The 121,896-nt window shown below is 43.7% G+C and overlaps 2 protein-coding genes across 4 annotated transcripts; one reads left to right on the top strand and one right to left on the bottom strand.

Moving 5' to 3' along the window:
- Positions 1–3,271: 3,271 nt before the first annotated feature.
- On the bottom strand, positions 3,272–18,748 carry LOC311072233 (putative E3 ubiquitin-protein ligase UBR7). Its single transcript, XM_084097096.1, has 10 exons — positions 18,559–18,748; positions 14,394–14,527; positions 14,235–14,295; positions 11,588–11,683; positions 11,462–11,515; positions 10,833–10,938; positions 10,309–10,736; positions 9,999–10,194; positions 3,488–3,549; positions 3,272–3,413 (listed from the first exon to the last, which is right to left on the bottom strand). The coding sequence occupies exons 1-10, from the start codon at positions 18,643–18,645 to the stop codon at positions 3,342–3,344; spliced, it is 1,296 nt and encodes a 431-aa protein (XP_083953222.1). The 5' UTR covers positions 18,646–18,748; the 3' UTR covers positions 3,272–3,341.
- Positions 18,749–19,107: 359 nt separating this feature from the next.
- Positions 19,108–87,607, top strand: ttc8 (tetratricopeptide repeat domain 8). 3 transcript variants are annotated; one of them, XM_084096236.1, is made up of 15 exons: positions 19,108–19,317; positions 19,509–19,535; positions 25,624–25,744; positions 30,884–30,947; positions 33,929–34,088; positions 34,267–34,356; positions 34,667–34,711; positions 35,189–35,274; positions 36,074–36,161; positions 36,240–36,350; positions 41,121–41,260; positions 76,270–76,444; positions 77,064–77,186; positions 83,354–83,437; positions 87,375–87,607. In XM_084096236.1, the coding sequence occupies exons 1-15, from the start codon at positions 19,198–19,200 to the stop codon at positions 87,489–87,491; spliced, it is 1,551 nt and encodes a 516-aa protein (XP_083952362.1). In that variant the 5' UTR covers positions 19,108–19,197; the 3' UTR covers positions 87,492–87,607. The 3 variants fall into 3 exon arrangements, with proteins under 3 accessions (XP_083952362.1, XP_083952363.1, XP_083952364.1); XM_084096237.1 differs by lacking the exon at positions 19,509–19,535 and having other exon boundaries at positions 19,115–19,317; XM_084096238.1 differs by lacking the exons at positions 19,108–19,317; positions 19,509–19,535 and adding an exon at positions 22,295–22,392.
- The last annotated feature ends 34,289 nt before the right edge of the window (positions 87,608–121,896 follow it).

Genomic DNA, 121,896 nt, shown 5'->3' with positions numbered 1-121,896 from the left:
CCTGCCCGACCGTGTCCCTGTACCGTTGACGGCTTGCTGAGTTGGTTCTGGAAGAACTGTAAGATGAGCTCTATTCCCAGTGTTCCCATCTCAGTTTATACCTGATGCGATCAGGGCGTAGATGCTTCTCCCCGGACCACTCCAGTGCTCCTCGATGTCCTGATCCACACTCTCTGTCCAGGGATGATGACTGGTAGATTTTCGCTCTGTCTAGATCTGGATGTTTCCTGTTGTTACTCTTTTAACATCCCGTCTTTCCCGTCAGGCCATCTTGGAGTGAGAGATTTAGGTGGAACTGGGACTGTTGGCCTTATCCTCCTCCCCGTCAGGAGTTCTGCAGGTGAGATCCCATGAGCTAGGCGATCTGTAGGCCAAAAGAGCTCTCTGAGGGCGAGAAAACTCTGCAAACCCCCCGGATGAACACTGTGGACCGCAGTATGTGTACCTTACTCGTGGTGAGGCTGATAGTGCATACGGATGGCTCCTTCCGACAGTCTGATCCTGTAGCTGCCCTCCAAGTTTCCGAGTCCTGAGAAAACTTTGGGGAACGTTGCCTTGTACTGGTCTCCAGGTTCATGTAAGTTGGCTGCCTGTTCAGTAACCAAGGGCGTAGATTTGGTTTGAACATTGGGGGGGTTGAAGTTTGGGTATGCCTCCTGATGCCTCCTTTTCATGTGATCATGGTATAAATATTGGGGGGGTTGTAATGCATAGATTAAATATTGGGGGGGTTATCTCCCCCCCAACCCCCCCACAAATTACACCCCTGTCAGTAACTGTAAGCTTTGGATTGCAGGCAGTCCCAGCATCACTAAATCCGGCACAACACATATATATCCTGCCAGATTCCCCTTTTGCCCTTCTGCAGGCGTGCCTGAGCCATCGCTTCCAGAGGAGGACTGTTAGAGGACTGAGGAGTTGCCCTTGCTTCAGCTGAATACACGGATGCTGGAGTCGCTGTGACTGCTGCACCTGGATCTGTTTAAAGGTGATTGGTTCTTTATTCACCAGGATTTTCTGTTGCCACATATTCTCTTGTTTTTGGGTCTGGATTGTTCCCCAGAAAGCAGACTCATATGAACTGTCAACTATCACAAGTCTTTGACCTGACCGGCAGACTGCAGCAGAATGTCCTTTCTTTCTACATCTCTGGCTGGACAGGCTTTCCACGGGTGCTGTGGACTTTTCCCACATCTCTTGCAGGAATGCATCTGTTTTATTTAATGAGCTTTGCGTTCTCTGAGCTGTCCCCTCTGCTGATTCACCAGCTGTTGAAATCTGCTACTGAATTTCGCTCTCTCATAAATGACGCTATGTCTGTCAATAAAGTGCTCACTTACAGCCTTCTTGACCTCTTCATAACTCTTTTTCTTTTCCTCGCTTAGGGGTAACGTATTTAATATATGGTCACTTTTCTCCCCCATAAAGTAAAGAAGAGAGTTTACCTGGTAGGCGGAGGGTTTTTCTGCAAGGCCCGACGCTACTCTGAATCGCTCAAAGCGGCGCATCCACTGTGGCCACGAACTGGGCCATGAACTGGGCCACGAACTGGGCCATGAACTGGGCTCGTCGAAACTCCCCGGAGGTGTCAGCGAAAATATCTGATCCATATTTTGACTGTGTTCACTCACTCTTAATCTCGGGCGCACTGCTCCACTGTTCCTTCGCTTATAACAGGCCGGTTCTCAATTTGCACTCGTGCACTGTTTCTATTTTCTTTGTTTCTAGCAGTCCGTGTGCAACATCGCTCTCTTTTCTCACTCACTTCTTTGTTTCCTTCTTTTCAGGTTGTGGAAACCACAATATATATGAAACATCAGGACACGCAAACAGCAGCTCAGTTACTAAACATCCATTTATTTTTATTCTCCCCTACACAACTCTCTCTATAACCTTCACTGAACCGGAGTGCCCTCTAGTGTCCAGTTGGTTACACTACAGGCGATGTATAAAAATATGAAATACTGAGATAAAATCTTAAACCCTGTTATATATCCATATAATTTAACAGTGGCACCAGATAGTAATTAGGCTAATCACTCCAACAACTGTTATAATTAAACAAAACCTTACAGATTCATAAGCCTACAATAATCATAAATTCATAACCCCAAACAGTTTTAACCGCACACTAATGCAGTGATGTACACTATACAGCACATCTAAACTACTGTGTTTATATCAAAGCAAAATGTAAACTATAGTACCAACCCACTGCCAAAAGTGGACAACTGCATTATTATTGTTATACTGTATTTGTATATTATTATATACTGTAAAGGTGTTTTGTAATGATGTGTGTTGATCTCCACAATACAAGAGTGTCCCGCTGCAGGTCTGGGATCAGTGCCGGAGCCTGTGATTGGTCAAACGCACATGAATCTCAACCAGTGAGAAAGAGTCAGTGGCAAAAACAGTATGACAAAAGAAGTATGTCTGAATTCACAGTACTCATAAGAGCTGGATGAGCGACTACTTCCGGTGAGGTTCTGAAGTGTGTATATGATGGACACTTTACTATCCCATGAGGCCACAGGAGAGGATTTATTGGTAGGTCACATGATAATGACATCATGGCAGATGTAGTACGTCCACATTACATTCATACTATACAGAACGTACTTTTTTAGCGGTCATGCAGTAATTACTTATTCAGACTAAGTACCTACTCAAGAGTGTGTGATTTGGGACGCAGCCAGACTGTTTCAACAGAACTTGTGTAACTTCCTGTTGTCATGTTTACGTGCTGCAGATCCCAGCACAGGGGTCAAAGGTCAATCACAGCTCATATTCAGACCTACAGCTCAACTGTGAGGATGATACAGTTTTATACAGTTTCAACGAGTACGCAGTGGTGTTCACGTCCTGGAATGAACTGGTTGAGTGTGTTTGGATTCACTGATTCACACACTTCCCTGCTATATAGTGTGTGAAAAGCAGCATGTGAAATGACTAGCATTGCTGAGGGCGCAGGAACACGATCATGGAGTTCATCAGAAGTAGCAGCAGTGTTTTGGAACAGATCAGTTTAAAGGATTCACTCACTGTCGCCTCCTGCTGGTGTGTCACTGTAATCCACACACACACACACACACACTGACTGAACCAGTGGACACATACATCAGCACTCCTGCTCGACCAATCAGATTCAAGGACTGGAGCAAAGATGCTGAACATGGAGACGTACTGATAATGAGCTACAAGAGGGAATATGACACAAAGCACTTCATTAAAAAGCAATAATTAAGAAGTATTTGCACACAAGCAATAGTTTTTGCTCTAGAACTTTATTAAAGTGGATGTTAAGGCTCATATTGCTGCAAGAACCGCTGCTGATTGGTTCAGTTTAACAATCTCCTCTTTCTGGCCTGCAGTTCCTCCAGAAAGTCCCGCAAACGCTCAGGCGTCACCTCCTAAAACCAAACCAGAGATCATTAAAACTGAGCTTTACTTCTGACTGATCTCAGTAACTGATTCTCATCTTTACCTTCCTCTGGTCTGATGATTGTTGAAGAAACTCACGTAGCTCGTCCTTCAACTCATTGAACTCTAGACGCAAGAAAAAAAGAAAAACATTTCAAGCAAAGGCACTTCTATAACAAATCCTGTCTAAAACACACACTCGCACGTGTCTATCACACACACTCACTCTCGCACGCTCACTCAGACGCACTCACACACTCACGTGTCTATCACAAACACACACACACACACACACACACTCAAGTCATCTTTATTTATATAGCGCTTTTTACAATACAGATTGTTTCAAAACAGCTTTACAAAGATAACTAATGCAACAAAGTTATTAATTCAGTTAATTTATATACAGTTCTCATATAATGGTGTCATTGTCGTGTCTAGGCGCAGGTCCACCATCTGATCTGGATACGGCCCGGATCTTTTCGGCCCAAAAACTTTTCCAATTGTCTATGAACCCTATATTATTCTGCGGACACCATCTCGACAACCAGCCATTGAGTGAAGACAATCTACTGACTATCTCATCACTCCTGCGAACAGGAAGGGGGCCAGAGCAAATTACAGTGCCTGACATCGTACTTGCGAGTTCACACACCTCTTTAGTGTTAATTTTAGTGATCTCTGACTGGCGGAGTCGAACATCATTAGTGCCAACGTGAATAATAATTTTAGAGAATTTAAAATTAGCATTTGCCAGCACTTTAAAATTTGCTTTGATGTCAAGCGCTCTGGCTCCCGGCAAACATGTGACTATGGTGGCTGGTGTCTCCATTTTCACGTTGCGTGTGATAGAATCGCCAATAACGAGGGCACAATCAACAGGATTCTCAGTGGGTGTTTCACTGAGTGGGGAGAATCTGTTTGATGTTGTAATCGGAATGGAAGAGCGGTGTTTTGTCCCGCGACTACAGCGTCTCACCGTCACCCAGTTGCCCTGCTGCACAGGCTCTACTTCAGCTGGAACCGAACAGTGTACAGAGTTCACTAAGCTAGTCGCATCCAAAGCAGTATCTATATCATATCATATATCATATCAAGTATATTTGTATAGCGCTTTTCACAATACAGATTGTATCAAAGCAGCTTCACAGTATTAAAATAAAATAATACAACAAAGTTTGTTTCTAGTGGAATTTATTGATTGATAGAATAAAATTAAATATCCCCAAAATATCCCCAACTGAGCAAGCCAAAGGCAACAGTGGCAAGGAACCGAAAAAACTCGATCAGGTGACCTAATGGTGTCCTAAAACTCCATCAGGTGACCTAATGGAGAAAAAAAAAAACCTTGGGAGAACCCAGGCTCAGTCGGGGGCCAGTTCTCCTCTGGCATTTATGAACTAGAGGCCGGATTGTAGTTTGAAACTGTGAGATTAACAATATTATATGAATGCCTGGCTGAAAAGATGCGTCTTTAATCTAGTTTTAAACTGGGAGAGCGAGTCCGAGTAACGAACAGTATCAGGAAGGCTATTCCAGAGTTTTGGAGCCAAATGTGAAAATGCTCTCCCTCCTTTGGTTGATCTGGATATCCTAGGTATGACCAAAAGCCTTGAATTTATTGATCTTAAAGAGCGCGATGGATTATAGGGTGATAGAAGATCCGCTAAATAGACTGGAGCTAAGCCGTTTAGGGCTTTATAAGTCAGTAGCAATACCTTATAATTAATACGGAACTTTATAGGTAGCCAATGTAGTGATGATAAAATCGGTGTTATATGATCATATTTTCTTGATCTAGTAAGAACTCTAGCGGCTGCATTTTGGACTAACTGTAGCTTGTTTATTGAGGATGCAGGACAACCGGCTAATAAAGCATTACAGTAATCTAGTCTCGAGGTCATGAATGCATGAACTAACTTTTCTGCATCAGAAACTGATAGCATATTACGTAGCTTAGAAATGTTTCTAAGGTGGAAAAAGGCTGTTTTTGTAACATATGAAATATGATTTTCAAAAGACAAATCGAGTATAACACCCAGGTCTTTTACTGTAGAGGATAAAGTAACAGGACATCCTACGATGTCAAAGTTGTATTGTGAGAGGTTCTGTGGGCGGTTTTTTGAACCGATAAGTATTACCTCTGTCTTGTCTGGATTTAATAAAAGAAAATTACGCGTCATCCAATCTTTTATATCTTTAACACACTCTGTCAATTTGGATAATTTAGCGTTTTCATCCGGCCGTGATGAAATATATATTTGAGTGTCATCAGCATAACAATGGAAACTAATTCCATGTTTCCTTATAATATTTCCAAGTGGCAGCATATATATTGAGAATAACAGAGGGCCTAACACAGATCCCTGCGGCACTCCATAGTTTACTGGAATTATGATCGATTTTTCTCCATTTAAATAGACAAAATGGTAGCGGTCTGATAAGTATGATCTAAACCAGCTTAATGCTTGTCCTTGAACACCAGTATAATTTTGTAGTCGATCTAAGAGTATTGTATGATCTATAGTATCGAACGCAGCACTTAGATCAAGTAAAACTAGTATTGAGATGCAGCCTTGGTCAGAAGCTAAGAGTAAATCATTTGTGATTTTAACGAGCGCAGTTTCAGTGCTATGATGCGGCCTGAATCCTGACTGAAACTTTTCATAGATATCATTTTCTTGCAAGAAAGAGCCCAGTTGAGTGGACAACTTTTTCTAGTATTTTAGACATAAAAGGTAGATTTGAAATGGGTCTATAATTTGCTAGATTATGCGGGTCTAATTGTGGTTTCTTAATGAGAGGTTTTATCACTGCCAGTTTAAATGTTCTTGGAACATGACCTAAAGATAAAGACGAGTTAATAATATTGAGGAGAGGCTCTTCCACTACAGGTAACACTTCCTTCAGTAGTTTAGTTGGTATAGGATCTAATAAACATGTTGTTGTTTTAGATGAAGTGATAAGTTTATTTAACTCTTTTTGTTCTATAGTTGTAAAGCACTGTAATTGTTCTTGCGGGGGGATAATTGAGGCTGAATAATAAGGTGCGATTGAGGATTGAACGTTTACAATTGTGGTTCTGATGTTTTCTATTTTCTCAGTGAAGAAGTTCATGAAATCATTACTACTAAACTGTAACGGGATATTTTGTTCGGGTGACGTCTGTTTATTTGTTAGTCTAGCCACGGTGTTAAATAAAAACCTAGGATTGTTTTGGTTGTTTTCTATTAGTTTGCGGAGGTGCTCAGCCCTGGCCGCTTTTAGGGCCTTTTTATAACGTGACATACTGTCTTTCCACGCGATTCTAAAGACCTCTAAATTAGTTTGTTTCCATTTACGCTCTAAATTACGTGTTTCTCTCTTTAGAACATGCGTAGTATTATTGTACCATGGTGCTTTAATTTTCTCTCTGACCTTTTTTAATCTAACGGGTGCAACAACATCCAATGTTCTAGAGAGAATGGTGCTCATAGTGCTAGTTAGTTCTTCTAGTTCATATGTTTGTTTGGGTTCAGGCAGCAGCTGAGACAGATCAGACAAGCAACTCGAGAAATTATCTATGGTGGATGGAAGGATTGTTCTGCCTGGTCGAAAACGCGGCGCCGCATGACATATTACAGCAGTACGTAATATGCAAGTTACCAAGTAATGGTCAGTGACATCATCACTTTGTGGAATGATATCTATATCGGTTGGATCGGTTCCATATGATATAATTAAATCGAGTGTGTGATTAAGACGATGAGTTGGTCCGGTGACGTTTTGTTTGACCCTAAAGGAATTTAATAAATCTATAAACGCAGCCCCTAACGCATCATTTGGATTATCTACGTGTATGTTAAAATCTCCAACAATTAATACTTTATCTACATTGACCAATAGATCTGAGAGAAAATCTGCAAACTCTTTTAGGAAATCAGCGTAAGGCCCAGGCGGTCTATATACGGTAGCCAAGGCTAGAGATAATATGGATTTTTTTCTAACATCTAAGAGCATAACATTTAGTACAAGTATTTCAAACGAAATAAACTTATAACCCGTTTTCTGAGTAACATTGAGAATATCTCTATAGACCGCTGCAACACCGCCGCCACGACCAATCAGACGGGGTTCGTGCTTATAGGAGTATCCTGATGGAGTAGACTCATTTAGACCGAAATAATCATTAGGTTTAAGCCAAGTTTCAGTAAGGCAAAGTACATCGAAGCTATTATCCGTGACTATTTCATTTACAATAACTGCCTTAGGTGTGAGTGATCTAATGTTTAGAAGACCTAGCTTTAGAAATTGTTTTTGGTTACTAATAGCAACATTTTCTGGTTTAATACAATTAGATTTTTTCTAGATCCTGCAGTAGATTTATTATTTGATCTCACTAAACGAGGAATAGACACAGTTTCTATGCAATTTTCTACACTATTTATATCAGTTAATTTGGTGCAGCAGAGACTATGATTTGAACTTTTGGTTACTAGTCAAAAGGTATTTAACATTTTGGAGATGTTATCTGACAGAAGATCCGATCCGAATCTGCTTGGGTGTAAGCCATCAGCACGGTAAAGCCTAGGACGCTCCCAAAACAGATTCCAATTATTTACAAAGAGCAGTTTCTGCTCATTGCACCATGACATTAACCATTCATTTAGCGCGAATAATCTACTAAACTTTTCATGACCTAGTCGGTACGTGGGAAGCGGTCCTGACACAATGATCGTTATATCAGGCGATGTGCTGCGTACCGTATCGATCAGATTCCTGAAGTCTTTCTTCAGAACCTCTGTCTGTCGCAGCCTGATGTCGGCCCCTCCCGCGTGCAGGACCACAGTTCCGACGCGCTCGTTCAGAATCTCGGGAACGTGAGCAGCGATTTCAGAAACACGAGCACCAGGAAAGCAGTGACTATGCACCTTACTTTTATTTAACGTAGCTTGTACGTGTCGAACGATGGAATCACTGATGATCACAGCATCGCGTTCTGTTTCGCTAAGAGGGGAGAAGCGGTTTTGTGTGGATATCTCGAAAACCGGGAGGGTCGGAGAGAGTTTTCTTGGTCTAGACCTGACTCGCGTCTTCCGCTGCGGAAATATCCAGGCTTCGTGGTGGCATGTTGGAGCCGGCATAAACGAGACCATGGCTGATCGCGGCCTCGACGCTCGTGACCGATGCTGAGTAACGCACGGAGTAGACGAGGTCGGAGTCAGCGGGTTAGTAACGTTGATCACTGATTTGTGTGCATCGGCGCGTGATGTTTCAAGAGCTAACCGCCGGTCTATCAGCTCGGCTTTTCTCACTAAAAGGTCGTGGATCTGTTTCTCAACAGCTTCCAGCTCAGACTGCAACACGTGTAGCTCAAATGTGTCCTAACCTGCACCAAAAGGTAGACTACTTACATCTGATATATTCGCCATTTTAACAGATGGACAGTAAGTTAAGTTAGCAACGACGCTACCAGTGATGCTATCAATATTAATACTAATTTATGACTGAAGTCTTGGATATAATCCGTCTTTTTAGTGGTACAGGTGTAGAGTAGACGCACGATAGGCGAAAAAATGTTTGTTTGTAAGTGAGTGTGGAGAAGACGCGTTCAGCATTGATCCACAGGAGTAACCTATAAGAGTATCCGACGTTGGATCACTAATAGGCTTGAGACGCGTCTGCTCAACAGTCCGCGTTGTAACTATGAGGTGAGGAAAAATAGAAAATGTTCGTTGTAAGTGAGTTTAAAGAGAAATCAAGAATTATAAATCAATCGATGGAGCTCCAAAGACAACAACGCGTTCAGACGCGACGCATGCGCATATCTAAAGCCCTTGCGCTCTTACAATTAACCTCGATTAAAGCTTGGATGCGTGTCTCTAGTTCTGAAATCTTCCCCGTCAGCTTTACTATCTCCCTGCATTTATCACATGTAAATCCTGTGCTAACAGAGAAGGCTATGCTATACATGTTACATGAGGTGGAGGTGACAATAAGAGGAGAAGATGACATGACTCACAGCGTTTGTTGACTGATCCTACTCACCACAGTTGTTTGATGGACTCGTAAAAGGCGCAAGAGAAAAAAAGACGCCAAACACGGATGGCAGATTAACTGGCTAGCGAAATGTTAACGCATTGTGCGAGCAATAGCGATTTAGATTAAAGCTAGCGATGTCAGATCAAAGTGACAGACAAAATGAGATATCAAATAAATTGCGATGATTATTAAGCAATATATAAGGCAGGGAAGATAGAAGATAGAGTTTAAAAACAAAGCTATACGGAGCTACAACGTAATTCAGACAGAAACTCTCGCACACACTCACACCTAACACTGGATGCTACAGAACATTACATCAGTTTACCGTTGAAAGACTCGTCCCGTCCAGTGTAGACGTGTACGATTACAGAATCTATACAGATTATAATTACATACATAATTTATACTATTCATCCTGTTCAAAAGTTTACAACCCCCGGCTGTTAGTGTGTTTTCTTATTGAGCATCAGTGAATGTTTGTGTTTTCTGTAATATTCGTGAATGAGGTCTGACGTCCTCAGAGAGGATTTTAATGACAGAGCCACACTTACGGTAAATGACCTCGAGCTGCTGCACGTGGCTCAGAGAGGTCAGGGAGGTCACAGAGGTCAGAGGGGTCACAGAGGTCAGGCAGGACAGCAGCAGGTCATCGCTCCTCAGTGCTTCAGCTTTGGCTCTCTCCTCGTATGCGAGCAGCGTGTCCGACTCGTCCAGCAGGAAAGGAACACCTGTCTCTACATACATTCTCTACACACAATATATAGAACATTAAAAACAGAAACAGAGCTCTGTAACAGTGATTCACTCATATCCGTCAATCAAGCGTATGAGATCCTCTAGAATAAAGATTGTGAACGACACCTTGCAGTCAGTGCAGCGGCAGAGTTTCTCTCTCCAGTGATACGGCCAGAACACCGGAGCTTTTCTCACACACGCCGCGGCTCCGGCCTTCAGCTCTTTCCACACGCATCCGCTGCCGTCTGAGATCTGCTGATCCGCAGGAGCCGCCCCTGAATCACCTCGACCCGCGGCTCCGGCCTTCAGCTCTTTCCACACACATCCGCTGCCGTCTGAGATCTGCTGATCCGCCCCTGAATCACCTCGATCCGAGGCTCCGGCCTTCAGCTCTTTCCACACGCATCCGCTGCCGTCTGAGATCTGCTGATCCGCAGGAGCTGCCCCTGAATCACCTTGACCCGCAGCTCCGGCAGCATCCGGCTGCTTGTCACCTGACGTCTGATCAGCGCTCACATGCTCTTCACAGAGGCCTTGTTTATTCAGAGCAGAACCTGGAGATCACAAAACAGATCCCGTTAACAACAGCGCAGTGACTGCAGAACCGACCCTGCGGCCCATGTCTCTTCAGGAGCGCACCTCCTCCAGACCTGCTAATCGAGCCGCGTACGCCCAGAGGAACGGCACTCGCTCCATGCAGCGCACACAGATCATCTCCGTCAGCACCTCTCCGTCAGCCGCTGGAGAATCCAGATGCTGAAACATGAGGACACACTTTAACACCAGAGGCCGGTTGCACCAGCTTGACATACACCCGGTCGTAAGACTAAGCTTCCTGCGGAGAATTAATCCCTGTTGCACCATCTGGGCGTAGCGCACGTCTGATACTAAATCTTACATCTAGTCAAAGGAAGGGGTAAAGTTAGAAGTCTTGACTTGTTTCCCTGTTGAAAATAAAGATAAATAAACACGTTGAGTGGCGCATCGATTTTATGCCATTGCTTGCATGCCAAAATAGCTAAAAAATTTTTCTTGTTTCACAATCTGAGTAATTTACTTTTCTTTTTCTCAGATCAGCAGTCATGTTGTGTCATCTATTCGTTGGAGCCAATAAACTATCAGTGCGGTAGAACATGTCAGCGTGTACGAGCATCGTCTATGCTAAGCGTAGCTGCGCCTAGTCGTAGTTTTAGACTTACATCCAACTTTTTAACGTCCAGCTGGTGCAACCGGCCCCTGAGGATCAGAGTGAGAGAGGAATAACAGAGTGTGAGTTCACCTTCTCGTGGAACCAGTCCTCACACACCACACACTGGATCATCTCCTCGTTCACCTGGAGAGAGTAGAAACAGCTCATAATCCACTGCAGCTTCATCCCTCAGTGAGGATGAGGAGCGTCACGCACCTGATCATCATCATCTGGATACGGCCGGTCACACGCGCAGTAGCGACCAAAGTAGTTGTGATTGTACGAGTTCTTAAGGTTTCGCCCTTCTTTTTCCTGAGCATAAGATGACAGAACAACATCAGATCTGAACACACACACACACACACACACACACACACACACACACACACACACACACACACACACACACACACACAGCCGACCAGACTTCATGTGACGGTCAATAAAAGCTGCCTTTTCCACGTTAATCAGGGATTTTGTCCAAAAAACCCCCACAATCATTCTGTTTTAGAAACTCTTTCTATTTCAACGACGTCAAAAAACATAAGCTGCGTTTCCACCCCAGGAACTTTCCCCAGGAACTAGGGACATCGGGCTGGTACTCGGTGTGTTTCCACCCCAGGAACTTTCTCCAGGAACTAGGGACATCGGGCTGGTACTCGGTGTGTTTCCACCCCAGGAACTTTCCCCAGGAACTAGGGACTTCGGGCTGGTACTCGGTGTGTTTCCACCCCAGGAACTTTCCCCAGGAACTAGGGACATCGGGCTGGTACTCTGTGTGTTTCCACCCCAGGAACTTTCCCCAGGAACTAGGGACATCGGGCTGGTACTCGGTGTGTTTCCACCCCAGGAACTTTCCCCAGGAACTAGGGACTTCGGACTGGTACTCTGTGTGTTTCCACCCCAGGAACTAGGGACTTCGGACTGGTACTCGGTGTGTTTCCACCCCAGGAACTTTCCCAAGGAACTAGGGACATCAGGCTGGTACTCGGTGTGTTTCCACCGCAGGAACTTTCCCCAGGAACTAGGGACTTCGGACTGGTACTCGGTGTGTTTCAACCCCAGGAACTAGGGACATCGGGCTGGTACTCGGTGTGTTTTTCCACCCCAGGAACTTTCCCCAGGAACTAGGGACATCGGGCTGGTAGTACTCGGTGTGTTTCCACCCCAGGAACTTTCCCCAGGAACTAGGGACATCGGGCTGGTAGTACTCGGTGTGTTTCCACCGCAGGAACTTTCCCCAGGAACTAGGGACTTCGGACTGGTACTCGGTGTGTTTCAACCCCAGGAACTTTCCCCAGGAACTAGGGACATCGGGCTGGTACTCGGTGTGTTTCTCCACCGCAGGAACTTTCCCCAGGAACTAGGGACATCGGGCTGGTAGTACTCTGTGTGTTTCCACCCCAGGAACTTTCCCCAGGAACTAGGGACATCGGGCTGGTAGTACTCGGTGTGTTTCCACCGCAGGAACTTTCCCCAGGAACTAGGGACATCGGGCTGGTACTCAGTGTGTTTCCACCCCAGGAACTTTCCCCAGGAACTAGGGACTTCGGACTGGTACTCGGTGTGTTTCCACCGCAGGAACTGTCCCCAGGAACTAGGGACATCGGGCTGGTACTCGGTGTGTTTCTCCACCGCAGGAACTTTCCCCAGGAACTAGGGACTTCGGACTGGTACTCGGTGTGTTTCCACCCCAGGAACTTTCCCCAGGAACTAGGGACTTCGGACTGGTACTCGGTGTGTTTCTCCACCGCAGGAACTTTCCCCAGGAACTAGGGACTTCGGACTGGTACTCGGTGTGTTTCTCCACCCCAGGAACTTTCCCCAGGAACTAGGTACTTCGGACTGGTACTCGGTGTGTTTCTCCACCGCAGGAACTTTCCCCAGGAACTAGGGACATCGGGCTGGTACTCGGTGTGTTTCCACCGCAGGAACTTTCCCCAGGAACTAGGGACATCGGGCTGGTACTCGGTGTGTTTCTCCACCGCAGGAACTTTCCCCAGGAACTAGGGACATTGGGCTGGTAGTACTCGGTGTGTTTCCACCCCAGGAACTTTCCCCAGGAACTAGGGACATTGGGTTGGTACTCGGTGTGTTTCCACCCCAGGAACTAGGGACATCGGGCTGGTAGTACTCGGTGTGTTTCCACCCCAGGAACTTTCCCCAGGAACTAGGGACATTGGGTTGGTACTTGGTGTGTTTCCACCCCAGGAACTTTCCCCAGGAACTAGGGACTTCGGGCTGGTACTCGGTGTGTTTCCACCCCAGGAACTAGGGACTTCGGGCTGGTACTCGGTGTATAGGGACTTCTGGCTGTTTCTATGTGTTTCCACCTCAGGAATCAGGGTCTAAATGAAATTCCGGGTAAATATTTCTCCCTTAGAAAGTTCCAGCTTGCGAGGTAGTACTTTTTCAAAGTTCAGGAACTTTCAGGGGTGGGACTTGGGCGCTGAACATGCTGATTGGTTGAGTTCATGCCGCATTTTCATTGGCTGACTCCACGCAGCATTTTATTTCAACCATCATCTGTTGCGGTGTGTGTAGTAACAGTTGTTTGCTATTCAAATTAACAATGGAGTTTAAAAAAAACGACTGATGGACCGACGTTCAGGCTTAATTAATCTTAAATTCAGAGGATGAAATCCAGCGGGAACTGTAAAGCCTGCACAGTCCTACATCACCGGACTAAGTTGCGTAATCTTCCCGGTACTTTAGACCGCGGTGGAAACGCAGAGAGCAACAGGTCTGGGGGAAAAACAGTTCCTGGGACAAACTGTTCCATGCAATTTCGGTGGAAACGCGGCTATCCATGGCGATCTGAGCTACTGATTATGAGGACAGACATCGGCTTCATAACACTCACCGTATGAAGTCTGCATCTGAAGCCATGAAATTTCTCATTGCCACAATCACAACGAAAATTCCTGTGACAAAACAAACACATGACCAGACAGTAAATGCAGTGAATGTTTCCTCCTCAGACACTCCAGACAGTTGGAGACGAGCGATGAATCTCTCAGACCTTTTAGTGTAAAGTTCACACACATCATGGCCATCATGACACGCGTTTGCACACGCCAGACACACACCGGCCGGATCCATGCCTTCCTGAACACACGTGTTACACGCAAACACCGCCTGCCTCTTCATGTAGCCCTGCAACACACAACACACACATGAACAACACAACAAACACAGCTGAACAGCTGAAGTGTGTTACCTTTGGATAAGAGCAGTGATCAGGGTCACTTCCACACACACACACACACACACACACACACACACACACACATACACACACACACACACACGAGGTAGTGTGTTACCTTTGGATAAGAGCAGTGATCAGGGTCACTTCCACACACACACACACGAGGTAGTGTGTTACCTTTGGATAAGAGCAGTGATCAGGGTCACTTCCACACACACACACACACACACACACGAGGTAGTGTGTTACCTTTGGATAAGAGCAGTGATCAGGGTCACTTCCACACACACACACACACACTCACGAGGTAGTGTGTTACCTTTGGATAAGAGCAGTGATCAGGGTCACTTCCACACACACACACACACACACACACACACACACACACAGTAGTGTGTTACCTTTGGATAAGAGCAGTGATCAGGGTCACTTCCACACACACACACACACACTCACGAGGTAGTGTGTTACCTTTGGATAAGAGCAGTGATCAGGGTCACTTCCACACACACACACACACACACACACACACACACACATACACACACACACACACACACACACGAGGTAGTGTGTTACCTTTGGATAAGAGCAGTGATCAGGGTCACTTCCACACACACACACACACACACACGAGGTAGTGTGTTACCTTTGGATAAGAGCAGTGATCAGGGTCACTTACACACACACACACACACACACACTCACGAGGTAGTGTGTTACCTTTGGATAAGAGCAGTGATCAGGGTCACTTCCACACACACACACACACACACACACACACACACACACACACACACACACACACACACACACACACACGAGGTAGTGTGTTACCTTTGGATAAGAGCAGTGATCAGGGTCACTTCCACACACACACACACACACACACACACACACACACACACACACACACACGAGGTAGTGTGTTACCTTTGGATAAGAGCAGTGATCAGGGTCACTTCCACACACACACACACACACTCACGAGGTAGTGTGTTACCTTTGGATAAGAGCAGTGATCAGGGTCACTTCCACACACACACACACACACACACACACACTCACGAGGTAGTGTGTTACCTTTGGATAAGAGCAGTGATCAGGGTCACTTCCACACACACACACACACACATACACGAGGTAGTGTGTTACCTTTGGATAAGAGCAGTGATCAGGGTCACTTCCACACACACACACACACACACATACACGAGGTAGTGTGTTACCTTTGGATAAGAGCAGTGATCAGGGTCACTTCCACACACACACACACACACTCACGAGGTAGTGTGTTACCTTTGGATAAGAGCAGTGATCAGGGTCACTTCCACACACACACACACACACACACACACACTCACGAGGTAGTGTGTTACCTTTGGATAAGAGCAGTGATCAGGGTCACTTCCACACACACACACACACACATACACGAGGTAGTGTGTTACCTTTGGATAAGAGCAGTGATCAGGGTCACTTCCACACACACACACACACACACATACACGAGGTAGTGTGTTACCTTTGGATAAGAGCAGTGATCAGGGTCACTTCCACACACACACACACACACTCACGAGGTAGTGTGTTACCTTTGGATAAGAGCAGTGATCAGGGTCACTTCCACACACACACACACACACACACACACACACACACACACACACACACACACAGTAGTGTGTTACCTTTGGATAAGAGCAGTGATCAGGGAAGAAGTACTATACTCTTTGTCTTAATCCTGCATTTCTACGATTCTGCCAGTGATATTCAACGAGATAACGCGCTGGGGGTGGAACGGGTCGCACTAGATTCGGCACGCGTGTGATTCGCGGATTAACTGCTAAATGTAACCATCATAGAGTGAAAGTTCATAATTTGGACGTGTATTTTACACATTTTACCAATTTACACATTCAAACCATTTTAATCGCGGAAGAAGAGCCAAAAACTGTGACTCGCGCATTATCGAGGCAGAGAGAGAGAGAGAGAGAGAGAGAGAGAGAGAGAGAGAGAGAGAGAGAGAGAGAGAGAGAGAGAGAGAGAGAGAGAGAGAGAGCGCTCGAATGCAGAACTGATTCCTCTTTCGTGTTTCCTTGCCCTTGAACGGACACATAAACACAAAATTGTCAAAATGACCGACAAGTATTCTCTCGGTTATGTCACATGTGAACAGCTGAGAAAGAAACGGATATTTGTCGGTCTTTAAAGTGCAGCACAAACTTAATATTATATACTGTTTTCAATAAAACAATAAAATACAGCTTTAACAAAGATTAAACTATATTTAATTTATACAGTGACAAATAGTGTTATTTTACATTTAAGTTTAATTATTAATTTCTGGACCTGAATATACTGTTAGACTTCGTAAACTTTGTTATTTAGTATTCATCTCTGCTTGTAATTTGTGCATTTGTTCTTATTTTATTGCTGACTGTTCACTTGTTTTAAATAATGTGTGAACTTTATCAGTTAGGCTAATGTAGTAGCTATCGAAAAACTTACACTGAGCTTTAAGTAATAAATGAAAAGCAAAGTTATTATAAACTTAAACTACAGTCTGAGATGGTAATAAACAGAACTGCCCCATCACAGCACCAGCGGCCAGAGGAAACGCACGTCTGTAACAGCAGCGCTGCACCCAAACATGTGGACAGCGTGTCTTGCTGAGAGTCTTTAACAGGTCTAGCCTGGCGTAATGCCTCTGAATGTTGTCAGTGTTTAATTGTCATTTTTTATTTATTTAAATATTACATTCTTTTTGTTTACTGCATTTATTTAAATTAGACTGAAGCAAGAGTATTATGTCTTATTTTGTTTCTATCTTGTTTGGTAACCTAATGTTCAGGATTAGCAGATCTTTAAAATAATAAAGCTTTTAAGAATCGTGCAGCTCACACACACACACACACACACACACACACACACACACACACACAGTGTGTTACCTTTGGATAAGAGCAGTGATCAGACACACACACACACAGTGTGTTACCTTTGGATAAGAGCAGTGATCAGACACACACACACACACACACACACACACACACACACACACACACACACAGTGTGTTACCTTTGGATAAGAGCAGTGATCAGACACACACACACACACACACACACAGTGTGTTACCTTTGGATAAGAGCAGTGATCAAACACACACACACACACACACACACACACACACACACACACACACACAGTGTGTTACCTTTGGATAAGAGCAGTGATCAGACACACACACACACACACACACACAGTGTGTTACCTTTGGATAAGAGCAGTGATCAGACACACACACACACACACACACACACACACACACAGTGTGTTACCTTTGGATAAGAGCAGTGATCAGGGACACACACACACACACACACACACACACACACAGTGTGTTACCTTTGGATAAGAGCAGTGATCAGGGACACACACACACACACACACACACACACACACACACACACACACAGTGTGTTACCTTTGGATAAGAGCAGTGATCAGGGACACACACACACACACACACACACACACACACACACACACACACACACACACAGTGTGTTACCTTTGGATAAGAGCAGTGATCAGGGACACACACACACACACACACACACAGTGTGTTACCTTTGGATAAGAGCAGTGATCAGGGACACACACACACACACACACACACACACACACACACAACCACACACACAGTGTGTTACCTTTGGATAAGAGCAGTGATCAGGGACACACACACACACACACACACACACACACACACACAGTGTGTTACCTTTGGATAAGAGCAGTGATCAGGGACACACACACACACACACACACACACACACACACACACACACACACACACACACACACAGTGTGTTACCTTTGGATAAGAGCAGTGATCAGGGACACACACACACACACACACACACACACACACACACACACACACACACACACACACACACAGTGTGTTACCTTTGGATAAGAGCAGTGATCAGGGTCACTTCCCGCCAGAACAGCGAACGCCTCGTACAGCTCGTCTACTGCACACTGATCCATCATTCACAACACAACACAACACAACACACTGCAGAAACAGACTAAACAAACACAACACGCACACACAACCCGCACGCTGTATCACGTGGTTAAAACACGCCGACCCAAACGCATGAAGAGCTTTCCGGACCGCAACACGTCACTTCCGGAGTCGACAGATTATGGCGGGAATCGTGTTGATGTAATAGTGTTTTTGAAAACACTCTGTGAGTTTCAGCGGCTGCACTGTGTAGAGTTATTAGCACAAATATAAGCCAAAATCCTCTGAATTATTAAAACGTTAACATAATCATCAAAGCGCAAATGTCATCAAAGCGCATAATTGTTATGATTGCACTGTTATTTTATCTGACAACAGATTTTTTTCTCAAATAATTTGTTATGTCTTTTAATGTGAATCAGTTTGTTGTGTTTTGTTGAGCACGTGCTGTATCCCCGCCCCCGCGTTGCCAGGGAAACGTGACGCGTGCTGACGTCAGCAGCAGCACAGGGCTCGCTCGCTCCCGGACTCGGTCAGGGTTTCTCGGAGAGATCTCTCGTGTGTTCCCGCGTGTAATGGAGGTGTCCGTGTCGATGGACCCGCTGTTCCTGGCCTGGAGCTGCTGCAGGAGACGCCAGCTGCAGAGAAGTGCTGATATCTGCTCCAAGATCCTCTCGGAGAGCCCGTTTGACCAGGTGAGTGCGCAGTTAGCAGGCTAGCTGAGGATTAGCGCTCATAAGCTCATTATAGATCTACTGCGATCAGTGTTTATTAAACTGGCTAATGTAATAGCAGCCAGGCTTCATTGATCATGTGCTGCTTCACATCAGTGTTTGAATTATAAATGAAGTGTTCACACTCTTCTTCACTGTTACTGTTTGCCAAGGAGTCTGGCGGTGCTCAAGTGTCTGAGGTAAAGTTAGCTGTCTGAGACCCGTTCATTAGGCTCCTCAGATGTGCTATACTCCCAGTATTCCCAGTGTTATAGTCACAGTATTCCCAGTGTTATACTCCCTGCATTCCCAGTATTATACTCACAGTATTCCCAGTATTATACTCCCTGTATTCCCAGTATTATACTCCCAGTATTCCCAGTATTATAGTCACAGTATTCCCAGTATTATTAAATGTCACAGCATTCCCAGGGTGTGAACGCTGGATGATGATTATGATGATTATGATGATGAAGAGTATGATGATGAGTATGATGATGATGAAGAAGAGTATGATGATTATGATGATGATGAAGAGTATGATGATGATGATGCGTATGATGCTGCTGATGATGATGAAGAGTATGATGATGATGATGATGATGAAGAGTATGGTGATGAAAAGTATGATAAAGAAGAGTATGATGATGATGGAGTATGATGAAGAGTATGATGATGAAGAAGAGTATAATGATGATGAAGAGTATGATGATGAAGAGTATAATGATGATGAAGAGTATGATGATGAAGAGTATGATAATGATGCAGAGTATGGTGATGAAAAGTATGACGATGAAGAGTATGATGATGATGAGTTGGATGATGATGATGATGAAGAGTATGATGATTATGATGATGATGAAGAGTATGATGATGAAGAGTATGGTGATGATGATGAGTATGATGCTGCTGATGATGATGAAGAGTATGATGATGATGATGATGAAGAGTGTTGTATCGTAGATTCCGAGGGAAAACTCATAAACAAAAGGAACTTCAGAATGGTCTCTCTTTATTAGGACTCATCTCTGTAGCCAGCAATATACACACACAAGCACACACCACATGGCATGTTCTTCTCTGCTTTTAACAGTGCTACAGCCCACAAACATGGTACGTCACCGCCCCCTATTGGACAACCCCAATACCACCCTTAACATACAACATTTCCCCTTCACTTAACTCAGAGGCCATCCTTCCTTCAAGACACCAAATCTTTTAGAGCAACAAATCTTTTAGAACAATTGTAAAGTGAATATTTTTTTTTACATCATTCAACTCATAACATTCATAATGCAAAAAATTATGTCACAAAGTCTTTAAGATATGCTGGTGGTTTCCTCTCTCTTACTGACCGTCGTAGACATCCAGAAAGTGCACTCTCAGGCTCCCTTCTAGCTGGGCTTTGAGTCAATTCAGGCATTCTTTGAGCACTGGGTAAATTTGGCAGTTGATTGCTTTGACATCCAGATTTCAAACTCTCAGGCTCCCAGTTATCTACAGTTGGAATTGATTCAAATGTTGTCGACGTACTGAGTGATTCTGGCATTTGGATATCAGCATCCATTGACACCACATCAGTCTCATAAGGTTGAACACACAAGGCAGCTTGAAAGTCTTTAGTCAGCATCTCTTTTTGTTGTCGACTGAATAATTGATCAACATGACGTCGCACTACTTGGGCACTTCCTATTGCTACTTTATAGGATACAGGTCCTGTGATATCCTGAATTACTCCCTGCACCCATTTTGGTCCATATCCAAAATTCCTAGTATACACCATATCTCCTACTTCAAAATAGCGAGATTTTGCATGTTGGTCATGTTGCTCTTTTTGAACTTGTTGTTTCAATTCAATTTTGCTGGTGAAGTCGGGGTGTATTTTGTCTAGGGTGCATCGCAATTTCCTCCCCATCATCATTTCTGCAGGCGACAATCCCGTGGTAGACTGGGGTGTAATACGATAACTGAACAATGCTCTATGCAACTGGGTATCCACAGTGGTACCAGAACTTTTTTTCATGAGATCCTTAAAAGTTTGAACTGCCCGCTCAGCAAGACCATTAGATGATGGATGATACGGGGCTGAAGTAACATGTGTTATTCCATTCTTAGACATAAATTCTTTGCTTGCTTCACTTACAAAGCACTGAGCATTATCAGACACCATCATTTCAGGAATGCCATGGGTACTGAAACTCTTTCTGAGGCACTAAAGAGTAGTCGCTGTTGTTGCTGAATTTACTGGATAGGCCTCAATCCACTTAGAATGGGCATTTACACTTTCCCCTTTTCAACCTCAAACCATACTCCTCCAGCCTCTGCAACACTTTATCCAGTGTCCTCAAATGCTCCTGATCATCTCGTCCTGTCAGCAAGATATCATCCAGATATACAGTGACCTTCGGAATATTTTTCAGAACCCCTTCCATGGTCCTCTGGAAGATTACTGGACTGGAACTGACTCCGAAAGGTAATCTGGTGTACGTGAACAACCCTTTATGTGTATTCACGGTCACATACGGCTGTGATGTTTTATCCAACAGAATCTGTTGATATGCATGACTCATATCTAACTTGCTGTATTTTTCACCTCCAGTTAAAACTGCAAACATGTCCTCCATCCGAGGAATGGGATACTGCTCCAGTGACGATTCTCTGTTAATAGTTACTCTGTAGTCTCCGCAAAGTCTTACTGACCCATCTGGTTTTAAAACAGGCACAACAGGTGCTGCCCACTCTGAAAATTTCACAGGCTCTATAATATGATCTTTAATCAGACGATCCAGTTCGGCTTCAACTTTCTCTCTCATAGCAAAAGGCAGTGACCTTGACTTAAAAAAATGAGGCTTTGCATTACTTGGTACATGAATCTTAGCAGTGGCTCCTTTTAATGTTCCCAGTTCCTCTTTGAAAACCATTTCATGTTTCCTTAGGATATCTTGTAACAACTCTGAACTGTCTTTAATTTTTGTCACTTTTTCCCAGCTGAGTTCCAGCTCTGTGAGCCATGATCTTCCCAGTAAATTAGGCCCAGATCCTGCTACCACCACTGCTGTGAGTTCTTTGATAAGCCCTTTGTGCTTGACTTTAACCTTGATGGTACCCAGAACGTGCACTGACTGTCCGGTGTATGTTTTTAAACTGAGAGAGCTTGTTTTAAGTTTAGGCAAGTTTTTCTTAGCTTCTAATTTGCCATACTCCATCTGTGATAAGACAGTCACGCTACATCCAGTGTCAATTTCAAACTTTACAGGGCATTCATTTACAACCAGTGTCTGTGTCATGGGAGGTACATGGGGCTGTGGTGTCTCTATACTATACATGGTGAAAACGTCTTCAGATTGCTCTTCCTCCTCTTCTTGAAGATAATTAGCCCTCTTTGATTGATTTCCTCTCCCCCATTTCCAAAATTTCTTGTCTTTATCAACAGGCCTTTCTTGTGGTTCCATTCTACACACTCTTCTCACATGTCCAATTTTACCACAATTATAACACTTTTCATTGGCAAATCTACAGTCTTTGGGCCCATGATTACTTCCACCACATCGATAGCACAGTCCTGTAAAACTTGACTTACTTTTTTCTCTTGTGTCCATCTTGAAAACAGTAGTACCCATTCGACTTCCTTTATCTTTATGCAAATCAGCCATATCCTTATTAGCAGCTTCAATTGCCTGAGCTTTCCTTAGCGCTGTCTCAAACGTCAGTCCATCCTCAGCCAGTAATCTCCGTTGTATGCTGTCATCATTAACACCACACACTAATCTGTCTCTCAGCATAACAGTGAGTGTGTCTCCAAAATTGCAATCTTGTGCCAGCTTCCTCAGTTCGGCCACATATTCTACTATGCTTTCATCACAGTGTCTGTTACGTGAATTAAACTTCCACCGTTGAACAATTTCACTGGGCTTTGGATTAAAGTGATTTTTCAGCAAACTCACCAGATCCTCAAAACGTTTTGATCCCGGTTTCTCAGGACTCAGTAAATTCCTCATCAGTGTGTATGTCTGAGCTCCGACACAGCTCAACAATATGGCTCGTTTTTTCTCTGGTTCCTCAACATCATTTGCCACGAAAAAATGATTCAGTATTTCACAATACTCCTCCCATGATTGTGACTTATTGTCAAACGGTGTAACGGATCCCAGCATACCAGCCATAGTTCAGTTCAGTTCAGTCAGTACTCCAGGTGATAGTGATTAACTTTCCTCAGCTCACCCCGTTGAACTTGGCATCCAGCTACTCCACAGTTCTGACTTTCATCCTCGTCGCCATATGCTGTATCGTAGATTCCGAGGGAAAACTCATAAACAAAAGGAACTTCAGAATGGTCTCTCTTTATTAGGACTCATCTCTGTAGCCAGCAATATACACACACAAGCACACACCACATGGCATGTTCTTCTCTGCTTTTAACAGTGCTACAGCCCACAAACATGGTACGTCACCGCCCCCTATTGGACAACCCCAATACCACCCTTAACATACAACAAAGAGTATGATGATGAAGAGTATGGTGATGATGATGAGTATGATGCTGCTGATGATGATGAAGAGTATGATGATGATGATGATGATGAAGAGTATGATGATGAAAAGAGTGATGATGATGATGATGATGATGCGTATGATGCTGCTGATGATGATGAAGAGTATGATGATGAAAAGTATGATAAAAAAGAGTATGATGATGATGGAGTATGATGATGATGGAGTATGATGATGAAGAGTATGATGATTATGATGATGATGAAGAGTATGGTGATAAAGTATGATAAAAAAGAGTATGATGATGATGGAGTATGATGATGATGGAGTATGATGATGAAGAGTATAATGATGATGAAGAGTATGATGATGAAGAGTATAATGATGATGAAGAGTATGATGATGAAGAGTATGATAATGATGCAGAGTATAATGATGATGAAGAGTATGATGATGAAGAGTATAATGATGATGAAGAGTATGATGATGAAGAGTATGATAATGATGCAGAGTATGGTGATGAAAAGTATGACGATGAAGAGTATGATGATGAGTATGATGATGATGATGATGAAGAGTATAATGATTATGATGATGATGAAGAGTATGATGATGAAGAGTATGGTGATGATGATGAGTATGATGCTGCTTCTGATGATGAAGAGTATGATGATGATGATGAAGAGTATGATGATGATGAAGAGTATGATGATGATGATGAAGAATATGATGATGAAAAGTATGATGATGATGATGATGATGAAAAGAGTGATGATGATGATGATGATGATGAAGAGTATGATGATGAAGAGTATGATGATGATGATGATGATGAAAAGAGTGATGATGATGATGATGAAGAGTATGATGATTATGATAATGATGAAGAGTATGATGATGATGATGATGAAGAAGATGAAGAGTATGATGATTATGATAATGATGAAGAGTATGATGATGATGATGATGAAGAATATGATGATGAAAAGAGTGATGATGATGATGATGAAGAGTATGATGATGAAGAGTATGATGATGAAGATGATGAAGATGAAGAGTATGATGATGAAGATGATGATGATGAAGAGTATGATGATGATGATGATGATGATGATGAAGAGTATGATGATGAAGAGTATGATGATGAAGATGATGAAGATGAAGAGTATGATGTTGATGATGTTGAATATGATGATGATGATGAAGAGTATGATGATGAAGATGATGATGATGTTGAAGATGATGATGATGATGAAGAGTATGATGATGAAGATGAAGAGTATGATGATGATGATGATGATGATGTTGAAGAGTATGATGATGAAGATGATGATGATGAAGAGTATGATGATGAAGATGATGATGATGAAGAGTATGATGATGATGATGATGATGATGATGAAGAGTATGATGATGAAGAGTATGATGATGAAGATGATGAAGATGAAGAGTATGATGTTGATGATGTTGAATATGATGATGATGATGAAGAGTATGATGATGAAGATGATGATGATGTTGAAGATGATGATGATGATGAAGAGTATGATGATGAAGATGATGAAGAGTATGATGATGAAGATGATGATGATGTTGATGATGATGATGATGATGAAGAGTATGATGATGATGAAGATGATGATGATGAAGAGTATGATGTTGAAGAGTATGATGATGAAGATGATGATGATGTTGAAGATGATGATGATGATGAAGAGTATGATGATGAAGATGATGATGATGTTGAAGATGATGATGATGATGAAGAGTATGATGAAGAGTATGTTGATGTTGCAGGCGGCGTGGAGCTTGAAGACTCGGGCTCTGACGGAGATGGTGTTCGTGGATGAGGTGGAGGTGGATCAGGAGGGCATCGCCGAGATGATGTTGGACGAGAGCTCCATCGCCCAGGTGGCACGTGAGTAAAGTCATGCACACACACACACACACACACACACACACACACACACACTCAGTCTCTCAGCATCTTTAGGCCTTTACAGGAACTGCACTTCTCTCCTCGTCAGCGTTTCAGAAGTGTCCAGCAGCATGTTGATCATTCTCACAAGACTGTTGCCTTCAGAATATTGTGTTGTGAATACGCAAAATATCAAAGAAAGAACAGAGCCTCTGCTTTTAATCAAAACACCCGTTTTATTCTAGCTTCATGCATTCTTTTTTATCAACACTTGAATAGTTTCAGAAAAAAAAGCAACATTTTGAACAAAACGCTGAGAAAAGAGCTTTTTCATCAAAGACTATAACGTGCGTCAGCAGTGCTTCTCCCGCTTCCTGCTGATTCTCCTGTGTTTGATCAGGAGAGTGTGTGTGCGCCCATAGATATCATATAAAGGCTAGATGTCTTAAGGCGGAGTCACTTCCGGTATCACCGGCGGCCTTCTTAGGACAGGGCTCTGTGAATTAAGGTGAGTGAGCAGCACGCACACAAATCCTCTTATCTTGCTGAAATCTGGACGGATTTACAAACGGTTTGGTTTCTTACAAACGTTATTAACGTGGCTATAATTCTGAATGCTTAAACATTTTGAACATAATTATTCATATATATGCAGTATAATAGCTACATCTCTGACGTTTATAACAAACCAAACCGTTTGAAAATCGGTAGAAAATTTAGCAAGTTATGGTTATTTAAATGTACATGCACCATGTTATGAGTGAGTGAGCACCCTGTCGTAAGATGGCCGCCGTGTGCGGATGTCGAGCTCCATTGGCCAGCAGCGCGGACGAGACATCTAGCCTTTATATGATATCTATGTGTGCGCCCCCTACTGTCTGTCAGCCCCCGACGCCGAGTGACAGCGCCCCCTACTGTCTGTCAGCCCCTGACGCAGAGTGACAGCGCCCCCTACTGTCTGTCAGCCCCTGACCCCGAGTGACAGCGCCCCCTACTGTCTGTCAGCCCCCGACGCCGAGTGACAGCGCCCCCTACTGTCTGTCAGCCCCCGACGCCGAGTGACAGCGCCCCCTACTGTCTGTCAGCCCCTGACCCCGAGTGACAGCGCCCCCTACTGTCTGTCAGCCCCCGACGCCGAGTGACAGCGCCCCCTACTGTCTGTCAGCCCCCGACGCCGAGTGACAGCGCCCCCTACTGTCTGTCAGCCCCCGACGCCGAGTGACAGCGCCCCCTACTGTCTGTCAGCCCCTGACCCCGAGTGACAGCGCCCCCTACTGTCTGTCAGCCCCCGACGCCGAGTGACAGCGCCCCCTACTGTCTGTCAGCCCCTGACGCCGAGTGACAGCGCCCCCTACTGTCTGTCAGCCCCTGACCCCGAGTGACAGCGCCCCCTACTGTCTGTCAGCCCCCGACGTCGAGTGACAGCGCCCCCTACTGTCTGTCAGCCCCTGACGCAGAGTGACAGCGACCCCTACTGTCTGTCAGCCCCTGACCCCGAGTGACAGCGCCCCCTACTGTCTGTCAGCCCCTGACCCCGAGTGACAGCGCCCCCTACTGTCTGTCAGCCCCTGACCCCGAGTGACAGCGCCCCCTACTGTCTGTCAGCCCTTGACGCCGAGTGACAGCGCCCCCTACTGTCTGTCAGCCCTTGACGCCGAGTGACAGCGCCCCCTACTGTCTGTCAGCCCCCGACGCCGAGTGACAGCGCCCCCTACTGTCTGTCAGCCCCCGACGCCGAGTGACAGCGCCCCCTACTGTCTGTCAGCCCCTGACCCCGAGTGACAGCGCCCCCTACTGTCTGTCAGCCCCTGACGTCGAGTGACAGCGCCCCCTACTGTCTGTCAGCCCCTGACGCCAAGTGACAGCGCCCCCTACTGTCTGTGAGCCCCTGACGCCGAGTGACAGCGCCCCCTACTGTCTGTCAGCCCTTGACGCCGAGTGACAGCGCCCCCTACTGTCTGTGAGCCCCTGACGTCGAGTGACAGCGCCCCCTACTGTCTGTCAGCCCCTGACGCCGAGTGACAGCGTCCCCTACTGTCTGTCAGCCCCTGACGCCGAGTGACAGCGCCCCCTACTGTCTGTCAGCCCCCAATGTCGAGTGACAGCGCCCCCTACTGTCTGTCAGCCCCTGACCCTGAGTGACAGCGCCCCCTACTGTCTGTGAGCCCCTGACGCCGAGTGACAGCACCCCCTACTGTCTGTCAGCCCCTGACGCCGAGTGACAGCGCCCCCTACTGTCTGTCAGCCCCTGACCCCGAGTGACAGCGCCCCCTACTGTCTGTCAGCCCCCGACGTCGAGTGACAGCGCCCCCTACTGTCTGTCAGCCCCTGACGCCGAGTGACAGCGCCCCCTACTGTCTGTGAGCCCCTGACGCCGAGTGACAGCGCCCCCTACTGTCTGTCAGCCCTTGACGCCGAGTGACAGCGCCCCCTACTGTCTGTGAGCCCCTGACGTCGAGTGACAGCGCCCCCTACTGTCTGTCAGCCCCTGACGCCGAGTGACAGCGCCCCCTACTGTCTGTCAGCCCCTGACCCCGAGTGACAGCGCCCCCTACTGTCTGTGAGCCCCTGACGTCGAGTGACAGCGCCCCCTACTGTCTGTCAGCCCCTGACGTCGAGTGACAGCGCCCCCTACTGTCTGTCAGCCCCTGACCCCGAGTGACAGCGCCCCCTACTGTCTGTCAGCCTCCGACGTCGAGTGACAGCGCCCCCTACTGTCTGTCAGCCCCTGACGCCGAGTGACAGCGCCCCCTACTGTCTGTCAGCCCCTGACCCCGAGTGACAGTGCCCCCTACTGTCTGTCAGCCCCCGACGTCAAGTGACAGCGCCCCCTACTGTCTGTCAGCCCCCGACGCCGAGTGACAGCGCCCCCTACTGTCTGTCAGCCCCCGACGCCGAGTGACGGCGCCCCCTACTGGCTGTCAGCCCCTGACGCCGAGTGACAGAGCCCCCTACTGTCTGTCAGCCCCTGGCGCCGAGTGACAGCGCCCCCTACTGTCTGTCAGCCCTTGAGGCCGAGTGACAGCGCCCCCTACTGTCTGTCAGCCCCCGACCCCGAGTGACAGCGCCCCCTACTGTCTGTCAGCCCCAGATGCCGAGTGATAGCGCCCCCTACTTTCTGAGAGCCCCTGACGCCGAGTGACAGCGCCCCCTACTGTCTGTCAGCCCCGACGCAGAGTGACAGCGCCCCCTACTGTCTGTCAGCCCTTGACGCCGAGTGACAGCACCCCCTACTGTCTGTCAGCCCCTGACCCCGAGTGACAGCGCCCCCTACTGTCTGTCAGCCCTTGACGCCGAGTGACAGCACCCCCTACTGTCTGTCAGCCCCTGACGCAGAGTGACAGCACCCCCTACTGTCTGTCAGCCCTTGACGCCGAGTGACAGCGCCCCCTACTGTCTGTCAGCCCCTGACGCAGAGTGACAGCACCCCCTACTGTCTGTCAGCCCCTGACCCCGAGTGACAGCGCCCCCTACTGTCTGTCAGCCCCTGACCCCGAGTGACAGCGCCCCCTACTGTCTGTCAGTCCTTGACGCTGAGTGACAGCGCCCCTACTGTCTGTCAGCCCCTGACGCCGAGTGACAGCGCCCCTACTGTCTGTCAGCCCCTGACCCCGAGTGACAGCGCCCCCTTCTGTCTGTCAGCCCTTGACGCCGAGTGACAGCGCCCGTACTGTCTGTCAGCCCCTGACCCCGAGTGACAGCGCCCCTACTGTCTGTCAGCCCCTGACGCCGAGTGACAGCGCCCCTACTGTCTGTCAGCCCCTGACCCCGAGTGACAGCGCCCCTACTGTCTGTCAGCCCCTGACGCCGAGTGACAGCGCCCCTACTGTCTGTCAGCCCCTGACCCCGAGTGACAGCGCCCCTACTGTCTGTCAGCCCCTGACCCCGAGTGACAGCGCCCCTACTGTCTGTCAGCCCCTGACCCCGAGTGACAGCGCCCCCTACTGTCTGTCAGCCCTTGACGCCAGTGACAGCGCCCCTACTGTCTGTCAGCCCCTGACCCCGAGTGACAGCGCCCCCTACTGTCTGTCAGCCCTTGACGCCGAGTGACAGCGCCCCCTACTCTCTGTCAGCCCCTGACCCCGAGTGACAGCGCCCCTACTGTCTGTCAGCCCCTGACCCCGAGTGACAGCGCCCCTACTTTCTGTGAGCCCCTGACGCCGAGTGACAGCGCCCCTACTGTCTGTCAGCCCCTGACCCCGAGTGACAGCGCCCCCTACTCTCTGTCAGCCCCTGACCCCGAGTGACAGCGCCCCTACTGTCTGTCAGCCCCTGACCCCGAGTGACAGCGCCCCTACTTTCTGTGAGCCCCTGACGCCGAGTGACAGCGCCCCCTACTGTCTGTCAGCCCCTGACCCCGAGTGACAGCGCCCCCTACTGTCTGTCAGCCCCTGACCCCGAGTGACAGCGCCCCCTACTGTCTGTCAGCCCTTGACGCCGAGTGACAGTGCCCCCTACTGTCTGTCAGTCCTTGACGCCGAGTGACAGCGCCCCCTACTGTCTGTCAGCCCCTGACGCCGAGTGACAGCGCCCCCTACTGTCTGTCAGCCCCTGACCCCGAGTGACAGCGCCCCCTACTGTCTGTCAGCCCCTGACGCCGAGTGACAGCGCCCCCTACTGTCTGTCAGCCCCCGACGCCGAGTGACAGCGCCCCCTACTGTCTGTCAGCCCCTGACCCCGAGTGACAGCGCCCCCTACTGTCTGTCAGCCCCTGACGCCGAGTGACAGCGACCCCTACTGTCTGTCAGCCCCCGACGCCGAGTGACAGCGCCCCCTACTGTCTGTCAGCCCCTGACCCCGAGTGACAGCGCCCCCTACTGTCTGTCAGCCCCTGACGCCGAGTGACAGCGCCCCTACTGTCTGTCAGCCCCTGACCCCGAGTGACAGCGCCCCCTACTGTCTGTCAGCCCCTGACCCCGAGTGACAGCGCCCCCTACTGTCTGTCAGCCCCTGACCCCGAGTGACAGCGCCCCCTACTGTCTGTCAGCCCCTGACCCCGAGTGACAGCGCCCCCTACTGTCTGTCAGCCCCTGACGCCGAGTGACAGCGCCCCCTACTGTCTGTGAGCCCCTGACGCCGATGTTCAGGGCATTACATCTGCAGGAACTGACGCTCTCCCTCTTGTTTTGGTTTTGTCAGGTCCAGGAACATCGCTGAGACTTCTGGGAACGAGCCAGGGCGGAGCGCCCACTCCAGCTGTCAGGTGACCTCTGACCTCTGACCTCTGCTGTTTAAAGCTGCACTGTAACCTTTGGCCCTCTCGCTATTACAGCATAAAGCTGCAGATCACTGCAGAGCAGCAGTGTGTCCACGCTGATCTTCTTATCACTGCAAACCTCCTCCAATAAAGAAATAAATCAATAAATAATGAAAGACAGACAGACAGATATCTGATTAACTAGGTCTGATGAGTAGGTGAGTCGCATAGATGTTGCTTTGACTTGTTCAATATAAAATAGTGCTGCACGATTAATCATATCGCATGACGGTGGAAGCCCAGGTTAGTAAAGAAACAGCTGAACAAAACCAAGAACAACCTGTAACCCTAAATAAACTAACCACAGTTCCAGGTGTGTTTGCCAGTGTAGCGCCCGGTATGAAGAGATCCCGACTGCATTACGCACCGCCTGGCAGGAGACATGATGCCCATATACACCGTATATCAGAAGATGAAGTTTATAAAGCATGTGCTGCTTACATGTCCCTGTATGTCTGGACAGAGTCTTCATCATATCTTATTTTCAGGAGCATACAAATGTTCTTATTTATCGTTCTATTTATGTTATACTATTGTACTATTGAGACAATAACACGTTTGCAAGTAATGCAAAGATGTCATTATTTAATTTTGTAAAAAATATTGTTGTAATTTGAAAACACTGCACTTAGTTGCTGTTGCTAGTTTGAGTTGAGAAATACCCATTCCAGCATTATCACTGATCTGTGTGCAGTGTCCTTGAGAAACAAGCAAGCTGACTCATGAAACCATGTGTTTATTATATCGCATATCCCCTATTGACCTCAATAATCGCAATATGACCTTTTCCCAGAATCGTGACGCCCTAATATAGAGTGATTCCTCTGAATGATTCATGTGTTGCTCATCTGTTGTGGCTAAAAGCTTTTATCTTCAAGCTGTTCAGCGAGCTTTGGCAAAAACACCTTTTGAAGGAAGGATTTATCCCTCATTATTTAAAGTTTGCTCATTTCAAACAGAAAACTATGATAATGAGCAGGATCTGTGGTTAAACACACTCGCTGTGTGTTTTCAGAAGGAGCTCGGACACAGAGCGCATCTTTGAGTGGAGATCATGTGATCAGCTCATATTAGGGACACCACTATTCATAAACACTACATCACAGATATCCACTGACATTAGTGTTGTTATTTCACATCTTTATATTTTATACCAGTATTTATTTTAGGATATGCTAGTATATTATACGCTTGTATATCTAAAATGTATATTTTAATATTACGCTTTGTTGAGATTCTTTTAAATAAGCCAATTAAAAAGTTCTGTAGGATTTCTCCAGGTAATTATAACTTCATTCAAATTATGCCAAACAAAACGACAAATGTTTTCTTCAAACAGCGTCACGTACTCCGAGCTTTCAGCGGGAATCTCTTAAGCGAGAACGAGGAGATTAAAGCTTACAGGCTTCCGTACTTCGACTGTCGTCTGGGATCTCTAACGGGTCGATCCTCTCGGTCTGCACTGGATGATCTCGGTATCAAGAGCACATCCGGCCCTGTCACGAGTCCTGTGTTCTGGTCTCTTCAGTGCTGGACCGTTGATGATGATGTGGTCGAGAACACAAGATCGTTGAAGAACACGCACTGAGAAACAGCCATAGTCTGCATGAGACCAGATGCACTGTATAATACAGTATGAGTGCACTATTATAGCACTGTCTCCCAGTTACATTACTGTAATTCACTTCATTTGCAATCCCACAGGGATCTGAGTCGAGCATTACAGGAGTTGAGCATTACAGGGATAGTTCACCCAATAATGACATTTCTGCCATGGTTTACTCTCCAAACCGTAAGACTTCAAAACACAAATGAAGATCTTTGATGAAATCTGAGTGATTTCTGTCCCTCCACTGACAGCTCAGCCACTGCGATGCTTCTAAACGTTCATAAAGAGGTCGAGAAACTGATTCATATGAATCGAGCGGTTTAGTCCTAACTTCCTGAAGAGACTCGATCACTTTATATGACGAACAGATTGAGTTTAGGCTTTTATTCACATTAAAACATTGATCAGGGAAGATAAGCAGAAGGTTAAGCGAAGCTGCTTGATGTGTGAGAATAAACCTCACTGGTTCATAATAACTGAATAAAGATTCACTCTGCTGTTTATATGTAGCATTTTGTAATATGATGTTTGATGTTGTTCTTGTTAATGTTAATGTTGTGGTTGACATAACCTCAGAGAAGTATCAGGATGTGTGATCTTGTGGTGTTTAAAGCGTTCATAAACTCTGTCAGTAATCACTCTCCCTCATGATGTCCAACCCGTCAGACTCTCATCTTCAGAACACAGATGAAGATATCTCTGATGAGATCTGAGAGCTGGCTCTCTCCTCCATAGGCTTCTCTGTAATCCAGATCTGCCGGCTCAGAGAGTTAGTGAAGACATCGTTAAAATAGTCCGAGTGACTACAGTGGCTCAACCTTACGTTTATCAAGCGACGAGAATACTTTCTGTGCGCAAAAACAAGCAAAAATAACGCCTTTATTGAACTCTTCATGTTCCTCTGTGTCTCTGAGTGAGTTCACGAGACGCATGCGCCAGAACTGAGGAGACGGCGCTCACGGTCATGTGACGGGAGAGTGTGTAAGGTAAGCCAGTCGGAGCCATTTAAACATCGAGACCCGTCTGCGTCCTCGTCTCAGTTCTCGAGCGTGCGGCGTTGAGCCACTGTAGTCACTCGGGCTATTTTAACAATGTCTTCACTAACTCTCTGAGCCGGCAGATCTGGATTACAGAGAAGCCTCTGGAGGAGAGAGCCAGCTCTCAGATCTCATCAGAGATATCTTCATTAGTGTTCTGAAGATGAGAGTCTGACGGGTTGGACATCATGAGGGAGAGTGATTACTGACAGAGTTTACGAACCCTTTAATGCTGTGTCTGGCATAAGCTCACCTGTGCTTCATCTGTGTAATGTGCGCAGACCCATGACTCAGTCGGGCCGGCCCATCACAGGCTTCGTGAGACCCAGCACCATGACCGGCAGACCCGAGACGATGGAGCAGGCCATCAGAACCCCTCGCACCGCCAGCTCGGCCCGGCCCGGCACCAGCGCCTCAGGGAGACTCGTGCGGCTGGGAACGGTAGGAGCTGGACCCTCATTCAGCCTCATTCAGACACACACACACACACACACACACACACACACACACACAGACACACAGACACACACACACACAGACACACACACACACACACACAGACACACACACACACACACACACACACACAGGTCCTGATCCTGTGCTTCTGTCATCTCAGGCCTCCATGCTAACACACCCCGATGGACCCTTCATTAACCTCGCCAGGATAAACCTCACCAAGTACGCCAAGAGACCCAACATGGCCAAGGTAGTGTAACCCTGACCCTAACCCTCACCCTGACCTAACCCTGACCCTGACCCTGACCCTAACCCTGACCCTGACCCTGACCCCGAACCCTGACCCTGACCCTAACTGAACATCAACTGCATGGCAAATTTCTTTAATCTTCCTGGAAAAAGTTACTTTGTGTAAGAAGTAATTCCTTTTAATTATGATGTAATGTAATATCTGTGGTCTAATTATTATTAGCACACAATCATCAAGTGTTTGTCATGACTCGCTGAATTCATATATTAAAATAATGCCATTTATTCTCTCTCTCCCCCTCGAACACAAGACCTTGTTTGAGTACATCTTTCATCATGAAAACGATGTGAAAAATGTAAGTAGGCGTGATGTTGTGTAGCAGCTGTCGTGTGTGTGTCTGTGTCTGTGTGTCTGTGATGATGTGTAGCAGCTGTCCTGTGTGTGTCTGTGTGTGTCTGTGTGTCTGTGATGATGTTGTGTAGCAGCTGTCGAGTGTGTGTCGTGTGTGTGTGTGTCTGTGTGTGTCTGTGTGTCTGTGATGATGTTGTGTAGCAGCTGTCGTGTGTGTGTCTGTCTGTGTGTGTCTGTGTGTCTGTGATGATGTTGTGTAGCAGCTGTCGAGTGTGTGTCGTGTGTGTGTGTGTCTGTGTGTCTGTGATGATGTTGTGTAGCAGCTGTCGTGTGTGTGTCTGTGTCTGTGTGTGTCTGTGTGTCTGTGATGATGTTGTGTAGCAGCTGTCGAGTGTGTGTCTGTGATGATGTTATGTAGCAGCTGTCGTGTGTGTGTCGTGTGTGTGTGTCGGACGTTAACGCCTCCTCTCCCGCTGTGCAGGCGCTGGATCTGGCGGCGGTGGCCACGGAGCACGCTCAGTTCAGGGACTGGTGGTGGAAGGTCCAGCTGGGGAAGTGCTATTACAGGTCAGAGTCACAGCGGCTGCGTTCACACTGCAGATCCCTTCTTTATAACAGATCCGCCTGTTCACATTCACTCCAGACAGGACTGAGATCCAAATCTGTTTACATTCATTCCCGCCCAAAGTGATTTTCAGTGATTTTACTAAGCTCATGGTAGACCCTGTGCATGGCCCTGCTATTAAAATTATGTATAAAGTTCAAGTCAGGTGTTCATGATTATTTGCCAGCGTGGACACGATAACAGCCGTCACGACGGATCAGATATATAGTCCAGGAGGAAGTTCTGTTTATCTACAGCTCAGATCTAGAGTTCTGAGGAATATAGTGTAGGTTTCAGTAGTGAAGTCACGGGCAGAGGTTCACCAGATCCGGAATGTTCCTGTGTTCGCACAGATAGATGTAAAGTTCCTCCTCAGTATAAAGCAGTGAGCGAGCGCACACAGAGACGCCTCATTATACAACATTACAAAGCTCTTTGTGAACAAACGTGTCCTGCTCACCCTGTGGTGGCTTGAGCTCAAGGGGAAGCGGATACGAGTGTTTAGAGGTCGGATGTCCAGATATCGGATACGGATCTGATTTAAAACCACATGTGGAAGCGGCTTAGATCGGATGCGGGAATATCGGACCTCGTGCGGGTGTTTGTGTTTACACGTGTGCAACAAACCCCGATCTGTGTCAGACGCGAGTAAAAGATCGGATTCTCTGTGTGTAAACACAGCCTGTTTTACAGAAGTGTGTGGATCATTGTGACCTGCATTAAGAGATCTTGTTTGAAGTGTGAGTATCTGTGTGTTTGTAGACTGGGCTTGCACCGTGAGGCAGAGAAGCAGTTCCGGTCCGCGCTCGCTCAGCAGGAGTTCGTGGACTCATACCTCTACCTGGCCAAGGTGAGGTCAGTGCTGCAGCTCCGGTGCCCGTGTCCCAGTAAGACCAGTAAGAGTGTGTGTGTGTGTGTGTGTGTGCAGGTGTACCAGCGTCTGGATCAGCCCATCACGGCCCTGAATGTGTTCAAGCAGGGCTTGGATCACTTCCCCGCCGAGGTCACGCTGCTCACGGGGATCGCACGCATACATGAGGTATCTGTAACTAAGTTTCCATCCAGTTGTCAATCGAATTATCTGAAGTTCGGTAAAAAAACTCATGCGAATAAAGCTGGTGAAAGTGTGTTTCCATCCAACGGCTTTAAAGCGAATAAAAACCTGTGCGTAATGACGTCACATGCTGTTCTGCGATCAAATTGGTATATCGAATTGATTTGAGACATTTTAAGGTGTTTCCATTCATTTTCGCACTGAATCGCACAACATTCAAGCAAACATTTGCGAACAAAGTTTTGCTAGACAAAATGGATCACGCCATCTACCAACAAATGATCAATATTGCACAAGTTGTAATAGTGCTTAGAGTCCTGCACGGGTCCATTTTTGGAGACCCGCCCCCGCCCGTACCCGCAAAGTTCAGCACCAGATCCGACCCGTCACCCATGATAATATCAAAATTAAATCCGCACCCGCCCAGACCCGTTAATATTCGGCCCGTTACCCGACCCGTGCCCGCGATAAATCACACACAAGCTAAAATCATTCCAATTAAATGTGCTTTATTTTTTATCTCGCACCTCTCTCAACATCACAATAGCCTCATGAATGGGCTAATGAGCGCTAAAGTGCGCTTTGTTTTGCGCCATTCAAGTAGCCTAGGCTACCTCCAGTTCACGCGCCGGCGCCTCCAAATATATTGCCTGCTATAGGCCTATTTAGCTCTTATTTATTAAATCCAGGAAATTGGTTGATGAAACATTGATTAAAATTAAGATACAATTAATACAAAACGAAATTCACTTTAAAGAAAGGTTTTCTACAAAAACAAACTTAATAAAGTGGTCAAAATCATGTCTGCCCACTCCATTTGTCTCCCGATATTCGGGATCATCTTATCTTATTCATGCTTTTCACTTTTCATATAATCAACATGAAATTTAAAAACTATATATATTATTTTATTTAAACATGAATATGAAACTAAATCGTTTTTTAATGACTGGGCTACAACACAGGCTAGGCCTATTAGCCGGCCCTACAGTATAGCCTACAGAGAAATTTAATGTCGGAGCGTTGCCGGTGAGCATGTGGGGGGAGAGATAATATTTTCGATCAATCATCAAATATTATTTTGCTTGATATACCAATTCTTAATATTTGGTGTTTTAAATGCCTGTTTGAGATCTCTGAAAGTTTTAATTGTAGGTTCGTGGCCTTAAGTGTCGTGATTTCGGTTTCATTTTGCATAGCCTACAGCCCTTAATCTGACGCCACGGGTTATTATTTAACCCTCTGGGGACCAGGGTGTTTTTGGGGCCCTTGGGATGCTTTGACATGCCCTGACATTTGTGCTTTTTTCAGTTATTTATAAACATGTTAATGGCAAAGGTGTAAATTCACTCTATATAGCACAAACGGGGCTACCATAATATGTAAGTAACATGTATGTACATGTTTGTATTTTTAAGAGAATAATGTTTATGCGTGGTTATTGAAAAAAATAAAAATGAAAGTTGCTGAAATAAGACCACAAAACACATACTAAATATGTGTCCACAAGACTTTTGGATGTTGTCGCTTCGAGTTCTGGCTTCAAAATGATGTGAAAATCATCCTGCCTAATCGTTCTCATAAAACAATACATTGATTTAAACATTGTAAGACAGATTTTTTGTCAGAAGAGGTTTATGCATGGGAGTGGTAATGGCCTATCAATATTAATGAGATTCAGACCAGGGGTGTGACATAGACACCCCCCCAATGGCTAATGGGCCATCAAGTGAGGCAGCCTGAAGAAAGAATGAGAGGACATTCAAAGGTTTTGTTTTTCAATCTGTTTTATTGTAATTCCTCTGTGTGGAGGAACTAAATGTTCTAAATTCTAAATGTTGCTCTAAGCAAATTAAATGTGAGCAAAATAAAAAAATAATCAGTCTGCTATAAACAAAGCAATTGTGAGCGATAAATAAACAAAAGGAATCTACCGATAAAACTGTAAAGGCAACTCTTGTGTACACTGAATAAAAAATAAGATAAACTCTAGACAATGTTCAAATCAAAAACAGGATGTGCTATGTGATAGATATATATATATATATATATATGTATGAGTAGGCTATGAATCCAAGTATGAATCAGAATCAGAATAGATTTTATTGCCATTGTCAATGAAAGGTTTCACAGACTAGGAATTTTCTTCGGTGTAGCCTACTCGTGCAACATGAAACAAACTTTTGCTACTGATAAATAATAAGCAATAAACTATGGAAATAGGCATAGGCATAATTTGCGGGTGGGACGGATGGGACATGTTCCCACCACTTTTTAAAACATCTCGCGACACGAATGTACCAATTCTACAAATAAATAAAACATCTCCAGTTAACTGGCAGAGCATTCATTTCGTTCGTTTTTTAAATAAGATACTAGTGCTGAAATGTATTTTTTTTTAAATCAAGCGATCAAAGTGCTCGTTGCCGCTGCGATCAGTGGCGCAGATATGGTGTTTTCTCATGTGGCTCGTGCACACACCGCACTGTCTTCACTCGACGCGCGCTTCAATCCGTTGCGTTGCGGATACCCTCTATTCGTTCTGGTGAAACCACAAAACATAATGCAAACGTTTGCATGTCCCTGCTTGATATACAACCACTGATGAACATAATCGTTTTGATGAGAGAAAAAAAAACTATACGAGAAAAAAAAAAACCTATACAAGGGCAGATTCGAACTCAGACCCTCTGACACAACTGGCGAAAGCTCTACCACTGGACCATTAAGATACACGTTGGTTAAATAGGCGGATCTATGTATTGGCACTGACAACATGTATTAGGCTACATCTCATTTTACGACAAATCAAACCCCATGTAATCTACTATTTAAATCGATTGCTGGACATCGTAATGTTATTGGCATCCATCTACATTGAATTTTGAAATCAGATAGAGCCGGCCAGAGCGCTGCATAATAAGTAGTCACGCCGGCTTATTCAGTATGGAAATACACACCGACAATGACACGCCCCTACTGCGTGCTAGAATCTCTGAAAAACAAGCTGATTTCTAACTCAAAATGTACGCTTTTAAATATACCAATACTGCTATCTCAAACATGGAGAGGCTTCTTCGTGATCTCAACTAACAGATTCTGCAAAAAAACGAAAATCACCGATTTTGAAATAAAACGCTTATTTCTCATTTTGCTCGAAAGTTGTGCTGCCGACTTGTGTCCCTGGTTTCCGTGACGGGTCACAAATGTGGACTCTTCGTCGCTAGTATCCAGGACGAGCTGAAGGGCTTCTGCACCGGTGTTGTATCGTGCCATCTTCCCAACGCGCAGGTGACTGAATGATGAAACTTGAAGCGTTTAATGCATTTGCTTGGGGGCGTTTACCTGTTTTGCTTAGGTGGCTTAACACATTATCTTGTGAATAGCGCGCTCCGTGAGTAAGCGTGAACGAATTAAAGTGAATGAGCTCGTAATGAGCTCGACTGGAATCACTCTCTTTTCATACAGATTACAGAAGCTGAGAATATTTGTTTTTTATATAAATTACTTCATTTAAAAGATGAGATCTCAAGCTTTATGCCCGTGGGTATGTTTGCCTGTTTGACTGAATTTTCGCGGAGTTACAGATCATTTTCGAACGCGTTTCAAATTGGAGTTCACTCACAGAGAGAGTGCAGAACTCGCATCATGTTAATTTTTCTTTATTTGGCAAAAAGCAAAACACTTTATTTTTATTGTGAGTACACAGAAAAAAAATAGAAACTGAACAGGATCGATTGATGTATAACACGAAAATGAAAGTTCAAAATTAACAGAGCATTATGAACTTAATTTACATGGCTAAAAAAAGAAACGAGCAAAACGCGCGGGCGCGTTTTTGGTCCCCAGAGGGTTAAAAGAAAGAGCGTAGCCTACGTTTGTATGGTCGGTCTTAGCGCAAGTTTACAACCGGCAAGTCGGTCGGACTAAAAGGAGAAAAATAAATTAATTGGGTCGGTCCTAAATTGACAGGATCGGTCGGGTTACGGCAAACAAGAATATTTTTAAGGATGGCCTGACTAAAACACATATTTGCGTATGTGTAATGGTAATTTAGACACACAAATATTGCACATATTGTTCATCCGCTGCCCGCCCACAAGGAGTTCATTATCCGCCCGCGTCCCCACCCATGAATTTGAGGAATGTCACAATCCACCCGTTTTAGCCACTTTTATGCGGGTACCCGACCCGTTGCAGGACTCTAATAGTGCTTATGTGCCAGTTGATAGCGACATTATTTGACTATTATGGCATTTCGTCGATTTTTGCTATCTAAAATAGCCGTTTTATTTTTCTGGCAAATTAAATTCAAAAAGTATCTCGTCTCCTCGTTTGTCCACTTACATCTGTCTTTGCCCGCCATGTGTGCAAACCATAGGCAGTATATAAGAGGTGCAAACAGAGCGGAAATACTGGGCGGAAATTAACTAAAACTTCTTCTTTTGTGGCAGGTTGCAACCATAAAATGACCTAAAACTTAATCGCAATTCATTATTTATTCGGCAAATAACGTTTCCATCAGCGTTTATCGCATAAGCCGTATATCGATCAAGATAAAATCCGATGAGACCGACCGTATTTCATTTGAGTCGATATTCATGAAATTCAGTCGAATTTTACTGTTTCCATAAGGCATTTTTCATTCGTTTCACTTAATTTGGATAAAAACGTGTGGATGGAAACATAGCTTGTGTCTTCATCTTCCCTTCGCTGGATGAGCTTTGGCTTGATCTGTCTAACTGTGTCCTCCAGGAAATGAATAACGTGATCTCGGCCACTGAGTACTATAGAGAGGTCCTGAAGCAGGACAACACACACGTGGAGGCCATCGCCTGTATCGGCAGCAACCACTTCTACACAGACCAGCCAGAGATCGCCCTGCGCTTCTACAGGTGACATTGCTTTCTCTCTCACACACGCATGCAGCCTGCAGAAACACTCATGAGATCAGACTCTGGTCACCTGACCTCTGGTCACCTGACCTCTGGTCACCTGACCTCTGAAACTCAGCACTGACCAGGGCCATCCGTAAGATCTCAACTAACGTACAGTACATACAGACGTCTCCATTCTCAATCCGGTTCAGTTAATCATTTCCACTGGCACCACACAAAAAGTAGTAAATAAATAAAATACTTGTTGTTGTTGGTCCGTGTCTACAAACTACAAGCAATAGCACAAATAAATACAACAGAACAAAGACACACATGAGCTAATCAGGGCTTGTCAGGTTTGTCGAGTAGTTCTGACAGCAGTTCTCAGGGCTGGGCGATAAAACAATAATTATCACAATATCATTTTCCTAGATAAAATAATAACAAAAAAGTACTATAAATAGGAGTGTAACGATACACTCATGTCATTATTCGATACAAATCACGATACTATCACGATTTACTATAAGCCAAAATAAAGAAGGGAGTTTTCTATTATTACTGTGTGTGCGACTGATGTGTGATGTGTGTGAGCTGTGTGTGCGAGTGATGTGTGATGTGTGTGAGCTGTGTGTGCGAGTGATGTGTGATGTGTGTGAGCTGTGTGTGTGAGTGATGTGTGATGTGTGTGAGCTGTGTGTGCGACTGATGTGTGATGTGTGTGAGCAGTGTGTGCGACTGATGTGTGATGTGTGTGAGCAGTGTGTGCGAGTGGTGTGTGATGTGTGTGAGCTGTGTGTGCGAGTGGTGTGTGATGTGTGTGAGCTGTGTGTGCGAGTGGTGTGTGATGTGTGTGAGCTGTGTGTGCGAGTGGTGTGTGATGTGTGTGAGCTGTGTGTGCGAGTGATGTGTGATGTGTGTGAGCAGTGTGTGCGAGTGATGTGTGATGTGTGTGAGCTGTGTGTGCGAGTGATGTGTGATGTGTGTGAGCTGTGTGTGCGAGTGATGTGTGATGTGTGTGAGCTGTGTGTGTGAGTGATGTGTGATGTGTGTGAGCTGTGTGTGCGAGTGATGTGTGATGTGTGTGAGCTGTGTGTGCGAGTGATGTGTGATGTGTGTGAGCAGTGTGTGCGAGTGATGTGTGATGTGTGTGAGCAGTGTGTGCGAGTGATGTGTGATGTGTGTGAGCTGTGTGTGCGAGTGGTGTGTGATGTGTGTGAGCTGTGTGTGCGAGTGGTGTGTGATGTGTGTGAGCTGTGTGTGCGAGTGGTGTGTGATGTGTGTGAGCTGTGTGTGCGAGTGATGTGTGATGTGTGTGAGCAGTGTGTGCGAGTGATGTGTGATGTGTGTGAGCTGTGTGTGCGAGTGGTGTGTGATGTGTGTGAGCTGTGTGTGCGAGTGGTGTGTGATGTGTGTGAGCTGTGTGTGCGAGTGGTGTGTGATGTGTGTGAGCTGTGTGTGCGAGTGATGTGTGATGTGTGTGAGCAGTGTGTGCGAGTGATGTGTGATGTGTGTGAGCTGTGTGTGCGAGTGATGTGTGATGTGTGTGAGCTGTGTGTGCGAGTGATGTGTGATGTGTGTGAGCTGTGTGTGTGAGTGATGTGTGATGTGTGTGAGCTGTGTGTGCGAGTGATGTGTGATGTGTGTGAGCTGTGTGTGCGAGTGATGTGTGATGTGTGTGAGCAGTGTGTGCGAGTGGTGTGTGATGTGTGTGAGCTGTGTGTGCGAGTGGTGTGTGATGTGTGTGAGCTGTGTGTGCGAGTGGTGTGTGATGTGTGTGAGCTGTGTGTGCGAGTGGTGTGTGATGTGTGTGAGCTGTGTGTGCGAGTGATGTGTGATGTGTGTGAGCAGTGTGTGCGAGTGATGTGTGATGTGTGTGAGCTGTGTGTGCGAGTGATGTGTGATGTGTGTGAGCTGTGTGTGTGAGTGATGTGTGATGTGTGTGAGCTGTGTGTGCGACTGATGTGTGATGTGTGTGAGCAGTGTGTGCGACTGATGTGTGATGTGTGTGAGCAGTGTGTGCGAGTGGTGTGTGATGTGTGTGAGCTGTGTGTGCGAGTGGTGTGTGATGTGTGTGAGCTGTGTGTGCGAGTGGTGTGTGATGTGTGTGAGCTGTGTGTGCGAGTGATGTGTGATGTGTGTGAGCTGTGTGTGCGAGTGATGTGTGATGTGTGTGAGCTGTGTGTGCGAGTGATGTGTGATGTGTGTGAGCTGTGTGTGCGAGTGATGTGTGATGTGTGTGAGCTGTGTGTGCGAGTGGTGTGTGATGTGTGTGAGCTGTGTGTGCGAGTGGTGTGTGATGTGTGTGAGCTGTGTGTGTGAGTGATGTGTGATGTGTGTGAGCTGTGTGTGTGAGTGATGTGTGATGTGTGTGAGCAGTGTGTGTGTGTGATGTGTGATGTGTGTGAGCTGTGTGTGCGACTGATGTGTGATGTGTGTGAGCTGTGTGTGCGAGTGGTGTGTGATGTGTGTGAGCAGTGTGTGCGAGTGGTGTGTGATGTGTGTGAGCTGTGTGTGCGAGTGGTGTGTGATGTGTGTGAGCGGTGTGTGCGAGTGATGTGTGATGTGTGTGAGCTGTGTGTGCGAGTGATGTGTGATGTGTGTGAGCTGTGTGTGCGAGTGGTGTGTGATGTGTGTGAGCAGTGTGTGTGAGTGATGTGTGATGTGTGTGAGCTGTGTGTGCGAGTGATGTGTGATGTGTGTGAGCTGTGTGTGTGAGTGATGTGTGATGTGTGTGAGCTGTGTGTGCGAGTGGTGTGTGATGTGTGTGAGCTGTGTGTGCGAGTGATGTGTGATGTGTGTGAGCTGTGTGTGCGAGTGATGTGTGATGTGTGTGAGCTGTGTGTGCGAGTGATGTGTGATGTGTGTGAGCTGTGTGTGCGAGTGATGTGTGATGTGTGTGAGCTGTGTGTGCGAGTGGTGTGTGATGTGTGTGAGCAGTGTGTGTGAGTGATGTGTGATGTGTGTGAGCTGTGTGTGCGACTGATGTGTGATGTGTGTGAGCAGTGTGTGCGAGTGATGTGTGATGTGTGTGAGCTGTGTGTGCGAGTGATGTGTGATGTGTGTGAGCAGTGTGTGCGAGTGGTGTGTGATGTGTGTGAGCAGTGTGTGTGAGTGATGTGTGATGTGTGTGAGCTGTGTGTGTGAGTGATGTGTGATGTGTGTGAGCTGTGTGTGCGAGTGATGTGTGATGTGTGTGAGCAGTGTGTGTGAGTGATGTGTGATGTGTGTGAGCTGTGTGTGTGAGTGATGTGTGATGTGTGTGAGCTGTGTGTGCGAGTGGTGTGTGATGTGTGTGAGCTGTGTGTGTGAGTGGTGTGTGATGTGTGTGAGCAGTGTGTGTGAGTGATGTGTGATGTGTGTGAGCTGTGTGTGTGAGTGATGTGTGATGTGTGTGAGCTGTGTGTGCGAGTGGTGTGTGATGTGTGTGAGTGATGTGTGATGTGTGTGAGCTGTGTGTGCGAGTGATGTGTGATGTGTGTGAGCAGTGTGTGCGAGTGGTGTGTGATGTGTGTGAGCAGTGTGTGTGAGTGATGTGTGATGTGTGTGAGCTGTGTGTGCGAGTGGTGTGTGATGTGTGTGAGCAGTGTGTGTGAGTGATGTGTGATGTGTGTGAGCTGTGTGTGCGAGTGATGTGTGATGTGTGTGAGCTGTGTGTGTGAGTGATGTGTGATGTGTGTGAGCTGTGTGTGTGAGTGATGTGTGATGTGTGTGAGCAGTGTGTGCGAGTGATGTGTGATGTGTGTGAGCTGTGTGTGTGAGTGATGTGTGATGTGTGTGAGCTGTGTGTGCGAGTGATGTGTGATGTGTGTGAGCTGTGTGTGCGAGTGATGTGTGTGAGCAGTGTGTGCGAGTGATGTGTGATGTGTGTGAGCTGTGTGTGCGAGTGATGTGTGTGAGCAGTGTGTGCGAGTGATGTGTGATGTGTGTGAGCTGTGTGTGCGAGTGGTGTGTGATGTGTGTGAGCTGTGTGTGCGAGTGATGTGTGATGTGTGTGAGCTGTGTGTGCGAGTGATGTGTGATGTGTGTGAGCTGTGTGTGCGAGTGATGTGTGATGTGTGTGAGCTGTGTGTGCGAGTGATGTGTGATGTGTGTGAGCAGTGTGTGCGAGTGATGTGTGTGAGCTGTGTGTGCGAGTGATGTGTGATGTGTGTGAGCTGTGTGTGCGAGTGGTGTGTGATGTGTGATGTGTGTGAGCTGTGTGTGCGAGTGATGTGTGATGTGTGTGAGCAGTGTGTGCGAGTGATGTGTGTGAGCTGTGTGTGCGAGTGATGTGTGATGTGTGTGAGCTGTGTGTGTGAGTGATGTGTGATGTGTGTGAGCTGTGTGTGTGAGTGATGTGTGTGAGCTGTGTGTGCGAGTGATGTGTGATGTGTGTGAGCAGTGTGTGCGAGTGATGTGTGTGAGCTGTGTGTGCGAGTGATGTGTGATGTGTGTGAGCTGTGTGTGTGTGTGATGTGTGATGTGTGTGAGCAGTGTGTGCGAGTGATGTGTGTGAGCTGTGTGTGCGAGTGATGTGTGATGTGTGTGAGCTGTGTGTGCGAGTGGTGTGTGATGTGTGATGTGTGTGAGCTGTGTGTGCGAGTGATGTGTGATGTGTGTGAGCTGTGTGTGCGAGTGATGTGTGATGTGTGTGAGCAGTGTGTGCGAGTGATGTGTGATGTGTGTGAGCTGTGTGTGCGAGTGATGTGTGATGTGTGTGAGCTGTGTGTGCGAGTGGTGTGTGATGTGTGTGAGCTGTGTGTGCGAGTGATGTGTGATGTGTGTGAGCTGTGTGTGCGAGTGGTGTGTGATGTGTGTGAGCAGTGTGTGTGAGTGATGTGTGATGTGTGTGAGCTGTGTGTGCGAGTGATGTGTGATGTGTGTGAGCAGTGTGTGTGAGTGATGTGTGATGTGTGTGAGCTGTGTGTGCGAGTGGTGTGTGATGTGTGTGAGCGGTGTGTGTGAGTGGTGTGTGATGTGTGTGAGCTGTGTGTGCGAGTGGTGTGTGATGTGTGTGAGCTGTGTGTGTGAGTGATGTGTGATGTGTGTGAGCTGTGTGTGTGAGTGATGTGTGATGTGTGTGAGCGGTGTGTGTGAGTGGTGTGTGATGTGTGTGAGCTGTGTGTGTGAGCGGTGTGTGTGAGTGGTGTGTGATGTGTGTGAGCGGTGTGTGTGAGTGGTGTGTGATGTGTGTGAGCTGTGTGTGTGAGTGATGTGTGATGTGTGTGAGCAGTGTGTGCGAGTGATGTGTGATGTGTGTGAGCTGTGTGTGTGAGTGATGTGTGATGTGTGTGAGCTGTGTGTGTGAGTGGTGTGTGATGTGTGTGAGCAGTGTGTGCGAGTGATGTGTGATGTGTGTGAGCTGTGTGTGCGAGTGATGTGTGATGTGTGTGAGCTGTGTGTGCGAGTGGTGTGTGATGTGTGTGAGCGGTGTGTGTGAGTGGTGTGTGATGTGTGTGAGCAGTGTGTGTGAGTGATGTGTGATGTGTGTGAGCTGTGTGTGCGAGTGATGTGTGATGTGTGTGAGCTGTGTGTGCGAGTGGTGTGTGATGTGTGTGAGCTGTGTGTGCGAGTGGTGTGTGATGTGTGTGAGCAGTGTGTGCGAGTGGTGTGTGATGTGTGTGAGCTGTGTGTGCGAGTGATGTGTGATGTGTGTGAGCTGTGTGTGTGAGTGATGTGTGATGTGTGTGAGCTGTGTGTGCGAGTGGTGTGTGATGTGTGTGAGCTGTGTGTGTGAGTGGTGTGTGATGTGTGTGTGAGTGGTGTGTGATGTGTGTGAGCTGTGTGTGTGAGTGATGTGTGATGTGTGTGAGCTGTGTGTGTGAGTGATGTGTGATGTGTGTGAGCTGTGTGTGCGAGTGATGTGTGATGTGTGTGAGCTGTGTGTGCGAGTGGTGTGTGATGTGTGTGAGCTGTGTGTGCGAGTGGTGTGTGATGTGTGTGAGCTGTGTGTGCGAGTGGTGTGTGATGTGTGTGAGCTGTGTGTGCGAGTGGTGTGTGATGTGTGTGAGCTGTGTGTGTGAGTGATGTGTGATGTGTGTGAGCTGTGTGTGCGAGTGGTGTGTGATGTGTGTGAGCTGTGTGTGTGAGTGATGTGTGATGTGTGTGAGCAGTGTGTGTGAGTGATGTGTGATGTGTGTGAGCTGTGTGTGCGAGTGGTGTGTGATGTGTGTGAGCAGTGTGTGCGAGTGATGTGTGATGTGTGTGAGCTGTGTGTGTGAGTGGTGTGTGATGTGTGTGAGCAGTGTGTGCGACTGATGTGTGATGTGTGTGAGCAGTGTGTGTGAGTGATGTGTGATGTGTGTGAGCTGTGTGTGTGAGTGATGTGTGATGTGTGTGAGCTGTGTGTGCGAGTGATGTGTGATGTGTGTGAGCTGTGTGTGCGAGTGATGTGTGATGTGTGTGAGCTGTGTGTGCGAGTGGTGTGTGATGTGTGTGAGCTGTGTGTGCGAGTGGTGTGTGATGTGTGTGAGCTGTGTGTGTGAGTGGTGTGTGATGTGTGTGAGCAGTGTGTGCGAGTGGTGTGTGATGTGTGTGAGCTGTGTGTGCGAGTGGTGTGTGATGTGTGTGAGCAGTGTGTGCGAGTGGTGTGTGATGTGTGTGAGCAGTGTGTGTGAGTGATGTGTGATGTGTGTGAGCTGTGTGTGCGAGTGGTGTGTGATGTGTGTGAGCTGTGTGTGCGAGTGGTGTGTGATGTGTGTGAGCAGTGTGTGTGAGTGATGTGTGATGTGTGTGAGCTGTGTGTGTGAGTGATGTGTGATGTGTGTGAGCTGTGTGTGTGAGTGGTGTGTGATGTGTGTGAGCAGTGTGTGCGAGTGATGTGTGATGTGTGTGAGCTGTGTGTGTGAGTGGTGTGTGATGTGTGTGAGCAGTGTGTGCGAGTGATGTGTGATGTGTGAGCTGTGTGTGTGAGTGATGTGTGATGTGTGTGAGCAGTGTGTGCGAGTGATGTGTGATGTGTGTGAGCTGTGTGTGTGAGTGGTGTGTGATGTGTGTGAGCAGTGTGTGCGAGTGGTGTGTGATGTGTGTGAGCAGTGTGTGTGAGTGATGTGTGATGTGTGTGAGCTGTGTGTGTGAGTGATGTGTGATGTGTGTGAGCAGTGTGTGCGAGTGGTGTGTGATGTGTGTGAGCAGTGTGTGTGAGTGATGTGTGATGTGTGTGAGCTGTGTGTGTGAGTGATGTGTGATGTGTGTGAGCTGTGTGTGCGAGTGGTGTGTGATGTGTGTGAGCAGTGTGTGTGAGTGATGTGTGATGTGTGTGAGCTGTGTGTGTGAGTGATGTGTGATGTGTGTGAGCTGTGTGTGTGAGTGGTGTGTGATGTGTGTGAGCTGTGTGTGTGAGTGATGTGTGATGTGTGTGAGCTGTGTGTGTGAGTGGTGTGTGATGTGTGTGAGCAGTGTGTGCGAGTGGTGTGTGATGTGTGTGAGCTGTGTGTGCGAGTGGTGTGTGATGTGTGTGAGCAGTGTGTGCGAGTGGTGTGTGATGTGTGTGAGCAGTGTGTGTGAGTGATGTGTGATGTGTGTGAGCAGTGTGTGCGAGTGGTGTGTGATGTGTGTGAGCAGTGTGTGCGAGTGGTGTGTGATGTGTGTGAGCTGTGTGTGCGAGTGGTGTGTGATGTGTGTGAGCAGTGTGTGCGAGTGGTGTGTGATGTGTGTGAGCAGTGTGTGCGAGTGGTGTGTGATGTGTGTGAGCTGTGTGTGCGAGTGGTGTGTGATGTGTGTGAGCTGTGTGTGCGAGTGGTGTGTGATGTGTGTGAGCAGTGTGTGCGAGTGATGTGTGATGTGTGTGAGCAGTGTGTGCGAGTGGTGTGTGATGTGTGTGAGCAGTGTGTGCGAGTGGTGTGTGATGTGTGTGAGCTGTGTGTGCGAGTGATGTGTGATGTGTGTGAGCAGTGTGTGCGAGTGGTGTGTGATGTGTGTGAGCAGTGTGTGCGAGTGGTGTGTGATGTGTGTGAGCTGTGTGTGCGAGTGGTGTGTGATGTGTGTGAGCAGTGTGTGCGAGTGATGTGTGATGTGTGTGAGCAGTGTGTGCGAGTGGTGTGTGATGTGTGTGAGCTGTGTGTGCGAGTGGTGTGTGATGTGTGTGAGCTGTGTGTGCGAGTGGTGTGTGATGTGTGTGAGCTGTGTGTGCGAGTGATGTGTGATGTGTGTGAGCAGTGTGTGCGAGTGGTGTGTGATGTGTGTGAGCAGTGTGTGCGAGTGGTGTGTGATGTGTGTGAGCAGTGTGTGCGAGTGATGTGTGATGTGTGTGAGCAGTGTGTGCGAGTGGTGTGTGATGTGTGTGAGCTGTGTGTGTGAGTGATGTGTGATGTGTGTGAGCAGTGTGTGTGAGTGATGTGTGATGTGTGTGAGCAGTGTGTGTGAGTGATGTGTGATGTGTGTGAGCAGTGTGTGCGAGTGGTGTGTGATGTGTGTGAGCTGTGTGTGCGAGTGATGTGTGATGTGTGTGAGCAGTGTGTGCGAGTGATGTGTGATGTGTGTGAGCAGTGTGTGCGAGTGGTGTGTGATGTGTGTGAGCTGTGTGTGCGAGTGATGTGTGATGTGTGTGAGCAGTGTGTGCGAGTGATGTGTGATGTGTGTGAGCTGTGTGTGCGAGTGATGTGTGATGTGTGTGAGCAGTGTGTGCGAGTGGTGTGTGATGTGTGTGAGCTGTGTGTGTGAGTGATGTGTGATGTGTGTGAGCTGTGTGTGCGACTGATGTGTGATGTGTGTGAGCTGTGTGTGCAAGTGGTGTGTGATGTGTGTGAGCAGTGTGTGTGAGTGATGTGTGATGTGTGTGAGCTGTGTGTGTGAGTGATGTGTGATGTGTGTGAGCAGTGTGTGCGAGTGGTGTGTGATGTGTGTGAGCTGTGTGTGTGAGTGATGTGTGATGTGTGTGAGCAGTGTGTGTGAGTGATGTGTGATGTGTGTGAGCAGTGTGTGCGAGTGATGTGTGATGTGTGTGAGCAGTGTGTGTGAGTGATGTGTGATGTGTGTGAGCTGTGTGTGTGAGTGATGTGTGATGTGTGTGAGCTGTGTGTGTGAGTGATGTGTGATGTGTGTGAGCTGTGTGTGTGAGTGGTGTGTGATGTGTGTGAGCTGTGTGTGCGAGTGATGTGTGATGTGTGTGAGCTGTGTGTGCGAGTGATGTGTGATGTGTGTGAGCAATGTGTGCGAGTGGTGTGTGATGTGTGTGAGCAGTGTGTGTGAGTGATGTGTGATGTGTGTGAGCAGTGTGTGTGAGTGATGTGTGATGTGTGTGAGCAGTGTGTGTGAGTGATGTGTGATGTGTGTGAGCAGTGTGTGTGAGTGATGTGTGATGTGTGTGAGCAGTGTGTGTGAGTGATGTGTGATGTGTGTGAGCAGTGTGTGCGAGTGATGTGTGATGTGTGTGAGCTGTGTGTGCAAGTGGTGTGTGATGTGTGTGAGCAGTGTGTGTGAGTGATGTGTGATGTGTGTGAGCTGTGTGTGTGAGTGATGTGTGATGTGTGTGAGCTGTGTGTGCGACTGATGTGTGATGTGTGTGAGCTGTGTGTGCGAGTGGTGTGTGATGTGTGTGAGCAGTGTGTGTGAGTGATGTGTGATGTGTGTGAGCTGTGTGTGTGAGTGATGTGTGATGTGTGTGAGCTGTGTGTGCGACTGATGTGTGATGTGTGTGAGCTGTGTGTGCGAGTGGTGTGTGATGTGTGTGAGCAGTGTGTGTGAGTGATGTGTGATGTGTGTGAGCTGTGTGTGCGAGTGGTGTGTGATGTGTGTGAGCAGTGTGTGCGACTGATGTGTGATGTGTGTGAGCTGTGTGTGCGAGTGGTGTGTGATGTGTGTGAGCAGTGTGTGCGAGTGATGTGTGATGTGTGTGAGCTGTGTGTGTGAGTGATGTGTGATGTGTGTGAGCTGTGTGTGCGACTGATGTGTGATGTGTGTGAGCTGTGTGTGCGAGTGGTGTGTGATGTGTGTGAGCAGTGTGTGTGAGTGATGTGTGATGTGTGATGTGTGTGAGCTGTGTGTGCGAGTGATGTGTGATGTGTGTGAGCTGTGTGTGCGAGTGGTGTGTGATGTGTGTGAGCAGTGTGTGCGACTGATGTGTGATGTGTGTGAGCAGTGTGTGCGAGTGGTGTGTGATGTGTGTGAGCAGTGTGTGTGAGTGATGTGTGATGTGTGATGTGTGTGAGCTGTGTGTGCGAGTGATGTGTGATGTGTGTGAGCAGTGTGTGTGAGTGATGTGTGATGTGTGTGAGCAGTGTGTGTGAGTGATGTGTGATGTGTGTGAGCTGTGTGTGCGAGTGATGTGTGATGTGTGTGAGCTGTGTGTGCGAGTGATGTGTGATGTGTGTGAGCAGTGTGTGCGACTGATGTGTGATGTGTGTGAGCAGTGTGTGCGAGTGGTGTGTGATGTGTGTGAGCAGTGTGTGTGAGTGATGTGTGATGTGTGATGTGTGTGAGCTGTGTGTGCGAGTGATGTGTGATGTGTGTGAGCTGTGTGTGTGAGTGATGTGTGATGTGTGTGAGCAGTGTGTGTGAGTGATGTGTGATGTGTGTGAGCTGTGTGTGCGAGTGATGTGTGATGTGTGTGAGCTGTGTGTGCGAGTGGTGTGTGATGTGTGTGAGCAGTGTGTGCGAGTGGTGTGTGATGTGTGTGAGCAGTGTGTGTGAGTGATGTGTGATGTGTGATGTGTGTGAGCAGTGTGTGTGAGTGATGTGTGATGTGTGTGAGCTGTGTGTGCGAGTGATGTGTGATGTGTGTGAGCTGTGTGTGCGAGTGATGTGTGATGTGTGTGAGCAGTGTGTGCGACTGATGTGTGATGTGTGTGAGCAGTGTGTGCGAGTGGTGTGTGATGTGTGTGAGCAGTGTGTGTGAGTGATGTGTGATGTGTGATGTGTGTGAGCTGTGTGTGCGAGTGATGTGTGATGTGTGTGAGCAGTGTGTGTGAGTGATGTGTGATGTGTGTGAGCAGTGTGTGTGAGTGATGTGTGATGTGTGTGAGCTGTGTGTGCGAGTGATGTGTGATGTGTGTGAGCTGTGTGTGCGAGTGGTGTGTGATGTGTGTGAGCAGTGTGTGCGAGTGGTGTGTGATGTGTGTGAGCAGTGTGTGTGAGTGATGTGTGATGTGTGATGTGTGTGAGCTGTGTGTGTGAGTGATGTGTGATGTGTGTGAGCTGTGTGTGCGAGTGATGTGTGATGTGTGTGAGCTGTGTGTGCGAGTGGTGTGTGATGTGTGTGAGCAGTGTGTGCGAGTGGTGTGTGATGTGTGTGAGCTGTGTGTGTGAGTGATGTGTGATGTGTGTGAGCAGTGTGTGTGAGTGATGTGTGATGTGTGTGAGCAGTGTGTGCGAGTGATGTGTGATGTGTGTGAGCAGTGTGTGTGAGTGATGTGTGATGTGTGTGAGCAGTGTGTGTGAGTGATGTGTGATGTGTGTGAGCAGTGTGTGTGAGTGATGTGTGATGTGTGTGAGCAGTGTGTGCGAGTGATGTGTGATGTGTGTGAGCAGTGTGTGTGAGTGATGTGTGATGTGTGTGAGCAGTGTGTGCGAGTGATGTGTGATGTGTGTGAGCAGTGTGTGCGAGTGATGTGTGATGTGTGTGAGCAGTGTGTGTGAGTGATGTGTGATGTGTGTGAGCTGTGTGTGCGAGTGATGTGTGATGTGTGTGAGCAGTGTGTGCGAGTGATGTGTGATGTGTGTGAGCAGTGTGTGCGACTGATGTGTGATGTGTGTGAGCAGTGTGTGCGACTGATGTGTGATGTGTGTGAGCAGTGTGTGTGATGTGTGTGAGCTGTGTGTGTGAGTGATGTGTGATGTGTGTGAGCTGTGTGTGCGAGTGGTGTGTGATGTGTGTGAGCAGTGTGTGTGGGTGATGTGTGATGTGTGTGAGCTGTGTGTGTGAGTGATGTGTGATGTGTGTGAGCAGTGTGTGTGAGTGATGTGTGATGTGTGTGAGCAGTGTGTGTGAGTGATGTGTGATGTGTGTGAGCAGTGTGTGCGAGTGGTGTGTGATGTGTGTGAGCAGTGTGTGCGACTGATGTGTGATGTGTGTGAGCAGTGTGTGCGAGTGATGTGTGATGTGTGTGAGCAGTGTGTGCGAGTGGTGTGTGATGTGTGTGAGCTGTGTGTGCGACTGATGTGTGATGTGTGTGAGCAGTGTGTGCGACTGATGTGTGATGTGTGTGAGCAGTGTGTGCGAGTGATGTGTGATGTGTGTGAGCAGTGTGTGCGACTGATGTGTGATGTGTGTGAGCAGTGTGTGCGACTGATGTGTGATGTGTGTGAGCAGTGTGTGCGAGTGGTGTGTGATGTGTGTGAGCAGTGTGTGCGAGTGGTGTGTGATGTGTGTGAGCAGTGTGTGCGAGTGGTGTGTGATGTGTGTGAGCAGTGTGTGCGAGTGGTGTGTGATGTGTGTGAGCTGTGTGTGCGAGTGGTGTGTGATGTGTGTGAGCTGTGTGTGCGAGTGATGTGTGATGTGTGTGAGCTGTGTGTGCGAGTGGTGTGTGATGTGTGTGAGCTGTGTGTGCGAGTGATGTGTGATGTGTGTGAGCAGTGTGTGCGAGTGGTGTGTGATGTGTGTGAGCTGTGTGTGCGAGTGGTGTGTGATGTGTGTGAGCAGTGTGTGCGAGTGATGTGTGATGTGTGTGAGCTGTGTGTGTGAGTGATGTGTGATGTGTGTGAGCAGTGTGTGTGAGTGATGTGTGATGTGTGTGAGCAGTGTGTGTGAGTGATGTGTGATGTGTGTGAGCAGTGTGTGCGACTGATGTGTGATGTGTGTGAGCAGTGTGTGCGACTGATGTGTGATGTGTGTGAGCAGTGTGTGTGAGTGATGTGTGATGTGTGTGAGCAGTGTGTGTGAGTGATGTGTGATGTGTGTGAGCAGTGTGTGCGAGTGGTGTGTGATGTGTGTGAGCTGTGTGTGCGAGTGGTGTGTGATGTGTGTGAGCTGTGTGTGTGAGTGATGTGTGATGTGTGTGAGCTGTGTGTGCGAGTGGTGTGTGATGTGTGTGAGCAGTGTGTGTGAGTGATGTGTGATGTGTGTGAGCTGTGTGTGTGAGTGATGTGTGATGTGTGTGAGCTGTGTGTGCGAGTGATGTGTGATGTGTGTGAGCAGTGTGTGTGAGTGATGTGTGTGAGCAGTGTGTGCGAGTGATGTGTGATGTGTGTGAGCTGTGTGTGTGTGTGTGAGTGATGTGTGTGAGCAGTGTGTGCGAGTGGTGTGTGATGTGTGTGAGCTGTGTGTGCGAGTAATGTGTGATGTGTGTGAGCAGTGTGTGTGAGTGATGTGTGATGTGTGTGAGCAGTGTGTGTGAGTGATGTGTGATGTGTGTGAGCTGTGTGTGCGAGTGGTGTGTGATGTGTGTGAGCTGTGTGTGTGAGTGATGTGTGATGTGTGTGAGCAGTGTGTGCGAGTGATGTGTGATGTGTGTGAGCTGTGTGATGTGTGTGAGCTGTGTGTGTGAGTGGTGTGTGATGTGTGTGAGCAGTGTGTGTGAGTGATGTGTGATGTGTGTGAGCAGTGTGTGCGAGTGATGTGTGATGTGTGTGAGCAGTGTGTGCGAGTGATGTGTGATGTGTGTGAGCTGTGTGATGTGTGTGAGCTGTGTGTGTGAGTGGTGTGTGATGTGTGTGAGCAGTGTGTGTGAGTGATGTGTGATGTGTGTGAGCAGTGTGTGCGAGTGATGTGTGATGTGTGTGAGCAGTGTGTGCGAGTGATGTGTGATGTGTGTGAGCTGTGTGTGCGAGTGGTGTGTGATGTGTGTGAGCTGTGTGTGCGAGTGATGTGTGATGTGTGTGAGCAGTGTGTGTGAGTGATGTGTGATGTGTGTGATGTGTGTGAGCTGTGTGTGCGAGTGATGTGTGATGTGTGTGAGCTGTGTGTGTGAGTGGTGTGTGATGTGTGTGAGCAGTGTGTGTGAGTGATGTGTGATGTGTGATGTGTGTGAGCTGTGTGTGTGAGTGATGTGTGATGTGTGTGAGCAGTGTGTGCGAGTGGTGTGTGATGTGTGTGAGCTGTGTGTGCGAGTGGTGTGTGATGTGTGTGAGCTGTGTGTGTGAGTGGTGTGTGATGTGTGTAAGCTGTGTGTGTGAGTGATGTGTGATGTGTGTGAGCAGTGTGTGCGAGTGATGTGTGATGTGTGTGAGCTGTGTGATGTGTGTGAGCTGTGTGTGTGAGTGGTGTGTGATGTGTGTGAGCAGTGTGTGTGAGTGATGTGTGATGTGTGTGAGCAGTGTGTGCGAGTGATGTGTGATGTGTGTGAGCAGTGTGTGCGAGTGATGTGTGATGTGTGTGAGCTGTGTGATGTGTGTGAGCTGTGTGTGTGAGTGGTGTGTGATGTGTGTGAGCAGTGTGTGTGAGTGATGTGTGATGTGTGTGAGCTGTGTGTGCGAGTGATGTGTGATGTGTGTGAGCTGTGTGTGCGAGTGGTGTGTGATGTGTGTGAGCAGTGTGTGCGAGTGATGTGTGATGTGTGTGAGCTGTGTGTGCGAGTGGTGTGTGATGTGTGTGAGCTGTGTGTGCGAGTGGTGTGTGATGTGTGTGAGCTGTGTGTGCGAGTGGTGTGTGATGTGTGTGAGCTGTGTGTGCGAGTGGTGTGTGATGTGTGTGAGCTGTGTGTGCGAGTGATGTGTGATGTGTGTGAGCAGTGTGTGTGAGTGATGTGTGATGTGTGTGATGTGTGTGAGCTGTGTGTGCGAGTGATGTGTGATGTGTGTGAGCAGTGTGTGTGAGTGATGTGTGATGTGTGTGATGTGTGTGAGCTGTGTGTGCGAGTGATGTGTGATGTGTGTGAGCTGTGTGATGTGTGTGAGCTGTGTGTGTGAGTGGTGTGTGATGTGTGTGAGCAGTGTGTGTGAGTGATGTGTGATGTGTGTGAGCTGTGTGTGCGAGTGATGTGTGATGTGTGTGAGCAGTGTGTGCGAGTGATGTGTGATGTGTGTGAGCTGTGTGTGCGAGTGGTGTGTGATGTGTGTGAGCTGTGTGTGCGAGTGATGTGTGATGTGTGTGAGCAGTGTGTGTGAGTGATGTGTGATGTGTGTGAGCAGTGTGTGTGAGTGATGTGTGATGTGTGTGAGCTGTGTGTGTGATGTGTGTGAGCAGTGTGTGTGAGTGATGTGTGATGTGTGTGAGCAGTGTGTGCGAGTGATGTGTGATGTGTGTGAGCTGTGTGTGTGAGTGATGTGTGATGTGTGTGAGCTGTGTGTGTGATGTGTGTGAGCTGTGTGTGCGAGTGATGTGTGATGTGTGTGAGCAGTGTGTGCGAGTGATGTGTGATGTGTGTGAGCTGTGTGTGTGAGTGATGTGTGATGTGTGTGAGCAGTGTGTGTGAGTGATGTGTGATGTGTGTGAGCTGTGTGTGTGAGTGGTGTGTGATGTGTGTGAGCTGTGTGTGTGAGAGATGTGTGATGTGTGTGAGCAGTGTGTGTGAGTGATGTGTGATGTGTGTGAGCAGTGTGTGTGAGTGATGTGTGATGTGTGTGAGCTGTGTGTGTGAGAGATGTGTGATGTGTGTGAGCTGTGTGTGTGAGAGATGTGTGATGTGTGTGAGCTGTGTGTGTGAGTGATGTGTGATGTGTGTGAGCAGTGTGTGTGAGTGATGTGTGATGTGTGTGAGCAGTGTGTGTGAGAGATGTGTGATGTGTGTGAGCAGTGTGTGTGAGTGATGTGTGATGTGTGTGAGCAGTGTGTGTGAGTGATGTGTGATGTGTGTGAGCTGTGTGTGTGAGTGGTGTGTGATGTGTGTGAGCAGTGTGTGTGAGTGATGTGTGATGTGTGTGAGCAGTGTGTGTGAGTGATGTGTGATGTGTGTGAGCAGTGTGTGTGAGTGATGTGTGATGTGTGTGAGCAGTGTGTGTGAGTGATGTGTGATGTGTGTGAGCTGTGTGTGTGAGTGATGTGTGATGTGTGTGAGCTGTGTGTGCGAGTGATGTGTGATGTGTGTGAGCAGTGTGTGTGAGTGATGTGTGATGTGTGTGAGCAGTGTGTGTGAGTGATGTGTGATGTGTGTGAGCAGTGTGTGTGAGTGATGTGTGATGTGTGTGAGCAGTGTGTGTGAGTGATGTGTGATGTGTGTGAGCAGTGTGTGCGAGTGATGTGTGATGTGTGTGAGCGGTGTGTGCGAGTGGTGTGTGATGTGTGTGAGCTGTGTGTGCGAGTGGTGTGTGATGTGTGTGAGTGATGTGTGATGTGTGTGAGCAGTGTGTGTGAGTGATGTGTGATGTGTGTGAGCAGTGTGTGTGAGTGATGTGTGATGTGTGTGAGCTGTGTGTGCGAGTGGTGTGTGATGTGTGTGAGTGATGTGTGATGTGTGTGAGCAGTGTGTGTGAGTGATGTGTGATGTGTGTGAGCAGTGTGTGTGAGTGATGTGTGATGTGTGTGAGCAGTGTGTGTGAGTGATGTGTGATGTGTGTGAGCTGTGTGTGTGAGTGATGTGTGATGTGTGTGAGCAGTGTGTGTGAGTGATGTGTGATGTGTGTGAGCAGTGTGTGTGAGTGATGTGTGATGTGTGTGAGCAGTGTGTGTGAGTGATGTGTGATGTGTGTGAGCAGTGTGTGTGAGTGATGTGTGATGTGTGTGAGCAGTGTGTGTGAGTGATGTGTGATGTGTGTGAGCAGTGTGTGTGAGTGATGTGTGATGTGTGTGAGCTGTGTGTGTGAGTGATGTGTGATGTGTGTGAGCTGTGTGTGCGAGTGATGTGTGATGTGTGTGAGCAGTGTGTGCGAGTGATGTGTGATGTGTGTGAGCAGTGTGTGTGAGTGATGTGTGATGTGTGTGAGCAGTGTGTGTGAGTGATGTGTGATGTGTGTGAGCAGTGTGTGTGAGTGATGTGTGATGTGTGTGAGCAGTGTGTGTGAGTGATGTGTGATGTGTGTAAGCAGTGTGTGCGAGTGGTGTGTGATGTGTGTGAGCTGTGTGTGCGAGTGGTGTGTGATGTGTGTGAGCTGTGTGTGTGAGTGGTGTGTGATGTGTGTGAGCAGTGTGTGTGAGTGATGTGTGATGTGTGTGAGCAGTGTGTGCGAGTGATGTGTGATGTGTGTGAGCTGTGTGTGCGAGTGATGTGTGATGTGTGTGAGCTGTGTGTGTGAGTGATGTGTGATGTGTGTGAGCAGTGTGTGTGAGTGATGTGTGATGTGTGTGAGCAGTGTGTGCGAGTGATGTGTGATGTGTGTGAGCAGTGTGTGCGAGTGATGTGTGATGTGTGTGAGCTGTGTGATGTGTGTGAGCTGTGTGTGTGAGTGGTGTGTGATGTGTGTGAGCAGTGTGTGTGAGTGATGTGTGATGTGTGTGAGCAGTGTGTGCGAGTGATGTGTGATGTGTGTGAGCTGTGTGTGCGAGTGATGTGTGATGTGTGTGAGCTGTGTGTGCGAGTGATGTGTGATGTGTGTGAGCTGTGTGTGTGAGTGATGTGTGATGTGTGTGAGCAGTGTGTGTGAGTGATGTGTGATGTGTGTGAGCTGTGTGTGTGAGTGATGTGTGATGTGTGTGAGCTGTGTGTGTGAGTGATGTGTGATGTGTGTGAGCTGTGTGTGTGAGTGATGTGTGATGTGTGTGAGCAGTGTGTGCGAGTGATGTGTGATGTGTGTGAGCAGTGTGTGCGAGTGATGTGTGATGTGTGTGAGCAGTGTGTGCGAGTGATGTGTGATGTGTGTGAGCTGTGTGATGTGTGTGAGCTGTGTGTGTGAGTGGTGTGTGATGTGTGTGAGCAGTGTGTGTGAGTGATGTGTGATGTGTGTGAGCAGTGTGTGCGAGTGATGTGTGATGTGTGTGAGCAGTGTGTGCGAGTGATGTGTGATGTGTGTGAGCAGTGTGTGCGAGTGATGTGTGATGTGTGTGAGCTGTGTGTGCGAGTGGTGTGTGATGTGTGTGAGCAGTGTGTGCGAGTGATGTGTGATGTGTGTGAGCTGTGTGTGCGAGTGGTGTGTGATGTGTGTGAGCTGTGTGTGCGAGTGATGTGTGATGTGTGTGAGCTGTGTGTGCGAGTGATGTGTGATGTGTGTGAGCAGTGTGTGTGAGTGATGTGTGATGTGTGTGAGCAGTGTGTGTGAGTGATGTGTGATGTGTGTGAGCTGTGTGTGTGATGTGTGTGAGCAGTGTGTGTGAGTGATGTGTGATGTGTGTGAGCTGTGTGTGTGAGTGATGTGTGATGTGTGTGAGCAGTGTGTGTGAGTGATGTGTGATGTGTGTGAGCAGTGTGTGTGAGTGATGTGTGATGTGTGTGAGCTGTGTGTGTGAGAGATGTGTGATGTGTGTGAGCTGTGTGTGTGAGTGATGTGTGATGTGTGTGAGCAGTGTGTGTGAGTGATGTGTGATGTGTGTGAGCAGTGTGTGTGAGAGATGTGTGATGTGTGTGAGCAGTGTGTGTGAGTGATGTGTGATGTGTGTGAGCAGTGTGTGTGAGTGATGTGTGATGTGTGTGAGCAGTGTGTGTGAGTGATGTGTGATGTGTGTGAGCTGTGTGTGCGAGTGGTGTGTGATGTGTGTGAGTGATGTGTGATGTGTGTGAGCAGTGTGTGTGAGTGATGTGTGATGTGTGTGAGCAGTGTGTGTGAGTGATGTGTGATGTGTGTGAGCAGTGTGTGTGAGTGATGTGTGATGTGTGTGAGCTGTGTGTGTGAGTGATGTGTGATGTGTGTGAGCAGTGTGTGTGAGTGATGTGTGATGTGTGTGAGCAGTGTGTGTGAGTGATGTGTGATGTGTGTGAGCAGTGTGTGTGAGTGATGTGTGATGTGTGTGAGCAGTGTGTGTGAGTGATGTGTGATGTGTGTGAGCAGTGTGTGTGAGTGATGTGTGATGTGTGTGAGCTGTGTGTGTGAGTGATGTGTGATGTGTGTGAGCTGTGTGTGCGAGTGATGTGTGATGTGTGTGAGCAGTGTGTGCGAGTGATGTGTGATGTGTGTGAGCAGTGTGTGTGAGTGATGTGTGATGTGTGTGAGCAGTGTGTGTGAGTGATGTGTGATGTGTGTGAGCAGTGTGTGTGAGTGATGTGTGATGTGTGTGAGCAGTGTGTGTGAGTGATGTGTGATGTGTGTAAGCAGTGTGTGCGAGTGGTGTGTGATGTGTGTGAGCTGTGTGTGCGAGTGGTGTGTGATGTGTGTGAGCTGTGTGTGTGAGTGGTGTGTGATGTGTGTGAGCAGTGTGTGTGAGTGATGTGTGATGTGTGTGAGCAGTGTGTGCGAGTGATGTGTGATGTGTGTGAGCTGTGTGTGCGAGTGATGTGTGATGTGTGTGAGCTGTGTGTGTGAGTGATGTGTGATGTGTGTGAGCAGTGTGTGTGAGTGATGTGTGATGTGTGTGAGCAGTGTGTGCGAGTGATGTGTGATGTGTGTGAGCAGTGTGTGCGAGTGATGTGTGATGTGTGTGAGCTGTGTGATGTGTGTGAGCTGTGTGTGTGAGTGGTGTGTGATGTGTGTGAGCAGTGTGTGTGAGTGATGTGTGATGTGTGTGAGCAGTGTGTGCGAGTGATGTGTGATGTGTGTGAGCTGTGTGTGCGAGTGATGTGTGATGTGTGTGAGCTGTGTGTGCGAGTGATGTGTGATGTGTGTGAGCTGTGTGTGTGAGTGATGTGTGATGTGTGTGAGCAGTGTGTGTGAGTGATGTGTGATGTGTGTGAGCAGTGTGTGCGAGTGATGTGTGATGTGTGTGAGCAGTGTGTGCGAGTGATGTGTGATGTGTGTGAGCTGTGTGATGTGTGTGAGCTGTGTGTGTGAGTGGTGTGTGATGTGTGTGAGCAGTGTGTGTGAGTGATGTGTGATGTGTGTGAGCAGTGTGTGCGAGTGATGTGTGATGTGTGTGAGCAGTGTGTGCGAGTGATGTGTGATGTGTGTGAGCAGTGTGTGCGAGTGATGTGTGATGTGTGTGAGCTGTGTGTGCGAGTGGTGTGTGATGTGTGTGAGCAGTGTGTGCGAGTGATGTGTGATGTGTGTGAGCTGTGTGTGCGAGTGGTGTGTGATGTGTGTGAGCTGTGTGTGCGAGTGATGTGTGATGTGTGTGAGCTGTGTGTGCGAGTGATGTGTGATGTGTGTGAGCAGTGTGTGTGAGTGATGTGTGATGTGTGTGAGCAGTGTGTGTGAGTGATGTGTGATGTGTGTGAGCTGTGTGTGTGATGTGTGTGAGCAGTGTGTGTGAGTGATGTGTGATGTGTGTGAGCTGTGTGTGTGAGTGATGTGTGATGTGTGTGAGCAGTGTGTGTGAGTGATGTGTGATGTGTGTGAGCTGTGTGTGTGAGTGGTGTGTGATGTGTGTGAGCTGTGTGTGTGAGAGATGTGTGATGTGTGTGAGCAGTGTGTGTGAGTGATGTGTGATGTGTGTGAGCAGTGTGTGTGAGTGATGTGTGATGTGTGTGAGCAGTGTGTGTGAGTGATGTGTGATGTGTGTGAGCTGTGTGTGTGAGAGATGTGTGATGTGTGTGAGCTGTGTGTGTGAGTGATGTGTGATGTGTGTGAGCAGTGTGTGTGAGTGATGTGTGATGTGTGTGAGCAGTGTGTGTGAGAGATGTGTGATGTGTGTGAGCAGTGTGTGTGAGTGATGTGTGATGTGTGTGAGCAGTGTGTGTGAGTGATGTGTGATGTGTGTGAGCAGTGTGTGTGAGTGATGTGTGATGTGTGTGAGCTGTGTGTGTGAGTGGTGTGTGATGTGTGTGAGCTGTGTGTGTGAGTGGTGTGTGATGTGTGTGAGCAGTGTGTGTGAGTGATGTGTGATGTGTGTGAGCAGTGTGTGTGAGTGATGTGTGAAGTGTGTGAGCTGTGTGTGTGAGCGATGTGTGATGTGTGTGAGCAGTGTGTGTGAGTGATGTGTGATGTGTGTGAGCTGTGTGTGTGAGTGGTGTGTGATGTGTGTGAGCAGTGTGTGTGAGCGATGTGTGATGTGTGTGAGCTGTGTGTGCGAGTGATGTGTGATGTGTGTGAGCAGTGTGTGTGAGTGATGTGTGATGTGTGTGATGTGTGTGAGCTGTGTGTGTGAGTGATGTGTGAAGTGTGTGAGCTGTGTGTGTGTGTGATGTGTGATGTGTGTGAGCAGTGTGTGTGAGTGATGTGTGATGTGTGTGAGCTGTGTGTGTGAGTGGTGTGTGATGTGTGTGAGCAGTGTGTGTGAGTGATGTGTGATGTGTGTGAGCAGTGTGTGTGAGTGATGTGTGAAGTGTGTGAGCTGTGTGTGTGAGCGATGTGTGATGTGTGTGAGCAGTGTGTGTGAGCGATGTGTGATGTGTGTGAGCAGTGTGTGTGAGCGATGTGTGATGTGTGTGAGCAGTGTGTGTGAGTGATGTGTGATGTGTGTGAGCAGTGTGTGTGAGTGATGTGTGATGTGTGTGAGCAGTGTGTGTGAGTGATGTGTGATGTGTGTGAGCAGTGTGTGTGAGTGATGTGTGATGTGTGTGAGCAGTGTGTGTGAGTGATGTGTGATGTGTGTGAGCAGTGTGTGTGAGTGATGTGTGATGTGTGTGAGCAGTGTGTGTGAGTGATGTGTGATGTGTGTGAGCTGTGTGTGTGAGTGATGTGTGATGTGTGTGAGCTGTGTGTGCGAGTGATGTGTGATGTGTGTGAGCAGTGTGTGTGAGTGATGTGTGATGTGTGTGAGCAGTGTGTGTGAGTGATGTGTGATGTGTGTGAGCAGTGTGCGAGTGGTGTGTGATGTGTGTGAGCAGTGTGTGCGAGTGGTGTGTGATGTGTGTGAGCTGTGTGTGTGAGTGATGTGTGATGTGTGTGAGCAGTGTGTGTGAGTGATGTGTGATGTGTGTGAGCTGTGTGTGTGAGTGGTGTGTGATGTGTGTGAGCAGTGTGTGCGAGTGGTGTGTGATGTGTGTGAGCTGTGTGTGCGAGTGGTGTGTGATGTGTGTGAGCTGTGTGTGTGAGTGGTGTGTGATGTGTGTGAGCAGTGTGTGTGAGTGATGTGTGATGTGTGTGAGCAGTGTGTGCGAGTGATGTGTGATGTGTGTGAGCTGTGTGTGCGAGTGATGTGTGATGTGTGTGAGCAGTGTGTGTGAGTGATGTGTGATGTGTGTGAGCAGTGTGTGCGAGTGATGTGTGATGTGTGTGAGCAGTGTGTGCGAGTGATGTGTGATGTGTGTGAGCTGTGTGTGTGAGTGATGTGTGATGTGTGTGAGCTGTGTGTGCAAGTGATGTGTGATGTGTGTGAGCTGTGTGTGCGAGTGGTGTGTGATGTGTGTGAGCTGTGTGTGCGAGTGGTGTGTGATGTGTGTGAGCAGTGTGTGTGAGTGATGTGTGATGTGTGTGAGCTGTGTGTGTGAGTGATGTGTGTGAGCAGTGTGTGTGAGTGATGTGTGATGTGTGTGAGCAGTGTGTGCGAGTGATGTGTGATGTGTGTGAGCTGTGTGTGCAAGTGATGTGTGATGTGTGTGAGCTGTGTGTGCGAGTGGTGTGTGATGTGTGTGAGCTGTGTGTGCGAGTGGTGTGTGATGTGTGTGAGCAGTGTGTGTGAGTGATGTGTGATGTGTGTGAGCTGTGTGTGCGAGTGATGTGTGATGTGTGTGAGCTGTGTGTGTGAGCTGTGTGTGTGAGCTGTGTGTGTGAGTGATGTGTGATGTGTGTGAGCTGTGTGTGTGAGTGATGTGTGATGTGTGTGAGCTGTGTGTGTGAGTGATGTGTGATGTGTGTGAGCTGTGTGTGCGAGTGATGTGTGATGTGTGTGAGCTGTGTGTGTGAGTGATGTGTGATGTGTGTGAGCTGTGTGTGTGAGTGATGTGTGTGAGCAGTGTGTGTGAGTGATGTGTGATGTGTGTGAGCAGTGTGTGCGAGTGATGTGTGATGTGTGTGAGCTGTGTGTGCAAGTGATGTGTGATGTGTGTGAGCTGTGTGTGCGAGTGGTGTGTGATGTGTGTGAGCTGTGTGTGCGAGTGGTGTGTGATGTGTGTGAGCAGTGTGTGTGAGTGATGTGTGATGTGTGTGAGCTGTGTGTGCAAGTGATGTGTGATGTGTGTGAGCTGTGTGTGTGAGTGATGTGTGATGTGTGTGAGCAGTGTGTGTGAGTGATGTGTGATGTGTGTGAGCTGTGTGTGTGAGTGATGTGTGATGTGTGTGAGCAGTGTGTGTGAGTGATGTGTGATGTGTGTGAGCTGTGTGTGTGAGTGATGTGTGATGTGTGTGAGCAGTGTGTGTGAGTGATGTGTGATGTGTGTGAGCTGTGTGTGTGAGTGATGTGTGATGTGTGTGAGCAGTGTGTGTGAGTGATGTGTGATGTGTGTGAGCAGTGTGTGTGAGTGATGTGTGATGTGTGTGAGCTGTGTGTGTGAGTGATGTGTGATGTGTGTGAGCAGTGTGTGTGAGTGATGTGTGATGTGTGTGAGCTGTGTGTGTGAGTGATGTGTGATGCTGTGTTGCTTAGGAACCTCTCTGGATCTACATTGCTTGGCGGAGGAATGAATGTGTTATAACGTTATACATTTGTTGCTGGTGTTTATTTTATGAATAAAATAAATATTAAATGAATATTTTTATGGAGTAACCGTTTTATAAAAGCAAAAGCCCCTTGACGGCGTGATTTACAGTGAGTGTAGAGCAGCTGAGGGGCTTTACTCCGCGTCGAGCCTAACAACGCCCCCCAGCTGCTCTACACCCACTGTAAATCACGCCGTCAAGGGGCTTTTGCTTTAGTGATGTCACTGAAACTCCATAAACGTTCATTTCTTCCTCACGCAGAACTCGCTCTTTCACTGCAGGCATTCGCTGGATCTGACAAGCCGCACACGCACAGACACTCCCGCTGTTAATGCACTGTATATATGAGCATAAACCATGGAACACACTCTGAATCATCAGACTACTAAAACTATCTGCGGTGATTAAAATGATGTTTGCGCTTTCACTTTGAGGAGAGCCGTTCAGATGATCAATGCAGTCAATCACAGTTCTGATCAAAAGAAAGCGTGCCAGAAGAACTGTCCCAAACTGTAAATAGTTATTCATCCAGGAAATGTGAGTTCTGCATTACTCTGATGGAGTTCCCCCGCATCTGAACGTCTGTGCTAACCGCAGTGAATCTGCTCATAAAGCCACCGTGTCTCTCCAGAACACTCGGGTTAGACACTCGGTTGATTATTTTTACCATGCTTTTATGAGCTTTTTATGAGACAGTGAAGGCTGGTACATGATGACATGATGAATTTACTCGCATTCCCACGATGATCGTTCGTCATTTAAATCAACAGTCGATTAATCGTAGGGCTGGGCGATATGGCCAAAAAAAATTATCACAATAATTATTTTATATCAGTCGATATCGATAATAATCACGATAAATGTCAAATCTTTATTTCTTTCAAGTTCCTAATTGTGGTTTTAAACTACTCTTTGTTGTCAGAACATATCCTGACAAACACTTGCCAAACAGGAGAACATTTCACAAATCTGAGGCAGAACATTCAAACATTTGTCATTTTTCCTTAACAAAATAAATTTACATTTACATTTATGCATTTGGAAGGCGCTTTTATCCAAAGCGACTTGCATTGCATTTCAAGGTACACATTTTACATTCTCAGTTCTTGCTTTCCCTGTGAATCGAACCCATGACCTTGGCGTTGCAAGCGCCAACGCTCTACTGTTTGAGCTACAGGAAAGATATTTCTATTAAATATCTTAATAGAAAAATGAATTTCTTAGTTTCTGCATGTGCTAATGGGGGATATTGTTTCAAGTCTTGAAACAGGTTAGTGTGGCCTGACTTTGATGGCACGTATCTTCAGCACAGTTTGCAGTGCAGGCTGCAATATTAATATTACATGTTTTGTCTCGAAACGCTATGTATTAGCTTGAGTTAGGATGCAGATTTACTATGTTAAATTTACAAGTGCAAAGTGCCCGTGCAAAATCAGTTTTTGTCTGTGTTTTTATTAAGCTTTGGTTTGGTGTGTTTGAGTGCTCATTACACAGCAAAAGTTCAGTGACATTTTATTTGTGCATGGTCGAAAGCAAATACTGATACTGACATAATGATGCATTGGAGTTTGAGTGGATATGTGTGTTTTGTTAGTGCAGACAGGCTGTTCTTGAAGATTACATGTTGTTATTAGGTCAGCACCTCTTTATAGGCAACATTGCTCAGAAAGTGGCGCTTTTTGTTTTGTAACACTCCGTCCTTTAATGTTCTTTTTAAACAGCGGTGTGACTATAAACGCACAAGGGGATCTTTGGAATGAAAGCAGTAATCACACAAATATCACAAAACTTCAATAATGTCACATACTCAATGCTTTCTCAAACAGATAAATATGCATAAGAGCAGGTGTAAGGGAGTTAATAAGGCACACAGCACAAACAAATATTCAGACGGCGCTGAACACCATTCAATAAAAGACGCATCAAACAGTTCAATTGAATGACGCGCTTAGCGCGGTATATTATAAAGGCATCAATTATCTCGCGCAACCCCACAATTTCCCCTTTTTTTTTTGTCCCAGTCCACAAAGTTTGACCTAAAAGTTCACACTAAAAGAAAACTTCCAGGCTGGATCAGGAGCGGCTACAGTCTTTCCAACCAGGAAACAGTTAGTCCGCGAGAATAATCCTCTGTTCAGAACGTAACAAAAAAACGTAATCCACAACAAAAAAAAGTAAAAAATAGAGCGTTGATCCAGTGGTATACCACGCCAAAAAATACAAAAATGAAGCTGATCTCACCCGATCCATAGATCGTCGGGCAATGTTAACCCACACAGTTTGAAAGTTTGGGTCAGGGCACGTCCTCTGGCCGGAGACGCGCACTCGAGCAAACAGTCCAGGTGGTTGAATCATTTTCTGTCCTTCTCTCCCACATTAAAGCCGTCTCTTAACGTGTTGTTTTAAAAAAAAATCAAACCATAAGGAACAAGCTTTAAATCTCTATAGCTGCAGCAAACAATACTGGCGCCATCTATTCAAAACACACCCTCTCTTGCTGACACACCAGTAAGTAAGCTTGGGTGCGCCTCGATAGAAATTAAGGGCGGCCTTGGCCTTAAAGAGACATCCCCCATTCTTACCAAAATACACAGTGGAAAGTATATTACACAGGAGTACATACAAGTATCATTCATCATACATAAACATTATCTATAACCAAAGTAATACGTTCTGAGCAACCATAAAAGTTACTATTTCAAAGGAACACTTAAATTAATGTGACAGTGTCACAGTTTGTTTCATCATCTTGAGCAAGAATACGAAGTCTGCTTGATCTGCCAACTCTGCTGGCTGCAACGTAGAATTGACCATGACTGAAGAAGTCTCTTGTGCAGAAGACACCAACACGTTGCAAAGACTGGCCTTGTGACTTATTCACTGTCATGGCAAAGCAGGGTCTCACCGGTCCACACTGTTGTCTCAGAGTCCACACTGTTGCAAACATGCTCTTCTCCAGGAAAATTATTTTTCATAGATACATTCACTTTGTCAACTTCAGAGTTGGTTGGGCACAGTATGACACGTTCACAATGCCACTATGTCATCATATACCCAATTGACAATGTCCAAAGTTTCTCGCCAGAAATTGATAGTGATTCATTGAGTTCAATTGCAAATTCACCCTCTTCTGGAACCACAGGAGTTTTCCCCTCACCAAGGTTCAAAAGGAATTTGTCAAAATCTGCTTCTGTTTGTTGATCTCCAGCAGCTTGAGTGATGCTCATGTTTTCTGTTAGACGAAGAATCTCAACATTTTTCCATAGGTGTGAGCTCTTGAAACACCTGCCTATGATCTGGGTTTGGCTACCATGTGGGACAACAGTAAGGATTTGCCTCCAGTCACCGCTGAAAACCATTGTGATGCCACCAAATGGCTTGTCTGAACCTCTGAGCCACTGGAATGTACGATCTGCTGCTTCTAATGCACGGCGATCCATCATTGACACTTCATCCACAGCCATGAGATGCGTCATTCTAATGAGTGTTGCAGTGCTGTCATGTTCACTCATACTGCAAGTGGACTCGTCATGAGAATGAGAGGACATTTTGTCCTACTGTGAAAGGTTGTGCCTTGTGCAGCTGTTGCAAGAGCTACTTTGCCCTGTGCACGCACTTTAAGGATGTGGCACAATATGAATGTTTTCCCAGTTCCACCACTTGCATCAAGGGATATCATTTTTCCAAGTCCCTGTTCCACACTTTCCATCACTGTTTCGACAACTTTTTGCTGTTCGTCATTGAGGCTGTTTTCTGTGTCAGTAATGATAGTTTGAAGTTCCTCTATGTTGTGCTCAGTCTCATGCTGGATGATGCGGGGAATTTGACTCCGGACGTGAAGTGAATCAGGCTCAGGGAGGCCAAAGTTCCCATTTAAAGTAAAACCATGTCTTTCAACATGGTCCTTAAGGTCAAGTAGCACTTGAGACGCAATAAATTCATCTGGCTCATTCACATTGGCCCTGTGCATGAAATCTTCACACAGCACATGCTTGTGCCTTTCCCAGAACTGCAAGTGTTCCCCTCTAAGAACAAACATTAGCATGTTGGCGAATACCTCACGCAGTGCTGAGCCATAATGTCACATTTGCAGCCTCCTCCATAACAGAATCTACTTCTTAGTCATTGTCAACAATGCCATGCCCAATGCAAGCTGCCAGATAGGTGTCCATGACCACATCTGCAACTCGTCGGAGGTCTTTGAAGCATGTTGGCCTTGGCACGCGGTACAAAAGGATGCGGAGATAGAATAGTTCAGCAATGTGAGGGTTGAAGGCAATCATTGGAATTCGTCCAACGGTGTCAACCATGCGGTCATCGTGAGAACTCAGTCTTTTTTTACGCAATTGAAATTTCTTCTGTGTGTATGTGAAGAGTTGAAACACATCTGGGTACACAATGTGTCGCATGTGTGGATGAAGAGACATTGCTTCAAAAAAGGCGGTCAGTGTGGTGACAGGTGGCCCCGAGTCCAACAGGTTCTGGGCAGCGCCTTCATCATTGAACATGATGACCTGTTCATCCTCTAGATGAATTGCAAGCATCTTTACTGGTGGCTGTTTCTTCTGAATGGGGAAGTCGTATATGCGCCAGTATCCCTCAGATGCAGTGATGTAACGCCTTAACTCATAACGTGTCACCTCATCACGTCGTAGTATCTCACGGGTCTCATCATCAGGCACATCCAGTCTCACCATGCACTGATCAGGTCCCTTCTCCAAATATTTATACAGATATTTGACACTGGAGACAGCATACACAATTTCAACGTTAATATGCGCATTGTATCGGAGCAGGAGGTACGGATTGTATGGCACAACCCATGTATTATTGACAGGTACATTGACGCCACCTCTGATGGTCTTGATGATGGGAGAACCAGGTGCTCCTTCTGTTCGTCTTCGGTACAGTGGGTAGGAGTTGTCTGAAAAGCTTGTGTTCTGTCTCAATTGTTTGGGATAGTCTTTGGTGCACTTTTTGTCTACCATGCAGGGGCTGGCACTGTTCCATTGTCCACATGGACCGTGAATCATGTGTGATGTTACAATGCAATGTAGTTCCATATTTGTGTTTTTGTCAGGAATCTCTGCAGACACCACACGGTCAATATCGCTGGCGGTCCTGGGTTTGTCGCGGGCTACCATGAGCATGTGTATATGTGGAAGATGCCTCTTTTGTGTTTCCTTCACGATCACATATGCATCAATGTGTCCCAAGATGTCACGCTTGAGGAGGTCTGTGAGGAGTGCCACTTGAAGATGGTAACGGTAGAAGCATGTTGGTGTGATGCCTGCCAGCTCAGTGTGGTATCCTTGGGAACCCTGAGGCAGAAGAAGCACATATGACAATGGGTCATATGCTGGATGCATGGCGTCGATTGTCTGAAGCCTTCCTCCTCTGAGATGAAGAGTGACAGCCAGTTTCCCAAACTGCTGTGTAGTTGTTACTCCTGGAGCAATGACAGCCACGTCACTATTCAGTGATGGAAGATTCACAGTGCCACGATGAAGGTCATGACGTTGTGTGCGAGCTGTTAGGGCAATTTTCAGTTCATTGGCATTGTCATTTTGGGCCACATACTCAATGGCTGACTTAAACTGTTGCACATATGGATTGCACATGTGAATGGCCTCTTGCGTCCTCAGTAAAAAATCTTCATTCAGATCACTGTTTGAGGCATGGGCGCGACGGTTTTCCAGCTCATGAGCAGGATCGTGGAAATAGATCTGAGCAAAGAGTGGTGTGCGACCTTGTTCAGGAAGGGGACCGGCAATGTAATGATAAACTTTGCCTTGTATACGCACACCTGGGTTGAAGCCAGGCATAGCTACCTCTTTAATACCAATATCTGCCATTGCCAGCGCATTGTTGTATTGTTTTGCTTGCTTCACAAAACTTTGATCAAGGAAAAGGTCCTTAATAGCATCTGGAGGCTGTGGTGGGATTGAGCCAGGCTTGGGATTTGTGGCGTTATATGTAAGGTTAATCTTACCGGAGTTGCAGCAGAATCCTTTTCTCTCCTCTTTCCATACATAGGCACCACAATGTGAGCATGTAGGACATTCAAACAGTGAGGTCTTGCTCAGCATGTGCCTATAATCACCATGAAGTTCCTCTTGGAAGAAGTCTGTATTATCACATCGAGCAAGGTTGCGATGGTCTTTTCGTGCCTTTTCCAGACGGGTGAGACGCATCTTCTGATGGCACGTGGCATCCCTTGCTCGTCGTTCCTCTTGCTGCTGAGGGGTCTCCTTCTCTCTCAGAAGGTTGTGTCATTGACAGTCATGCATTTGGCAATCCGCTCATATCTCAGGTGTTTCCTTATCACTCATGTTAGCATGGTGAGCAGCGTCACTTGCCAGCCGAGCACGGCGTTCGTCCTCTTCCTCAGCTTCAGCCGAGCTTCTCGGGCTTCGACTGACTGAGCATTACGTGCATGACGCATTGCCTTGCATATCCTCTCTCTGTTGGTACGACTATCTTTCGTCATCTTAGCATCAGCAAAGGTGGTGTAACAGTAGGTCACAATCTGTTTACCTTCTACTGTCTACTTGATCTTTTGCAAGGTCTACAAAAGATCAGATGCCTTGGATATGGGCAGAAATGTGCTATGAATATAATTAATTTGGCTGCTGTTCATAACTAATAGTTCATTTGAATTATAATAATTTATGCACATCAATGCACAGCCACAGAGACGGAAGAGAGTGATCATGAACAATAAGGCTGCGTGGCGTGTGCGTGGCGTTTTCTATGTTTTTGCACACCAGAAACGTGTCTGACGCGGCGCTGCTGCTGCTAGGTGACGTACAGTGAGGGCTATCTCGGGATTTGGATCACCCTTGTTCGACATATGGGGAGAGAGTTGCGGAAGACCTATCATTCATGTTAAACATAAATATATAGCCTATTGATACAGCAAAGACTACGTCGGCAGTGTTGACGGCAAAATAGGCTACAGAATATTTCATTCTGTATTGACAGGTGCAATATTTGAATATCAATAATTAGTATTATTATTTTTTTTAAATTACAACTATATCTACATTTATGTCAAAACATCCAAATATCAAAATGTCATTTATTAGTATGTATTCGTGTCAAAATGACATCTAATCATATTTTTCTATTCTATTTTGCCCTTTTCTATTCTAAACGCTTCCAACACGCTTGCGTGTCGCGTGAAAAAAAATAGGCATCAGTTCTATTTCTAGCATGCACGCATTTTCGGCGAGACGTGCGTGTCACGCAGGCAGTGTGCAAGCTCTAACCTGTTAACATGGGAGCCGAAATAAAAACGGACACGCCAAGCCGGCCTAAAGTAACAGCTGATGGGGATTTGCCGTCACGGTCGGTAAGAGGATAGTTAACCTTGTTTAAGCCTGCATAGCCTAGAGCTATCCTGTTGAATAGGCAGGGCAACTATTTAACATATTAAAAACCACATAGTACTACAGTAATATATTAGCATTTACTACAAATGATGGCCGTGAAAGGTAAACAGTAAAGTGTGAAGGTAAACAGTAAAGTGTGAAGGTAAACAGTAAAGTGTGAAGGTAAACAGTAAAGTGTTCAGTGCAGGTAAACAGTAAAGTGTGAAGGTAAACAGTAAAGTGTGCAGGTAAACAGTAAAGTGTGCAGGTAAACAGTAAAGTGTGAAGGTAAACGGTAAAGTGTGAAGATAAACGGTAAAGTGTGAAGGTAAACGGTAAAGTGTGCAGGTAAACAGTAAAGTGTGGAGGTAAACAGTAAAGTGTGAAGGTAAACAGTAAAGTGTGAAGGTAAACAGTAAAGTGTTCAGTGAAGGTAAACAGTAAAGTGTGAAGGTAAACAGTAAAGTGTGAAGGTAAACGGTAAAGTGTGCAGGTAAACAGTAAAGTGTGGAGGTAAACAGTAAAGTGTGAAGATAAACAGTAAAGTGTTCAATGAAGGTAAACAGTAAAGTGTGAAGATAAACAGTAAAGTGTGAAGGTAAACGGTAAAGTGTGCAGGTAAACAGTAAAGTGTGGAGGTAAACAGTAAAGTGTGAAGGTAAACAGTAAAGTGTTGAGGTAAACAGTAAAGTGTGAAGGTAAACAGTAAAGTGTGCAGGTAAACAGTAAAGTGTGAAGGTAAACAGTAAAGTGTGAAGGCAAACAGTAAAGTGTTCAGTGAAGGTAAACAGTAAAGTGTAAAGGTAAACGGTAAAGTGTGAAGATAAACAGTAAAGTCTGAAGGTAAACAGTAAAGTGTTCAGGTAAACAGTAAAGTGTGAAGGTAAACAGTAAAGTGTGGAGGTAAACAGTAAAGTGTGGAGGTAAACAGTAAAGTGTGAAGGTAAACAGTAAAGTGTGAAGATAAACAGTAAAGTCTGAAGGTAAACAGTAAAGTGTGAAGATAAACAGTAAAGTGTGAAAGTAAACAGTAAAGTGTGAAGGTAAACAGTAAAGTGTGAAGATAAACAGTAAAGTGTGAAGGTAAACAGTAAAGTGTGAAGATAAACAGTAAAGTGTGCAGGTAAACAGTAAAGTGTGAAGATAAACAGTAAAGTGTGAAGATAAACAGTAAAGTGTGAAGATAAACAGTAAAGTGTGAAGATAAACAGTAAAGTGTGAAGGTAAACAGTAAAGTGTGAAGATAAACAGTAAAGTGTGCAGGTAAACAGTAAAGTGTGAAGATAAACAGTAAAGTGTGAAGGTAAACAGTAAAGTGTGAAGATAAACAGTAAAGTGTGCAGGTAAACAGTAAAGTGTGAAGATAAACAGTAAAGTGTGAAGATAAACAGTAAAGTGTGCAGGTAAACAGTAAAGTGTGAAGATAAACAGTAAAGTGTGCAGGTAAACAGTAAAGTGTGAAGGTAAACAGTAAAGTGTGCAGGTACAGTAAAGTGCGGAGGTAAACAGTAAAGTGTTCAGTGAAGGTAAACTGTAAAGTGTTCAGTGAAGGTAAACAGTAAAGTGTGAAGGTAAACAGTAAACTGTGAAGGTAAACAGTAAAGTTTTCAGTGAAGGTAAACAGTAAAGTGTGAAGTAAAGTGTGAAGGTAAACAGTAAAGTTTTCAGTGAAGGTAAACAGTAAAGTGTGAAGTAAAGTGTGAAGGTAAACAGTGTTCAGTGCAGGTAAACAGCAAAGTGTGAAGAAAAACAGTAAAGTGTGAAGATAAACAGTAAAGTGTGAGGGTAAACAGTAAAGTGTGAAGATAAACAGTAAAGTGTGAAGGTAAACAGTAAAGTGTTAAGATAAACAGTAAAGTGTGCAGGTAAACAATAAAGTGTGAAGGTAAACAGTAAAGTGTGAAGATAAACAGTAAAGTGTGCAGGTAAACAGTAAAGTGTGAAGGTAAACAGTAAAGTTTTCAGTGAAGGTAAACAGTAAAGTGTGAAGGTAAACAGTAAAGTTTTCAGTGAAGGTAAACAGTAAAGTGTGAAGGTAAACAGTAAAGTTTTCAGTGAAGGTAAACAGTAAAGTGTGAAGGTAAACAGTAAAGTGTGAAGGTAAACAGTAAAGTGTGAAGGTAAACAGTAAAGTGTGAAGGTAAACAGTAAAGTGTTCAGTTAAGGTAAACAGTAAAGTGTGAAGGTAAACAGTGTCCAGTGAAGGTAAACAGTAAAGTGTGAAGATAAACAGTAAAGTGTGAAGGTAAAGAGTAAAGTGTGAAGATAAACAGTAAAGTGTGCAGGTAAACAGTAAAGTGTGAAGGTAAACAGTAAAGTGTGAAGGTAAACAGTAAAGTGTGAAGATAAACAGTAAAGTGTGAAGGTAAAGAGTAAAGTGTGAAGATAAACAGTAAAGTGTGCAGGTAAACAGTAAAGTGTGAAGGTAAACAGTAAAGTGTGAAGGTAAACAGTAAAGTGTGAAGATAAACAGTAAAGTGTGAAGATAAACAGTAAAGTGTGAAGGTAAACAGTAAACAGTAAAGTGTGAAGATAAACAGTAAAGTGTGAAGGTAAACAGTAAACAGTAAAGTGTGAAGATAAACAGTAAAGTGTGAAGGTAAACAGTAAACAGTAAAGTGTGAAGATAAACAGTAAAGTGTGAAGATAAACAGTAAAGTGTGAAGGTAAACAGTAAAGTGTGAAGGTAAACAGTAAAGTGTGAAGATAAACAGTAAAGTGTGCAGGTAAACAGTAAAGTGTGAAGATAAACAGTAAAGTGTGCAGGTAAACAGTAAAGTGTGCAGGTAAACAGTAAAGTGTGAAGATAAACAGTAAAGTGTGAAGGTAAACAGTAAAGTGTGAAGATAAACAGTAAAGTGTGAAGGTAAACAGTAAAGTGTGAAGATAAACAGTAAAGTGTGCAGGTAAACAGTAAAGTGTGAAGGTAAACAGTAAAGTGTGAAGGTAAACAGTAAAGTGTGAAGATAAACAGTAAAGTGTGAAGTTAAACAGTAAAGTGTGAAGATAAACAGTAAAGTGTGCAGGTAAACAGTAAAGTGTGAAGATAAACAGTAAAGTGTGAAGATAAACAGTAAAGTGTGAAGGTAAACTGTAAAGTGTGAAGGTAAACTGTAAAGTGTGAAGGTAAACAGTAAAGTGTGAAGGTAAACAGTAAAGTGTGAAGGTAAACAGTAAAGTGTGAAGGTAAACAGTAAAGTGTGAAGGTAAACAGTAAAGTGTGAAGGTAAACAGTAAACAGTAAAGTGTGCAGGTAAACAATAACGTGTGAAGGTAAACAGTAAAGTGTGCAGGTAAACAGTAAGTGTTCAGTGAAGGTAAACAGTAAAGTGTGAAGATAAACAGTAAAGTGTGAAGGTAAACAGTAAAGTGTGAAGATAAACAGTAAAGTGTGAAGGTAAACAGTAAAGTGTGAAGATAAACAGTAAAGTGTGAAAGTAAACAGTAAAGTGTGAAGGTAAACAGTAAAGTGTGAAGATAAACAGTAAAGTGTGAAGGTAAACAGTAAAGTGTGAAGATAAACAGTAAAGTGTGCAGGTAAACAGTAAAGTGTGAAGATAAACAGTAAAGTGTGAAGGTAAACAGTAAAGTGTTCAGTGAAGGTAAACAGTAAAATGTGAAGATAAACAGTAAAGTGTGAAGATAAACAGTAAAGTGTGAAGGTAAACAGTAAAGTGTGAAGGTAAACAGTAAAGTGTGAAGATAAACAGTAAAGTGTGAAGGTAAACAGTAAAGTGTTCAGTGAAGGTAAACAGTAAAGTGTGAAGATAAACAGTAAAGTGTGAAGATAAACAGTAAAGTGTGAAGGTAAACAGTAAAGTGTGAAGGTAAACAGTAAAGTGTGAAGATAAACAGTAAAGTGTGAAGGTAAACAGTAAAGTGTTCAGTGAAGGTAAACAGTAAAGTGTGAAGATAAACAGTAAAGTGTGAAGATAAACAGTAAAGTGTGAAGATAAACAGTAAAGTGTGAAGGTAAACAGTAAAGTGTGAAGATAAACAGTAAAGTGTGAAGATAAACAGTAAAGTGTGAAGGTAAACAGTAAAGTGTGAAGGTAAACAGTAAAGTGTGAAGATAAACAGTAAAGTGTGCAGGTAAACAGTAAAGTGTGAAGATAAACAGTAAAGTGTGAAGGTAAACAGTAAAGTGTGAAGGTAAACAGTAAAGTGTGAAGGTAAACAGTAAACAGTAAAGTGTGCAGGTAAACAGTAAAGTGTGAAGGTAAACAGTAAAGTGTGCAGGTAAACAGTAAGTGTTCAGTGAAGGTAAACAGTAAAGTGTGAAGATAAACAGTAAAGTGTGAGCCTCTGTGTGGTTGTCTCCAGGCGTTTGCTGCAGATGGGGGTGTTTAACTGCCAGCTGTATAATAACCTGGGCTTGTGCTGCTTCTACGCCCAGCAGTACGACATGACGCTGTCCTCCTTCGAGCGAGCATTAGCCCTGGCGTCCAGCGACGAGGAGCAGGCCGATGTCTGGTACAATCTGGGACACGTTGCAGTGGTGAGCAGAAACACTCACACAGGCTTTAGGTCACGTGTGTGACAGTCTGCAGACGAGGAAGAGCCTGGCCGAAGCAATCCCTGTCCTGAGGACTGAGTGATCGCAGTTCTGACTTACTCTAACGTGTGATTTAGACACTTAGTAATTCATATCAAGTCAGGAGTTTAAGATCATTTCACTCAATGAAACCAAACATTTAATAGAGCATCAAAAGATAGGTATACTTCTACAAACAAAATATAATGACTTTGTATCTCTCTTTTATTGTACATTTTCTGAGATTGTCTATATCAGCTGGATTAGAAATGTGTGTTTGTAATAAAGTAGCATATTGATTGAAAAGCAGAAGCATTGGATACACTTTATTTGAAGGTGACGTAGTTCCATTGTTCTGAGTATATTGATTACCTACATGTACTTACTATAGAGTTACGGTTAGGGTTTGGTTTAGTTACTTGTAATTATGCACAATTTACTGTTATTACTAGACTAGTATGTATGTAGTAACTTGTAACTACGTCACCTGAAAATAAAGTGTTATTGAAACATTTGGATAATCTGATTCCACGAGCCAAGTTATTAATCATGTAAATGTTTGTCTTTTCTGTGTGTTGCGCAGGGCATTGGTGACTTGACTCTGGCTTACCAATGCTTCAAACTGGCCTTGGCTTTCAACAACAACCATGGAGAAGCTTACAATAACTTGGCTGTGTTAGAGCTACGGAAAGGCCGAATCGAGCAGGTCAGTTTAGTCTTCCCTAACCGTCTCATACACACATGTACACACACCAAGGTTATAATCATTAACGAAAACGAATGAAACAACGAAAACTAGGTGGGAAAAAACATTGTCGTTAACTGAAATAAAAATAAAAACTAGACATTACAAAAAAACGATAACTAACTAAAACTGTAATGTGTGTTTGGCAAAACTAACTAAAATAAAATAAAATTATAGAGTAAATGTCCTTAGTTTTCGTCTTTGTCAAGGTCTTTCATTTTTAAACGCTATTTCAAATCAAATCAAATCAAGTATATTTGTATAGCGCTTTTCACAATACAGATTGTATCAAAGCAGCTTCACAGTATTAAATTAAAATAAAATAATACAACAAAGTTTGTTTCTAGTGGAATTTATTGATTGATAGAATAAAATTAAATATCCCCAAAATATCCCCAACTGAGCAAGCCAAAGGCAACAGTGGCAAGGAACCGAAAAAACTCGATCAGGTGACCTAATGGTGTCCTAAAACTCCATCAGGTGACCTAATGGAGAAAAAAAAAAAAAACCTTGGGAGAACCCAGGCTCAGTCGGGGGCCAGTTCTCCTCTGGCATTTATGAACTAGAGGTCGGATTGTAGTTTGAACTGTGAGATTAACAATATTATATGAATGCCTGGCTGAAAAGATGCGTCTTTAATCTAGTTTTAAACTGGGAGAGCGAGTCCGAGCAACGAACAGTATCAGGAAGACTATTCCAGAGTTTCGGAGCCAAATGTGAAAATGCTCTCCCTCCTTTGGTTGATCTGGATATCCTAGGTATGACCAAAAGCCTCGAATTTATTGATCTTAAAGAGCGCGATGGATTATAGGGTGATAGAAGATCCGTTAAATAGACTGGAGCTAAGCCGTTTAGGGCTTTATAAGTCAGTAGCAATACCTTATAATTAATACGGAACTTTACAGGTAACCAATGTAGTGATGATAAAATCGGTGTTATATGATCATATTTTCTTGATCTAGTAAGAATTCTAGCGGCGGCATTTTGGACTAACTGTAGCTTGTTTATTGAGGATGCAGGACAACCGGCTAATAAAGCATTACAGTAATCTAGTCTCGAGGTCATGAATGCATGAACTAACTTTTCTGCATCAGAAACTGATAGCATATTACGTAGCTTAGAAATGTTTCTAAGGTGGAAAAAGGCTGTTTTTGTAACATACGAAATATGATTTTCAAAAGACAGGTTACAATCGAGTATAACACCCAGGTCTTTTACTGTAGAGGATAAAGTAACAGGACATCCTACTATGTTAAAGTTGTATTGTGAGAGGTTCTGTGGGCTGTTTTTTGAACCGATAAGTATTACCTCTGTCTTGTCTGGATTTAACAAAAGAAAATTACGTGTCATCCAATCTCTTATATCTTTAACACACTCTGTCAATTTGGATAATTTAGCGTTTTCATCCGGCCGTGATGAAATATAGATTTGAGTGTCATCAGCATAACAATGGAAACTAATTCCATGTTTCCTTATAATATTTCCAAGTGGCAGCATATATATTGAGAATAACAGAGGGCCTAACACAGATCCCTGCGGCACTCCATAGTTTACTGGAGTTATGATCGATTTTTCTCCATTTAAATAGACAAAATGATAGCGGTCAGATAAGTATGATCTAAACCAGCTTAATGCTTGTCCTTGAACACCAGTATAATTTTGTAGTCGATCTAAGAGTATTGTGTGATCTATAGTATCGAACGCAGCACTTAGATCAAGTAAAACTAGTATTGAGATACAGCCTTGGTCAGAAGCTAAGAGTAAATCATTTGTGATTTTAACGAGCGCAGTTTCAGTGCTGTGATGCGGCCTGAATCCTGACTGAAACTTTTCACCGATATCATTTTCTTGCAAGAAAGAGCCCAGTTGAGCGGACACAACTTTTTCTAGTATTTTAGACATAAAAGGTAGATTTGAAATGGGTCTGTAATTTGCTAGATTATTATGATCTAATTGTGGTTTCTTAATGAGTGGTTTTATAACTGCCAGTTTAAATGTTCTTGGAACATGACCTAAAGATAAAGATGAGTTAATAATATTGAGGAGAGGCTCTTCCACTACAGGTAACACTTCCTTCAGTAGTTTAGTTGGTATAGGATCTAATAAACATGTTGTTGTTTTAGATGAAGTGATAAGTTTATTTAACTCTTTTTGTTCTATAGTTGTAAAGCACTGTAATTGTTCTTGCGGGGGGAAAATTGAGGCTGAATTATAAGGCGCGATTGAGGATTGAACGTTTACAATTGTGGTTCTGATGTTTTCTATTTTCTCAGTGAAGAAGTTCATGAAATCATTACTACTAAACTGTAACGGGGTATTTTGTTCGGGTGACTTCTGTTTATTTGTTAGTCTAGCCACGGTGTTAAATAAAAACCTAGGATTGTTTTGGTTGTTTTCTATTAGTTTGCGGAGGTGCTCAGCCCTGGCCGCTTTTAGGGCCTTTTTATAACGTTTCCACGCGATTCTAAAGACCTCTAAATTAGTTTGTTTCCATTTGCGCTCTAAATTACGGGTTTCTCTCTTTAGAACATGCGTAGTATTGTTGTACCATGGTGCTTTAATTTTCTCTCTGACCTTTTTTAATTTAATGGGTGCAACAATATCCAATGTTCTAGAGAGAATGGTGCTCATAGTGCTAGTTAGTTCCTCTAGTTCATCTGTTTGTTTGGGTTCAGGCAGCAGCTGAGACAGATCGGATAAGCAATTTGAGAAATTATCTATGGTGGATGGAAGGATTGATCTGCCTGGTCGATAACGCGGCACCGCATGACATATTACAGCAGTACGTAATATGCAAGTTACCAAGCAATGGTCAGTGACATCATCAGTTTGTGGAATGATATCTATATCGGTTGGATCGGTTCCATAAGATATAATTAAATCGAGTGTGTGATTAAGACGATGAGTTGGTCCGGTGACGTTTTGCTTGACCCCAAAGGAATTTAATAAATCTGTAAACGCAGCCCCTAACGCATCATTTGAATTATCTACGTGTATGTTAAAATCTCCAACAATTAATGCTTTATATACATTGACCAATAGATCTGAGAGAAAGTCTGCAAACTCTTTCAGGAAATCAGCGTAAGGCCCAGGCGGTCTATATACGGTAGCCAAGGCTAGAGATAATAGGGATGTTTTTCTAACATCTAAGAGCGTAACATTTAGTACAAGTACTTCAAACGCAATAAACTTATAACCCGTTTTCTGAGTAACATTGAGAATATCTCTATAGATTGTTGCAACACCACCGCCACGACCAATCAGACGGGGCTCATGCTTATAGGAGTATCCAGATGGAGTAGACTCATTTAGACCGAAATAATCATTTGGTTTAAGCCAGGTTTCAGTAAGGCAAAGTACATCGAAGCTATTATCTGTGACTATTTCATTTACAATAACCGCCTTAGGTGTGAGTGATCTAATGTTTAGAAGACCTAGCTTTAGAAATTGTTTTTGTTCACTAATAGCAACATTTTCTGTTTTAATAACAATTAGATTTTTCCTAGATCCTGCAGTAGAATTATTATTTGATCTCACTAAACGAGGAATAGACACAGTTTCTATGCAATGTTCTACACTAGTATTTATATCATTTAAATTGGTGCAGGAGAGACTATGATTTGGACTTTTGGTTACTAGTCATTTAATGGTATTTAACATTTTGGAGATGTTATCCGACAGAAGATCCACTCCGAATCTGCTTGGGTGTAAGCCATCGGCACGGAAAAGCCTAGGACGCTCCCAAAACAGATTCCAATTATTTACAAAGAGCAGTTTCTGCTCATTGCACCATGACGTTAACCATTCATTTAGCGCGAATAATCTACTAAACTTGTCATGTCCTAGACGGTACGTGGGAAGTGGTCCTGACACAATGATCGTTGTTCCAGGCGATGTGCTGCGTACCGTATCGATCAGATTCCTGAAGTCTTTCTTCAGAACCTCTGTCTGGCGCACCCCTATTTAAAACACGCAGCTTATTCGTTCAGCTGTATTTCCTTCCCCTGCTCTCCCTCCATCTCTCTGTCACTCATGCGTCTCTCACATGCGCACGCGCGCACACACACACACACACACACACACACACAGCCCCTCCCTTCCGTGCACACCGCGTCTCCATGAGAATGAATGTTCGTTTGCCATTGAAAGAAAGTTCGCGAAAGGTTGGTATCTCTATCTCGTGAACACAATTACACATTAAAAAGTGGTATACAAATATTTTAAATTCTTAATATAATTTTGTCAGTGTGTTAATGTCGACCCGAGAAGCGATTGCGCCTTCTTTAGAAAGTTAACTAGTCGCAAGTTTGAGGTAAAATGCACTTTTTGGTTGTGGTTGTCGATGTCAAAACACTATATAAGCTGAGATTCAAATATTAAATAATGTTATGTAATTTTTTTTTACTTTTACACTTAATGTTTGCTGCTTCAATCCAGATGAGTAGGCTATTGACTGTATAGGGTAAATTTAGTATAGGGTGTGAAAATTGTAGCCTACAGCTGTGGTATTTGTATAGTGTGTGAATTCTGTATAGAAGATGTATAGATACTTTTTCTAACCTTTTTGAATCTTGGCCCTGACAAATAACCCAAATTACAAAAAAGACTAAAACTAACACTAAAACTAATAAAAACTAAACTAAAACTAAGCATTTTCAAAAAATAAAAACTAAACTAAACTAGCAAACCCACTTTAAAAACTAATTAAAACTAAACTGAATTTGAAAACAAAAAGTCAAAACGAAATGAAAATAAAAACTAATGAAAAATGCAAAACTATAATAACCCTGACACACACACACTACCACACACACACACACACTACCCCCCCCCACACACACACACACATACACACACACACTACCACACACACACACTACCCCCCCACACACACACACACTACCACCCCACACACACACACACTACCACACACACACACACACACTAAACCCCCACCCACACACACACACTACCCCCCCAGCCCACACACACACACACACACACACACACACACACACACTACCCCCCCCCCACACTACCCCCCCCCCACACACACACTACCCACCCAGCCACACACACACACACTACCACACACACACTACCCCCCCCCACACACACACACTACACACACACACACACTACCACACACACACACTAAACCCCACCCGACACACACACACACACACACACTACCCCCCACCCACACACACACACACACACACTACCCCCCCACCCACACACACACACACACACTACCCCCCCCACACACACACTCACTACCCCCCCCCACACTCACACTACCCCCCACCCACACACACACACACACACACTACCCCCCCACCCACCCACCCACACACCCACACACACACCCACACACACACACACACTACCCCCCCCCACACACACACACTACCCCCCCCCACACACACACACACACACACACACACCACACACACACCTACCCCCCACCCACACCACACACACACACACACTACCCCCCCACACACCCACCCACACACACACACACTCACTACCCCCCCACACACACACTCCCCCCACCCCACACACACACACACACTACCCCCCCCCCCACCCACCCACCCACACACCCACACACCCACACACACACCCACACACACACACACACACTACCCCCCCCCCCCCCCACACACACACACACACACACACACACACACACACACACTACCCCCCCACCCACCCACACACACACACACACTACCCCCCCACCCACCCACACACACACACATACACATACACACACTACCACACACACACACACTCGCCCTCCCCCGCATTTTTCTCAATTCCGACCCGTTATGAGAGTTATGGGAAAGTTGCCCTCCGCAATATGGCGGCGCAGTTGACGTACGATCCAGCAGCCAATAGTGCATCTATGTATTTATTATGTCTATGTGATTCTCCCCCACCCCACACAACTCTAGTGTATGATACATGAATAATGAGATTTAACGGCATAATACTTGTTGTTTCCTAATGTTTCTACACTTGTGCAATAATGAGGTAGATCCGAGTGAGTGAGACCAAGGGAAGACTTGTGTTGTATCAGGATTGAACAGCGCTGTAACTTGACTTGTGTGTTGTCCCAGGCGAAGGCTTTCCTACAGACGGCTGCTGCGTTGTCTCCTCACATGTACGAGCCACACTTTAACTTCGCCACACTCTCTGAGAAGGTATGACTCACGACTCTGATGTGTGTTACTCTGTGTGTGTTACTCTGATGCGTGTTACTGTGATGCGTGTTACTCTGGTGTGTGTTACTGTGATGTGTTACTCTGATGTGTGTTACTGTGATGTGTGTTACTCTGATGTGTGTTACTCTGATGTGTGTTACTGGGATGTGTGTTACTCTGATGTGTGTTACTCTGATGTGTGTTACTCTGTGTGTTACTCTGATGTGTGTTACTCTGATGTGTGTTTTCTCTGATGTGTGTTACTCTGATGTGTGTTACTCTGATGTGTGTTACTCTGATGTGTGTTACTCTGATGTGTTACTCTGATGTGTGTTACTCTGATGTGTGTTACTCTGATGTGTGTTACTCTGATGTGTGTTACTCTGTGTGTTACTCTGATGTGTGTTACTCTGATGTGTGTTACTCTGATGCGTGTTACTGTGATGTGTGTTACTCTGATGTGTGTTACTCTGATGTGTGTTACTCTGATGTGTTACTCTGATGTGTGTTACTGTGATGTGTGTTACTGTGATGTGTGTTACTCTGTGTGTTACTCTGATGTGTGTTACTCTGATGTGTGTTACTCTGTGTGTTACTCTGATGTGTGTTACTCTGATGTGTTACTCTGATGTGTGTTACTGTGATGTGTGTTACTCTGATGTGTGTTACTCTGTTGTGTGTTACTCTGATGCGTGTTACTCTGATGTGTTACTCTGATGTGTGTTACTGTGATGTGTGTTACTCTGATGCGTGTTACTGTGATGTGTGTTACTGTGATGTGTGTTACTCTGTGTGTTACTCTGATGTGTGTTACTCTGTGTGTTACTCTGATGTGTGTTACTGTGATGTGTGTTACTCTGATGCGTGTTACTGTGATGTGTGTTACTGTGATGTGTGTTACTCTGTGTGTTACTCTGATGTGTGTTACTCTGTGTGTTACTCTGATGTGTTACTCTGATGTGTGTTACTCATGTGTGTTACTGTGATGTGTGTTACTGTGATGTGTGTTACTCTGATGCGTGTTACTCTGATGCGTGTTACTCTGATGCGTGTTACTGTGATGTGTGTTACTCTGTGTGTTACTCTGATGTGTGTTACTCTGTGTGTTACTCTGATGTGTTACTCTGATGTGTGTTACTCATGTGTGTTACTGTGATGTGTGTTACTGTGATGTGTGTTACTCTGATGTGTGTTACTGTGATGCGTGTTACTGTGATGCGTGTTACTCTGATGCGTGTTACTCTGATGCGTGTTACTCTGATGCGTGTTACTCTGTTGTGTGTTACTCTGATGTGTTACTCTGATGCGTGTTACTCTGTTGTGTGTTACTCTGATGTGTGTTACTCTGATGTGTTACTCTGATGTGTGTTACTGTGATGTGTGTTACTCTGTGTGTTACTGTGATGTGTGTTACTCTGTGTTACTCTGTTGTGTGTTACTCTGATGCGTGTTACTGTGATGCGTGTTACTCTGATGTGTGTTACTGTGATGCGTGTTACTGTGATGCGTGTTACTCTGATGTGTGTTACTCTGATGTGTGTTACTCTGATGTGTGTTACTGTGATGTGTGTTACTCTGTGTGTTACTCTGATGTGTGTTACTCTGTTGTGTGTTACTCTGATGCGTGTTACTGTGATGTGTGTTACTGTGATGTGTGTTACTCTGATGTGTTACTCTGTTGTGTGTTACTCTGATGTGTGTTACTCTGATGTGTGTTACTCTGATGCGTGTTACTCTGATGCGTGTTACTCTGATGTGTGTTATTCTGATGCGTGTTACTCTGATGCGTGTTACTCTGATGCGTGTTACTCTGATGTGTGTTACTGTGATGCGTGTTCCTCTGATGCATGTTACTCTGATGCGTGTTCCTCTGATGCATGTTACTCTGATGCGTGTTACTCTGATGCGTGTTCCTCTGATGCGTGTTACTCTGATGTGTGTTACTGTGATGTGTGTTACTCTGATGTGTGTTACTCTGATGTGTGTTACTGTGATGTGTGTTACTCTGTGTGTTACTCTGATGTGTGTTCCTCTGATGCGTGTTACTCTGATGTGTGTTACTGTAATGTGTGTTACTCTGATGTGTGTTACTCTGATGTGTGTTACTGTGATGTGTGTTACTCTGTTGTGTGTTACTCTGATGCGTGTTACTGTGATGTGTGTTACTCTGATGTGTGTTACTCTGATGTGTTACTCTGATGCGTGTTACTCTGATGTGTGTTACTCTGATGTGTGTTACTCTGATGCGTGTTACTCTGATGCGTGTTACTCTGATGCGTGTTATTCTGATGCGTGTTACTCTGATGCGTGTTACTCTGATGCGTGTTACTCTGATGTGTGTTACTGTGATGCGTGTTCCTCTGATGCATGTTACTCTGATGCGTGTTCCTCTGATGCGTGTTACTCTGATGTGTGTTACTGTGATGTGTGTTACTCTGATGTGTGTTACTCTGATGTGTGTTACTCTGATGTGTGTTACTCTGTGTGTTACTCTGATGTGTGTTCCTCTGATGCGTGTTACTCTGATGTGTGTTACTGTAATGTGTGTTACTCTGATGTGTGTTACTCTGATGTGTGTTACTGTGATGTGTGTTACTCTGTGTGTTACTCTGATGTGTGTTACTCTGATGCGTGTTACTGTGATGTGTGTTACTCTGTGTGTTACTCTGATGTGTGTTACTCTGATGTGTGTTCCTCTGATGCGTGTTACTCTGATGTGTGTTACTGTGATGCGTGTTCCTCTGATGCATGTTACTCTGATGCGTGTTCCTCTGATGCGTGTTACTCTGATGTGTGTTACTGTGATGTGTGTTACTCTGATGTGTGTTACTCTGATGTGTGTTACTCTGATGTGTGTTACTCTGTGTGTTACTCTGATGTGTGTTCCTCTGATGCGTGTTACTCTGATGTGTGTTACTGTAATGTGTGTTACTCTGATGTGTGTTACTCTGATGTGTGTTACTGTGATGTGTGTTACTCTGTGTGTTACTCTGATGTGTGTTACTCTGATGCGTGTTACTGTGATGTGTGTTACTCTGTGTGTTACTCTGATGTGTGTTACTCTGATGTGTGTTCCTCTGATGCGTGTTACTCTGATGTGTGTTACTGTGATGTGTGTTACTCTGTGTGTTACTCTGATGTGTGTTACTCTGATGTGTGTTCCTCTGATGCGTGTTCCTCTGATGCGTGTTACTCTGATGTGTGTTACTGTGATGTGTGTTACTCTGTGTGTTACTCTGATGTGTGTTACTCTGATGTGTGTTACTCTGATGTGTGTTACTCTGATGTGTGTTACTGTGATGTGTGTTACTCTGTGTGTTACTCTGATGTGTGTTACTCTGTGTGTTCCTCTGATGCGTGTTACTCTGATGTGTGTTACTCTGATGCATGTTACTCTGATGCTTGTGCCTCTGATGCGTGTTCCTCTGATGCGTGTTACTCTGATGTGTGTTACTCTGATGTGTGTTACTGTGATGTGTTACTCTGATGTGTGTTACTCTGTGTGTTACTCTGATGTGTGTTACTCTGATGTGTGTTACTCTGATGCGTGTTACTCTGATGCGTGTTACTCTGTGTGTGTTACTCTGATGCGTGTTACTCTGATGTGTTACTCTGATGTGTTACTCTGTGTGTTACTCTGTGTGTGTTACTCTGTGTGTGTTACTCTGATGCGTGTTCCTCTGATGTGTGTTACTCTGATGTGTGTTACTCTGATGTGTGTTACTCTGTCATTGTTTTATGAGAATATGCCTTCTTTATTTTTTATTATCTTTAGCTATAATTAAGTATTACTAATTGAAACGACAAAAATATATTTATATTATATTTATATTATATTTATATTAATTATATTTACAATCCTAATTTACAATAGTTCAGAAGTGTATTTTCAGCTAAATAAATGTGAGTGTCTAATGCTGTTTGTTTGTTCCTGAAGGTTGGAGATCTCCAGAACAGTTACACGGCCGCTCAGAGATCTGAGGATGCGTTCCCTGAACATGTGGACACTCAGCAGATCTTGAAGAACCTCAGACTGCACTTCGCCACTCTATAGGAGGACTCAACTCTCATCTCAGCACATCAGTGTTGGGAGATCAAACAATGACTTGCACAGACTAGCATATATATGTATGTTTATCATTTAAAAAAAATAAAATGATTATAAAAATGTCATTGTTTTGTTAGTACTGCTCTGAAATGGCTCCACCTCGCTCCATCACACCAGCCTAACCGCTCAACACCTTGATTTACTGCTTCAGCTCATAATAATAATAGTTTATTTAAGGCCCGAGCACCGATGGTGAGATTATCACTCCATTAGTTATTCTCAGTAGCGGTTTTTGGCACATTCGAACCGGGCAATCACCCGGGGCGGCATTTTTGGGGGGGCGGCAAAACGATTACTTGGTCACCACCACCAAGGTGAATTGGTTTAGTCTTGACTTCTGGTCGTGACTCGTGAGTGACAGTTGGTATGGTGGGATCAGGGGAAATCTGTTGATTGTCGATGTCGAGTGCCAAATAAGAGATGGACAAGAAAGGTCAAAGCCATCAGGTGCCCAATTTAGAGACGAGCGAAAGATAAAGGTATGCAACTATGTTTTCTCTGTATGATTACGGTATCCATGTCATGAATGAAGGGGCAATATTAATTGGTGGGTATAACTCTTATTTGTTAGCCTTTTTGCTATGATTCTTGCTATGCTTAACAATAATTCGGTTTTAACTCAAACACGAGATCTAATGTCTCGCCCAGGGTGTAATTCAATGTAGAACCGCCACTGGTTATTCTACATCTAAATTAACTTTCCTTCATTCTAGTAGCCTACCACAGCAACCCCATCCCGCCCCACATCGGTCAACATGAAAAACTCCCTGATGTACATCCAAAAATTGATTGATCATTGATGATATTTTTGGATGTACATCAGGGAGTTTTTCATGATGTAGAATAACTAATGGAGTGATAACTTGATGATAGAAGTGCAATAATTCAAACGAATGTCCAATATAAATAAATATATATATATATATATATATATATATATATATATATATTAAATTATAATAATTAAATAAATTAAATGGGGGGGAAAAATATTTTATTCTTGCCGCCCTATAGGCGGCTGCCTAGTTTGCCTATAGGCACGCCGCGCGCCGGCCCTGCTTGCATGTTTATCACTATTAGCAGTGGTTTATGAAACTTTAAAGGGTTTCCTTTAAAATGACACCAAAATTGTGTATTTAGACCACTGTATGTGGGTATAGGAAGCTTTTCAATTTGGGTAGGCCAAATCCAGACGGAAATCCCTCAAAATGGTCTCAGAGTTTAAGAGGTTAAACATAGGCTACTCCTATAGCTAATCTACTGCCTAACGGTTTGCCAGTTGATAAAACTTTGGATTATATAATTAATAACAACATAAAATCACATCAGTGTAATGACAATGTTCTTTTCATGAAAACACTTCAATTAGCAGAATTATATTCGTATTGACAGAGATAAAGAAACAGTGGTGGCCACTATCGTAATGAACTGTCAATAGTGATAAGGTATAGCTAAGAGTGCTCCAGACCAACCATACGAACGAATGACTTACAGAAGGTATTCTTAACTAAGAATGTTTCGGGAAACACTTATTAACGTTAAGGTAAAGCCTGAGTTATAACTTAAGAATGATAGCGTAAAGAAGGTTTTCGGGAAATGCAGCCCAGCATATTATTTAAACATAAATATGAAACTAAATAAGCTTTTCTCTAACCCTGTACAACGAACGCGCCAGCGCGTTCTGATGGATTTTTCTTTTTTGGCCATACAGATTAGTGTGTTAGACAACTACAAAGGGTCTACTTTTATTTGTGTACATTCACAATAACACCAAAACCTTGTGCTTTTGTAAAATAAAGATCTGCCTTTGTTTCAACTGTCTCTGTATCCGCGAGAATCTTTCTGAAACTAATAAAGTTTAAAGAATGGCCTATTATCACACAAACAATGTGCTGAGGCCACCTATGCAAAATGGTAAATGCCCCCAACAATGCCTTAAAAATAGTCAACAAAGGCTATAGTACAGTAGCCTACGTTACACTGAGATTTCATGTCGGAGCGGGATTTGAGCGCTTGGGCCGTGAGCGATTGAGCGCATTGGCATAGAGCGGAATATTGAGCGGAGCTCACGTGCTGAGTTATAACTATATATTCAGGATTTCCATTTATATATTCAGAGTTATAACTATATATTCAGGATTTCCATTTATATATTCAGAGTTACAACTATATATTTGTCAGGATACGATGGACTCAGAGATCGAGGTGATGTTAAATAACACAACTTTATTGAATTTTAGGATAGCAGGTGTAAGGGATTCGGGGAAAAAACCCGGAGCAACAAAACATAGGCATTCGGGATCCACAGCGGGTAATTTTCACTCAACGGGTTAGGAACTCAAATTATCTTTCAGAATTGTTCAATAAAGGGGATCAGGATCCACCACGGGTGAGTATTCCTCTTCAGATCTGTGAATGTGAATTGCCTTTTCCAGACGAGAGGATTTAAGTGAACATAAGATGCGGGATCCACAACAGGTTAGTGCACACTCTTGAAATCATGTATTCCGTGAATCCAATCCCAGAATGATAACACTGGCCTTATTTCTTACAGGATAAGGTGAGGGTTCAGTGGGAGAAACCGAGGTATCAATGAGCCTTGGATGAGTGCTGGAAGCTAGGACATCGGTGATCAACAGCAGCTCTTCTGAGGATTACAGACAGAGTCAGAGGTTAGTGATACACAGGTGAGTATTTTCAGTGAACAGAGTATTCAAAGGTTTTCTCTAATAGACAGAGACAGAGGAAATACGGTCAGTTCCTGTTGGAGGCTTGACGCTAGACTGCAGTGAGTGTGAGTGTTTTATGGAGCTGGTTGATGAGGTTACTGATTGTGAACAGGTGTGGGTGATTAGAATTCTGGGGAGATTGAACGTTGTGTGGATCGTGATGCAGAGTCTGCTGATTGGTTTCTGACATTACCCCCCCCCTCTAGAGTCCGCGCCAGCGGACCTTAGACCTCGACGTCTTGGAGGTCTGCCTCTGGGTCGTGGTGCCGGTTTGTCAGGATGCTGAACATGGAATTCGAGGAGCAAAGTAGGATCGAGGATATCCTTTCGAGGTATCCAACATCTCTCTTCCGGTCCATATCCCTCCCAGTCGATCAAATACTCCAATTGACCATTTCGACGTCGAGAGTCCATCACTTCTTTAACCGTATAGATGGGATCCGGTTCTATAGGTGGAATAGGAGGATCGTCTCCGGGAGCCAGTTCTGCTGGGGAGCCAGGTACAGGTGGGTAATGAGGTTTGAGAAGGGAAACATGGAAGGTAGGGTGGATCCGATACTGAGCGGGGAGCTGAAGCTGATATGTGACCGGATTGATCTGCTTGACAATGGGGAACGGTCCGATGTATTTTGGGCTAAGTTTACGGCAGGGTTGCCGGAGTCGCATATCTTTGGTAGAAAGCCATACCAATTGTCCAGGTTGGTAAACGGGAGTTTGGCGTCGATGAGCATCTGCAAAATGTTGTTGACGATTAACTGCTTGTTGTAGGTGCTGATGGGCTTGATTCCAGACATTTTCACTCTCCCTAAACCATTCAATGACTGCAGGTACTTCAGATGGTTCCCCAGACCATGGGAACAAAGGAGGTTGATAGCCCAGGACGCATTGGAAAGGTGTGAGTTGAGTGGATGACTGTCTGAGAGAGTTTTGTGCCTACTCTGCCCAAATCAAGTAGTGACTCCAGATGTGTTGATTGGAGTGGCAGAATGTACGCAAAAACCGGCTTACATCCTGGATCTTCCTTTCAGTTTGTCCATTAGTTTGTGGATGATAACCAGATGAGAGGCTTACCGTCACATTCATTAGGTTGAAGAATGCTCTCCAAACCCGAGAGATAAATTGGGGACCTCTATCGGACACAATGTCTTCTGGTATTCCAAAGTTTCGGAAGACGTGTTCCATTAATAACTGTGCCGTGACAAAGGCCGTAGTAAGACTCTTGAGTGGGATTAATTTGCAAGCCTTTGAGAACCGGTCGATGGCAACGAGGATACAGGTATTCCCGGCTGAGTTTGGGAGATCGGTGACAAAGTCAACCCCGATATGGGACCAGGGTCGATTTGGAACGGAGTGGGACCAGTTTACCGGCTGGAAGGTTTCTTGGGACCTTGGACATGGCACATGGAATACATCCCTGGATAAAGGTTGTGATATCTTGCTGCATGTTTGGCCACCAATACCGGAGTTGGAGCGTGGAGCATGTCTTGTGTACCCCTGGATGCCCTGTGCCAACTGATGAATGGGCCGAAGAAATTAAGGAATTGCGGAATTCTTGAGGCACATAAATCTTTCCTGGAGGGCATTCTGGAGGTCCAGGATGCTGTTGAGATAGCTCAAGTAACTGTTCATTGATGTCCCATTGGATGGGGTTGACGAATATCTGTTCTGGTAGAATGGTCTCTGGTTCTTCGATCGGAACTTCAGGGGCATGGATACGAGAAAGAGCATCTGCTCTGATATTCTTGGAGCCCGGACGATAAGAAATTCTAAAATGGAAGCGAGTGAAGAATAATGCCCATCTGGCTTGCCGTGGATTAAGTCGTTTTGCTTCTTTTAGGTACTGGAGGTTCTTATGGTCAGTGAAGACTATGAACGGGTGCTTAGCTCCCTCCAACCAGTGCCTCCACTCTTCCAAGGCAAGTTTCACTGCCAAGAGTTTGCGATTACCTATGTCGTAATTGCTTTCAGCAGTGGACAACTTCTTTGAAAAGAAGGCACAAGGTAAGGGCTTGGAGGAGCTCTCAGAGTATTGAGATAAGACAGCTCCTACACCTGAGGTAGAGGCATCGACTTCAACGATAAACACCTTTTCAGGGTCTGGGTGCTTAAGCAGGGGAGCAGTGGTGAATGCAGTCTTGAGTGAGTGAAAGGTACGGTCAGCCTCTGGGGTCCATAGAAGGGTCTTGGGTTTGCCTTTCAGCAAAGAGGTTAAAGGAGCTGTTAACATGCTGTAACCGTGAATGAATCTTCGGTAGAAATTAGCGAAGCCGAGAAATCTCTGGAGCTCTTTGATCGAAGTAGGAGTGGGCCAGGACATGATGGCGTCAGTCTTCCTATTATCCATTTCCACACCTCTTTCACTAATTTGGTAGCCCAAGAATTCAACCTGAGATTGATGGAAAGTGCACTTTTCAGCCTTTAAAAACAGATTGAATTCACGGAGTCTTTGGAGTATTGAGGAGACATGATGTTGATGTTCTACTGGATTTTTGGAGAAAATTAAGATATCATCAATATACACCAACATGAAGTGCCCCAGGAAGTCTCGGAATACCTCGTCCATGAAGCTCTGGAAGACCGAAGGAGCGTTTACAAGGCCATAAGGCATGGCGAGGTATTCATAGTGTCCTGCAGGAGTGATGAATGCCGTCTTCCACTCATCCCCTTCTCGAATCCTAACTTGATTATAGGCACTTCGGAGATCCAGCTTGGTGAAAATTTTGGCTTCTCTGAGTTGCTCCAGGGCTGAGGGAATGAGTGGTAATGGATAACTGAACTTTGTGGTGATCTTATTTAAAGCTCTGTAATCAATACAGGGTCTTAGACCTCCATCCTTCTTGGATACGAAGAAGAAGCTAGCAGCTGCGGGGGAAGTGGAAGGACGGATGTAACCTTGTTGTAAGGCTTCTTCAATGTAAGCTCGCATGGCTTCTTGCTCAGGAATTGACAGGGAATAGATGCGACCCTTTGGAACAGATTCTCCGGGAATCAGATTAATTGCGCAATCCCAGGGTCGATGTGGGGGTAACTTGGAGGCCGCAACTGGATTGAAAACGTCGGAGAACGAGGAGTAACAGTGGGGAAAAGTGACAGATACATTTTCTGTGGGACTTTCAATGGAAGTGGAACTCAAACTAATGATTTTTGGTGATTGGGAGTTGGCCTGAACAGAGTGAGGTTCTTCTGAAAGGAGACACTGACAGCCCCATCTATTGATTTTGCCAGTCTGCCAGTTGATATCAGGTTGATGACGGATTAACCATGGACGTCCTAAGATAACCTCAATCTGACTGTTTTCCAGGATAAATGGTTCGAAACTTTCTTGGTGAGTGTCATCAGTGTACAAAGTGATAGGTGGTGTCTGAGTGGTAACGTACCCCTTGTTGATAAATTCGCCAGTTACAGCGTGGATGGAGTATGGTTTTGGAGTGTTGATCCTCTGGAGTTTGAGTCTCTTACAGAGCTTCCCTGATACGAAGTTCCCCGCTGACCCGGAATCAATGATGGCAGCTGCGGAGACTTGGGGATTGTGGGATTTCAGAATTACTGGAATATTGAGAATGGAGTTGAAACTGGAATTAGAGTTTGCACTGAACTCACCATCAGTCGAGGCGGACGAGTTGGACATGCTTTGTGAAAGTGACCTGCTGTCCCGCAGTATAGACATAACTTCAGTTCTCTTCTTCGGGTACGTTCAGCCAGGGAGATTCTATGAGCATCGACCTGCATCTTTTCGGGTGAACTCTCAGAAGTGGAGTCAGATGGAGGTCGATTGAAATGTGTATTGGATAATCGGGAATCGTGATAACAACTCTGTGATCTTTGATAAATGCGCAGGGTTTGTTGTATGAATTTTTCTAGCCCTAGATTATCATCATAAATGGCGAGTTGTAGGCGGAGAGCAGGATTTAAACCTCGACGAAACACAGAAATGAGGGCCTTTTCATTCCAACCACTTGCAGAGGCTAGTGTCCGGAATTCGATGGAATATTCTGAAACAGATTTGTTATCCTGGCAGAGCTGCAACAATTTGTCACTAATGGAGGAATCACTGATGGGTTGTCCAAACACCTCCTTGAAATGATTGACAAAACTCTGCAATGATGTAGTAACTTCTGTTTGTTGCATCCACAGTGACTCTGCCCATCTTAATGCTGATCCAGATAGATGTTGAATTATGAACGAGATCTTTGATCGATCAGTGGGGTACGTCTGAGCTTGTATTTCAAGAGCTAATGAACACTGCAAAAGGAATCCATTGCAGTCCTCCGCCCGGCCGGAGAATGGCGCTAGTCGGGAGGCGGAGTTAGCCAAGCACACCAGCGTGGGAGCAGTGTTTGCGGAAGTACCGGGAGCTGATGTTGCTGAAGCGGTAGCATTGCTTGTAGATTGTATGGGAATAGCGGCGGGTGTTGGCTGTGTTATATCCATACCATCGATTTGGAGTTTAGTTGGTCAAGCCTTCTGTCAGGATACGATGGACTCAGAGATCGAGGTGATGTTAAATAACACAACTTTATTGAATTTTAGGATAGCAGGTGTAAGGGATTCGGGGAAAAAACCCGGAGCAACAAAACATAGGCATTCGGGATCCACAGCGGGTAATTTTCACTCAACGGGTTAGGAACTCAAATTATCTTTCAGAATTGTTCAATAAAGGGGATCAGGATCCACCACGGGTGAGTATTCCTCTTCAGATCTGTGAATGTGAATTGCCTTTTCCAGACGAGAGGATTTAAGTGAACATAAGATGCGGGATCCACAACAGGTTAGTGCACACTCTTGAAATCATGTATTCCGTGAATCCAATCCCAGAATGATAACACTGGCCTTATTTCTTACAGGATAAGGTGAGGGTTCAGTGGGAGAAACCGAGGTATCAATGAGCCTTGGATGAGTGCTGGAAGCTAGGACATCGGTGATCAACAGCAGCTCTTCTGAGGATTACAGACAGAGTCAGAGGTTAGTGATACACAGGTGAGTATTTTCAGTGAACAGAGTATTCAAAGGTTTTCTCTAATAGACAGAGACAGAGGAAATACGGTCAGTTCCTGTTGGAGGCTTGACGCTAGACTGCAGTGAGTGTGAGTGTTTTATGGAGCTGGTTGATGAGGTTACTGATTGTGAACAGGTGTGGGTGATTAGAATTCTGGGGAGATTGAACGTTGTGTGGATCGTGATGCAGAGTCTGCTGATTGGTTTCTGACAATATTCAGGATTTCCATTTATATATTCAGAGTTATAACTATATATTCAGGATTTCCATTTATATATTCAGAGTTATAACTATATATTCAGGATTTATTTATATATTCAGAGTTATAACTATATATTCAGGATTTACATTTATATATTCAGAGTTATAACTATATATTCAGGATTTCCATTTATATATTCAGAGTTATAACTATATATTCAGGATTTCCATTTATATATTCAGAGTTATAACTATATATTCAGGATTTCCATTTATATATTCAGGATTTACAACTATATATTCAGAGTTATAACTATATATTCAGGGTTACATTTATATATTCAGGATTTACATTTATATATTCAGAGTTATAACTATATATTCAGGATTTACATTTATATATTCAGAGTTATAACTATATATTCAGGATTTCCATTTATATATTCAGGATTTACAACTATATATTCAGAGTTTTAACTATATATTCAGGGTTACATTTATATATTCAGGATTTACATTTATATATTCGGAGTTATAAGTTAAGTTTAAAGCTTTATTGATCCCCGTGGGGTAATTAATTTAAGCTTACATGGTGCCTCACATAAAACACTTGACATATATACAATTAAAACACATAGAACAAGAGAAGAAAAAAAAGAGAAAAAATAAATAAAATAAAAATAAATAAAATAAAATAAAGTCACCTACGTGTGTTACATAACCGTATTGCTTCAGACACAAAAGTAAATTTATAACGATTTGTAGAGCATTTAATTGCTCTTAAACGTCACCCCAGGGGCATCCACTCAAAGTCCAAGTGCAGCGGGTGAGTACTATCTCCTAATACTGTGTGTGCCATCCTCAGCACCTGCTGTTCATAATAGGACGTAAGGCTTCTTAAGGGGACACCCATGATTTTAGAGTACGTGCTGACAATACCCTGCAACCAATTTTTGTTTTTTATAGACAATGAAGAAAACCAACAAATAAAAGAAAAGGACAGAATACTTTCAACAAATGAATTATAAAATGACTTAAGAACAACTCTCTGTACATAAAAGGAATTGAGCTTTCTCAGCACAAACAATCTTTAATGTGACTTTTTGATAATTACCTCAGAATTCTGATCAAACTTTAACTTGTTGTCAAAAACCGTGCCCAGGTACTTATATTTTTCTACTTCCTCTACATGTGTGCCATTAATGACTATCGGTTGAAGTGCTAATGTCCTCCTGCTAAAATTAATAATCATCTCTTTAGTTTTTGAGACATTCAGATCTAGCTTCATATTACTGCACCAAGAGATGAAATTGTTCAAAACAGAACCATATTCCTGATCTGAATGTGAAAGCAAGGAGAGCAACACAGTATCATCTGCATATTTTACCAAGTAACTATTATCTTGCAAACTCTGACAGTCATTTGTATATAATATAAACAAAATAGGAGAGAGCACACACCCTTGTGGGGTACCTGTGGAGATATTTACAATATCTGATCACACCTCATTAATCCTAACCCTCTGTTGTCTGTCTGATAAAAAGTTCATGATCCATAAAACTAATCCATGATCAAAGTTAAACTGACTGATAAGTTTTTGCCCCAACGTAACAGGTTGCAAAAGATTAAATGCAGATGAAAAATCTACAAACAAAAGCCGTGCAAAAGCTCCGCTGTTTTCCAGATGACGACTAAGAGTATTTATCAAAAACAGTTTTGCATCGTCTACACCTCTTCCAGCGCGATATGCAAACTGCAGTGGATCTAAGAGTGGTCCAGCAACTGTCATTATATACCTCTTGATCTCTTTTTCAAAAATCTTCATAACTAAGGAGGTCAAGGCGATTGGACGGTAGTCGTTCAAGGAATTTGGTTTAGTTTTTTTAGGTATTGGTACAATGATTGAACTTTTCCACAAATCAGGTACCAACCCTTGATCTAAGGAGGACTGAAAAAGTAATTGGAGAACTTCACTGAGCTGGTCAGCGCAGTATCTCAGTGTTCTACTACATATACCGTCTGGACCTGGGGCCTTGTTAAGTGGGGTGGCCTTCAGCTGTCTTGATATGTTAGATACATTAATTTTAAAATTAATAGAAATACTCAAGGTCTTTTTAAAAATGGTTATCTCATCAGTGACCGAGGATGTATCCAAACGAGAAAAAAAAGTCATTAAACTCATTAGATAGAATTAAATCATTGTCAGTGTTTCCAATTGGTATATGTTGCTTTGGTACTAATGTACTCACTGCAGCCATACTCTTAATTCCTTTCCAGGCAGCTTTAAGATTACCTTGCCTGAACACATCCTCAATCTTATTTTTATAATTATTTTTAGCGATTTTAATTGCTCTTTTAACTTCCCTATTTATCTGTTTTTTCTCCTCATTGGTCCCCACAAGAAATATTCTCTTCTTCTCATTCAATATACATTTTAACTCCTTCGTGATCCAAGGTTTATTATTAGGATACAGAGTGATCTTTTTCGTAGGTATAACAGAATCAACACAGAAAGTGATATATTTAGAAATGGTAGCCACCTGATCGTTCAAATCAGAAGATGTGTTCAAAAACATATTCCAATCGGTGCAATCTAAACAACCCTTCAAAACTTCAACATTAGAAGGTGTCCATTCTTTCACATATCGTATTTCTTTCTTCACTTGCTTCACAATGGGAATGTATACAGAAGTCAGTAAAATCATATTGTGATCGGCTGAACCAAGAGGAGGTAAAGACAGAGACCGATACGCTCCCGGGATGGGACCATAACATCTGTCCAAGACTTTATCACCGCGAGTAGCGCAGGTATTGATGGTAGCCTTTTAGATGTTTGTCCATAATACAATTGTTAAGATCCCCTAAAACAAATTTGGGTGCATCTGGGGATAAATTATCAAGTTTATCTAGGGTGTTTTTAACAGTCTCAAAAGCCACATCAAAGTTGACGCGTGGGTGAGCATATACCACAATGAAAAACAGCTGAGGGAACTCACGAGGGAGATAAAAAAGGACGTACAGATATTGCAATGAGTTCGATATCTGAATTACAAATCTTAAAACGCACCATTGCTGTTTTACACCAGCTTTCCTTAATATAAACACACACACCTCCTCCTCGACTTTTGCCTGTTGTATGTTTGTCTCTGTCAAGTCGAATAGGTGTTCCAAAACCTTCGATCTGTAAAGTACTATTGTCAACCGAATCATCCAGCCAGGTTTCGGTGAATACCATCATGTGACTGTTTCTGTATTCGTGCATAAAACTCACATCGGCTTGTAGTTCATCAAGTTTATGGCGAAGCGAGCGTACATTACTTAGGAGTATTCCAGGCAGCGGGATGAATCTTTGAGCTCTCTTTAGTCTGCGTCGAACTCCACCTCGCTTCCCGCGTTTCCTCCTAGTTTTCCTTTTCGATTCCTGAGTGTTTGCAGAAGACTGGAGAATTTCTTCGGGAACCACCCAGGCAGGGTCGACAAAGCCAGCATTAGAACGCAGACCCAGCAGGAACTCCCTGGTCATCACTGGCACGCTCTCCACCGAATCTCCGCCATTCACCAAGACGGTCGCATTTCCCCAGTTGATCAGCAGTAACATAAGGAACACCAACTTCCACAGACTTATCATTTTCTCAGAAAGTGATAAGAACGAGTTAAGAACGATAAAAAAAAGATTTAAAACAGGACAGAAACCAACGTACACAACGTACACAATTGAGGCACACACGCAGCTCAGCCAGTCGCCGCATGAACAGCGCCCGGAAGTCACTATATATTATAACTATATATTCAGGATTTACATTTATATATTCAGAGTTACAACTATATATTCAGAGTTATAACTATATATTCGGGATCACATTTATATATTCAGAGTTTTAACTATATATTCGGGATCACATTTATATATTCAGAGTTATAACTATATATTCGGGATCACATTTATATATTCAGAGTTATAACTATATATTCAGGATTTACATTTATATATTCATAGTTATAACTATATATTCAGGATTTACATTTATATATTCAGAGTTTTAACTATATATTCGGGATCACATTTATATATTCAGAGTTTTAACTATATATTCGGGATCACATATTCAGAGTTATAACTATATATTCGGGATCACATTTATATATTCAGAGTTATAACTATATATTCGGGATCACATTTATATATTCATAGTTATAACTATATATTCAGGATTTACATTTATATATTCAGAGTTTTAACTATATATTCGGGATCACATTTATATATTCAGAGTTTTAACTATATATTCGGGATCACATATTCAGAGTTATAACTATATATTCGGGATCACATTTATATATTCAGAGTTTTAACTATATATTCGGATTTACATAGAATATATATATATATATATATATATATATGTGTGTGTGTGTGTGTATATATATATGTGTGTGTGTATATACTAGCTGTGTCCCAATGTGAAGGCTGCACACTTCGGAGGCCGTATTTGAAGACCGATTGCGTCACAGCGGCGCGATGAAGGCTGTCCCAATTCAAAGGCTGCACACTTCGGAGGCCGTATTTAAAGACCGATTGCGTCACAGCGGAGCGATGAAGGCTGTCCCAATTCAATTCTGCATCCTCCGAAGGCCGTATTCGAAGGCCGGTTGCGTCATCGCGGCGCGACGAAGGCTAAAGCGACGCCAAATGCACCCTTCGTTTCCCCGTGAAAGGAAGGATACATAAATGGACACTTAGCGGACTATCTTACCCTATTCTACCCCATAAGTCATCGCGCGCCGGTGACGACAGCATTTTTATTTAAAAAAAAATGACGGCCGAGATTTCGGTGGTGGACGGCAAATTCACATTTAAATGTAAGTATTATGTTTTCATTTACTCAAATAGCTAGCGAAACCAGAGTTAAAAGCCACACGTTTTTCTTTCTTATAAACTTCACCTTAACTCCTTCGTCACCATTGCGTGGCTTTATTTGTCAGGTGGTCTGAGGCAAAACTTGTGCTAATATTAGTTTAATAATTGTTTCAGGGAGCAAGGAGCAGACCGCTCAATTTATTAAACTGCAATTAAAAAAATAAATAAACTAAATAAATTAAATTAAATTTTATTGTAATATTTGCACTAGTCTGTCTAACTTGTGTAAATAAGAAATATCACTCACCCTATAAAGCCCACAAACATAAGAAAAGCAGTAGATAAGGCAATGGTTCAATAAAAATCAATAAATATGATTTCTGAATATGAATATGATTTTAAAAATACAAAGTAAGAAAGTTGAGATCACATCTTTGCTGAAATGTATTGTGCTGTTGTTGTTAACAAGCCATGGTTAATTTGCTCTGCCTTAGGATTGCACGTGTCCTGGGACAGGAGAGGGAGTGAGTGGGAAACTCACTGCTGCAACTCGGCCCTGGTTTGTCCTCATGGATTAGGTGTTGGGACAGAGGCGTTGCACCCTCATTGCCTCAATCCCTGAGGACACACCAGGGCCGAGTTCAGCAGTGGGTGCCCAAGAAGAGGAGGAGCCAGAGGCAGCAGCAGCATGAGCACCCGCAACAGCATCAGCACAAGCACCACGAAGAAGGCGAGACAGAGAGGACGAGTTTTTGGACTTGATTAGAGAAGACATGGGACTGCAGAGGCGAGGAGAGCACAAGAGATTAGGGAGAGAATGGACAGGCTGTTTTCTCTTCTTGAAAGAATGATTGAGAAATATGTGTATGTATGTATATATATACATACATACATACAGGGATGGGCTCCACAATAGAGACCCTGGTAAGGCCTCCTGCTGGTGGGACATCATCTGGGATGCTCTCCAGAGTGTTTGACTGCATATTTTCACTATCCACGTCTACCAACAGGTTTGCAGGGCTGACTCGTGGAATAAATATTGAGATACTTTATTACACTAAAGTACTTTTAATAACCACTAATACCACATTGGGGAAAAACTACTAGTCATATATTTCAAACCTTAGTTAAGCAAAATTATCTTGCATACTCTAATGTACTTAAGGCATCAAGAGTAAAAGTAAAGGAATTCTGGAGGAAAAAAAAAAACTTGTTGGGGTTTTTATGATGGTTCTGCTTTTATATTACTGCATATGTTGCATTTTACTTATGAATATTTTCAAGGTTGATACATTTCAACTATACTTGTGTGTAGTTTAATGTAAAACAATGCATCATATTGTAAAATAACATCATTTTGTAGTGTTGCTGTTCTGTGTGGGAAAATTACTTTGAGTATTAACGATGCAGTTCCTTACATACCACCACTGGTTATTTTGAAAATTAAAGTAACAAAATGTAGGCCTATTGTCACAATATTAACAAATTGTTGCTAACTACAGCTCCGTCCCATATCAAAGGGCGCATCTGAAGCACTCGGACCGACGATTGTTCTTGTCGCCTAGCAACAGTGACTGACAGCTGCCGATGACGAGCAGGAGTAACATTCGCTCTGGACTTTTTATATTCAACTGGGTTTTATATTCAAATAGGGTTGACAACCTGTGTAAATATATTTACCATGGTCAATTTATGTGCATAATAAAAATAATACACAAGCCTACAAAATCGCATCAAGGTAAGATATAAATTAACATTTGAATCTTCGGCTAAGCTGAAAGTACATGACCTGAAACATCCTTACCATGTCCTCCAGTAAAATATAAAACATAAAAATGACAATAGCCAATTCTGGCTCCATAGCTGTTTACTCAATTATATCAAATGAATTATCAGGATGGCAGCATACTCTCGCACCGTTGCTTGGCGCCTGGAGCGGTAATCGGGAACACCTGGCTGCACAATTAGGAAATCCTACGAAGGCTACATGGTGCGTCGTTCGGAGGACGCATAGGCTGCATCGTTTGAAGTCCGCAGCCTTCGAAGAATGCAGCCTTCACATTGGGACACAGCTACTTATATGTGTGTGTATATATGTGTGTGTGTGTGTGTATATATATATATATATATATATATATATATATATATATATGTATATATATATATATATATGTGTGTGTGTGTGTGTGTGTATATATATATGTATATATATATGTGTGTGTGTGTGTGTATATATATATACAGTATATATTTGTGTGTGTGTGTGTGTGTATGTATATACAATCACCTAAAGGATTATTAGGAACACCATACTAATACTGTGTTTGACCCCCTTTCGCCTTCAGAACTGCCTTAATTCTACGTGGCATTGATTCAACAAGGTGCTGAAAGCATTCTTTAGAAATGTTGGCCCATATTGATAGGATAGCATCTTGCAGTTGATGGAGATTTGTGGGATGCACATCCAGGGCACGAAGCTCCCGTTCCACCACATCCCAAAGATGCTCTATTGGGTTGAGATCTGGTGACTGTGGGGGCCATTTTAGTACAGTGAACTCATTGTCATGTTCAAGAAACCAATTTGAAATGATTCGAGCTTTGTGACATGGTGCATTATCCTGCTGGAAGTAGCCATCAGAGGATGGGTACATGGTGGTCATAAAGGGATGGACATGGTCAGAAACAATGCTCAGGTAGGCCGTGGCATTTAAACGATGCCCAATTTGGCACTAAGGGGCCTAAAGTGTGCCAAGAAAACATCCCCCACACCATTACACCACCACCACCAGCCTGCACAGTGGTAACAAGGCATGATGGATCCATGTTCTCATTCTGTTTACGCCAAATTCTGACTCTACCATCTGAATGTCTCAACAGAAATCGAGACTCATCAGACCAGGCAACATTTTTCCAGTCTTCAACTGTCCAATTTTGGTGAGCTCGTGCAAATTGTAGCCTCTTTTTCCTATTTGTAGTGGAGATGAGTGGTACCTGGTGGGGTCTTCTGCTGTTGTAGCCCATCCGCCTCAAGGTTGTGCGTGTTGTGGCTTCACAAATGCTTTGCTGCATACCTCGGTTGTAACGAGTGGTTATTTCAGTCAAAGTTGCTCTTCTATCAGCTTGAATCAGTCGGCCCATTCTCCTCTGACCTCTAGCATCAACAAGGCATTTTCGCCCACAGGACTGCCGCATACTGCATGTTTTTCCCTTTTCACACCATTCTTTGTAAACCCTAGAAATGGTTGTGCGTGAAAATTCCAGTAACTGAGCAGATTGTGAAATACTCAGACCGGCCCGTCTGGCACCAACAACCATGCCACGCTTTCCCATTCTGACATTCAGTTTGGAGTTCAGGAGATTGTCTTGACCAGGACCACACCCCTAAATGCATTGAAGCAACTGCCATGTGATTGGTTGATTAGATAATTGCATTAATGAGAAATTGAACAGGTGTTCCTAATAATCCTTTAGTTGAGTGTATACGTGTGTATACGTGTGTGTGTGTGTGTGTGTGTGTGTGTGTGTGTGTGTGTGTGTGTGTGTGTGTGTGTGTAAGGCAAGGCAAGGCAAGTTTATTTATATAGCACATTTCATACACAGTGGCAATTCAAAGTGCTTTACATAGAAGAAATTAAAATAATAAAAAGAAATAAGAATAATTAAAACAGTTTAGAAAAATAAAAAATAAAATACAGTACAGTACAAACAGTCGGACGAACATTGGCACAGTGCTCATTCATTAAATGCATAGTTAAACAGATGTGTTTTTAGTCTGGATTTGAATGTGACTACTGTAGGAGCACGTCTGATCTCCTCTGGAAGCTGGTTCCAGCTGCGGCTGGCATAATAGCTAAAAGCGGACTCGCCATGCTTAGAGTGAACCCTTGGTATTTCTAGCTGATGTGATCCTAATGATCTGAGTGATCTGTTGGGTTTATATTCAGTGAGCATATCTGCAATGTATTGAGGTCCTAGGCCATTAAATGATTTATATACCAGTAATAATACTTTAAAATCAATCCTAAATTTAACTGGGAGCCAGTGTAAAGACCTGAGGACTGGTGTGATATGTTCATATTTTCTGGTTCTGCTCAGAATCCTGGCGGCAGCGTTCTGTATGAGCTGCAACTGTCTTATGGTCTTTTTGGGAAGGCCAGTGAGGAGTCCATTACAATAATCCACCCTGCTGGTGATGAAAGCATGAACAAGTTTCTCTAAGTCTTGTCTGGAAACAAAGCATCTAATTCTTGCAATATTTTTTAGATGATAGTATGCTGATTTAGTTATTGCTTTGACATGACTACTGAAACTATGTAGTGTATGTATATATATATATATATATATATATATATATGTGTGTGTGTATATATGTGTGTATATATGTCTGTGTCTGTGTATGTAACGAGGTTAAAATGGTTTTATTTATTTCACAAGATTTTGGAAGGCTGTTCTATTATTATTTAATCAAGTGTTTATATTCATTAAATTCATTGTAGCGGCCCTTCGGCTTCGTAGAAAAGAGGCAGAGAGTTATTGACGGGTGCCTTCGATTTCTTTTGTTAAGATGCAATAAACTTCATTGCTGAAGTGTTCATTGTCTCGTTTCTTTGTTGCAAACGTTCTCCATGCATCACAACACTGTGTTTACATATTGACTTCATAGCACCATAACAATCGCATCACAGCATGGTGGCACCGTAAAACTACAAAGAAAACAAAGAAACAATACATAAATATCAAAGCAAAATAAACTCAAACAACATACACAAAATAAACCGTGTTCAAAGAAATCAACAAATGGTACCAAAGAAATACAGGGAAAACAAACTAAACATACCTCGCTCTGCTTGCCAAAGGGATACTAAAGCTTAAAGCTTGAACCATTTCCTCAAGCTGGTTAGCTCGAGAACAAACGTGACAATACTCTTACTCTGTTTCCTTTCCCTTATATGCAATAAATGTATTTCGCCATCTAGTGGTGATGCCAAGCAAGCAAAACAAATTAAAGGGGAAGGTCATTACACTCCCACCAATCATATTATGATAAACACAAAAACAAAACAAACCCATACAAATATCATACATGATTTCATCCTTCAATGACCCCTTTCAACATAACACACACACAAAAAAAAAATACAAAAAAAATAAATAAATAAATAAATTTTAAACCTTGTGTTTAACCCAATTGTCTAATACAAGAGTCACCTTCATCAATGAATCATTCGCTTTCAAGTAGAACCACTAATTTTTGAATTGGTCGCTCAATGATTGAAGGTTTAGAGTGATGCCCTAACTTAGTCTTTAGTTTTCGATCTCCTATTTGAACTTTAACTCGTCTGACTAAGCCATCGTTCCCTTGAGTGACCTCAACTACTCTACCTAACTGCCACTGGTTCCTTGGCAGCATGTCCTCTTTGATGATGACTATGTCATTAACTTCGAGATTACGTCGAGGTACGTGCCACTTCTGACGTGTGGAAATATTGAGGAGATACTCCCTTTTCCAACGACTCCAGAATTGTTCAATTAAGTACTGGACTCTACGCCACCTTTTTGTAGCATACATGTCTTCCTTCAAAAAGTTCCCAGGAGGAGGAAGAACGGTCTTGGATTTCATTAAGATAAGATGGTTTGGTGTTATGGGTTCCAGTGACTTGGGGTCATTTATTCCATCTACAGTTAATGGTCGACTGTTAACGATAGCCATCGCTTCGTAAAACAATGTTCTAAGAGAAGAGTCATCAAGTCTGCCTGGGCACTGAGAAAGCGTGGCGTTCAACACATTTCGCACAGTCCTGATTTGGCGTTCCCAGACACCACCAGAGTGACTAGCTGAAGCAGCATTAAAAACAAACTCGCACTGATTTTCAGCAAGAAATGCCTCCAATGTCTTTGCGTCACATTCTTTAAGAGCTTCTCGGAGTTCATTTCTAGCTCCAACAAAATTTGTGCCACAATCACAATAAAGTTGACGAACAGCTCCACGGAGGCTCAGGAAACATCTTAGAGCATTAATGAACATGTCTGTGGACAAATCTTCCAACATTTCCATATGGACGGCTCTCGAAGAAAGGCACGTAAAGAGAAGACCATATCTTTTATACTCCTTTCTACCCTTCTTTATGATAAACGGGCCGAAACAGTCCATACCAGTGTAGCAGAAAGGAGCAGATACTTCAATCCGTTCTTTAGGAAGTTCAGCCATTCGCTGCTCCTCTACTGGCCTTCTTAGCTTCCTACATTGTACACATTTGTAAATCAATTTAGCTACTGATCTACAGCCACCGATAACCCAAAACCCATTTGCTCTGAGTTCCATGAGTGTTTGATACCTCCCTTGATGACAAATTTTGGCATGGTAGTGAGTCAAAATAAGTTTGGTGATGTGGCTGTCTTTTGGCAAAATCACTGGATGCTTGAACTCTTCGCTAAGAGATGACTCTTTCAACCTTCCTCCAACACGAAGAAGACCGCTTTTCAGAATAGGATCGAGATAAAAAAGTGAACATGATTTCTGAAGAACCTTCCCTCCTTGAATCGCTCTTATCTCTTGGGGAAAAGCCTGTTGTTGAATGAGCTTGAAGACAACCTCAGATGCCTTTTCTTGTTCTTCCACAGTCACAATGTCATTAAGATATTTTTGTTTTGATGCCAGCCTTTTTATTCTAGCAATCACATTACTGAGGGTTCTCCAGGAAGAAATGTGACTAAATCGTTCAAGAAAGTCAGAATTAACACCACCTTTCGTCACAAATGCTTGAACCAGTCTGACTTCAGGATCTCCCACAAGTAGACTATTTGAGGAGTTAGGATGTGGACACACTTCTTGTTCCCATAAGAATGTGGGTGCTGACATCCAGTTTGTTGAAGATATATCTGAGACAAGAAGACCTCTAGAAACGTGATCAGCAGGATTCTCAGACGTGTTGATATAATACCACTGGTTTGTATTTGTGATTTCCCTGATTAGCTGCACACGATTTGCAACAAACACATGAAATCTTCTGGCTTCATTGTTTACATATGCTAGGACGACCTGCGAGTCAGTCCAAAAGAACTCTTGATCAATCTTCAGTTCTAGTTCAGCCTTTAACATAACACTCATTCTGGCTGAAACTACAGCAGCAGACAATTCTAGTCTCGGAATGCTTTTGATCTTTATGGGTGCAACTCGAGCTTTGGCCATTACGAGACTACAGTGTACTTCATCTTTGTCATTCTTGAACCTCAGATAGGAACAAGCGCCATACCCCAGGTTACTTGCATCGGAGAAATGGTGCAGTTCTGTCCAGACAATGTTACTAAAAGATGGCGGATGATAGCATCTTTGAATGCTGAAATCTTTCAAATCCTGAAAACTACTTTTCCACTCCTCCCACCGTAGGAATAAGTCATCAGGAAGAGGATCATCCCATCCAATATTTCTACGGCACAACTCATGTAAAATGCACTTTCCCTTCAAGAGGAACGGAGCAACAAACCCAATAGGGTCGAACAAGGAAGCAACAATTGACAAAATCCCCCGACGTGTTACAGGCTGGTCTTTCAATTTGATGTCAAAGCTGAATGTGTCATCTTTTGTGGACCATTGAATGCCCAGAACGTATCCTGTCATTTCATTTCATTTTTAGTTGTTATTGCCCACTCTGATGAATTCACACAACGAAGAACTTCATTCTCATTTGAATTAAACTTGTGAAGGCGTAATCCTCCATGCTTACACAGAGATTGAGCTTTGACAATCAGCTCCTTCGCTTCATTGATCAATGGAACAGAAATCAAGCCATCATCAACATAAAAGTTCTTCTTCACGAATGACGAGGCCGCGGGAAACTCAGACTTGTACTGCTCTGCCAGGTATTTAAGGCCAAAGTTGGCGCACCCAGGAGATGAAGCGGCACCGAAAAGGTGTACAGTCATTCGATATTCTTGAGGTTCTCTTTCCAAATCTCCATTTTCCCACCATAAGAATCTCAAGTAGTTTCTGTTATCTGGAGGAACATGAAATTGATGGAACATCTTTTTGATATCACATGTCACGGCAACAGCTCGGCAAAGTACTCCCACCAAAGAATTGATCAAGTCTGGACCAGTGAGAAGGGTGTCATTAAGAGAAATTCCACAAAATTTTGCAGAGCAATCAAATACCACCCTCAACTTATCTGGCTTGTGAGGGTGGTAGACGCCATGATGAGGTATATACCACACTGTTCCTTCATCAGATGTTATAGGAGCTATCTCTGCATCTCCCCTGCTGAACATTTCTTCCATGAAGGCTTTGTAATCCTCACAATACTTTTGATTCAACTTCAGCTTCTTCTTTAAATGTTGCAAACGTACCATAGCAAGCTTCTTGTTATTAGGTAGTGACGGAGGACTAATGCTCTTGAAAGGAAGGGGCAGTTGAAAATGTCCATCCTCTTTATGTTTGATGTTGTCACTAAGCAGACGTATAAAACGGACATCTTCCTGGGAAACATATTTATCCTCATAACCTTTCTCATTAAAGTCCGACTCTAATACCTTTAAGACATCATTAGCTGAGGGGACAAACAATTCTTTCACTGAGACTCGATGAATGAAACTTTGGCTTCCTTGTCTGTCCAGATAGGGATTACAAGATCCAATGATACTCCAACCGAGCTCTGTTTTCTGTGCAAAAGGCTCATTTTCAGTGCCAATAATGGCCTCTAAGGGAGCTAATGCTGAAGGACAATCGTATCCAATCAATAATCCTATATCACAGGTCTGGAGTGGTGGCAACTCATTGGCAATGTGTTTGAGGTGAGGCCATTGCAGTGCAGTCTTTCTAGTTGGAATATAAGCTTTATCCACAGGAATAAAGTCACAAGTGTAGGCTTGCTGTACCTTAATACATTTCCCACCTTGGAGTCCTCGAACTTGCAGGCCACTAACCTTGTTACTTGCGGTGACTGTATCTGTGGTCGTCATAGTACTAAGTCTCAGCTTCACTGCTTGACTGCTTACTTGGAGCTCATCAAGAAAATCTTATCAAAACAAAAGTCGAATCACTCTGTGTGTCAAGTAAAGCGTAAGTAAGAATCTCATTTTCTGGCTCATCCACGGTTGAAATGAAAACAGGAACAATGCTAGAGGTAGCAGAAGCACGTCGTGTTACTGTATGAGACATAACCTTTTGAACTTCTAAAACTTGACTTGTGTGCGCTTCTGTAGGCGTGAACTCCGATCTTGACACCTTCATAGGCCCTCCGATTCTATCTTCATGCAGGCAAGTTGGATGGCGAAAGCTACATATGCCACAAATATGCCGTCTTTTGCAATCTTTGGAAATATGGCCCTTTCTCAGACATCCAAAACAGATGTGCTTCTCACGAATAAAAGACCTTTTGTCATCCATGGACTTTTCTGCAAAAATAGGACATTTAGCGATGCTATGCGTTTCACTCCTACAGACAGAACATGGTGATGTCACCTTGAATTCCATCCTTGTTGAATCTTTAACTTGAGCATTTGTGTTGAAAGCTCTTGTTCTTTTGGGAAATGTCTCATCTAAAACCTTAGAACTCATTAGAAGTGGAGAAGTGAATGGATTGCATGCTATTTTTGACTCCTTCTGCAAGAACTCTGCAAATCGTTTAAAGCTTGGATAAGCGCCAGTCATGTCTAACTCTTCAACCACAATTTTGCTCCATTTACGTACAATCCACTCTGGTAATTTCTTGAGTAGTTTATAGTTTTCCTCACAGTCATTCAAAATAGCCAAACCTTTAACATGTGGAATAGCTTCAACACAGCCTTGTAGGAAGTCAGTGAACTCTCGCAAGGAAAGTGGGTCATTTACTCCCACCTTAGGCCATCTCATGAGTTTTTCTCGAAAAGCTCTCTGAACAATAAATGGATTTCCATACCTCTCCTCAAGGACTTTCCAGGTGCCCTGATATGCATCGTCAGAATTTCTATAAAAGAAACCTTCAACAGCTTTTCGAGCTTCTCCAGCAAGATAGGTTTTCAAGTAGAACATCTTCTCGCTTGCTGGAATTAATTTACGATCAATAAGTGCTGTGAAGGACATTTTCCAATCAATGAACTTCAAAGGATCACCAGAGAAAGTCGTTGGCTCTGGGACAGGTAATCGACTTATGCTTAGAGAGTTTGCTAACACTTGAGCCAAGTTTTCAGTCTCATGAGTTGTCTTTACCTCTTGAAATACTTGTCGAGGATGGAATGACTCTACCCGAGGATTCAGCTGGGGTTGGTTATCAGCCTCTCTCCATGCAGACCGGTTCATATTACCTCTTCCCTCCTCCTCTTCAAGATTACTCTCACAATTGTTGTAGGCCTTCACTCGAGCTGCGGCTACCTTGACTTCTTTATCTGCTTGTAGCATCTGTAACCTTGTCTTTTCTTCTTCTAGTCTTAGACGCATCTCTGATTCTTTCCGTTTCATCTCTGCTAGCATTCTTGCTTTGTCCAGCTTCCAGTTATTCTCCATCTCAAGTAGTCTGGCCTGCTGATTGTGAATTTCTTGCAGAGACTTCGCTTGCTCTACTTTGGCTGCAAGTTCTGCTTTTGCATCAGCTTGTTTACTGGAAGCTTTGGAAGAGGCCTCCGATGTTGTTATGCTTTCTGAAGCTTGAGATGATTCTGAGATGATGGTATCGGTGTTGGTGCAACCAAAGACAGATGCATAATCATCTTTCTTTAATATCTGCCTTACTCTCTCTTTTACCACATCTTTGTTTTGAACGTGCTCAACAGTTTCTATTCGTTTGCTCACCAAGTCAGAAATTTCTGCAGTCAATGTGGCACAAACATCTACTCTCTTAACAATCTCTGCAGTTGTTGTTTGATTACGCAATAAGGGAGCATAGTGCTGGGTAACTACATCATGTCTAGTTTGAATGTCCTTCAATATTTGTTCAAGCTCTTTATGTATGCAACAGACTTTCAATTTAGACCTAGATTCCTTAGCTGTATGCCTCCAGGAGTCATAAGCTTTATTAAAAGCTTTCTCTTGCTTCTTTGCCTCCTGTTTATGCATCTCTAGGCCTTTATCTGTACGATTTCTTTTTCGAGAACTTGATCTTGATCTAACCTGTTGCATTTCTTTAGAAATATTTAAATCCTTATCAGAAACTAACTTTTGACTTGCTTGCGCTGCCATTTGCTCAACTGTGTCTTCCATTTTGTCTGTCTACAAACTTAAGAGAGCAATGAATTACTCATATCAGACATCTATAATTTAGACACACACATAATCAGCAATGGTAATAAGTCAAATTGTATATGCAACACAATCATAAATTCTTTGACATTTCTTTGACATTCAACATTTTAAACGTTTGTAACGTATACCATAAATATAAAACCCAGCACTTAACCTGTGGCAGTCAATACCTTGCAAACGAATACTCAAATCAATTATTTCAACGTCATAAATCCATATTTCACAACTCGTTCAACTTCGTATCTTGAACTTCAATTCTCTAAAATTTTTAAATGTTTTTAAACATCTAAAGTGTCTTTTAATTGTAAAGGTTTTAACTCACACAGTCCAGGAAGTTGTATTTGCAGTCTTCATGCAACGTTCTTTTACTGAAAGTTTACCTTTTCATCTGTAACGTTGATATGCGATCATCATCCAAACATTCATGAATGAGCCGCGCTCCAAACTGACTGTGTGATTTTACAATCCTGATGAGGTATCCGTCTCGTGCTGACGTGACGCAATTCAATCAGCGCTTTAGATGCAAAGTCCAGTGTCCCACTCACGCGATGAAACAACAGCAACACGATGAAAACCTTGTGTGTAGCAGCGAGTTTTACTGTAGCGGCCCTTCGGCTTCGTAGAAAAGAGGCAGAGAGTTATTGACGGGTGCCTTCGATTTCTTTTGTTAAGATGCAATAAACTTCATTGCTGAAGTGTTCATTGTCTCGTTTCTTTGTTGCAAACGTTCTCCATGCATCACAACACTGTGTTTACATATTGACTTCATAGCACCATAACAATCGCATCACAGCATGGTGGCACCGTAAAACTACAAAGAAAACAAAGAAACAATACATAAATATCAAAGCAAAATAAACTCAAACAACATACACAAAATAAACCGTGTTCAAAGAAATCAACAAATGGTACCAAAGAAATACAGGGAAAACAAACTAAACATACCTCGCTCTGCTTGCCAAAGGGATACTAAAGCTTAAAGCTTGAACCATTTCCTCAAGCTGGTTAGCTCGAGAACAAAAGTGACAATACTCAATACATTTTGATCAAGGGGTAGGGCTAAGGGGAAGGGGTAGATACCCCTTAAAACCAAGAATTTTCGCGAGCTTACTTGAAACCAAGGGGTACCCAGAATGCACTGCGCAACCGGCAACAAAGGCGGGCATACCATCAAGAAAGTCTCATTTTCGGCTTAAATGATTGATTGAAAAATTATGACAGTCGTGTTTTGTGCTCTACACAGTCATGTACATATATATTTGCAACCATGTTGTTAACTGAAACGTTTTTAAACGTTTTTAAAAATCGCTGGTCTGCTACGCTAGGCTATGCTAACGATACATTGCTGGTTTGCACAATCAGTCTTGCATTTCTCTGACTAATGTCCGGGATTCGGCTTTTGTTTTCTACAGTCGCCATTCATTATGTGTAACGTTTCATTATTTGACACTGACACGTATGTGCCAGCTTTGCAGGTTATGTATTCAGCTTCAAACGGATCCCGACTGATACGAAAACACAGGAATTTAAGCAATGCTAAAACGCACATAAACCGATCACTTGTTTCACTTGTTTAGCGTTCATGTACGTTAAACACTACATTCAGATTCACCGATTTGAATGAATTCAGTCCGATTGAAACAACACTCTGTGCATAATGAATAGCGACGGCAGAAAGCAAAAGCCGAATCCCGGACATTTTGGGTGATCCCGAAATCCAGGCGACATGTCCAGGAAAAAGATACGTGCTTTACATATTGTAACGCGTTGTGTTAGGAGGGAAACAAAATAAGGATAGCTCGCAGCTGAAGTATTAGGCCAGACAGACTCACGGAGGCGATTCACTCGCAATTTATTGACAAATCAAACTCCTGCAACTGTCTGCCACACGCTCCACCTTGCCTTCCACAGCGTCACTCAATAAAACAAAGCAAGAATAATGAGCATCAACACAGAAATGACCCACATACATGGGGTTGTTCGAGTCGCACGGCACAATACCATTACAGCCCGTTCAACAGAGAGCGCACAGCTCTTAAAGGGGCCATACTTATTTCCACTCGTTACAATATACTGTCCTGTATCACACAGGGACGCCAGAGTATGATGTATGATGACGTAACCAAGTGGCGTCTCATTTCATAGGGTTATGTTTTCAACCCTAGCGCTTACCACTCGGTTTCGAGGGACAAGGGCTAGGGGTAAGACGAAGGGGTAGGGGTAGGGGAAGGGGTAAGACAGAGAATTGGGATTCAGCCTTACTCTGTTTCCTTTCCCTTATATGCAATAAATGTATTTCGCCATCTAGTGGTGATGCCAAGCAAGCAAAACAAATTAAAGGGGAAGGTCATTACATTCATTAAAAAGGGTCTGTAAAGAGGTGATGGTTCGACCGTTCCCCCCCTCCTCTTTACAACAAAGTGGTTCGGTCCAGGCAGCTATATCCGCTGTATTGATCCTTGAGCGGTCTTTTCTGCCTTTCTCCCGAACTGAGGTATGCTGTATTCCATGCTACCGATTAGTTGTTAGCATTGGTTGAAAATAAGTCACACACACGATGTTTAAGTTGTTTTTATTTATTTTATTCACAGATGTAAGATATGTATACAATACTTGGGAATGTTATTTTTTTGTTTGGCAGTGTCACTGTGATTGAGCTGAAGCTGGTGTGACGGCCTGTTAATCAAAATATATTCTCTTATGCAGGTATGCATTGACAAACCCTATTTTTGTGTTTAAGTTTATATTATCGGGTTTCATGTTTAAGCTTATGGAGTTACTGCGTTTTCTCCGTCTCTGTACTTTTGTTTTATTTGCTTTTTCTTTCCTTGTGCTTCTTTCCTCCCTTCTCTTTTCTGCCTTTCTCCCGAACTGAGTGTCACTGTGATTGAGCTGAAGCTGGTGTGACGGTCTGTTAATCAAAATATATTCTCTTATGCAGACCCAATCTGGTGCTCTCCTGTCGTTTTTGCACTGAATACATAACGCAACGCAGACAGAAGCATACGGTTACATGTACACACACAGGATATACATATACATATACATATACATATACATGTCAGTAAATCCAGTTTAACAGAGTACAGCTAGAAGTTAGCTTTGGGACTCTGAAACAACCAGAAAACTAAAAAACATTGTGAGGTGCATTAGGACAGGTTTAATAGAACATCAAGTGCAGAGAATGATCAAAGGAGGCATAATAATGAACATAGATTTCTCTTCTAGATTTCTCCCTTTGATAACATTCCAAGGACTTAAACTAGTTGACAATTTTCAAGTGTGCCACTTTAACTTGCTGTACGTAGCATAACTTGCATCAAAACGCTTCAAAATGGCTCTTTAGTTCGATTATTACTATTTAACCCATTCTGATTCAACACTGTACAAAAATAACTTGCATTTAAATTAAAACATTTAAACCATTAAACAGAAATTAAATTTGTGACAGTCAAAGGATGTGCTCTTAAATGCCTACTGGGCAAACTATTAAATAGTTCAATATTAAGAACAAATAAGTTCTTAATTTAAATGTTCAAAAACTTAAGTGAATCCAAACCCAAAGGAATCAAAATAAAACAAGTCTCTTTAACCTGTTAGGTACACAAAGACAAAATCCTTATTAGAAATGGTTCAGATTCAAACTAATTTTGAAGAGCTGTGGGATAAACACCATTCAAACTTTGTGTGGGATGTACTCACCCTTTTCCAGTAGCGATGAAAAAGCAATTAACCAATTCCTTAGATTTACACATCGTTGGTGTAGAAAACAAGCCACAATTACACTAACAGAAAAAATAAAAACAAATAACCAGTGAAGACCATAAAAACACAAAAACAGAAAAATAGACAAACACAATATATGCCAAACCTGGGGGCTGTTCCATAAAAGCCGCTTAGAAAAGCGAGGATTATAACTCCAAAACCGGACTTGAATGAGCCTAACAAATGAGTTGGGGCTAAAGTGGTTACATAAAAGGTAATTGAAGCTCACGCAATCTCACTAATTTGATCCAGGTTTATCTAGTCTAGATAATTGCGTGTGCACGCGTTTCTTAAGCAGCCCTAGAGGTCGATCGTGGATCAAATCGATCCACCATCAAACAGCGTATATTTTGTGCTGTTTTATGCGTTTGTGACATGTTTTTCCCCCCTCTTAGTTCAAAACTGACATTTTACAGTTATATTCTCCATCTGTAAATGTTCGAAAGTCATGCAAATGTATCCATTTTGCTGCTAATTTTCATATTGAACGAGCGCTGCTGCGCGCATGCGCGCCAAAGAGGAGCGCAATAATTCTGACTAAAATATACATTTTGCTTGGAAAATTAATATGCGATATTTTATAACACTAGAAATATCTTCTAATTATAATAATTTATCTTTAGGATGTTGGATAAGTTGCAGTGAACTTCTAGCGAACAGAAGTACTTCAGTGAAGTAGCCTATAATTCAGGGAAGATTTTTTTTAAGAAACTAAATATATAAAGATACAAAATATAGTTTTGGGTATAGGACCTATGCTACTTAATAAAGATGATGTATACTTATTTAGAATGCTGAGAATTACAGCTTTTAATGCAATATTCTTTTGGAGAAAGCAAGAATCCCCAGTTTTAAATGAGTAGATTTAGTTTCTAAAGTACATTATGGAGAGGATAACATTAAATTAAGAGCAAATGTATACATTTTGAAAAGATATGTGCAACTCTAAAATCAAAGAATATTCCATAAAATAAAGGAATATATATTAGCCTACATTAACTACATTTTTATATAACTCTCCCTCCCTTTTATTTCTAGTTATTTGTTATTTTATTTATTTATTTATTTAATATTGAATATTTGATATTCAAATAATATTACTTGAATAACTATTAGGAATTGTGTGTCATTATAAGAGTTTGATATAAATATGTTAATGTTACATTTTTATTACTAATTATTTATTGTTTTTTGTCTTTTCCCCCTTAAATCATATGTAAAAGTGTCTATGTACTTTTTGGTTATTGTTCTAATCATGTGTGTTTTTAGGCTATGTGTTGGTGGGTATTATCACAAAAGAAAAAAAGTAGAAGGAAAAATAAGGAATATTTATTGGGGGGAAATATGATGTCTTTAAAGGAACTGTCAATTTGTATAATTGTGTTAAATGTGTTTGAATTGAAAGACATAATAAAGTACATTATGTATATATATATATATATATATATATATATATATATATATATATATATATATATACTAAAATATTTGTTATTTGGACATTAGATGTGCCTTATTTAGAATTTTAAACCTAAAGTGTATTTTTATGATAGCAATAACTGTAAAGGGACTATTGTAATGGGGTAAATCAAATGTAGGCTAATATACTGTCAATTACTAAGCTCAGATTCATCTTACCAGTTAAAATTTATACTCTGCTTTTGTAATTATTTATTTTTAATGTTGTGATTTTAACTTCTGCTTTACAAAGCTTTTTTCAGATTGTGTTCTAATGTTCTTCTAATCATAAACATGTACTACAGCTGCCAAACAAAACCAGAGAGAAATGTATTCATAAATCTTTAAAACAATCTAATTAAATCTTGGGCACAAAACATTCAGCCAGTAAAAAAACCTGTAGTATATATATTGTATTTAGGCCTATCTATCTATCTATCTATCTATCTATCTATCTATCTATCTATCTATATTTTCTAATTTATCATTGTAGCCTTATTTAAGTTGATTTTCTGTATACTGTGTATTTATTTTTGGACTAATAGTGGTTAATAAAGTCCAATAATGGTATGAGAGAGTGTCAGTGGTAATATCATTGGGTTCCTATTGGTCTGTGTTAGAGGATCTGTGTAACAACTGAGGCTTAGCCTGACAGTTAGCCTGCCCTGGACCAGGCTAGTTTCTCAGCATAAGTTGCCAGGGTAACTGAGTTTGAACTATTTTAAGTTTGCTTTATGAAACCGAATCTACCAAAAATAAGCCTGACTAACCGAAATAAGCCTGGCTTATACTCTAATCTTGGTTTATGGAACAGCCCCCTGGACAGTTCCTATCCTCAGACAGTTTGTAATCTCTTGATGCAACTCATCACAGTCCTCAATGAAACAACTCTTGATTGGGTCAATACATTTAAGTAGTGATGGGATGGTTGATCCCGGGACTCCGATGCGGTTTTAAAAGCACTATTGTATCACACACTGTATCGAAATGACAATACCACATGATTGATGACGTTTGAAAGTCATGCAGTATCGGATGGTCGGGACACTCAAAATATTTGATCACATACTTGTATATTTTAGATCATTGATCAATATGTGAATCTGTTGACCAGGATACACATCACATTGTCATGGAACAGAAGGATTCACACAGGTAAAGTGGATAACAGGTTTTAATTGCAGAAGTATTATATCACAGTGATGGAAAGTAACTGAAGAATGTAGAGTACTGGATGAATTTGGAAGTTAAAGAGTCTTATCTGATGTAGGTTCTGAAATGACGACTGGAGACTGACGGTAAAAGGTATCTCAAAGGAAAGGAGTCAGGTAGAGTTCTCTGAGGGAACAACGAGACCAGACAACGGTGGACTGCAGAGGGAAGAGTTTAATAGTGCTGGATGATGATCAGTGAAGATTGGTGACAGGTGACGGTGATCTGTGATTGGGAAGTGCATGCAGGTGAGGGCCAGGGAGGATGATGGGAAATGTAGTGAGGAGTGACTAGCTGGAAACCATGACACACACGAGTTGTGGCTTCATTGACACAAATTAATTTGCTGTGGGATAAACGCCATACAAGCTCTGTGTGGGATGTAGCTGACTTTTACTCACCCTTATCCAGTGACAATGAAAAAGCAATTAACCAATTCCTCAGATCGACACATTGTTGGTGTATAAAACAAGCCACAATTAGACTAACAGGAAAAATAAAAAAACATAAACCAGTGAAGACGATAGAAACACAAGAACAGAAAAATAGACAAATACAATACCAAACTGGAGGGTTGTTCCATAAACAAGATTAAAATACAGGCCAGGCTTATTTTGGTTACGCCGAGTTCAGACTGCACGATTTTAGCCCCGATTTTGGCTCGCCGACAGGTTTAGAGAAGTGACAATCACGCGAGTGACAATCACGCAGTGTGAAAGAGCAAAGACGCGATCTGCGAGAATTGCAGACGAGTCGCCGACGCCCGTGAGATATTCGGCATGCTAAATATCTGGACCTGTCGGCTATTCAAAATCCTGCTGTGTGAAAGTGTTCTGACTGAAAACTACATCAGCGATGACCGACAGCCAATGAGAGAGCAAGATACAGAGCAGCTGGGAGTTCGGGGAGGAGTTATAGACCAAAATATCAGTATTTTAATAGATATATTTACAATTATATCAAACAGAAACAAAGCACAAACATTTGCTTGACCAGCAGCAACAGCAGCACATTGCAAAATTATTTATTTACCCCCAACTCTCTTTGCAGAACACACAGTCCTTGCATCCCTTGTCTTCCCAGCCATTTCCTCATGCATAATATGTTTTTCTTTTTCTCCTTTTTGCTGCAAATCAGTGTACAGACAATTTGGATCGCAAGCTTCTTGCAGGCTATCATTTTTAATAACAATTTCAGTCTCGCGCAAGAACTGCGGTCTACGCACGCAGGATTTTGCGCTATTTCCTTATCACTTCTCGCGTGTGTTTGGTTGCGAAACGTAGTTTGCGGACCAGACAGAAGTTGTCGGCAATTCTTCCTCCTGAAAGTCATGCAGTGTGAAACCTCCTGTCGCCGATGCATCGTGCAGTGTGAACACACCAGCAACTGAATGTTACCACAGATAGTCACGCAGTGTGAAAAGAACAGTGACCCGACTACTTCGTGCAGTCTGAACTCGGCTTTAGTCAGACTTATAGTCGGTTGATTCTGTTTCTTAAAGCAAACTTAAAATAGTTCAAACTCAGTTACTCTGGCAGCTTATGCTGGGAAACTAACCTGGTCCAGAGGGTTGTTCCAGAAAAGCGGGGATTAAACTCCAAAACCGGACTTGAATGAGCCTAACAAATAAATTGGGGCATAAAAGGTAATTGAAGTTCACGCAATCTCACTAATTTGATCCAGGTTTATCAAGTCTAGATAATTGCGTGTGCACGCGTTTCTGAAGCAGCCCTAGAGGTCGATCGTGGATCAAATCGATCCACCATCAAACAGCGTATATTTTGTGCTGTTTTATGCGTTTGTGACATGTTTTTTTCCCCTCAGTGCAAAACTTACATTTTACAGTTATATTCTCCACCTGTAAATGTTAGAAAGTCATGCAAATGTATCCATTTTACTGCTAATCTTCATATTGAATGAGTGCTGCTGCGCGCATGCGCGCCAAATAGGAGCGCAATAATTTTGACTAAAATATACATTTTGCTTGGCAAATTAATATGCAATATTTTATAACACCAGAAATATCTTCTAATTATAATAATTTATCTTTAGGATGTTGGATAAGTTGCAGTGAACTTCTAGCTCATTACACTCATATATTTTATACTTCTAATAAATAAAAAAATTGAACAGAAGTAGCTAATTCAGGGAAGATTTTTTTTTTAAGAAACTAAATATATAAAGATACAAAATCTAGTTTTGGGTATAGGACCTATGCTACTTAATAAAGATAAGGTATACTTAGAATAAGTTTAAATAGCTTTTAATGCAATAATTTTTTTTGGAGAAAGCAAGAATCCCCAGTTTTAAATGAGTGGTTAGATTTAGTTTCTAAAGTACATTATGCAGAGGATAACATGAAATTAAGAGCAAATGTATACATTTTGAAAAGATATGTGTTATATTCCATAAAATAAAGGAATATATATTAGCCTACATTAAGTACATTTTATATAACCCTCCCTTTTATTTCTAGTTATTTGTTATTTTATTTATTTACTTATTTAATATTGAATATTTGATATTTAAATAATATTACTTGAATAACTATTAGGAATTATGTGTCATTATAAGAGTTTGATATAAATATGTGAATGTTACATTTTTATTCATATTTATTTATTGTTTTTTGTCTTTTCCCCCTTAAATCATATGTATGTGTTGGTGGGTATTATCACAAAAGAAAAAAAGTAGAAGGAAAAATAAGGAATATTTATTGGGGGAAAATATGATGTCTTTAAAGGAACTGTTCATTTGTATAATTGTGTTAAATGTGTTTGAACTGAAAGACATAATAAAGTACATAATATATATATATGCTAAAATATTTGTTAGTTGGACATTAGATGTCCCTTATTTAGAATTTTAAACCTAAAGTGTATTTTTATGATAACAATAACTGTAAAGGGACTATTGTAATGGTGTAAATCAAATGTAGGTTAATATACTGTCAATTACTAAGCTCAGATTCATCTTACCAGTTCAAATTTATACTGTGCTTTTGTAATTATTTATTTTTAATTTTGTGATTTTAACTTCTGCTTTAAAAAGCTTTTTTTTAGATTGTGTTCTAATGTTCTTCTAATAATCATAAACATGTACTACAGCTGCCAAACAAAACCAGAGAGAAATGTATTCATAAATCTTTAAAACAATCTAATTAAATCTTGGGCACAAAACATTCAGCCAGTAAAAAAGAAAACCAGTAGTATATATATTGTATTTATCTATCTATATCTATAAATACAGTATATATATATTTTGAAACATTTTTATTCATAAAAATAAATCATGAGAACATGAACTTCATTCACTGCATTTGCTTTTCATTGTTCCCAGCTAGCTAGCTAGAGTTTTCGCGCTGAAAAATTACATAAATATTTGTACTTGGTGACATTCTGAAAAGCCGTACATGGATCAAAGCTAATGGACAGGATCATATAAATCAGAGCTTAGATTCTCTGCCCAAGCCCGAACTTCGAGCACTTGTTACAAAATACAACACGTCACGTGTCATGCTCAGCGTCTCCTCCACTCGCACGCATCACACCGGGCCCGGGATAATAAACTTTAAAAATATTTATTTTGTTTAAAAAATATTCTATATTCTAAAACCTTGTTGAATTAAATTAGAGTTGTAGCCTACTAGGCCTACTCCTCCTAGGCCATCCAAAGTTCATTCTTGTTCATTATCTGTGTTCATCATTGTTCACGTTTTTTTTTATTTATTTTTTTTACGTTTCTTCATTCGGATCCATTGCGATCCATTTCATTCTGAATAAACAAACAAGGCAGTTTACATGATTTGTCCTTGTTGCATTATTCATTAAGAAAATTATTAATAAATGCATGCACAATTATCCGTGTGTGTTGTCCTTTAAGAAATTTAACTTTTAGAGTTTTTAGGCTTGTTCGACTTC

Source organism: Abramis brama (assembly GCF_963993115.1).
Source record: "Abramis brama genome assembly, chromosome: 21".
Lineage (NCBI taxonomy): Eukaryota > Metazoa > Chordata > Actinopteri > Cypriniformes > Leuciscidae > Abramis > Abramis brama.
The sequence above is the reverse complement of the archived record's forward strand: the minus strand, read 5'-3'. Positions and strand labels throughout refer to the sequence as shown.

Coding starts and splice junctions, on each gene's coding strand:
- ttc8 (XM_084096236.1), top strand. CDS start 19,198: ATGGAGGTGTCCGTGTCGATGGACCCGCTGTTCCTGGCCTGGAGCTGC. Junction 41,261..76,269: donor ATCGCCCTGCGCTTCTACAG/GTGACATTGCTT, acceptor GGTTGTCTCCAG/GCGTTTGCTGCAGATGGGGG. Junction 77,187..83,353: donor GGAAAGGCCGAATCGAGCAG/GTCAGTTTAGTC, acceptor GTGTTGTCCCAG/GCGAAGGCTTTCCTACAGAC.
- LOC311072233 (XM_084097096.1), bottom strand. CDS start 18,645: ATGATGGATCAGTGTGCAGTAGACGAGCTGTACGAGGCGTTCGCTGTT. Junction 11,516..11,587: donor ATCCAGATGATGATGATCAG/GTGCGTGACGCT, acceptor TACTCTCTCCAG/GTGAACGAGGAGATGATCCA. Junction 10,737..10,832: donor GTACGCGGCTCGATTAGCAG/GTCTGGAGGAGG, acceptor TGTGATCTCCAG/GTTCTGCTCTGAATAAACAA.